Here is a 130,700-nt window from a genome sequence, read left to right as displayed (position 1 = left end):
ATTTGTCATGTGTGTGGTGTTTATTAAAATACCCTGTTTAATATTGTATTCATAGGAACATCATGCTTTTCTTCAACGAGGTACATGCTGAGTCTGGATCAGAACCTTATCAACACAAACATCTCCTCCTTCATTTCTGCATTGTGCCTGATGTTTGGGAGCTACTATTGTTTTAACATCCATTATCCATCTGAGCTGGCTTCAACTCTTGAGTTTCTTTCAAAGGTGAGTAAATATGGCTTACACATTTCTTAATACTGAGATTGATACCTGGACTCAGACCCAGACTTTACTCTGGGTCTGACTTCAGTCCTGGGCTGGGACTGCTACTCTGGGACCTAAAATGACAGATTTGTGTTATAAAACATTCATTTTATTCGAAAATATATTTTGTAGTTTATTTATTTTATTCTGATGAATAAAAATGTTTAATATGCAATATTTTATTTTATAGGTGTTTTTTCTTGATAAACCCGGAAAAAGGAACCAAAGTGGAGAGTAAAAACTCAAAGCGTCGTCTCAATGTAAACCCTCGAGTCCTCACCCTGATACAAGAACTCTCTGATCACGAGTGGCGGGAAGGATAAACATGGACTGTCTGATGGAGTCTTTGGAATCTCTTTGGACTCTGTGTTCTTTTGAGAAGAGGTACCGGAAGTTTTTGCTTTGTTAAATCTACAGTGTGATTTATGTTAATTAAGGCATAATATGTCATTGATTTAACCATCATGCTCTCCTCGGGGTCACATTGACCTGAAGAAAAAAAAAAAACGGTTTTTCCTTTCCTCTCTCTTGGTGCGGGTCAGTCAAACCCCAAAATGTATTTTCTCGCCTGGCGAGAATTTATTTGAAAATAAATTTTTGGGTCTGATAGACCCGCTCCAAGAGAGCAGGAAGGGAAAAAAAACAATTCTTCGGGACATTGTGACCCCCAGGAGAGCATGAGGGTTGTAAATGTTAATTTTAAAGTCATTTTAAGAGTTATGTTTTAGCAAGTAAACACAATTTTAATTTGGTTGTGTGCCTGGCACTTGAAACTTGTTTTAAGGGAAAGCCCAATACTGTAAAATGACTCATTCAATAGACCTGTAGATCAATGAGTGTTAATTTAGTTCAGCTGAAAATCAGTCACATGCTTGATATTGTTAAAACAACACCATGAGAATGCATTGTTTGAGTAACTGAAAAAAATTCTGCAATAATGAGGCTATCTTCGAACTTCGATTCAGTGGTTTCTTTGAATGCAATTTTTGTTCTATATGCTGAAAAAAATCTAATTGTTTACAACTTGTTACTATATTGAGACTGTTAAATAAATGTTTTAAGTGATATTTTTCTTGTCATGTATTATTGCATGTTTTGGTAATGATTACAGTAGTAGCAGTAGAATTTATGATCTTGCAGGTTTAACAGGTAATTTTTACAGTTCAACTGTATTATTTAAACATAAAAATACTGCGTTTATGAGTAGATTTTATGTAAAATTTACAGAAAAGCTTAATTTAAAATATAAACTTTTACTGTCGTTTTGCCAGCTTAAACTGTTTTTTTGTGAAATATTTCCCTGTTAATTTGACAAGAAATCAGTGCACAAAAAACATTTATGTAGAAAATACAGGAAAGGATGTATAATAAGCATTTTTTTCATGTTAAAAATACAGGAAGGTGTCTATTTATTTACGACACGGTTATGCAAAATTAACTTTTGTGTAGATTTCAGATTTTAAATGTGATTCAACCGTGATTTCAAAAACCGTAAACTGATTTACATTGTTCTCAGTAAAGTTAACTGTATTACTGTATTTTTTACAGGAAAGCTCTGGTAACCCCAGCTGCCAGCGTTTTCCTGTAAAAACGACGGATTTTTTTTTACAGTGTACTAAAATAGAGACATAGACACTGAAAGCCACAATGGGCAGTACCAAGCAGTAATGAATTCTTTGTTCATATTAGCACCCATCAAGAGCTTTCAAAAATAAAGTGTATACAAAAAATGTTCTTTCGAAATGAATAGACTCTACTTTCTGCACTCATAACACTAAAAAGGATTCTCACTGCACATTTAGAGTGTGTTAAGTAGTGAACACAAGTGCTGATGAAGGGTCTTCTAACTGAGACTTGGGTGTTATGGCGCAACAATGGAGGGACCCAAAAATGGACTTCAGACCGGTTAAAAAAATGGAAAAGGAGAATTTATTTTACAAAGGGCAAAATGAGGGCAGAAGCAGGGCTTGGAGCAGGGCAGGAGCAGGGCTTGGAGCAGGGCTTGGAGCAGGGCTTGGAGCAGGGCTTGGAGCAGGGCTTGGAGCAGGGCTTGGAGCAGGGCTTGGAGCAGGGCTTGGAGCAGGGCTTGGAGCAGGGCTTGGAGCAGGGCTTGAGAAGGCAGGGCTGGACTGAAGGGCAGAGAACGCAAGTAAGAAAAATGTTTGGCAAAAGGCAAGCAGCAAAAACGTAGAATCTAGGAGCCAAGAGGTTCACCGTGTGCAGGTAGGAACAATCTGGCAGAGTCTCACAGGTGAGCAGGTGTCAAGTAGTGGCTCTTGATTGCTTGCAGGTGCGATGAATCAGGACCAGGAGACTCCGCCCAAACACACACACACAGGGAGGGGAGCACCAGCCATGACAGTACCCCCCCCCCTAACGGACGTCTCCAGACGTCTTACCAGGCTTGTCTGGGAAAGCCCTGTAGAAGTCCCGGAGGAGGGACTTATCCAGGATATTGCTGCGGGGAATCCAGGAGCGCTCCTCTGGGCCGTATCCCTCCCAGTCGACCAGATACTGAAAACCCCTTCCACGGCGCCGAACATCAAGAATCCGACTCACAGTAAAGGCCGGGTAACCATCGACGACTCGGGTGGGAGGAGGGGGATCGGCTGGAGGGCTGAGAGGACAGGATGACACTGGCTTGAGGAGAGACACGTGAAATGAAGGATGAATATTCAGGGAGGAGGGCAACTTAAGACGCACAACAGCAGGATTTATCACACTCTCAATGACATATGGGCCAATGAACTTAGGTGCTAGTTTCTTAGACTCCACTTGCAGAGGGAAGGTCACGGGTTGACAGCCAAACCTTTTGTCCAGGCTGGTAGGGAGGAGATTGCTTCCGATGTCTATCGGCGAATCGCTGATTGCGAGTTGCCGTACGCTGCAGAGCAGCTCGAGCAGCCCTCCAAACATGGCGACAGCGTCTTACATGAGCCTGGACTGATGGAACCGCCACATCCTCCTCTTGATCTGGGAAGAGAGGAGGTTGGAAACCCAAGGACACCATGAATGGAGTCATACCTGTGGCAGAGGATACAAGGGAGTTGTGGGCATATTCGATCCAGGGCAAATATGTGCTCCATGTGGCTGGGTTACGGGCGGTGACGCAGCGCAGGGCTGTCTCAAGGTCCTGATTGGTCCGTTCTGTCTGACCATTAGATTGAGGGTGGTACCCTGATGAAAGACTGATTGAGGTTCCCAAGGCCTGGCAAAATGCCCTCCATACCTGTGACGTAAATTGTGGCCCTCTGTCTGAGACAATATCGGTAGGTATGCCGTGGAGCCTGTATACATGAAGAACCAAAAGGTTAGCAGTTTCAGTGGAAGTTGGCAGTTTGGGGAGGGAAATAAAATGCACTGCCTTAGAGAAGCGGTCCACGATTGTGAGAATAACTGTATTACCATCAGAGTCTGGGAGTCCAGTGACAAAATCTATGGCTATATGGGACCATGGTCGGCTGGGAATAGGCAAGGGGTTGAGGAGACCAGAGGGAACCTGATGATTAGACTTGCTTCGGGCACAGGTAGTACAGGCAGCAATAAAAGATTGAGTGTCCTTGCTCATAGACGGCCACCAGAATCTCTGTTTAAGAAAAGCTAAGGTCCGGTGGAAACCAGGGTGACACGTAAGTTTAGAACTATGCCCCCACTGGAGAACCTGAGCTCGCACCGACTCCGGCACAAAAAGTGAGTTAGGCGGACAGTGTTCTGGGGCAGGTTGGTTTTGCTGAGCCTCACGAACCACTCTTTCAATCTCCCAATGAATAGATGCAACCAGGGAAGTGGATGGAGCAACCTCGGATGAATTAGCTGGACTGTCAATCACACATGTGGCAGGCAGGATGGGTTCAGGCAGAGACTCAGAGACATCAGGAGAGAACTGACGAGATAAGGAGTCTGGCTTTATATTCCGAGAACCAGGACGGTAGGTTAGGAACAAAGTTGAACCTTCCCAGGAACAGAGCCCATCTAGCCTGTCGGGAGTTGAGCCTCTTGGCAGAACGGAGATATGACAGATTTTTGTGGTCTGTCCAAACAATGAAAGGATGTTCTGCACCCTCCAGCCAGTGCCTCTACTCCTGCAAGGCCAAAAACTACAGCCAAAAGTTTCTGTTACCAATGTCATAATTAACCTCAGCAGGTGACAGACGGTGAGAGAAGGAAGGCACAAGGATGAATCCTTTGATCTCCAGTGGAACGCTGGGAAAGGACTGCTCCCACCCCGGAGTCTGAGGCATCAACCTCAACGATAAATTGCCTGGAGGGATCGGGATGAGTTAGGACAGGAGCAGAGGTGAACAAAGATTTAAGAGTAGCAAAAGCATCTTCGGCCTCACTGGACCAATTAAAGGGGGTGAGGGTAGAGGTGAGACGAGTCAGTGGGGCTGCCTTTCTGCTGTAGTCCTTGATAAATCTCCTATAGAAGTTTGCAAACCCTAGAAAAAGTTGTTTTCTGGTTTCGGGTCTGGGCCACTCTGCCACGGCTTTCACCTTTTCAGGATCTGCCTTGATCTGCCCCTGTTGAATGACAAAGCCCAGAAAATTAACAGATGTTGCATGAAACTCACACTTCTCCGCTTTCACAAAGAGCTTGTTCTCTAGGAGGCGCTGCAGGACGAGTCTGACATGCTGGACATGTTCCTTAAGATCCCTGGAAAAAATGAGAATGTCATCCAAATAGACAAAAACAAACTTATTCAGCATATCCCGAAGAACATCGTTGACAAGAGTTTGGAAAACTGCTGGTGCGTTTGTAAGACCAAATGGCATCACCAAGTACTCAAAATGTCCGAGCGGGGTGTTAAATGCGGTCTTCCACTCATCACCTTGTCTAATGCGTACAAGGTGATAAGCATTTCTTAAATCCAGCTTAGTAAAAATGGTAGCTTGATGAAGGGGTTCAAAGGCTGAGTCAATGAGTGGTAGGGGGTACTTATTTTTAACAGTAATGTCATTTAACCCCCTATAGTCAATACAAGGCCTTAACGTTTTGTCCTTCCCCACGAAGAAAAATCCTGCGCCAACAGGTGATGAAGAGGGACGAATTAGGCCAGCAGCTAAAGAATCCTTGATGTAAACCTCCATAGCCTCTCTCTCAGGACCTGAAAGTTTATACAAGCGACTAGATGGTAAAGGAGCACCAGGAAGCAGATCAATAGCACAATCATAGGGACGGTGTGGAGGTAGGGAAAGCGCTTTCAGTTTGTTGAACACTTCACCCAGATCGTGATATTCGGGGGGCACAGCAGACAGATCAGGAGGACTGGGAGGAGGAGAAGAGACTAGTCCGCTGGGGGTGATAGCGGATTGGAGACAGTTATAATGACAAAAAGTGCTCCAGCTGGCAATGTTATTCTTCGCCCAGTCAATATGAGGATTGTGTAATTTCAGCCATGGGAGTCCCAAAACTATAGGGGCATGAGGAGAAGAAATAACTAAAAACTGAAGGTCCTCCCTGTGATTACCAGACAACACCAGTGTAAGATTAACAGTTACATGTGTGATCCTTGCCAGCCTCTCTCCGTTCAGAGCATTTACGTCCCTGGGGGGTTTTAAGGGATCCAAAGGGATATTGGCTTGAGATACAAAGTTTGAATCAATGAAATTGTCATCTGCTCCAGAGTCAACTAGTGCAAGGAGGGGGATAGATTCTCACGACCAGCACAGAGTAGATGGGAGCTGCAGTCTATGTGGAGAGGAAACCGGGATAGAAGTAGTTTGGCTCACCAGAACCTCTCCAATTACTGGTGAGCCATCTCTTTTGGTCGCTGGGGGCAGGAGTTGATGTAGTGTCCAGCTTGTCCGCAGTAAATGCACAGTCCTGACCGCTGGCGGCGCTGGCGTTCTGCAGGAGTTAACCGAGCCCGACCCAGCTGCATAGGCTCCTCTCCAGTAGAGGACTCGGGGGCACTGGAAGGCACAGGGGGATTATTAATTTGAGCATTGGAGAAAGGAGAAGCCAACTGAGGCAGGGTGAGTGTACGATTTGAGGACTGTCGTGCTTTCTCTCTTTGTCTCTCTCTCAGTCTATTGTCAAGACGGGTGGCCAGGGAAATAAGTTCTTCAAGCGAGTTGGTTTCATCACGTGCAGCCAGTTCGTCCTTAACCCTCTCACTCAACCCCCTCATAAAAACACCTTGTAAGGGCGGTGTCATCCCAACCACTCTCAACAGCAAGAATGCGAAAATCTATGGCATATTGAGCAACGGATGATGAGCCTTGACTGAGTGAGAGCAGACGTTTAGCTGCTTCCTTCCCTTTAAGAGGGTGGTCAAAAATCTTCCTCATCTCTGAAGTGAAGTTAACGTAAGATTGACATAGGGTGGAGTCAGATTCCCAAACAGCTGTGGCCCATTGTGCAGCTCTACCAGTGAGTAGACTTATTAAAAATGAGATGCGAGACTTATCTGTATGATAGGTGTTGGGTTGCTGGTCGAACACCAGGGAGCACTGGAGGAGGAATTGGCCACAGGACCCAAGATCACCGGAGTAGCGCTCTGGAGTGGGAATGTGTGGCTCACGAGCGGCAGAGGTGGGAGGTTGGACTGGAGGCTGGTCAGCTGCTTGAGGTTGACCCGCAGGTGGCAAGTGCAACATAGTCGAAAGCTGAGCGAGCTGATTCATTTGAGCAGAAAGCTGAGTTACATTAACAGATAACTCACTGAGTCTTTCAGTCACTTGCTTCAAAATCTGCTCGTGATGGCCCACTCTGACCCCCTGAGTGGCCAGAGCCTGTAGCACTGGGTCGCGATCCTGATCCGATGGGTCCATTTGGCCAGATTGTTCTGTTATGGCGCAACAATGGAGGGACCCAAAAATGGACTTCAGACCGGTTAAAAAATGGAAAAGGAGAATTTATTTTACAAAGGGCAAAATGAGGGCAGAAGCAGGGCTTGGAGCAGGGCAGAAGCAGGGCTTGGAGCAGGGCAGAAGCAGGGCTTGGAGCAGGGCAGAAGCAGGGCTTGGAGCAGGGCAGAAGCAGGGCTTGGAGCAGGGCAGAAGCAGGGCTTGGAGCAGGGCAGAAGCAGGGCTTGGAGCAGGGCAGAAGCAGGGCTTGGAGCAGGGCAGAAGCAGGGCTTGGAGCAGGGCAGAAGCAGGGCTTGGAGCAGGGCAGAAGCAGGGCTTGGAGCAGGGCAGAAGCAGGGCTTGGAGCAGGGCAGAAGCAGGGCTTGGAGCAGGGCAGAAGCAGGGCTTGGAGCAGGACAGGAGCGGAGCTGGAGCAGGGCTGGAGCAGGGCTGGAGCTGGAGCAGGGCTGGAGCAGGGCTGGAGCAGGGCTGGAGCAGGGCTGGAGCAGGGCTGGAGCAGGGCTGGAGAAGGCAGGGATCACTGAAGGGCAGAGAACGCAAGTAAGAAAAATGTTTGGCAAAAGGCAAGCAGCAAAAACGTAGAATCTAGGAGCCAAGAGGTTCACCGTGTGCAGGTAGGAACAATCTGGCAGAGTCTCACAGGTGAGCAGGTGTCAAGTAGTGGCTCTTGATTGCTTGCAGGTGCGATGAATCAGGACCAGGAGACTCCGCCCAAACACACACACACACACACACAGGGAGGGGAGCACCAGCCATGACATTGGGTTCTTTAAGCGAAGCTGGTACAGTCGGTGAAGGTTTAGAAAAGATGTTGGTTAAAAAGTTTGCCTCAGTCTTATTAAAGTTCACAAGATAACTCAAACATGCATGCATGAAATACTCTTCAAGTGTGTATTTGATGAAGAAACGGTCCAAAAAGTCATTTTAACATAATACCCCTTCTCTTTAATGACCCCTTTAAACCAGCAACAAAAATAAAAGAACTTAAAGGTAAACAACTAAAACTAAAACTCCCTACTGTTCACCTCTATACACCCTGCGTCCTCCTCCCCCTTTACTCCTTCAGCCCCCACAACCCCTCCCCCCTCACTCTCCCCTTTAGTCCTCCAGGACCTTTTTCTTACCTGACTCAGGAAGACATTGTTGTGGTCTCTGTAGAGCGGTCGTGCGTAGACGTACACCGGGAGAGAGTGTTTCTGATTGGGCAGAGTTGCCACCCTCAGCGCCTCCTGAACACGGTTTTGGACAAACATAACTACACGCTTTGAGTCTCTCAGTTTTTTTATTCAAGTAAATGGATGGAAACAGGGCTGTGCTGGCCTCCCACAGCCATGACATCTGGTTGTTCTGCACTTGCGTCTTCTTGGAGCATTTCCCTGTATAGTCAGTATCCTTCATCCAATCATAGTTAAAGCAATCAGGAAAAAGATAGAATCCCCATCTACGATTAGGACGCATTTTTCTACCAAGTTTCAAGGTCTCTTCCATGTATCTTCTTGCTGCAGTTTCAAACTCTTTTTTAACGTCATTAATAGTCTTTCTGAATGAACCTGGTTCCTTTTTGCTAGTTTGCTTGATAGATACATCTTGATAAAGTTTTTTCGATGACCAGTTTTGATCCCATAGGGGGCGCCAACTTTCCCAGTCAATCACAGCCAGCCCCGGTGAGGAATCCTGGGGAATGTACTTGTCGATGTCGATCTCAGCTTTAGTCAAATGAGCAGTTAAGTTGCCATTTTGGGGCAAGCCTCCGTAGCGTTCTTGTTGTATTTGGGTGTGATCATATTTTGGGTATTGTCCGAGCTTGCCTTCATAGAAGAGTGTGAGGAATTGGCCTGGATGACTAGGGGAGCTGACGTTCTGAAATGGTGCCATGTCCAGTGGTGGGGAGCACTTGTCAGTCAGGGCGTTCCATATGGAAATAAAAGGGAGATTCCAAAGAAGTGGGGGCTCGGTTTGGGGTAGGGAAAGGGCCAAATGGAAGGAGAGCAAAAATAGTAGAGATCGTACCATCATGATGCCTCTGAAAGTATAGCATAAGTATTTCAATTAAGAACTGAAATTAACTTTTGATTGATGTATTGATGTATTTATTTATTTCAAAAGCTTTAGTTTTTCTATTGATATATATTGTTTTTATTGTGATATTTGAGACTATACAACAATTGGTAAGCTACTATTGTAGCCATAGCTGCCTTGGGGCAGACTGACGGAAGCGAGGCTGCCAGTCTACAACATTGTCTCCTCTGACCACTACCATCAAGCTTTAGTAACAGTAATAAATTGTCCAAAGTGGGTGTCACAGGATAACACACCCTGCCAGGTGTCACATCAAGACATGGAAGCAAAGTTGGTGTTGCAGCCTTTTAAAACACCACTATGCCCCCTTCTGCAGACTTTAGTTCAGTGCTGTAGTGCACACCTGAGGCACATGTTGAAGGACAGGGACTCGCACTTTTAAAAACAGCGGTAACTTGTCCAATGTAAAGTGTGTAGTTTTCACCAGTTACAGTTTTTCTCCTTTGGTTTGGCTGATTTCTTGAAACAGAAATGACATTCTTAAAACAGTGATGCACACAAAATGTGCAGTCACATTTTTATGTTATTTTATAATTTGGCTATTTGTTTTTGTGCTGATAAGTAGGTCCCTTAGTGATAAAATGCACTAAATTATCAATGTAATGTTTTGCTCACGTTTCTGTTTAATTTTAAGATACTCTTGCATTACTGGGGTGCGCCAGAAGGTGGCAGTGAAGTGAGTCAGTTGCGGGTCTCCAGCCACGGCCCTTCTTGAAACGTTTTGTGCCGCTCCCCTTCATACAATGAAGCGAGGCTGCACTGAACCAAAATTCACTGCCCGTTTTCTTTATTTTTCCTGTTATTCAGGTAATCTAATGTGAAACACTTACAAAAAGTACATACAAGAGAACTGTATATTATTTTGATTTTTTAGAGCCGATATACGAGTGGTTTTATTAAAGTAGATCACATTAGTTTGTTGTTATAGTCCGGTTCCTTATATACTTTTGTGGGAATTTTGGGGGGATTTGCTAAACTATATATTTTTGGAAAGGTTATAGTATACAGAGTCAGAAAATCAATGTTTGCATTTGCCCAGATGTCTATATGGCGGCGATATTAAATAAATTTAAAAAAAAGGCGGCCAAAAAACTCTTTGAAATATTTCAGACTCTGAATAAGTTGAAATGAGGCTCTTCCGGCGCCTTCTGACTCTGGCTTCAGTGGACTTACATTAGGATCTTGTGGTTCCTCTCTCTGTAACTGCTGCAATGAGCCTTGACATTTTGGTCTTAAAATATTCGTATTAACTCGCTTTACATGATCCTGAATTTCTTTTCCACTATTTTGTCCGTCAAAAAAATCCTGTTGATAATATAGTCTGGCTCCAGATTCACTCCTGTAACCGTGAGCATCACAAGTCTCATTTGAGCGGCGCTGAACTCTGTGGGTCACACTCACTTAGTCCACTTCTTTTATACAGTCTATGCATACAACACGCCTTGGGAATCATCATCATTCTGGCACTGGCTGCTGCATTGACACATGTAGGTACAGGCTAAATCTTGAGTTTCTGGTGTGCAGTCCTGCAGTCGCCTTTGTACTTCGCAGTGGTGAACCATGAACCTGCACCCTGAGCCTTCCCTAGGACCAATTTCTGGCCATCATGACATGAATTATTTAAAGAAAATTAAAATGAAGCAAATCGCACATGCACTTATTTCATATATTTGTTTAATAAACATTAGCTACTGTTCAAGAAGATGGATAGATCCATGGCTGGGCTACGAGCTCTGGCCTGGCCGCTGGCTCTCAGCTCCGGTTCTTGGGTCGTCCAAATAGGGGTGTCCTGCTCATTTTTTGATGCTGCGGTCTCGCTTATATTTGCCATCACAGGTTATTCGCAAAGGCCCTGAAGATGTTGTGATATGATCATACCCATATATATACACCTATAGTGCTCAGCGCTGCTCAAATGAGGTTCATGATGTTCACGGTTACAGGAGTGAATATGGAGCCAGGATTTATATTATTCCATTCCATTCCATTTTCTTTCTTTTATCCGGGGCCGGGTTGTGGGGTCAGCAGTCTGAGCAGGGCCTCCCAGACTTCCCTCTCCACACACACTTCCTCCAACTCCTCCTGGGGGATCCCAAGGTGTTCCCAGGCCAGTTGATAGTCCCTTCAGCGTGTCCTAGGTCTTCCCCGGGGCCTCCTCCTGGTGGGACGTGCCCAGAAGACCTCTCCAGGCAGGCGTCTAGGAAGCATCCGGAACAGATGCCCGAGCCACTACAGGTGGCTCCTCTAGACGTGGAGGAGCAGCGGCTCTACTCCGAGTTCCTCCCGTTCGACTGAGCTCCTCATCCTATCTCTAAGGGAGCACCCAGCCACCCTGCAAAGGAAACTCATTTCGAGCGCTTGTATCCACGATCTTGTCCTTTCGGTCATTACCCAGAGCTGACGACCATAGGTGAATGTAGACTGACCAGTAAATCGAGAGCTTTGCCTTTCAGCTCAGCTCAGTATTAACCACAATGGTCCGATACAGCGACCGCATCACTGCCGACGCTGCACCGATCCGCCTGTCAGTCTCACACTCCATCATCCCCTCACTCGTGAACAAGACCCCAAGATACTTGAACTCTTCCACTTGAGGCAGGGACTCTCCAACCACCCAGAGAGGTAAGGATGCCTTTTTCCAGTCGAGAACCATGGCCTCAAATTTGGAGAAGCTGATCCTCATCCCAGCCGCTTCACACTCGGCTGCAAACCACCCCAGTGCAGGTCCTTGGTTTGATGTATTTCAACAGGATAATAAAAAAAAACAAAAAAAAACATGTTTTTGGAGGAACATGGAGTATTACATGCGAATATTACAATGAAACTGCAAGAAAACAACCAAACCGGGTCATTTTTGACCCACTTATCCATCTAAGGGTTAATGTGAGTAAGTCTTATCGTTTTGTAACTAGCACCATTTGATTCCCTGACCCTGAAAATGTGGATTTAGCAGTTAAAATTAACATTTCAACTGATTCAGAGTGTGTGTGTTTGTGTGTGTGTGTGTGTGTGTGTGTGTATATATATATATATATATATATATATATATATATATATATATATATATATATATATATAAACTGAATGTAGCACAATATTTGATATTCTGCTTCTAAAATTGGGTTGAAATTATTTCAGGCTGTATTTATTTATTAAAAAGTTTGAAAATATGTCTACTAGCCTACAAAAGTGTTATATTACCCACAGATAAATACACATACATTCATAAAACAATATATAATAGTAACTAAAGTGTCTTAAAATATTTTTTTAACGAAGAGAAAGCATCTCTCACCTGCAGCTGCTGTATCTCGGGTTGAGTGACGACAGGCCTGTTCTGTGGTTTATATTGTGTTTAACTTAATCATTTTTTACAGGAAACTAGTCACATCTCCTTATAAAGAAGTCTTCTGCTTTCGACTTTAAAGCATGTCATTTAAATTAAATACAAATAGTTATAAGTAATATTATGTATTTAATTTATATTATTAGTAATTTATAAAAACTATCACATGTTCACAAATAAAACAATACTTTAGAATGATTATCAGATACTAATACTGTCATTTTTTTTTTTCAAAGCAACAGGAAGGGGACAGGGGAACAAGGTGGAAAAGGGGAACTTCTAAAAATGTACTTTCATGGAAGACTAAATTAAAATGACTCATCATGTGTGTGTGTGTGTGTATATATATATATATATATATATATATATATATATATATATATGTATGTGTGTGTGTGTGTGTGTGTGTGTGTGTTATATAAAAAAACACGGACTAGCAATGATAGAAAACTCAACAAGCATCACTGAAATTACTTGAAACTAAGAAAAGCAATAATATATAAAAATTTACTGAAAATTGTCCAACAAATATTTTGTTGCACAACCTTTTGAGGCAAACTCTGCAAACAAATGATATCTGTAACTGTCAATGAGACTTCTGCACTGGTCAACAGGTATTTTGAGCCATTTTTCATGAGCAAACTGCGTTAGATGTCTTCGGTTTGAAGGGTGCCTTCTCCAGACAGCATGTTTCAGCTCCTTTCACAGATGTTCAGTAGAACTGAGATCTGGGCTCACAGAAGAACACTCCAGAACAGTCCAGTGTTTTGTTCCGAGCCATTCTTGTGTGCTTTTTGCTGTGTGTTTTGGGTCATTATCCTGTTGGAAGACCCATGACCTATTATTAGTACAGTACAACAAGAATGAGATTGTAAAGATGGAAGTGGTATGTCTTGGATTCTTCATGATGAAGTAGGACAGGAATCTAAAGCGGATTTTTATTTATGTTTTGTATTTACAGCAATAAAAACTATTTTTGTATGACACAATTTTTCATGTTTCTCACAAATGATAAATTGGTGGATCTAAATCCATAGTGACTTTAGGAGCCACTTATATCTGTACTGGGGTTAGACTCATTTTGTTCAAATACATCAGGTACAGGGCCTTTATTGACAGGAAGATTTAAAGCAAGTTTTTAAATCAATATAAAAAAAAAAAAAAACTAAAAAAAAACAGAAAAAATATATATCTGTTATTATATTAGATTGAATTCTATAATGAAAATATATGATCAGTATTGGATAACTTTTCCATTATGCCAGCAGGGGGTGCTGTTTACATATCCATCCCATGGATTTATTAAATAAATTTCCCCAACATCATTCCCCTCTTCACACACACTATAGATCTGACTCTTTTACCACAATTCTCAAAAATTCTAGAAAAATAGTTTGATGCAAGACTGGAATCATTTATTCAAAAATACAATATAACAACAGATAATCAATATGGTTTTAGGAAAAGTCAATCCACATCACTGACAATTATTGACACAGTTGAAGAAATAACAAATTCTACTGACAATAATAATCATACTGCTGGAATATTTATAATTTGAAAAAATCTTTTGATACCATACACCACAGGATTTTAGCCATTAAACTTGAAAGATATGGTATTAAGAGGAGTAGCTAGTAATAATTTCGAGATCACTATGACTTGGACTAATATTTCTTGGAAAACAAAGGGTTAATATAATGGAATAGACACGGACCAATTCACAATTTTTTTTCCAATGGTATCTGGGTAAATGAGTGACTCCCCGTGGAGGCACTGAACTAAAGAAACACCTGCAGGGCCTTTGCCTTCCTGTAGCGAAGGCCAGTGCCTTCGCAAATACCCTGTGATAGCAAATATAAGCAAGTGATAAATGCTGTCTGTTCACTCTGTCCCGCCCTAACTCTCCACTGGCAGCATGTTACTGCTACAGGCTAATGAATGGATGACAACAGAGCTGTGTGCTATAGGAGTTCTGACAAGTTCAACTTCAAGTCAAAGTAATATGGGAGTAATATGTCTTCTCGTCAGCGGGACCCTTCTGCCAAGTAAGAAAAGAAGCATTAAGCTGAAATGACTGCATCTGGCTTCGGTGAAATCCTACAGCTCTTATTTTGATTCACACACTGGCTAATGGTGGCTAGCGACTTTAGCCTAAGGGCCTAGTTCCACTGCACAGGTATTTCGCTCTGTGCAAGCATAAAAACTGCAGTGTTTGTATGCGTAACTTTTAGAATGCATGGAAAGTGAATGAGGGCAGCTCCACTGTGTGCGCTAGACGCGCGTATGGAGATTTCAGAAAATAGGGTCCATCCTATTTTTGATGGTCTACACGAGCGTAGGCGCGTATGCCCATCTAAATACACAGAGAGCATGAATCTTTGGTTGTATTTGTGTGTTTACCATCAGCACAACTTGTTCCCTGGGCAGTTCTGTGTCGTGTGAAAGAGCCGAGGTCCAGAAAGACTGTTAAAATGTCCTTTAAAATTTACTTTTGAAAACCTTGCGTTTGCCCTGCTCACCCAGTGCAGAAGGTAAATACAAGTCTGTTCAGCTTGTTAATTTCACTGTGGACCTGATACAAGTGGCTAAACGCGCCCAGTCAAGTTTGATCGGCTTCACATTGACAAACACAGAGTCAGTGTCGTGCGTGTACGTCCTGCTGCAGCTGCCGGTGGAGTTGCCTTAGCGTTGACGTGCGGCTTTGGTTTCACGAGGTTACGCACGTAAACGCTGACATGTGCAGTAGAACCAGGCCCTAAGGGTTGGGGTGGATCAATCAGACCCAAAAGTTAATTTTCTCGCCTAGCAAGAAAATATATTTTTTGACCCGCCCCAAGAGAGCGGGAGGGAAAAAAAATGTCTTCAGGTCTGTGTGACCCCGAGGGGAGCGTGAGGGTTTTAAAGGCTCTCTCAAAAACCTTCCTATATACAGGGACTTCTCTTTGAGCTATTCGATTTGCCCAAACCTGCGCGCTACAAGTTGACCTACACATCACATCACACGTGTATATTTATTAGGGGTGTAACGATATCCAAGTCTCACGATACGATATCATCACAGTATGAACCTCACGGGACGATATTTATTGCGATATTATGGGAAAGCTCATGATATGGTGTGGAGGCTCATTATTACAGATGTAACAATATCGAAATCTCTCAGTAGAATATTTTCATGCTGTACATCTCACAGTACGGTATTTATTGAGATATTTTGTGGAGCCAACAAAACTGTGAATATACTACTTTTTTCCTCTTAAAATGCCTTGACAAAACTTAATCCAAAAAATTAAGACTTAAAAGTGCTTAGAACTGTTATTTCTTCTTGTAGTCTGCACTGAAATGGAGCAAAGGCTCATGGTCTATATAGTTCCCTCTGTCTTTTTTCCCTCTGTCCTATTTCTGCACCATAACTCTTAATTTAAGCAAAGAGACTTGTGATTCGATATATTGTGATGGTCCACGATATTATTGGGAGAACTTTGATGATACGATATCACGATATTTTAGTTATTGTTGCATCCCTAGTATTTACTTATATTAAAGATGTGATGTGAATGTTTTTGTCCTGTCATAAAGGTGCTCTCTCAAAAATACAAGAGCCTTCCTCCAGGAGTCCTCCTGAGCTCGAGCGTGGCCCACAGTCTGCCCGCCCCACAACCATGCCTGGAAGACAGGAAGAAAAAGAAAAGGAAAATCATATCTCGTCATGAGTTTAATCCCCCAGCCCTGATCTACACTTTGTGCACTTTTTACAGCTTCTCTTACACAGTTTTTTGGTTTTATGTGTTCTGAAGTTGCTGGCCCGTGTGAGTGGAGAGTACGGAGGCTCGATCAGATGACCAGCGTCGGGATATACGAGCAGAGTGAGCAGGTGAATGTTCCCAGCCTTCTCCATCATTCGCCTTTATCTAACACAAAACATCAACAACTTTAACTACCATAGGAATGAAATGTAAGCAACATGCAATCAAATGTCTACTAAAGTAAAGACTTCACAATTCCCAGCATTCAGACATTAAGTGAGACACACAAGGACAATATAGGGAGAATAGCTTGATAACTTTATTTTGATAAATATACTGAATATGAATTTAATTTTTATTAATTTAAAAATGAACACATCTAAATTTATGTTTCAATATTTTCCACCTTACAAACTGCAGTAGCTGCTATGATATCCCCAAATACAGTGAACTCACATCCATAGCACCTATAAAAGACGACCAACACTGATCATCCTGACCCACCACTAACAACAGGGGGCACTGCACACGTCCCATCTGCACATGAAGAAAAACATTTTTGTAGTAAAACAATACAAGACAAAACAATATAAATGTGGTTGCTGGTGAGATTGCCTTGAGTAAAACATACAAAGATCCCACATAAAAAGGGTTAGTAATGTTACTTCAGCATTTCTCCAGTGCTTTTCTGTTTAAATATCTATAAATCCCTTGTACTCACATCTACTTTGAATGCAGGGTCTTCAGGGATTGGCAGGAGCAGGTCATGCCATGTTAGTTCCTGTTTCTCACTGATGCGGGTTTTATCGATATTTCTGAATAAAATTTGATTTTGTTACATGATGAAACATTTTAGCCAAGCACAGTGCTATTCACCTTATTCCAGAAGTTTGTATGTGTCGCCATTATTATTCAGGTTGTATTATTTTGCGTGGGGCTGCCGATCTTAACAGAAAATAAGTTCAATAACGACTAAAAACCTGTTTTAAAGCCCCTAGACAATCGGTGAGAATCTTGTTGGTGCACATGAAAAGTGAACATTATACACAAATTAACTTTATGTCGTAATTAAGATGTAAAACGTTTCCCAAATTCTCCATTGAAATGAATGAAATTCCCATTTAACTGGAAGTGCCACCACATGAAAGCACAGTTTAGCAGCATTTAGAGACAAAATTGGGCGGGCCAGAATAAGGTGAATAGAATTAGGTACAAAGAGAAGTATATCACACACCTCGCAGAAAGAGCTGATGAAAAAATACAATGTCAGGGAAATGATATTACACTTAAATTAGATTTGACAGTGGATTTGTCATCCCAATGACTTAAGCAATGGCTAAAAGTAAAATGATGATAAAGCTGTTAGCAGCAACATAACTTACATACTAAAGTAGTTCAATAGTTCTTCAACGCTGCCGTTCACTGGCTGAACGTGACTTCCGTTGATACACACTGCACATCTAAGCTGAGAAACACAAAGAAACCACAATGACATTACAGTTTTAAAATTTTGCATTATTTCAAGTGAAATAAACATATTTTTAATTAAAATTATTTAAATATATGGAAAATCTATGTAGCACAAGTTCACTGTTACCTTCATGACCTTGGAGTAAGCGGCCATTTTTAAGGTCATAACTGTACCAAAAGACAGGCCCCACATGGCGATCCTGCTGCCCACAATCTGAGGATGTTGCTCCAGGAATTTATAGGCAGTCTAGAAAAGCAATAACAAGCTACATGTACTATCAAACATAATGGTCTCATGAACACCATGTAAATCATGATTAATTCATTGTTGGTTGGACTTTAGCCAACTTATGGGAAAATCTGTTCATCCATCTGTTTCAGAGTGATGAAAAAGGAATACTGTTCTTTCCTGTTCTTCCCTAATCTTACCTCTGTGCAGGCTCATCAGTCTCAAATGCAAAGCCTTCTCAATGCCTTGTGCAATTTGGGCATGGTAAGGCATCCAGGTATTACTCGCTGCCCAAGTCGTGTTCCAAATTTGGCTAATTTTACCAAGGATACAAAAGATTGTATCCTTCACTGCCATGCACCAAATTCCTCCATCCATCCATTTTCTTCCACCTCTGGGTTGCAGGGGCAGCAGTCTAAGCAGGTATTCCCAGACACATCCTCCAGCTCCTCCGGGGGGACCCCAAAGCGTTCCCAGGCCAGCCGAGAGACATAGTCCCTCCAGCATGTCTAAATTACTCTTTCATCTACAATTATGATTCTAAGTAGGAGCATGGACCCACAGTGCTTATGTTATATTTAAATAATTACAATAAGGCATATACATTCAGGTGGTAGTGGTGAAAGAAACAGAATATAGGTGAAAAGTGTAAAATATGCACAAGTGTCCTTTCCACTGGCAAACAACTAGAGCACAGTGTCTGTGTTTTGAATGGTAAAAAGTTCTCAAAATGTTGCAGATAACAGGAAGATCAAACCCTCAATAGTTTTATGTTGTACTATTTCAGTGTGTACTCACTGTAACACTATTGAAGTTTGATTAAACTTTGATTAGATGTGGCTTACATAATAACAACCTGTGCCTTAGAACAACCTGTTCTGTGATTTATTTGCGGACAAAAGGTCACTGAAACTTAAGTTTACTGCAGCCTTTTTTAATCTTAAACCAAAGTGATGTATTACCTAAAGATAAAAAGAGTGAGCTGCTCATCCACTATTGTGATGATGACACAGCAGCCTTTCAAGTTTCAAAGTTGACAAAATAAGACAAAATAAAAAAGATCTTCATTACCTCAAAGTAGTCATTCTTCATACTTTTTCCAGTTGTCATTGTGACTTTATTGGTCAGATAATCCAGGGCCAGAGCAGCAAACCCATGTGACGCCAGTAAAGACGCTCTATACTCCACTAGATTGCCACCTCCTCCCCAGAGGTCCAGGACAGCAGGAAACGGGCCAGGTCCTGCATAAAATCTTCTGTAAGCAACAAAGTCAACCCCTGGCACACACTGTGCAGAAGGAGAGCCCACCTGGAGGGAGGAAGAGTGTAGCAGTGAGGTCGTGCTCTGTAACTGGTATCCTCTGGACTCCAGGAGCCATGTACCAGCGCTCCACCAGCACAGCAGCCAGACAGCTCTGCTCCTTGAAGCCCTCTGACAGGTGGCCCTGGTACACTGACACTGTCACCTCCAGAGGGGTCTCCACATTGGTCTTCCTCAACCTGAGCCATTATTATATTGCATTAGTCACACTCATTAGATACACTTTGCATTACATCTCATACCCACTCTTACATCACATGTGCTGCTACACAAAAATACTGTAGAAAGAACAGTCACACATTATAATGTCTGACCTGAGTCCAGGTTTACTCCCTGGCACTGGTCTGAGGCTCCACAGTAATCCCATTGGTTCCACTCCTTCATATGTCCCACCCAGGCTGGGGTCCTCACACACTGTCAATGCAAAGGTGCACTATGTAACTTTTCAGATTTGAGGTCAGCCACCTGCTTGTCTCCATGGAGGTGTAACTGGTTTTACTGGAGAACTAAAATATCAGGTAAGTCTTGCATTTAGTCAATGACAGGTATACTGTTACTAATGGCAGAGTCACCTTTCTACAAATTTGACCTCTAACATGGTGTGCTTGCATAACTTGTCTTCATGAAAATATATGATATATATAATACATTTAATGGAACATTCCAGGCATTCTCCTTTGGAACTAGCAGGTGATGGGCCCTCCACCGGAAAAGACTGAAGTGAACAGGGGAGTATTAATACTTAGTGAGAGACTTACAGTTGAGTGTCCCGGTGCTGTCACACATGTAGTGTCCAAACGCCTCCCAGTTGTGTTTGTCTTCACTGAGGAGATGGGAGCGCACCGTCAGCTCAGTCCCAGGAGGAGCATTTTGGACCAGCACTTTAAACTTCTCATCCACAAGAGCTCGGGATGGGTGAACGGACAGCCGCACACCACTCGGTTTATTTGCCATTAATGCCAAAATGATCTGCAAAAAATACATATTATTCTCATAACAAGGATGTATATACCTGTGTATCTTACAATTATTGTGATGTGAAGGTAAACATTTTGTATTTATTTATTGACTTTTATTTAAAGATATCATACACAAATGTTTTGGGGTTTTTTTTTCTAACAGGCAAGATCCAATATATATGTCCCATTTATCAATTTGTGGTGATATGGCATTGAGCCAGAAATGGTCCCCATATAGATTCATAGTGTCCAATCAAACATGCACTGTTTGAATAACAGATCCCATTTTACAAAGCCAATCTTCAAAATTTGGGGGTGTGATGGACTTCCATGTCAACAAAATAGTTTTTTTAGCCACCACCATCCCAAGCTGCAGTGTCTGTAGAACATCCAAATAGAGCCAAGCTGTAATCAGGCTCAATGTCTCTAGAATAACTTAGAAATAGCACCAAAAAGCAATTAATTGTGGACACAACCAAGAAAGATAAGCAAGTGTTCCCTCAGCACAGGAACATTTGTCACACATGGGAAACATTTTATGCAATGTTTTAGAATAGTCCACGTTTTGTACCACCTTGAACTGGACAACCAATAACTACTATTAATGGAGCAAAAATGAATTTGCACCAAAGCTTTCTCCCATAGTTCAACTAATATATCCAAATTTAAATCTTTAACCCATGCTTCCCACAAATGAGACAGAGGTAGTGAAACAGTTCAGATTGAGATCAGATGTTTAGAATCAGGGGAGCGCTGCAGTTTGTCATTACATTTGTGAGAAGGTTGAATAAATACATGTTTGTATGTCTGTTTGATGAAATGCTGAATTTGAAGGTAGCAAAATTGCAATATTTTATTTATCATGGAGTTGGGCAAATGAGGCAGACTGACCATCAATATATAAATTAGTTTGAGCTTCAGTAAAATTTCTCTTCCAAGTCACAAAAGTTGCATCTAATTGCCCAGGTCTAAACAGAGGATTTTGGCAGATTGGAGTAGATATAGAATCTTTAGGTTACCATGTGCAAGTTGATTTTTTTTTTTTTATCAGTAAATGTGAAACCTGTTTCCCTAGCGCCTCACCACATCTTAGTACAGACTCACCTGTTCTCTCTGGTCTTCTTCTGTCAGATCTGGCACACTGTCTGACAATGGCAATAACGTATCACAACATCATCTCATGGAGAAACAAAGGCTTAAAATATCACTGACTATGCAATCACAGGATTCAAATGTTGCAGCCTTCATACTACAGTGAAAATGCAGATTTACAGCCCACTCTCTGCTAATCCAGTGGTGTGGGTGGGAAGGGCCGTTACCTTGATAAGCGAGTCCACTTCTTCAGTCAGTGGTTAACTGGGTAGAGCATAACATTTTTTAAATTGATTGATTACATTTATTTAGAACTGAAAATCTAATTTTATGTGATTTATTCATGTAAATTTGGAGTGTTAACCTAAGATATGTTAGTTTGTCATTTTATTAATACTTTTTTTCTTTTCAGCTTGTGAATGTGGAGAGACTCTGCTCTGCTCAGAGACTGTATCTACCAGTTTCCAAATTATCAGACACTGTAAAGCTACTGAAATAAAGACATAAAGACACTGAAAGCCACAATGGGCAGTACCAAGCAGTAATGAATTCTTTGTTCATATTAGCACCCATCAAGAGTTTTCAAAAATAAAGTGTGTATACAAAAAATGTTCTTTCGAAATGAATACACTCTACTTTCTGCACTCATAACACTAAAAAGGATTCTCACTGCACGTTTAGAGACTTCAAAGATGAAGTAGTGAACACAACTGCTGATGAAGGGTCTTCTAACTGTGACTTGGGTTCTTTAAGCGAAGCTGGTATAGTTGGTGAAGGTTTAGAAGAGATGGTGGTTAAAAAGCTTGCCTCAGTCTTATTAAAGTTGGAGGTCTTTTCACATGTAACATCAACAATAGACAGTTTACTGGGGGACCTACATTTCCTGTTTACTTCCACTGCCTTACCTCTGTCTGTTAGGAATTACTGGTCAGACCCAAATATGCAGAAACAAAAGGGTATTTATTAACAAAATAGTCTCAGAAGGGGGATAGGTTCCAGGGGAGGGTCCAGGTTGGGTGCAAATGCGAGGTATGTGGTGATGGAGACTGACCAGAGGCTTGCGGAACAGGTGGCAATGGGACGAGGCTGGCTCCAAACGGAAGAACTGGGGATCGGACAAAAGAAACTGGTAAGAATCAAAAAATCTTCAGAACGCTTGAAGAACACACTGGAATGACAGAACAATCTAGCACTGGAGAGCAAGTCAGCAGGTCTTTTATGGCAGGCGATGATTGCTTGATGAGGAACAGGGGCCTCATTTATAAAGCTTGCTTACGCAAAAATCCGTGCGTGCGCGCTTCCTACGCCAACCGCGGTATTTATAAAACTCGCCTAAGGCGTGGCTCTTTGCTTAACTCTACGCCAACTCGGGACCTCCTGTAAGTTCTACGCAAAGTCTGGAGAGACGGGGAAAAAGCGACACTCGTGGAGAGAGGCAGAAGTGAACAGAGTTTGAGGAAATGTTTGATCAGAAAATCCACGTATATAGATGAATTACCTTGTGATTTGCGCATTTAAGTGTTTGGTTCGCCAAAATACGGAGAAGGGCTGTTTATTCCACTCATTATTCTCCACAATATTATACATTTGACACTCGTGCACGAGCGCGGCCACGTTCCCGGACTCGGTGTAGCGCAGAGTCTCCCACAGTCCACACCGCGACCATAGACTTCTATAGAACACAGACTGACCAACACAGAGGACGAAATAATGACCCAACCTGAGAGTAAAACTCTTCCCTTGGACGCAGCAGGAGCCAGACTTTGATTTAATAAACGCAACTTTAACACTTTTACTTTAGTCTTTACGCACCGAGCGGCAGAGTGACCCGAGTCAGCGGACAACGAAGCCCACTGCCCGAACCTGACCCCAACCAAAATCTTCCCTACATTTTTGTGTAATGGGGAACTCTTGTACATGGGAGCTGCTCTCTGACTGTATGAAGAACAGAATAATGCCCGTGCCCGTCCCGACCCAGACCCACACTCACAGACCCAGACCCACACTCACAGGTTCAGCAGTTTGGATGTTCGTGTGGACTTTAATTGGCAGAATAACATCTGTATCTGTGTCCTCGTATCCTCGTGTCCCTTCCTCGCTCCTTTCCCTCTCCAGGGGAGGGCATCTGAGTCTCTCGCACGCGCTCATAATTTGACCATTCAGATCAGCGCGTGCACGTATCTACGTGTATATGCATAAATACAGGGCCAGTCCTCACACACTTCATAGACAGACTTAAAAATATAGCGATAAAACTCTTGAAACAGCGAAAAAACACACGGGCTTTACTGCAAAGATGTGCTGCCTAAATATTATGAAATATGATTAAATAAACAGATGAGTCATTGTTGTCACTTTTAGTTTTGTATTTATTTATTAAACAAGGTTTAATAAAGTCTTTAATAAAGTCTTTGTCGAGGTCACGTGCTGCTGCGTGGAGCGTCCTCCTCCCTCTGTCCCGCGTGTCTCGGTCAAACCCACTGATTATCGGCTCATGTTTAGGGAAATCTCATTCACGAGTCACTTTACATGCTCCTTTTATGGTGAGGTGGAGGTGTGGACAGGGCGTGACGTGACGTAGGTTTACGTGCGCAAATTCTAGTTGCAGGTGGGATTTATAAAGCAAAGATTGCGTGGTTTGGTGCGTGCGGTGGGTTTTCTAAATATGGAGTTTGCGTGGCGCACGCCTTGTCGTAGCTACTAGGCGTACGCACTAACTTACGACAACTCCTGCGCAGTTTTTATAAATGAGGCCCCAGGAGTGGAGCTCAGCAGGTGTGTAACTGGAGACCCGCTCAGGAAATGCCAAATAAGGTGAGGAGAGAAGGGAAGAGGGAGCATAGTTGAATTTTGGATGTTTTGAACAAACATGGCATTCAGACAAATGTATCCCTTTTCAATGTTATGTTTAGCTTTATACTCTGAAAATCCTCTAGTTAAATCTATTGGAAAAGAAGGGGCACTTGCCCCTATATAGATCATTTCAATGTTGTGAAACCGGAGGATTTCAGGACATTTTAGACTTAAAAAACAATAAAACATTTCAGTACATTCCACTTCTTAACTCTCCAGCAACTACTTGCATGAAAAGACATAGTAAACTTGTGGATAACCATAAAAAGCCAAATTCACAATTACATGCATTACATGTTCATTTACATGAACATCACAAAAACAATCTTTTTTTTTTTTTTTTTTTTTTTTTTTTTTTTAATTGGACATCTAAAAATGTCTTTATATTAACGATTAAAACACATTATGGGGTTTATTGGCGGGGCCCGGCCGAGCTCAGCCCGAAAGGATGACGTGGGTCCACCCTCCTGTGGGCTCACCACTCACAAAGGGGTTCATAGGGATCGGGTGCATAGAGGACTCGGTGGCGGTCTGGGACAGGTGTCTCAATGGCCTGGTCCACACACACAGCATCTGACTGTGGCGATGTGGAACATCACCTCACTGCGGGGGAAGGAGCCTGAGCTTGTGCGGGAGGTTGAGAGGTACCGGCTAGATATATTCGGGCTCACTTCTACTGGTACCCAGCTCCTCGAGGGGGGTTGGACCCTCCATTTCTCTGGCGTTGCCCACAGGGAGCTGGTGTGGACTTGCTTATAGACCCACAGCTCAGCCGCCATGTGTTGGAGTTCACCCCAGTGAAACGAGAGGGTCACGTCCCTGCGCCTTCGGGTCAGGGACAGGTCTGTCACTGTGGTGTCGGCTTAAGGGCCGAACAGCAGTGCAGAGTACCTGGCCTTCTTGGAGTCCCTGGGAGGGGTACTGGACAGTGCACCGACTGGGGACTTCGTTGTTCTACTGGGGGATTTCAGCGCCCACGTGGGCAGCAACAATGACAACTAGAGAGGGGTGATCGGGAGGAGGGCTGTCATAGAGCTCCAATTCACACTTCTGGGAGGGCTACTCACATATTCCGTGGGAGGCTGGTGACATGGAATCCAAATGGGCTATGTTCTCAGCCTCTATTGTTGATGCGGCCGCTCATAGCTGTGGGCGTGAGGTCTCTGGTGCCTGTCATCGCGGCAATCCCCAAACCCAGTGAAGGGCACCGGAAGTAAGGGATGCTGTCAGGCTGAAGAAGGAGTCCTGTCGGGCCTTGTTGATTTGTGGGACTCCTGAGGCAGCTGACAGGTACCGGTGGGACAAGCGCGCTGCAGCTCGTGTGGTTGCTGAGACAAAAACTCAGAGCTGGGAGGAGTTCGGGGAGGCCACGGACGAGGACTATTGGTTAGCCTCAAAGAAATTCTGGCAAACTGTCCGACGCCTCAGGAGGGGGAAGCAGTGCTTCACCAACACAGGGGGAGAGCTGCTGACCTCAACTGAAGATATTGATGGACGGTGGAAGGAATACTTTGAGGATCTCCTCAATCTCACTGTCACTTCTTCCGAGGAGGAAGCAGGGTTGGGGACTCGGAGGTGGACTCGTCCATCACCTTGGCTGAAGTCACTGATCTGGTTGGCAAGCTCCTTGGTGGCAAGGCTCCGGGGGTGGATGAGATCCATCCTGAGTATCTTAAGTCTCTGGATGTTGTGGGGCTGTCTTGGTTGACACGTCTCTGCAACACTGCATGGAGGTCGGGGACAGTACCTCTGGACTGGCAGACTGAGGTGGTGGTCCCTGTCTATAAGAAGGGGGACTGGAGGGTGTGTTCCTACAGGAGTTCCTACTCCTCCTCAGCCTCCCCGGTAAGGTCTATGCCAGGCTACTGGAGAGGAGAATCCTGCCGATAGTTGAACCTTGGATCCAGGAGGAGCGGTGTTGTTTTTGTCCTGGTTGTGGAACACTGGACCAGCTCTACACTCCCCATCAGGTGCTCGAAGGTTCATGGGAGTTTGCCCAACCAGTCCACATGTGCTTTGTGGATTTGGAGAAGGAATTTGACCGTGTCCCTCTTGGTGTCCTGTGGGGGGTGCTCTGGGAGTATGGGGTCCGGGGCCGTTAGCTAAGGGCTGTCCGATCCCTGTATGACCGGAGCAGGAGCTGTGTTCGCATTGCCAGCAATAAGTCAGACCTGTTCCCGGTGCATGTTGGACTCCGCCAGGGCTGCCCTTTGTCACCAGTTCTGTTCATTGTGTTTATGGACAGAATTTCTAGGTGCAGTCAGGGGCCAGAGGGGGTCTGGTTTGGGGACCACAGGATCTCATCTCTGCTGTTTGCAGGTGATGGTGTGCTGTTGGCTTCATCGAACCAGGACCTGCAATGTGCACTGGGGTGGTTTGCAGCCGAGTGTGAAGCAGCTGGGATGAAGATCAGCACTTCCAAATTTGAGGCCATGGTCCTCAACCAGAAAAAGGTGGCTCAGTCACATGGGAGGAGCTCAGAGTAGAGCTGCTACTCCGCCACATCGAGAGGAGCCAGTTAATGTGACTCAGGCATCTGTTCTCAGGCATCTGTTCCAGATGCCTCCTGGATGCCTCCCTCAGGAGGTGTTCCGGGCACGTCCCACTGGGAGGAGCCCCCGGGGAAGACCCTGGACACACTGTAGGGACTATGTCTCTCAGCTTGCCTGGGAACGCCTCGGGATTCCTCCAGAAGAGCTGGAGGAAGTGTGTGTGCAGAGGGAAGTCTGGGAGGCCCTGTTCGAAGTGCTGCCCCTGCAACCCAACACCGGATATGTGGAAGAAAATGGATGGATGGATGGGTTTATTGGAGTTTTGGAAACTTGCCTCCTGGTTGCAGTTCAGCCCTGTCCTCAATCTACTTGGCACTGCTATGTAAAAGTGACTTTATCTGATCTTTTGGTTACAAGAAAATATTTGAACCTTTGATGCAGGATTCAGTTTGTCTAGAGAAGAAAGGTGGGTTTCTTCTCCTTCTTGGATCATTTATCAAAGGTACAGTTCAGGGTGTAATTGCTGACAATCTCAGGGCTCATGGACTTGATAGTTTTGTGGAAAGATTCTCAGCCAAACACTTCTGTCATTTTTGTACAGTTCAACTCGCTGACATTAACCATCATGAAGTAAAGGCTGGGACATTTTACAGATGAACAAAGCAGGCTCATCAAGACTGCTCAAAAAAATGTGTGACCTATTTTGGTGTGAAGAAGTCTTGCATTTTGACAGATAGCCTTGCCAATTTTGAGGTAGTTCTACACTTTGTGCAGTATGTAGTATGCTGACAGCTTACTTTTTTTAAAAAGCTTTTTACAACTTCTCTTACAGTTTTCTGGTTTGAAATGATCTGAAGTTGCTGGTCCGTGTGTGTGGAGAGTACGGAGGCTCAATCAGGTGACCAGCATTGGGATACACGAGCAGAGTGAGCAGGTGAATGTTCCCAGCCTTCTCCATCATCGCCTTTATCTGACACACAAAAACGCAACAACTTTAACTACCATGAGGAATTAAAGGTAAGCAACATGCAATCAGCATACAGACATTAAGTGAGACACAAGGAGAATATAGGGAGAATAGCTACTGTTAAAATTTACATAATAAATCACATTCTTGATGTTCCATAGCATAAATAACCTGTATACTGTCTATTAATGATATACAGTTTTGAAGTTAACACACCTAAATTTATGTTTTAATATTTTCCACCTGAAAAACTGCAGTAGCTGCTATGTTATCCCCAAATACATGAACTCACATTCATAGCACCTATAAAAGATGACCAGTTCTGATCATCCTGACCCACCACTAACAACAGGGGGCACTGCACACGTTCCATCTGCACATGAAGAAAAAATGTTTGAAGTAAAATAATGCAAGACAAAACAATATAAATGTGGTTGTTGGTGACATTGCCTTGAGTAGAACATACAAAGATCCCACATTAAAAGGGGTAGTAATGTTACTTCAGCATTTCTCCAGTGCTTTTACTGTTTAAATATGGGATTCAACTAAACTAAATTACACAAAAAACAAAATTTGTAATGCAACAACCAAAGATGAATCAAACCAAAACAACCAGCTGAATTGCAGTTTTCAGTACCCAAACTGCTAGTGCTGTGCAAATATAAAAAAGGTGCTCTAGTAGTTTTTTTAGTTTAGTTAGTTAGTATTTTAGATGTAAACTGCTAGTCGTGTGGTCTTAAAGTGCTCTGAAATATTAGATGTTTAAAGTGCATGGTGCTACTGCATTGCTTTGTTATCAGACTTTGCGAGAATTTGAGAGCAGAAAAAAACAGCACCCAAATATACACCACCAAGAGCCTCTACCTGGAGCGTATTAGGAGCAGCCACAGTCACCACCGCCGGCTCCACATAACACCTTTAAACGTAGTAACCAGAAACATCACATTAAGATAAGTTTTAAAAACACTGAGAAAAACTCCTGCTACTTACACGCACCACCTTCAATTATATTTGACAGTGCATTTGTCCTCCTCCATGAGCTCTGGAATGACTAAAAGTAAAATGATGATAACACTGTTAGCAACATAACTTACCTTCTCAAGTATTTCAGTAGTTCTTCAATGCTGCCGTTCACTGGCTGAACGTGACTTCCACTGAAACACACCGCACATCTAAGCTAAAGCAACCACAGTGACATTACAAGTGAAATAAATGTAATTGTTAAACAATTATTTAAATATAAGGAAATCTGTGTAGCACAAGTTCACAGTCACCTTCATGACCTTGGAGTAAGCGGCCATTTTTAAAGTCATAGCTGTACCAAAAGACAGGCTCCACATGGCGATCCTGCTGCCCACAATCTGAGGATGCTGCTCCAGGAATTTATAGGCAGTCTAGAAAAGCAATAACAAGCTACATGTACTATCAAACATAATGGTCTCATGAACACCATGTAAATCATGATTAATTCATTGTTGACTGGACTTCAACCAATTTATGAGAAAATCTGTTCATCCATCTGTTTCAGAGGGATGAAAAAGGAATACTGTTCTTTCTTGTTCTTCCCTAATCTGGCCTATGTGCATCAAAGTTTTTTCTTAAATGTAATTCATCTTGTCTTGTCTGATCTGGGTATGATAACGCATCCAGGTATCAAATGCTGACCAAGTTGTGTTCCAAATGTTCATCTCCTCCAATTGCATGTGTTCTCCATTTGGTTAGTATGGGGCTAATTTACCACAGATATACAAGTGTATGTTTCACATAGCTGCAGAGACTATGAGGAGAAACCCGCGCCTCACCAACGCCACCATTTCCTGGTTTGGCTGGGGTGATCTGAAGTGGAGGAGGTTGATCTCCTTTTTTTGGCAGTGCCAAAGAAGAAGTGCAGCCCCAGATGTCCTCCTCATCCACTGTGGCAGGAATGACTTGGGAGAGAAGAAGGCAGTTAACCTCGTCGCAGTTATGAAGGAGAACCTGCACTGCCTCCACCAGCAGAATCCTACTTTGACGTTAATCTTCTCTGGACTCACTCAGAGGTGCTGGTGGAGGGCTGGTGCAAATCCAGGGAAGGTGGACAAGGCCAGAAAATTTGTAAAGTGTTATGTATGCATTAAGGGCCGAGGCATTCCCAGGCTAGTCCCAGGCTAGTCCCAGGTGTGTCCTGGGTCTTCCCCGGGGCGTCCTCCCGGTGGAACATGCCCCGAACACCTCCCGAGAAAGACGCCCAGGAGGCATCCGGAACAGATGCCCGAGCCACATCAACTGGCTCCTCTCGACATGGAGGAGCAGCGGCTCTACTCTGAACACCTCCCATGTGACTGAGCTCCTCACCCTATCTCTAAGGGAGCGGCAAGCCACCCTGCGAAGGAAACTCATTTTGAGCGCTTGTATCCGCGATCCTGTCCTTTCGGTCATTACCCAGAGCTCATGACCATCGGTGAGAGAAGGAATGAAGACTGACCAGTAAATTGAGAGCTTCACCTTTCAACTCAGCTCCCTCTTCACCACAACAGTCTGATACAGCGATCGCATTACTGCAGACGCTGCACCGATCCACCTGTCAATCTCACGCCCCGTCCTTCCCTCACTCGTGAACAAGACTCTGAGATACTTGAACTCCTCCACTTGAGGCAAGGACTCTCTACCCACCCGTAGAGGGCAAGCCACCTTTTTCCAGTCGAGAACCATGGCCTCGGACTTGGAAGAGCTGATCCTCATCCCAGCCGCTTCACACTCGGCTGCAAACTGCACATTGCAGGTCCTGGTTCGATGGAGCCAACAAGAACACATCATCTGCAAACAGCAGAGATGAGATCCCGTGGTCCCCATACCGGACCCGCTCCAGCCCCTGACTGCGCCTAGAAATTCTGTCCATAAACACAATGAAGAGAACCAGTGACAAAGGGCAGCCCTGGTGGAGTCCAACATGCACCAGCAACAGGTCTGACTTACTGCCGGCAATGCGAACACAGCTCCTGCTCCGGTCATATAGGGACCAGCCTTTGCAAAGGGCCCCGGACTCCATACTCCCAGAGTACCCCCCACAGGACACCATCAGGGACACAGTCGAATGCCTGCTCCAGATCTACAAAGCACATGTGGACTGGTTGGGCAAACTCCCATGAACCCTCGAGCACCTGATGGAGAGTGTAGAGCTGGTCCAGTGTTCCACGACCAGGATGAAAACCACACTGCTCCTCCTGGATCTGAAATTCAACTATCGACTAAATTCTCCTCTCCAGTAGCCTGGCATAGACCTTACCGGGGAGGCTGAGGAGTGTGATTCCCCTGTAGTTGGAACACACCCTCCGGTCCTGCTTCTTATACAGAGGGACCACCACCCCGGTTTGCCAGTCTAGAGGCACTGTCCCCGACCGCCACGTGATGTTGAAGAGGCGTGTCAGCCAAGACAGCCCCACAGCATCCAGAGACTTAAGATACTCAGGATGAATCTCATCCACTCCTGGAGCCTTTCCACGAAGGAGCTTGCCAACCACATCAGTAACTTCAGCCAGGGTGATGGACGAGTCCGCCTCTGAGTCCCCAGCCTCGGCTTCCTCCTCAGAAGACGTGACCTTGGGATTGAGGAGATCCTCAAAGTATTCCTTCCACTGCCGGACAACGTCGAGGTCAGCAGCTCTCCTCTTGCACTGTAAACAGTGTTGGTGAAGGACTGCCTCCCCCTTCTGAAGCACCGGACGGTTTGCCAGAATTTCTTTGAGGCCGTCCGATCGTCCTCCTTCGTGGCCTTCCTGAACTCCTCCCAGCTGCGAGTTTTTGTTTTTTTTTAAACTCTTTATTTATTCAGTTTTTCAAGTTTTAAGAAACAAACAAATACAAAAACAAAAAACAAAAACCTGGGGCACTGTTCCATTGTTATAAGGATACAATCTCAAGTTTCTTTTTGTTTATACTTCAACCATTTAGTCCAGTGTTTCATGAAGAAATGTCCTTTGAGACATAGAAAAAAAGTCAGTCGTTCCATGGAGCATATTTCTTCTATAATATCGAGCCACTGGTTCACTGTCGGTGGGTCCTTTTTAAGCAAGCTTCTCGTTATTGCTTTTTTTGATGCTAAAATCAGAATTTTAAAAAGGTATCTGTCCGCTTTTTCGATCACCTCTCCAGGCAGAAGGCCAAACAGAAATATCTTTGGGTCCTTGGGAACAGCATAAGTCAAGATCGTATCTGTTTTTGCAAACACATTATCCCAGAATGATTTTAATTTTGTACATGTCCAAAAAATATGAGAGTGACTGGCGTTTGACCGGCCGCACTGTCTCCAAAATTGAGAATCTAACCCTTGTACTCTGGCAGTAATTTGAGGTGTAATAAAGAATCGTATAAGACACTTCCACCCAAATTCCCTCCACCTTTTGGAGCTAGTTGTTGTTTGTTGTGTGCTGCACATCAAAAGCCAATCATCCTCTGATAATACAATATGCTGTTCATCCTCCCATTTAGATTTAACAGAATATGTGTTATTACCCTTTTGTATTTGCAGTCCTTTATAAAGTTTAGAGACAGATTTGTTGACATTTATAAGCATCTGTAAATACTTTTAGAAAGGCAATATTACTGTTATAATCTTGTCTTATTTCTGTGTTGTAAAAATGACGTACTTGTAGATATCTAAACAAATCTGTGTTTTCCAAGTTGAATTCTGTTTTCAGATTTTCAAATGATTTAAAGGATTTTCCCTCCATGAACGTACACAAGGCTGTTAAGCCTTTTTCTTTCCAAGATGAAAAGGTTGAGTCTGTATTACCCGGTTGAAACCTTGAGGAGGAAGAGGGCCAGATCAAGATTCCAACTGCTTTCAACAGATTATATTTTCTAATAACTTCTTGCCATGTTAGCAGAGTATTCTCTGCGATACAATTTCTCCTGCTACATGCTTTCATTTTTTCTCCTAGTTGTGCCGTCAGTGGGGGGTTTCCCATCTTCAACTCAATTTGTTTCCAACCAGCTTCAAAGTCAGGAGAACACCAGCACACTATGTTTTTTAGTTGGGCTGCATAATAATATTCTTTCAGGTTAGGGACAGCCAAACCACCACATTCTTTACTAATTTGGAGAGTTTTGAATTTGATCCTTGGTCTGGTACCGGCCCAAATAAATCTCGATATTATCTTATCCCAAGCATTGAACTGAGAGTCTGAAATTCTAATTGGTAGTGACGTAAAAAGATAAAGAAATCTTGGCAAGAGGTTGAACTTCACCGCCTCTATTCTTGCCGTAAAATCCAGCGTCAAAGATGACCAGCGGGTTATATCTTTCTGGATTGAGTCGATTATTTTATTAAAATTTAAGGTAAACAGATTGTCAAATTCCTGTGAGATGAAGACTCCCAGATATTTGATTTGTTTTGCATCCCATTTAAGTTTGTACAACTGTCTTATTGAGTTGCTTGGAGAATAGTTGATTGTTAAAACTTGTGTTTTAGTTATATTTAAATGATAACCAGACAAATGACCAAACTCTTTTAAGGTTGACATGAGTTTTGGGAAAGTCTCATCAGGATTCTGGAGGTATGTGATGATGTCATCGGCAAACAATGCTATTACATGCTCTGTATTTGCTATAGAAACTCCTAAAAGCTCCTCATTTTGTCTTATTGCCTGTGCAAGAGGCTCTATAAACAGGGCAAACAAAGAGGGGCTGAGTCCACAGCCTTGGCGATTTCCTCTATATAGTTGAAAACTTGAGGTCAGGTGTCCGTTAAGATTGATTCTGGCCATTGGCTTACTATACAGAGCCTGAATATATGTGATGAATTTTGTATTAAACCCCAGACGCTCCAGGACCTTATATAGGAACTGCCAACTGACCCCATCGAAGGCCTTCTCTGCATCAAGACTTACTAAAGCCACTCTTAATTTCTGCCTCTTTGCTTCTTCTATAATGTGTAATGTTCGTCTGATATTATCGTGAGTTTGCCGGCCTTTTATGAATCCTGTTTGGTCCTCGTGTATAAGTTCCAACAAATAGTCTTCTAGTCTTCGAGACATTATAAAAGTAAAAAGCTTGTAGTCTACATTCAAAATTGAGATTGGGCGGTAAGATTCACAATATTCTTTATTTTTGCCTTCCTTGGGGATAACAGATATCACTCCTTCTCTCGCTGCCTGGTGACTTGTTGTTTTTCAGATGGCTAATTGCAGTGTCCAACTCTCTTTTGGTGATAGGGGCAGTTAGTACCTCGTTCTGTGTTATCCCCAGTGAGGGCAGGTCCAATTTTGATAAATAATGGGTAATGTCGCTTTCCGACACAGGAGATGGGCTTGAATACAACTTTTTGTAATAGTTTCTGAAAACTCTGTGGATATGTCTAGCATCGTGTGTTAGTTTACCAGTAGAGGGGTCCCTGATTCCGAGAACGGCATGTTTTTGTTCCTGTTTACGAAGGCGTCTTGCTAAAATTTTTGTTGCTTTTGGACCAGACTCATAAAAGGTTTGTTTACAAAATCTTAATCTCTTTTCCACTTCCTCCTGGACAATATCGTTTATTTTATCTTTGGTGGCTTTTATTTTTCCAAACAAGTTTTTATCTTTACAATTGCGTTGTAAATCAAGCTCAAGAAGTCTTAAATCTTATTCCAAATTGTCATATGTTGCTTTTTTCACCTTCTTTAAGTATGCCGTCCTCGAAATGAGTTTTCCCCTCATCACTGCCTTGATGGTATCCCAGACCATTGTTGGGCTCACTTGCCCATTGTTGTTGTCCTCAATACACTCTGCAATTTCGCTTTTTAACTCTTTTATGATATTCTCTTTATTAAGTATACTTATATTTAATCTCCACCGAGTAGATTTGGGAGTATCAGACAATTGTAGTGTCAGATAAATTATATTGTGGTCTGAAATATCAGATGTGCCGATTAAACATGACTTCACTCTGTGTCTATCGATGATATTCAGCAGAAAGAGGTCAAGTCTGGAGTGAACCCTGTGAGAGAGAGAATAATGAGTAAAATCCTTATCTCTAGGATGGAGAGCTCTCCAGACATCACACAGACCCGACTCCCCTATCAAAACATTCAAGTCTTTGGATCTGTGAGTTTTTTGTCTTTTGCAGGTTGTAGTGTCCAATGTATAATTTAGTATTGTATTCCAATCTCCTCCACAAATCAATATCCCTCCACTATTTGTGACTATAGTGTCAAAACGTGATCTGAGAAATTTTCTATCGCTTTCTGGTGGGACATATATGTTGGCAAATGTTACCGTGACATTGTCTATCCGCCCCTTTATAATTATAAACCTGCCCTCCGTATCACCCAATTTAGAAAGTAGTTCGAAATTTATGGAGCTGGAAATTAGTGTAACCACCCCCCTCTGTCTAGTATTTTTTTTTACATGAATTGTAAAATGCATTGGGATAGCAAAAACCTTTAAATTTTTCATGTTCGGTTGTTGACATGTGTGTTTCTTGTAAGAAAGCAACCTGTATTCCATCTTTTGTAAGTTTAGTCAGAACCCTTTTCCGTTTGACTGGACTACTTAGACCGTTTACATTAAGAGAAGCTATTTTTAAGTCATTAACCATTCAAATATTGAGATAGCGTTGTGTATACACGTTTGAAACAGTGACCCCAAGAGAACTTCTGAACCTGAACATGTAAAAGAAAAACACGAACTAAAACCAGACTTCCAGAAAATAGAAGAGACTCTAGCTCCTCTACAACGACCCTGTTGGAGGATCCAGGGAAAAACCTCTTGGAATAAGAGGGCCCGAAAAAAAAGGCTGGTGTGCCTATCTGTATAAACACTTCCATCCTAAAAGTCCAACAAAAAACAAACAGGCGGAGTACCTTCTCTCCCACGATTGTAGTAAATAAAAGAGGCCAATGATCCATATCTTTATAAGATGCTCAGCTCAAACCGACTCATCTGGTTCCCTCTGGAATCCCTGCAGTTTCGCTTTCGCTCTCCGTGCTGCCGCGTGTCCGCTGTTTTCCACTTGCTGCCATCCTAAAAGCTCCCGGAGTTGCGCCGCTGCGCTGGTCACGCTGTCAACCGGAGTCGGCATCTCCACCTGGAACCCACGCCGCCGCAGATCGCTGTAAACATCCTGCGCGCTGGTGTATGAGCGCGCGCCCGACTCCCAGTGGATCCTCATGTTTGTGAAAGGAGTTTGAAAACGAATTCCTTTTTCTTTTAGTATTTTCTTAATAGTAGTGTATTCTTTGCGTCTTGCTATGATCTCGGGGGGGTAATCATGGTCAAAGTAGATGAGTCTAGAGCCCACCTGGATTTTCTTTTTCCACGCTTCTCGCAAGACCATGTCTTTTATTGAGTATTCCAAGAAGTTGACAATGATGGCTCTCGGGGGAGCCTCCGGTGGCGGTTTACTCATCAGGGAGCGGTGTGCACGTTGGATTTTCAGGTTACAATCATCAGGTAAGAGCAGTTGATCTCTCAAAAAACTCTCGATGTACTGCGGTATCAGTCTGCTCCCCTCCGCTCCCTCCGGTAGACCAAAAATGCACACGTTATTTCTGCGCGACCGTGATTCCAAGTCAGTCGCCTTGGCCTGGAGCTTTCTGTGCTGTTCCAAACATGTACACAGCGCTTTAGTGGCTTCCTCTGCCCAGTTCTCCATCTGTGTTGTGCTGGACTCGGTCTCGTCCATTCGCTGCATCAGGCTTTTGATTTCACTCACTGCGTGGTCCAGTTTGCCGTTAATGTCCTGACTTAGTTTGTCCAGTTTTTCGTTTATCTCCTTGCTCAGTTTGTTCATGTTTTGTGTAGTCCCCCCCCGAAGTTCATCTCTTAGCTCTTTTATTGCTTGGAGTACCTTAGAGTCCGTGCGAGCCGTGGCCTGGCTAGCATTAGCTTGGTCCGGTTGGGAGCTAGTTTTAGCTGACGAGGTGTTCTTGTCTTGTTGAGCTTTGGGCATTTTTCTTTTTGTGGCCTAAACTGAGTCAAATCCCTTACGGAAAACAAATACTTGTTGAAAATGCGGTTTATGCGAGTTTTAGGGATATTCAAGGTTAAGGTGGAAGAGAGGTTTTCCGAAGTGACCAACTACGCCATTAGCTCCACCGGAAGTCCCCAGCTGCGAGTTTTTGCCTCCGCAACTGCACGGGCTGTAGCACGCTTGGCCCACCAGTATCCATCAGCTGCCTCAGGAGTCCCACGAGCTAACAATGCCCAACAGGACTCCTTCTTCAGCCTGAAGGCATCCCTTACTTCCAGTGTCCACCACCGGGTTCGGGGATTGCCGCCGCGACAGACACCACAGACCTTACGCCCACAGCTACGAGCGGCCATATCAACAATAGAGGCCAAGAATGAAGCCCCCTCGGATTCCATTTCCCCAGCCTCCCTTGGAATCTGTAAGAAGCCCTCCCGGAGGTGCGAGTTGAGAGTCCCTCTGACAGAGGGCTCCGCCAGACGTTCCCAACAGACCCTCACTACACACTTGGGTCTGCCAGGCCTTTCCAGCTTCTTCTTCCACCAGTGAACTCAACTCACAACCAGGTGGTGATCAGTTGACAGCTCAGCCCCTCTCTTCACCCGAGTGTCCAAGACACGTGGCCGGAGATCAGATGACACGACTACAAAGTCGATCATCGACCTCCGTCTTAGGGCATCCTGGTGCCATGTGCACTGATGTACACCCTTGTGCTCGAACATGGTGTTTGTTATGGACAAACTGTGACTGGCACAGAAGTCCAATAACAGAACACCGCTCGGGTTCAGATCAGGGAGGCCGTTCCTCCCAATCACCCCTCTCCAGGTGTCACTGTCATTGCCCACGTGGGTGTTGAATTCCCACAGTAGAACAATGGAGTCCCCGGTCGGTGCACTGTCTACTACCCCTCGCAGGGACTCCAAAGAGAGGCCAGGTACCCTACACTGCTGTTCGGCCCATAGGCCGACACCACAGTGAGAGACCTGTCCCCGACCCGAAGGCGCAGGGACGCGACCCTCTCGTTCACCGGGGTGAACTCCAACACACGGCAGCTGAGCTGTAGGGCAATAAACAGGCCCACACCAGCCCGCCACCATTCTCTGTGGCCAACGCCAGAGAAATGGAGAGTCCAGCCCCTCTCTAGGAGTTGGGTTCCAGAGCCCAAACTGTGTGTGGAGGTGAGGCCGACTATATCTAGTTGGTAACGCTCAACCTCAGGCTTCTTCCCCCCCAGTGAGGTGACCTTCCATGTTCCCAGAGCTCATCTCCATGACCGGAGATTTGGTCGTCGAGGTCCCCGCCTTCGACTGACGCCCAGCTCTCTCTGCACCAGCCCCATATGGATCCTCTCGCAGGTAGTAGGCCCACGGAAGCGGGGCCCCATGCCGCTCCTTCAGGCTGTGCCCGGCCAGGCCCTGTGCGGAAGGCCCGACCACCAGACACTCCCCGTCGAGCACCCACCCCAGGCCTGGCTCCAGGGTGGGGCCCCAATAACGCCATTCTGGGCGACGTAACTGGCCTCCATATGTCACTCATCATAAGGGGCTTCTCAACCAACTTTGTCTGACCTGTCCCCCAGGACCTGTTTGCTTTGGGTGACCCTACCAGGGGCATGAAGCCCCCGACAACATAGCTCCCGGGATCATTCGGGCACTCAAACCCCTCCATCACGATAAGGTGATGGTTCAAGCAGGGGTAAAACACATCATTTAAACTAAATACAACAACAATAGCAATTATTTGTATTTAGTTTTTACATGTCATTTAAACTAAATACAAATAAATGTTTCATAAGTAATTTATCAAAATTATCACATGTTCACAAATAAAACAATGCTTTTGAGTGATTGTCAGATGCTCATACTGTAATTTCAGGCTATTCTGTATTTTGTTTACAGAGCAACAGGCAGGCAACGATGGCAATATTCAGAAGAAATTATGCCAATTGTTAGGTATCTTCAAAATCCGTTAAGCGTGTTCTCTTAAAAATAACCACTGGAATCGATCGATTAAAATCAAAAAGAATTTATTCCCTAAACAATACAATTCTAATACAGAGCTCTGGGTCAGATTGTTGTCCCTAACTGCCTATGGTTACAGAGGTCTTAATATTAGACAATCTGACTGCCTCTGGTTTCCCTTAACCCAGGTTTTATCAGACATCCATATGAATATGCAAATAATATGTTGAACAGGTAACGCCTTGAATCTTCCCTGGAGTATCTCTGCATTCCTTTAGGATTAGGGAGTTGACAGCAGCCAAATGTAAATCACCAGTTTGTTGAGTTTCGCACCAGGCCGAACCATCTCCACTGCTGCTGCTCTGCGATGAAATTCCTTAAAAGGACACAGCCTATATCTGCAAAGGATTACTTTAAAAGCATACATGTTTCACACAGTGGTACCTTTAAACATACATAAGATTTCAGTGGTTAAACAACTCAATGTGTAATGTCAAACAAATATATAAATTCAATGTTTAATATGCACATGTGATGCACTCAAGAAACTTCACCACTTGGTACAGCCTTCACAATCAACCAGAAATTTCATAAATGCTGTGGTTGAATTTTAAGAATCGCACAAAAAGAATAGTTTAAAGTCAGACATTAAAATATCACTTCTTTGGAGGAGTTCTAATGTTAGCAGTGAAGCTGAGCATTTTAACCACAAGTTACTCCAAAAACCAACAAATGAGTGTAGAAACAAATAACACAAAGAAAATATGCACTGGCCTGAGCAGAAATAAAATCACCAACCTTCTGGTATGCTCAGCCAAATCCACATCTGGAAATATATCCTACCTACTCGGTTTTCAATGGCCGTGATTGACAGGCAGAATAACCAATCAGAGAAAAGTCTGGAAGAACTCATGAGAAAAACATGGAGACTTACATGTAGGAGAACAAAGAGAACACAGAGAAATAAGAAATTTCTAGCTCTTGTTTATCTCAGATATAAAAAGTTATATATTTTGTTCTGAATGATATGATGAAGATTAGGACAGACCAGTTACAAGTGGAGGGGGAGAGATGAGGTCCTGAAACTCAGCAAGTTGTGTACAACTAACAACTTGGCACTGAACATCACCAAGACTATTGAACTCCTCCTGGACTTTCAGCAGAACAGAGCTACCCCTGCCCCCTGTACATCAACGGTGAAAAAGTGGAGAGAGTGGAGTCCTTCAAATATAATTATACTTATATAAATTAGATTTATATTATATGTATTATATATAAAATTATTATGATTATAGTATAATTATATAATATAATTACAAATTTTATCACTATAGGAAATATAATTAGTGAATTTAAGCAGTTTTTGTAATCAAAAACGAGTGGTATATTTTAAGATAAAAGGTCTGTGCAGCCAAAAAAAATAAAAAAATAAAAATGTTTCCATGGACATGAACACATACTAAGTTAGTTATGAGGGGAAAAACAATATTGGATGATATCTAGTGTTTTTAAGTATTTTCAGGCTGAGTTAAATCACGGGTCAAATTTGACCCGGTAACACTAAAGACGCGTGTAGCTTTCTAACACAATACAAGGGTTAAACAGTTTTCCTTGAGTCGATTCATCACTGCAAAAACACATTTGACTTAAGAGGTTTATCCCAGCGGTGGTGAGACTCAAGTAGAATCTGAAGAGTAGGGGTCCGATTAATGCGAACACATCCTCTTGTGTGTCCTAACGCGGAGAAGAGCGAGCGCATCCGTCGGTGCAGACAAGAGGAGCGCACCGTGCAGTTAGACTCAGTTGAACTTAATGAGCGTCACAATGCAGCCTGTTAGACGAGAACGAAATGGAAAAGGTAAAATAGAGAAATGGCGCCCTCTAGTGAACCTGTTTATAACTTCATATAAAATAAATACACTAACTACCGTAAAAATTGGAAAATAAATCCAGGTCTATCCACGGGTTTCAGAACAGTGACCACTGCGATAGTAACATTATAACAAATTAGCCTATGGTATATGAATATGAAAAAGTCCTCAAAAGGATGCATGACGGGGAGCTGAAATACGTGGACAACCTGCAATAGCATCATGTAACTTTTTGGTTGGAGGTCCACCTTGTTTCTATGAATATGCCATTGCTGTGCTTGGAATGTTCCAATCACATTCAGCAGGTGTGATTTCCAACAGGCTAATTAAGTTACAAATCAGGTCTGTGGAGAAGCGCATGGTAAAGATGTGTGTTTTTCTTTTTCTTTTTTCCTGCTAAATATCAATGAACTAAACATCTTCATGTCAAAGTATAGTTTGGGTAAAGTTGTGGGGCTTAAAGGTGCTGTTAGATTTGTGTTCTCATACACAGTATTATTTTATTGTACCTTTATTATGCACTTTATTTTGTACTGTGAATGTTTTATTTTTATGGGTATGCACTTCCTGTTCAGTTCACGTCCGCTGTCTTGCCGCTGTGATGTTTTGCCGCACGTTAAAATAAAAGACACAAAGAAGCTAAAACATGTCTTCACCTAATTCAAGCATGTCCGAAGAACAAGATAATCCAACAAACGCAGTAGGTGCATGTCCGTCAAATGCTTTTGTCCCTGGAGATGTTATTGCTCATCTGGAATGTATTAAACCTTTTTATCTTAAAGGAGCCCAAACCGGACCAAATTACAGGTCAGACATGTGAAGAGAAAACCCCACTTACAGTCAAAATGGCAGTTTTTCTAGGTATTTTAGATGCACAAAACCAACTGTAATTGAATAAATTTAAGGCAGAACTGTTTAACCCTCAAACATTCATGTGGACATTTTTATCTGTTTAACCTTTTTTTTTTTTTCTATCAGCCCACTATTTCACTTCACTCAGAACAAAAAAAAGTGTCACACTTAAGACCCCAAGGACATAAATGTCCACTCACAAAAACAGTTAGATTTATAATTTTTCATAGATTTTTCAACTAAATCCAAAGACCTATCTCTGCTCTAATCAAAAATAGCAAATTTATAAACATCCATTTATATTTAACCCTTTAAATGCCAGTCTGAAAACTTGGATTTTACTTGAAGTGAAAAAATTACCTGTACAATTTTAATATATTTTCCAGAAAATTGAAGCCAGGCTATAATGGTGAAAATGGTGGGGAAAAAAAGTCACACTTAGGACCCTAAGGACATAAATGTCCACTCACAAAGCAGCTGTAAAATAATCAGATAAATATTTTTTCACACTTTTTTTTTTTTTTTTGACTAAAATAAAGATCTACCCTATAGAATATTTTTTTAATACATCTTTAAAATAAACACATTTCCACAGTATATATATATATATATATATATATATATATATATATATATATATATATATATATATACACATACACATATATATACATACATACACATATATATACATATATACATACACACATATATATATACATACACACACACATATATACACACACACATATACACACACACACACATATATATATATATATATATATATATATATATATATATATATATATATATATATATATATATATATATATATATATATATAAACTGTTGTGGAAATGTGTTTACTTTAAATTATATACAGTCATGGATAAAATTGTTGAGATCTGGGCCCAGAGAAGAACACTCCAGAACAGTCCAATGTTTTGTTCTTAGCCATTCTTGGGTGTTTTAGCTGTGTGTACTGTTGGAAGTATGGAAGACTCATGACTTACAACTGAGATCAAACTTTCTGACACTAGGCAACACATTTTGGTCCAAAATAGCTTGATAGTTTAGAGATTTCATTGTACCTTGCACAGATTCAAAACACCCTGTGCCAGATGCAGCTAAACAGCCCCAGAACATGACCAAGCCTCCTCCATGCTTCACAGAAGGGATAGTGCTATTCTCTTGGTGTGCTTCATTTTTGTCTCATCTGTCCAATGGACATTCTCCCAGAAACTTTGAGACTTGTCAGTATGCACTGTGTCAAATTCCAGTCTCACTTTTTTATGATTTGCTCTCAACAGTGGTGTTCATATGAAGTCCACTTTGGCTCAAAAAGTGCAATATGACACTGATGTCCTTTGCCCTTCGAGTTCATATTTAATTTCTTTGTAGGTTGTTCTGGGCTCTTTAGTTCCAGCCACGTCCAGGGAGGTTGGCTACAGTCCTGTGGACCTTAAACTTGTGAATAACATGTGAGATGATCTTATTGTCTTTATCTTTATCCTGCTTGCTATCATTTTCTTTCTAGTCTCTGGACACTGATTTTGATTGGTTATCTGTCAGGAATTTTTTATTTATTATTGCTTTTCTTAGTTTAAAATTATTTCAGTAAAAAATTGTTGATTTTTCTTTCATTACCAGAGGGGTACCAACAATTTTATCCACGACTATATCTATATATATATACTAGGGATGGGCATGATTAATCGCTTAATCGATATTTGATCATTAAGAATTTCATCGATTACGTTAATTTTAATCGACAAATCGAATGTAGGTTGTTGTGCGTAGCGTGACCAAACAGGGGTCCGTACATGTAGCTCTTTGCACTCAGAAGGAGCGAGCAGACAGAAACAGTCGGTCAGTCTGCAGCGTACAGAAGCACAAATGTGTATTTAACGATGACTTATACAAGAAATACCACGCTTTCCGTTGCGTTCGGGACAAGTGTGAGGCAGTGTATAAAGCAGGAACATATGTTTCTCTGTCCAGTGGGAAAAAGCTTTACCAGGTGAGAGTCGCGCAATGTCGATGACGAGTCCCCACTTCCCTCCCCCCGTACAGTGTCCTGGTTTTGACAAACGCAAATATGGTCACACTAACCTGTATTCCACTGAATCATGTCTTTTAATCCAACAGAAGTTGAACCGCATCAGCGACACAAGAGCTGTAGTTTTATCTTCGCTGAGTTTATGCAAATTAGCGATGCGGTTTTAAGTTTCGTTTCTGTGAGAGTTGCGCAAAACTGAATTAAACAGAATATAATCTAAAACGGATTGATGTGGCTCTAGAGTCGTTACGGTTTATATGTCGTAAAGTTGAATTTATTTATGCAGATTAGTAGTGCAGATAGTAATAATAATGATGATCATTTTAATATAAAAACGTTAATGATTAATCGATAATCGATCGTTAATTCTTCCGACGATCGATTAAGAAAATTTCATCGAATGCCCATCCCTAATATATACCTATCTATATACCTATCTATATATCTATCTAAATATCTATCTATCCATCTATCTCTCTCTCTCTCTCTCTCTCTCTATATATAATATATATATATATATATATATATTATATTTTTTTTTTTTTTTTTTTTTTTTAACAAATGAAATTTTAATTTGATTTGAGTTTATGACCAAAATGTGTCTTTTACCCATCTTATCTGCAAGTCTCAAAAACATTTGTTTTGATGTCAGTCCCAGTGCTCTGGATCTTGTGCCAGTCCCAGGTTTTAGTGGTCCAGACAAGGCAGACAATGTGGTCCTCATTCTAAAGGCTCTCTCAAAAACCTTCCTTTCACAGTCCATATGCAGGGACTTCTCTTTGAGCTATTCGAATTGCCCAAACCTGCGTGCTACAAGTTGACCTACACATCACATCACACGTGTATTTATTGATCTTATAGATTTGATGTGAATGTTTTTGTCCTGTCATAAAGGTGCTCTCTCAAAAATACAAGAGCCTTTCTCCAGGAGTCCTCCTGAGCTCGAGCGTGGCCCACAGTCTGCCCGCCCCACAATGTCGTGACTGTAAAACAGTAAGAAAAAGAAAAGGAAAATCACATCTCATCATGTGTTTAATCCCCCAGTCCTGATCTACACTTTGTGCACTTTTTACATCTTCTCTTACACAGTTTTTTGGTTATAGGTGATCTGAAGTTGCTGGTCCGTGTGAGTGGAGAGTACGGAGGCTCGATCAGGTGACCAGCATCGGAATACGCGAGCAGAGTGAGCAGGTGAATGTTCCCAGCCTTCTCCATCATTGCCTTTATCTAACACAAAACATCAACAACTTTAACTACCATAGGAATGAAATGTAAGCAACATGCAATCAAATGTCTACTAAAGTAAAGACTTCACAATTCCCAGCATTCAGACATTAAGTGAGACACAAGGACAATATAGGGAGAATAGCTAGCTATTGTTAAAATTCAGATAATAAATAAAATCAAATTCTTGATGTTCTTTGCTTGATAACTTTATTTTGATAAATATACTGAATATGAATTTAATTTTTATTAATAAAAAAATTAACACATCTAAATTTATGTTTTAATATTTTCCACCTTACAAACTGCAGTAGCTGCTATGATATCCCCAAATACAGTGAACTCACATCCATAGCACCTATAAAAGACGACCAGTTCTGATCATCCTGACCCACCACTAACAACAGGGGGCACTGCACACGTCCCATCTGCACATGAAGAAAAACATTTTTGTAGTAAAACAATACAAGACAAAACAATATAAATGTGGTTGCTGGTGAGATTGCCTTGAGTAAAACATACAAAGATCCCACATAAAAAGGGTTAGTAATGTTACTTCAGCATTTCTCCATTGCTTTTCTGTTTAAATATCTATAAATCCCTCGTACTCACATCTACTTTGAATGCAGGGTCTTCAGGGATTGGCAGGAGCAGGTCATGCCATATTACTTCCTGCTTCTCACTGATGCGGGTTTTGTCGTTATTTCTGAATAAAATTTGATTTTGTTACATGATGAAACATTTTAGCCAAGCACAGTGCTATTCACCTTATTCCAGAAGTTTGTGTGTGTCGCCATTATTATTCAGGTTGTATTATTTTGTGTGGGACTGCTGTTCATAACAAAACATAAGTTCAATAATGACTAAAAAGCTGTTTTAAAACCCCTAGACAATCAGTGAGAATCTTGTTGATGCACATGAAAACAGAACATGTTACACAAATGAACTTTATGTCATATTTAAGATGCAAAATGTTCCCAAATTCTCCATTGAAATGAATGATATTCCCGTTTAACAGAAGTGCCACCACAAGAAAGCATGGTTTAGGAGAATTTAGAGACAAAATTGGGCGGGTCAGAATAAGGTGAATAGAATTAGGTACAAAGAGAGGTATATCACACACCTCGCAGAAAGAGCTGATGAAAAAATAACAGAAACTTGCAATGCAATCTTCAAACTACAATGTCAGGGATATTATATTACACTTAAATTAGATTTGACAGTGCATTTGTCATCTCCAATGACTTATGTAATGGCTAAAAGTAAAATGATAATAAAGCTGTTAGCAGCAACATAACTTACATTAGAAAGGAGTTCAATATATCTTCAACGCTGCCGTTCACTGGCTGAACGTGACTTCCGTTGATACACACTGCACATCTAAGCTGAGAAACACAAAGAAACCACAATGACATTACAGTTTTATGTGGATGGTATTTTATGGTTATATGGAAATCTTTGTAGCACAAGTTCACAGTCACCTTCATGACCTTGGAGTAAGCGGCCATTTTTAAGGTCATAGATGTACCAAGAGACAGGCCCCACATGGCGATCCTGCTGCCCACAATCTGAGGATGCTGCTCCAGGAATTTATAGGCAGTCTAGAAAAGCAATAAAAAGCTACATGTACTATCAAACATAATGGTCAATCTGTTCATTCATCTGTTTCAGAGTGATGAAAAAGGAATACAGTTCTTTCCTGTTCTTCCCTAATCTGGCCTGTGTGGAGGCTCATCAAAGATTTTTTCTCAAATACAAGGCATCTTGCCTTGTCTAATCTGGGCATGGTAAGGCATTCAGGTATCACTCGCTGCCCAAGTCCTGTTCTAAATGTTCATCTCCTCCACAGGCATGTGTTCTCCATCTGGTTAACATGTGGCTAATTTAGCAAGGACAGAAAAGTGTATCCTTCACTGCCTTGCACCAAATTACTCTTTCATTCTAAAATTATGCTTCTAAGTAGGAGCATGGACCCACAGTGCTTATGTTATATTTAAATAATTACAATAAGGCATATACATTCAGGTGGTAGTGGTGAAAGAAACAGAATATAAGTGAAAAGTGTAAAATATGCACAAGTGTCCTTTCCACTGGCAAACAACTAGAGCACAGTGTCTGTGTTTTGAATGGTAAAAAGTTCTCAAAATGTTGCAGATAACAGGAAGATCAAACCCTCAATAAATATTTTTATGTTGTGCTATTTCAGTGTGTACCCATTGTACCAATACTGAAGTTTGATTAAACTTTGATTAGATGTGGCTTACATATTAACCTGTGCCTTAGAACAACTTGTTCTGTGCTTTAATTGGGGGACATAAGGTCACTGAACCTTAAATTTACTGCAGCCTTTTTTAATCTTAAACCAAAGTTATTTATTACCTAAAGATAAAAAGAGTGAGCTGCTCATCCACTATTGTGATGTTGACACAGCAGCCTTTCAAGTTTCAAAGTTGACAAAATAAGACAAAATAAAAAAGATCTTCATTACCTCAAAGTAGTCATTCTTCATCCTTTTTCCAGTTGTCATTGTGACTTTATTGTTCAGATAATCCAGGGCCAGAGCAGCAAACCCATGTGACGCCAGTAAAGACGCTCTATACTCCATTAGATTGCCACCTCCTCCCCAGAGGTCCAGGACAGCAGGAAACGGGCCAGGTCCTGCATAAAATCTTCTGTGAACAACAAAGTCAACCCCTGGCACACACTGTGCAGAAGGAGAGCCCACCTGGAGGGAGGAAGAGTGTAGCAGTGAGGTCGTGCTCTGTAACTGGTATCCTCTGGACTCCAGGAGCCATGTACCAGCGCTCCACCAGCACAGCAGCCAGACAGCTCTGCTCCTTGAAGCCCTCTGACAGGTGGCCCTGGTACACTGACACTGTCACCTCCAGAGGGGTCTCCACATTGGTCTTCCTCATCCTGAGCCATTATTATATTGCATTAGTCACACTCATTAGATACACTTTGCATTACATCTCGTACCCACTCTTACATCACATGTGCTGCTACACAAAAATACTGTAGAAAGAACAGTCACACATTATAATGTCTGACCTGAGTCCAGGTTTACTCCCTGGCACTGGTCTGAGGCTCCACAGTAATCCCATTGGTTCCACTCCTTCATATGTCCCACCCAGGCTGGGGTCCTCACACACTGTCAATGCAAAGGTGCACTATGTAACTTTTCAGATTTGAGGTCAGCCACCTGCTTGTCTCCATGGAGGTGTAACTGTTTTTACTGGAGAACTAAAATATCAGGTAAGTCTTGCATTTAGTCAATGACAGGTATACTGTTACTAATGGCAGAGTCACCTTTCTACAAATTTGACCTCTAACATGGTGTGCTTGCATAACTTGTCTTCAGGAAAATATATGATATATAATACATTTAATGGAACATTCCAGGCATTCTCCTTTGGAACTAGCAGGTGATGGGCCCTCCACCGGCAAAAGACTGAAGTGAACAGGGGAGTATTAATACTTAGTGAGAGACTTACAGTTGAGTGTCCCGGTGCTGTCACACATGTAGTGTCCAAACGCCTCCCAGTTGTGTTTGTCTTCACTGAGGAGATGGGAGCGCACCGTCAGCTCAGTCCCAGGAGGAGCATTTTGGACCAGCACTTTAAACTTCTCATCCACAAGAGCTCGGGATGGGTGAACGGACAGCCGCACACCACTCGGTTTATTTGCCATTAATGCCAAAATGATCTGCAAAAAATACATATTATTCTCATAACAAGGATGTATATACCTGTGTATCTTACATTTGTTGTGATGTGAAGGTAAACATTTAGTATTTATTTATTTAATGACTTTTATTTAAAGATATCATACACAAATGTATTTTTCTTCTAACAGTCAAGATCCAGTATGTATGTCCCATTTATCAATTTGTGGTGATATGGCATTGAGCCAGGAATGCTCCCCATATAGCTTCATGTCTCTTAATTGTTCATAAGTGTCCAATCGAACACGCTCCATTTGAATTACAGATAGTATTTCATGAAGCCAATCTTCAAAATTTGGGGGTGTGGTGGACTTCCATGTCAACAAAATACGTTTTTTAGCCACCACCAGTGTTGGGAGTAACGCGTTATAAAAGTAACGAATTACAGTAATGCATTACTTTTTGCTGTAACGCAGTAATGTAAGGCATTACAGGGGAAAAAATAGTAATATTTTACTCGGTACAAATGTGAGTCACGCGCGTTACAATGTTTTTTTTAACATGGATTGAAGTGGTGGGTTTTTCTTCATACAAATTCGCTAAAATCACCTCGATATCAGCAGCGGTGAAACGCCGGAGATGCGCCCTCATAGACCTTCAGGTAACCGCGGGCGAAAGGACTGACAAAGAACTCCACGCTGTTTAGACCTGGTTTAGACCTGGGTCAGTTCTGGTTTAGACCTGGTTTACACTCGTCCCTCCCTCTATCGCAGTTCACTTTTCGCGGTCTCGCTGTTTCGCAGATTTGTTTTTTGTTTGTTTTTTTGTGCAATTTTGCATGCCTCCCCCTTTTTTTTTTTACATTGTATGAATGCATATTGCGTCCCTCCCGCTGCGTCCTGACTGGCCAAGGGACTCCTGTCTCCTGTACAGTACAGTACAGAATGTGTTCAGCTGCCAAATTTAAATACATGTTCGGTCTCTAGCAGTGTGATTCTGAAGTGCTGTACGGTTGCAAGTTTTCTCCCCGACGAAACCCACAACGTCGACGAAACGTTCTGCACCGACAAAGGCTCCTGCGCTCGCACCCAAAAGGCAGAGGAAGATGCAAACCATCACACAAAAAGTTGGACTTCTGGACACGCTGAAGGAAGGTAGAAGTTACGCGCTGTAACAGACTCTTGCACCGGGTCTTGTACCCGCAAATAGTTGCTGAAATCAGGGCCGCGAGCCCGAGCAGCAGGGTCCATAAAGAGCGATCGGGCGACAGCAGCTCTTACCTCCGTGAGGTGCGGAGCAGAGCCGCTCCTTTCTCCTGCGGTCACCTTCGAGCCCGTCCCTACAGTGAGTCCTGTTTTAGTCCTAGTTCAGTTCTGGTTTAGTTCTAGTTCAGTTCTGGTTTAGTCCTGGTTTAGACCTGGTTTAGTCCTGCTTTAGACCTGGTTTAGTCCTGGTTCAGTCCATATACAGCGCAAAAGTTATTTTGGTGAGAGTAACTTAAAGTAATGCAATAGTAATGTAATGCCTTACATTTTAAATGCAGTAATATTGTAATGTAACAAATTACTTTGAAATGACAGTAATAGGTAATAAATAACGCATTACAGTTTCAAAGTAACTTGCCCAACAGTGGCCACCACCATCCCAAGCTGCAGCGTCTATAGAACATCCAAATAGAGCTATGCTGTAATCAGTCTAATTGTCTCTAGAATAACTTAGAAAACCACTTAAAAATTTTACACTAAAAAGCAAATAATTGTGGACACAACCAAATAAGTTGAGCAAGTGTTCCCTCGGCACAGGAACATTTTTCACACTGGGAAACCACTGTGGGAAACATTTTAAGCAATGTTGTTTTAGAACAGTGCGCGTTTTGTACCACCTTGAACTGGACAAGTCGATAACTACTATTAATGGAGCAAAAATGAATTTGCGCCAAAGCTTTCTCCCATAGTAATCCAAACTAATCCAAATTTATCCAATAAAATCCAAATTAAATCCAAATTTAAATCTTTAACCCATGCTTCCGGCAAGTGTTCTCTGGAGACAGAGGTAGTGAAAGAGTTCACAGATTGAGATCAGATGTTTAGAATCAGGGGAGAGCCACAGTTTGTCATTAAATTTGTGAGAAGCTGGAATAAGTACATAATGGTTTGTGTGTCTGTTTTATGAAATGCTGAATTTGAAGGTAGCGAAAGAAGTGTGAATTTTGAATATTTTATTTATCATGGAGTTGGGCAAATGAGGCAGACTGACCATCAATATACAAATTAGTTTGAGCTTCAGTAAAATTTCTCTTCCAAGTCACAAAAGTTGCATCTAATTGCCCAGGTCTAAATAGAGGATTTTGGCAGATTGGAGTAGATATAGAATCTTTAGGTTACCATGTGCAAGTTGATTATTTTTTTTATCAGTAAATGTGAAACCTGTTTCCCTAGCGCCTCACCACATCTTAGTACAGACTCACCTGTTCTCTCTGGTCTTCTTCTGTCAGATCTGGCACACTGTCTGACAATGGCAATAACGTATCACAACATCATCTCATGGAGAAACAAAGGCTTAAAATATCACTGACTATGCAATCACAGGATTCAAATGTTGCAGCCTTCATACTATAGTGAAAATGCAGATTACAGCCTGCACTCTGCTAATCCAGTGGTGTGGGTGGGAAGGGGCGTTACCTTGATGAGCGAGTCAACTTCTTCAGTCAGTGGTTAACTGGGTAGAGCATAACATTTTTTAAATGGATTGTTTACAATTCTTTGGAACTGAAAATCAAATTTTATGTGATCTATTTGTGAAAATTTACAGTGTTAACCTAAGATGTGTTTGTCATTTTATTAATACTTTGTGTCTTTTTCTTTTCAGCTTGTGAATATGGAGAGACTCTGCTCTGCTCAGAGACTGTATCTACCAGTTTCCAAATTATCAGACACTGTAAAGCTACTGAAATAAAGACATAAAGACACTGAAAGCCACAATGGGCAGTACCAAGCAGTAATGAATTCTTTGTTCATATTATCACCCATCTCAAAAGTTTTCAAAAAAAGTGTGTATACAAAAATTGTTCTTTCAAAATGAATAGACTCTACTTTCTGCACTCATAACACTAAAAATGATTCTCACTGCACGTTTAGAGACTTCAAAGATGAAGTAGTGAACACAAGTGCTGATGAAGGATCTTCTAACTGTGACTTGGGTTCTTTAAGCGAAGCTGGTATAGTTGGTGAAGGTTTAGAAGAGATGGTGGTTAAAAAGCTTGCCTCAGTCTTATTAAAGTTGGAGGTCTTTTCACATGTACCAACATCAACAATAGACAGTTTACTGGGGGACCTACATTTCCTGTTTACTTCCACTGCCTTACCTCTGTCACATAGTTGAATTTTGGATGTTTTGAACAAACATGGCATTCAGACAAATGTATCCCTTTTCAATGTTATGTTTAGCTTTATACTCTGAAAATCCTCTTGTTAAATCTATTGGAAAAGGAGATGCACTTGCAACCACATTTAAAATTCTATATAGATCATTTCAATGTTGTGAAACCGGAAGATTTCGGGACATTTTAGACTCAATAAAAACATTCAAACATATCAGTACATTCCACTTCTTAACTCTCCAGCAACTACTTGTATGTAAAGACATAGTCAGTAAACTTCTGGATAACCATAAAAAGCCAAATTCACAATTACATGCATGTTTCCAGGATAGTGAACATCACAAAAATAATCCTTTCTCTCTGTTTTTTTTTTTTTTTTTCAATTGATCATCTAAGAATTTCTTTATATTGATGATTTTGAGGTTTGCAACCGGTTGGGAATTTCACACACACACATGCACACACACATAAAATTTTATGGTCTTTATTGGATTTTTGGAAACTTGCCTCCTGGTTGCAGTTCAACCCTGTCCTCAATCTACTTGGCACTGCTATGTAAAAGTGACTTTATCTGATCTTATGGTTACGAGAAAATATTTGAACCTTTGATGCAGGATTTAGTTTGTCTAGAGAAGAAAGGTGGGTTTCTTCTCCTTCTTGGATCATTTATCAAAGGTACAGTTCAGGGTGTAATTGCTGACAATCTCAGGGCTCATGGACTTGCCAGTTTTGTGGAAAGATTCTCAGCAAAACACTTCTGTCATTTTTGTACAGTTCAACTTGCTGACATTAACCATCATGAAGTAAAGGCTGGGACATTTAAAAGATGAAGAAACAAGCTCCTCAAGACTGCTAAAAAAAAAGATGTAACCTATTTTGGTTTGAAGAAGTCTTGCATTTTGACAGATAGCCTTGTCCATTTTGAGGTCATTCTATGCTTTGTGCAGTATGCTTTATGTTGACAGTATACTTTAAGCATTTTACAGCTTCTCTTACAGTTTTCTGGTTCAAAATGATCTGAAGATGCTGGTCCGTGTGAGTGGAGAGTATGGAGGCTCAATCAGGTGACCAGCGTTAGGATACATGAGCAGAGTGAGCAGGTGACTGTTCCCAGCCTTCTCCATCATCGCCTTTATCTGACACATAAAAAACCAACAACTTTAACTACCACAGGAATTAAAAGTAAGCAACATGCAATCAAATGTCTACTAAAGCAGAACCTTCACAATTCCCAGCTTTCAGAAAAAGGGATAGTTTGGGTTTTTTGACATGAATCTGTATGGCATCCCCGACAGCAGTGTCGAGCATTCACGCTGACTTACCCCCAACAGCGTCCGGTGAGCCAAGATCCTGGTCAGTTTTGGTGTTGACAAAAGTAGTCTGGCAAATTGACTGGGGTCACGAAAATAACGTGTTTTTCTTCTCAAAACTATATGTGTTCAAAAGAGTGATACACTTGCACCACAAAACCTTTATCCACGAAAAAGTCAGACCTCATAATCGCTTGGCGCTATTTTCTCTTTGTTTGTATAACTGTGCGCTGCAGCCAGGTGACAGTCGAGCACGGATCCATGAGTTTCTTCAGTTGTTTGGCAGTGTTTACGTGCTCAGACCGCTGCGATGCGAGAGAGCTAACGTGAGAGCTAGAGCGAAAATTACATAAGCTTGTCTAAGATAGATAAGAATATATCTAAAAAATAGGACGGACTTGTGATTATCCTGGCTGGAACAACAAAAATCTGGCTGAATCTCCGCACACATTTCACCGTTTTCCTGTCACGGACATTTCTCTGAGGCAACACTGGCCTCTTGCCTTAGGCTTCAATGTGGAAACCAAAGATAAAAAAGCTTCGTGTGTGCAGTGCGCAATTTAGCAACAAAGATTATGTTCCTTCATGCCCAGGACAGAGGAAGAAATCTGTTTTGAAAAGCACTGCTGTACCTGCATCCCAGGTAAGAACAAAGAGGTGCCGCTATGTTTACAAGCGGACAGGCTCTCAAGAATTAGCTAGTAATGTTGTATGAAGCAAATCACTTAATGTCATATTACCAGTGAAGTTTCTACAAAACTTAACGTTATAAGTAGACTGTTATAATTATTGTCAACAAACTATGTGGACATGTGCGTGATTCCATGTTTCTTTTAGTCCATGCTTCCAGTCACAGTGTAGGTTCTATGTTAACTGTGTACAAGTTTGTAAATGACGTGATGGGTGATTGTCGCTCACCCATTCTCTCAGGGCTCCAGCTGTGATTTAAGCTTCAACTTGTACCACTTCTCTGTCCCTCCTCTCTCTCTCTCTCCCTGCCCATTCTAACTCCATCTGGCAAATTTCAGCATCAGTATATTCGGGTTCATAAAGATATCCCCATACTTCATGTAGGAACAAAGTGCTTCTGCCACATTTAAGATTACAAAAAATCCCTAATTACATAAATAATAATTTAACTGTAAAATAAAAGAAATAATACATATTTCCTTCTTTTCTTAAATGAATAAAACAACTCAACTCAAGCACATCTTTGCATTAACTCTGTTAAACAACACGATAACCAGAACCATGAGCTCGTTCAGCAGAGGAAGATTGCGAGGTTCCTTATTTTAACAGACCCATGTTCCTATCCAGCAGCAAGGAACTCAGGTCTCCCACAATCGACTGCCGGGGCTGATCTAGTTCTATGTTCTAGTTAAATAAGTTTTCTTGTTTGCTGTAATCTGTGGAAGGTCCACTAGAGGGCGCTCTGACCTCCTATATAGCCTAAGTTTTGACTGGGAAAAACGTGGTTCCTGTAAAATGGAGTTTACTTTAGCTTAGTAGATTGTTGTTTGGATGTGTGCGTTTATGACCGCATTTATTCCTAGAAACCACACCCATATGCATACTACTTATGTTCAACCCCGTCAATGTGTACCTCCTCGCCAAATATAAGAACCTTAACGCCACCATTTGTCTCCTCATTTCCTCCTCCTACTGAGTATTCATCTGGGCCTTAAGAGGTGTTCTGGCCGACATCCCAGAGCAGTGACAGCTTTACACCCGAACCAGTGCCTACAGTCCACTCTAGTTCTAGTTCCTACCCAACAGAATCTGAGAGAATTTGAGAGCAGAAAGAACAGTAGCAACGTAATCTGCCACATAAAAATACACAGATTACGCCACAAAAATGGCATCAAACGCCACCACCCCAAATATACACCACCAAGAGCCTCTACCTGGAGCGTGTTAGGAGCAGCCGCGGTCACCACCACCAGCTCCACATAACACCTTTAAACGTAGTAACCAGAAACATCACATTAAGATAAATTCTAAAAACACTGAGAGAAACTCCTGCTACTTACACGCACCGCCTCTACTAGCCACCAAAAGCCTGACTGCCTCCCCACCCTCTTGTTCCCAGTCGGTAATCAGTGATGCACAGGACTCGGAGACACATTACAGTAGGAAAAAAAATCCCTGTCCCTGTTACACAAGCACAGTGCTATTCACCTTTTTCCAGAAGTTTGCATGCATGTCACATGTCAAATTAGATTTGACAATGCATTTGTCCTCCCCCAGGAGCTATGGAATCACTAAATTGAAATGATGATAACGCTGTTAGCAGCAACATAGCTTGCATTATAATGTAGTTCAGTAGTTCTTCAGTGCTGCCCTTCACTGGCTGAACGTGACTTCTGCTGAAACACACCGCACATCTAAGCTGAGAAACACAAAGAAACCACAGTGACATTACAGCTTTAAAATTATGCCTTATTTCAAGTGAAATAAATGTAATTTGTAAACAATTATTTAAATATAAGGAAATCTATGTAGCACAAGTCACCTTCATGACCTTGGAGTAAGCGGCCATTTTTAGGGTCATAACTGTACCAAAAGACAGGCTCCACATGGCGATCCTGCTGCCCACAATCTGAGGATGCTGCTCCAGGAATTTATAGGCAGTCTAGAAAAGCAATAACAAGCTACATGTACTGTCAAATATAATGGTCTAAGGAACACCATGTAAATCATGATTAATTCATTGTTGACTGGACTTTATCCAACTTATGAGAAAATCTGTTCATCCATCTGTTTCAGAGTGATGAAAAAGGAATACTGTTCTTTGCTTTTCTTCCCTAATCTGGCCTCTGTGCATCAAAGTTTTTTCTTAAATGGAAGTCGTTTTGTCTTCTCTGATCTGGGTATGATAACTAGGGGTGTCAAATTATCGCGTTAATTGCGATTAATTAATTACAGTAATATTTAGCGCGTTATGTTTTTTAATCGCGTTAATCTCATTTTTAATCTCTGACTTTACTGTTTCTGTATGCGAGTTGCTTTATTATAAAACCTGTTTTTATGTGTTGTTGGGACAACAACACACACACAAAAAACACATTTATACATTTTTTTATTTCGGTAATTCCACTCATTGCCGGAAACCCACACAAAACGCGCGCAGTAAGAGCGATGTAAACGTCACGTTAACATTGGCGGCGTCAGTCGCACAATGGACGAGGTTGAAGAGCCAGTAGAACAGAAGCAGCATCGCACAGGTAAAAACGCATTTGTGTCTTGGAAATTCTTCTCCCAACGTGAAATATAAAAGAAAATAACAAATATAAAATCGCCTACAACTTAAATGTCACTGGTGAAAACAACCTGCATAGACTCATGATGTCTGCACTACTGTCCTATAGTGACCTGCCACATGAGGGGACACGCACACAACAAACACAAACACACAAACACACAACAACACACAAACAAACACACACCTTCATCATCGTCATTAACCTGAGAACGCGCGGACTACGTTTCCTTCCGTAGTTACTGCGCGGTGCTCCCGTGCGCCGCGTGTGGATCGTGTTTTCTCGCATACGCTGCGTAAACCGCGCTTCCTCCTGTGCGCCTCTAATCCAGAACTAACACTGTGGGAAATTATGTGCTGATCATGCTAATTCACCTAACATTATGGACTTTAGAATGACATGGGTGGAAAACGTGTGATTATCTGTAGGTCTACATAACATCTATTTCTGAACTGGAGTGTCATAAAGAACATGTTTCTGGACTTTGAGTGCTAAGGAGCAGCAAAACTGACATATGTGGTCCCCGTGGCATGGTCCCACCCATGATAAGGTGTACTGGGTCAGCAGTATTGTTCATTTTCTTGCTGTATATGCTGAATCAACAAGTTAATGTTTTGTCAAGATGTAGTATAAAGCTACCCCTGATTTTGAGTTGGGGAGTAGAGGCGTCGTTCCGGGGTGACAGTTGTACATGGTAATCAACTTGAATCCTCTCAATGGAAAATGACGAAATAAAGTGGCTTGTTCTCTCGGATCTCTCGTGCTTCTTTCTAAGGACACGCATGGAACCTTCAGAAAAAACCCACAACACCAAGACTAAAACCAGGACTAATCCAGTCCAGGACTAAACCAGGACTAAACCAGGCCTAAACCAGAACTAAAACCAGAACTAAAACCAGGTCTAAACCAGGTCTAAACCAGAACTAAACCAGGACTAACACCAGGACTAAAACCAGGATTAATCCATTCCAGGACTAAACTAGGACTAAAGTAGGACTAAAGCAGGTCTAAACCAGGACTAAAACAAGGACTAAAACCAGTGATTTCATATATAAAACATTTCTCTATCAATAATATTTTTAATATGGTTAAGGAAAGACTGGACTTTTTATTGTCTTTAAGTAGACAAAAGTTATTATGTTCAGATTTCCTCATCTTTGCTACTTTACAGCAAACAGTTTCTTATTCATGGAGACTTGGGCTCAACAGCCAATTTGGAGAGATTTGTTAAACAATAAATGACTTTATAAAGTCACTTTTTTAAATCTATATCAGTCTTGATCTGCCACAATAATGTAATAATGAATTTAAATGAAAATACCTCAAATTGAAGGCTTTTCTCAGCAATTTTTAGGTGAGATTAAAATGAGATTAATTAATTACAGATCATAATTCATTAATCTCTCAATTTTTTTTAATCGCATGACAGCACTAATGATAACGCATCCAGGTATCAGTCGCTGACCAAGTTGTGTTCCAAATGTTCATCTCCTCCAATTGCATGTGTTCTCCATTTGGTTAGTATGGGGCTAATTTACCACAGATATACAAGTGTATGTTTCACATAGCTGCAGAGACTATGAGGAGAAACCCGCGCCTCACCAACGCCACCATTTCCTGGTTTGGCTGGGGTGATCTGAAGTGGAGGAGGTTGATCTCCTTTTTTTGGCAGTGCCAAAGAAGAAGTGCAGCCCCAGATGTCCTCCTCATCCACTGTGGCAGGAATGACTTGGAAGCGAAGAAGACAGTCAACCTTGTCACAGTTATGAAGGAGAACCTGCACTGCCTCCCCCAGCAGCATCCTACTTTGACGTTAATCTTCTCTGGAGCAAAAAGGCAAGTACACAAGAGGTATAACCAGATGCCCATATCTGAAGCACCTCTTTAGGCTAGCCGCTAAAGAGGTACACATGAGCTAACAAAGCCAGACAAATAAACCGGCTGTTTGCAACACAACCGGTGAAAGTGTACGCTCAGTGGCAGAGTAATAATACCAGAGCAGACCCACCAAGGTTGAAGACCGAAAGGTACTAGAAAGGCATATGGGAGAGGGAGGCATCACATAACACAGATGCACAGTGGCTGGTGGATCTGAGAGAAGACCACAGCAACCTCCCTGAACAGAATCCAGTCACCATCACAGTGGCAGACATCCAGGGAAGAGTCTCAGGTATGAAAAACTGGACAGCACCAGGCCCTGACACGATCCATGCATCCACGCATACTGTCTAAAGTAGCTCACTGCTCTCCATGAGTGCCTGGCAGCACAAATGAACCAGCTGCAAAGGGGATAGGACTCACCCTGAATGGCTAACCCAACGGCGTACGATCCTGATCCTAAAGGATCCCCAAAGGGTGCAGTCCCATCCAAATATCGGCCAGTAACCTGTCTCTCCACAACATGGAAGCTCATATCAGACATCATCACGAATAAGATGAGCGGGCACATTGATCAGTACATGAGCTCAGCACAGAAGGGCATTGGCAAAAACACCAGGGGAGCCAAACACCCAATCCTGGTTGACCAAACAGTCGCCTGTGAACCTGTTAGACCAACCTGTGCACTGCCTGGATTGATTACAACAAAGCCTACGACTCAATGCCACACACATGGATCACTGAGTGCTTGGAGCTGTACAATATCAACAGGACTCTAAAGGCCTTCATTGCACACTCGATGTGGTTGTAGAAAACCACCCTCGAAGCCAATGGGAAGCCACTTGCACAACTGTCCATCAAATGTAAATGGAACTGTTGGGTGTTTGGGTTGTTACCCACCACATGCTCTGATGGCCAAGAAAAACTGTTCTAGGTGATCCTGACTTAATTTGTCAGGAGGTACCTGTATGAGGCATTTGGTCTCTCCATAATGTCTTCATAGAGGCAGAGCATACTCCTACCACATGCAGTGAATCCAAGAATAGATGTTTTTTTCTGGGTGATGCATGCGGACAAACGTGTTGGCCTTGTTTTTTTATCTTCAGGATAAAAAACAGGAAACATGGACTCAGCTTGTTGCAAACTAGCCTTTGCACGGTCCACTGTTGAGGGCTTGATTGGTGCTTTGAGTCCTTTTCCTAATGGATTGTGGCTGTTGAGGACATCAAAAGCTGAATCAGTGATTCTCAAGAACTTAACAGCTGCCGTACATCCCCTTAAAGGTTGTATAGAGGATTTTTTTAAGGAAAGAGAAATCCAGCGACAGTCCTTTTTCAAATGTAGTGCATGCGTGACACCACCTTCCTCCTCCACGGCTCCCTCTAGAAATAATTTAGAGACCGACACCTCAGTTTTTAGACCCTTCGTCCGCTTCAGTCGCGCCATCGCTGGAAGGAATCTCCAAGAATCACCTCAGTTTGTCTTCGCTCCTTCTCTTCTTCTTTCAGCGACCTAAAAAACTGACTTTCTTTTGCGGCGAACTGGTTGTGGATTCTCGTCCGCCATTGCAACAAACTTTATGCGAACTGCGAGAGAGCCACAATTAGAAAATGCCTCTAAGACCCGCTGCATAGTTACCTTAGAAACGTAGGGAGTTTGATTGACAACCTGACAGCCAATAGAAAATGAGGCAGCCTTGTTTTCTATTGGCTGATGTTTATCTGGCCTCAACACGTCCACAGTTGATAGATTTTCTTTCTTTTTTTTGGTCATCATAATTACAAGGCTGCTGCGTCTCTGTAATGGTGTTTTAAACTTTCATTGACAATTTGAAACTAAAAAAAAATCCTCCATACAACCTTTAACTGAGGGTAGTTAAGTTCTGTCTCACAGTACTCCAGAGTATCGGCCACACTACTGCTGAATAATTAAGCAGCTAGATTCACCTTTATTTTCTGCTGCCTCCACTGGATGTGTGCAGTCCTCAGTTTATTGCCAAGCCTCAGACCTTCGTTTTCTTGCAGTTTATGCAGCTTCTTGATATACTGCCAACTGATGGTCTCTCCATCTTCTGTTTTCAGCACTTCAGTGTCAGAAAATGCATTTCACAGAAGTTTCAGCATGTGACATGGATCCAAAAACGTGGACTTTTTCTGACTGGTCCTCAGGATGGAAAAAATAAGTCAGTGGCATGAAGGCGAGTAAGACTTTCTCTTACTATGTTTTCCTCTCACTTCCAGTCATGCTGCTGATGAGAAAATAGGCAATAGGTATTTTCCAAGATTCACTGATGGCAACAACCATAACCATAATATCATAACAACTATGGTGTTGATAATTTCTCCATTGCCAATATCTACCTACGATACTACATAGATCCACAGATTTTTTAATCTGATCAAAATTCTATTTGCCGCAAGCTGGATTGAACAAAACCCTAGGCTTTTGCTGAGTGAAAGTGCAATATAGTTGCAAATCTTTTTAGTTCTTCAGAAAAAGCTGCAGATTTTTGTTATTTTCTATTCTTTCAAGGAGTTCCTTTGAAACGTCATCCAAAGAATCCAAAACAGCAACACACTCATTAGAGATTAGCAACTTTTCTTGAAGAAGTGCAACAATATGTCTTAAAGATGACAGCTTAGATTGCAATCTTCTAGCCTGCTGGGTTTTTAATTTCAGCGTCCTGCGTGTTACACACAGCTGACTGTGCACTGTGTTCACTTTGCATTTTAATGTTTTAGGGTGTGTCTGTAATATTGTAACTGTGATCTAAACTGCCCCTATTTTCATTTGCATTGTCTGAAGTCACAGCTATGTCATATTGACACAAACTGCCAGCCTCATCATTTGCAAAAGCAAATTCAAGTGAATCTCTGACATAACTATGGACATGCTACATTGCTACTACTCAGGCCAAAATCTAAATAAAAATACATAGAAAAATACAGAGGAAACCAAACCACACTAGGTAAGAACATTATTTGACAGAACACCAACATTATATCAGATGAAATAAAATTAATAATAAGAATCCTAAAAAAATGATGTAATTAAAAAAATAAAATAACATTTAAAAGAAAGATCTGATTCGGTTAAAATCAGAATTAAAAATGAGTCAGGTGCTGCAGTCACTGTCTGAGTGTCCGTGTGGATCTGGCGTGCTAGTCCCCCTGGTCCGGCCACCGCCACGCCACGTAGTTGTCTGTAAAATGGGATTAAAACAAAGTCTTTCAGACTACGGCAAGGACCACATTCGACTAGCCACACTGCACATCAGGATTGACCGAGTGACGTCCCTTTACTTAGCTCTTTTATGCATGTAATTAGGGCCGCCACGTCCCCCCGTGTCCGGGCCTCCACTCTGCCACAGGTCCTCCGGCTCCGGAACTGCTGGGAAACAGAGTGCTTCTTAACTCTACGGTCTACCGTCCAGCCTCCCACATGCCCACAAGGTCCCCCGGATACATCCCTTTACTTAGCTCTTTTTAGGCATTGTATCTGTCCTTGTCGGCGCGTTCCTCTCTCTGGTCCAGCCGGTCCAGCTTCGCCCGTTGTTAGAGAATTTTTTTGTTATAAGCATTTCTCATGTAAAGGCAATCATGATGTAGTATAAGTTATCAACATTGGCTTTTTGTTTACTTGTCTTTTTGTGTTCAAGCTGTATCAGGTGATCTTGCTGATGCATTGGCTGACTCATTAAAGATAATGTACCGGGAGAAACAAATAGTAATGGTAAACATCATGAGGTTAACACAGAACTCTGGGGAATTGCTAGAGGCTATCTACCACCTGGAATGTGAAACCTGTGTATAATGGGGGGCTGTGTCAGTGGAAGCTTGTCAGTCATGAGACAACATGTGAACAATAGGTACTGTATTCAAAGTAACCTACTGTATGCTAATTGTGTGCTCTACAATAAAAGGCCGATGGAGAGAAGAGAGCTTGAGTTAGGATGAGACAGGCAGCTCTCTCCTACTCCTTGCGATAGGCAGAGCTCTCTCTTACTCCTTGCGCAAGTAAAACCAACCACTGTGTCCCTGGCGTGTTCTTTAATATTTGAGGTCGGGGTCAATTCCCTGACATAAGTTGGTCCTTCGAGCCGCATCGCAACGCCATTCCATGGAGGGTGATCGACGAAGACTGAAGTCTGTGCACAGCCGGGGTGACCAGTCCAGCCTCGAGTAAGACCACTTTTCTACGTGGCCGTGGCTGGTCCACGGCGATCATCCTCCACTGGAGCAGCCGACGCGATCCGAATGAAGAACTCCAGAGTGACACGAGTGAGTAGAGAAATTCTTCATTCTGTATGAGACCAGGACCGGGTCAAAAGGACCCTGTTAGATAAGGAAATCTAACTAAAACAAAGTAGGAAGTCATCCGTATGAGACCAGAGTAGGTCAAAAGGACGAGTTAGGCAGACTAACTGGATGACAGTCATCCGTATGAGACCACAGTAGGTCAAAAGGACATGTTAGGCAGACTAACTGGATGACTCACCCAATTTGTTTGTATGAGACCCGAGCCAGGTCAAGTGATCTGGTTAAACAGATGGAAAGAATTAATACCTAGAAATACCTAGACAAATAGGAAAAGAGATATAATTTCAAGCCTTCACTAGATAAAGTCCCAATTGATGAATTGATAAATCAGCTATTGATACACGACAAGCAGAAAATCAGAAGTGGGGAGAAAAGGCGCAACAGCCCAGCACCCTCCCCCTACTGCGCCTCGATTGGTACGAAAAGAGAGTAAGATAACAGAGACAGAGGCAATTGTTCTAGTTAAAAAAACAAACAAACAAACAAAAACTGAGCCCTGAATAGGCTGTAGGCTAGTGAAAGATCTAAGAGCAGATCTGAAGTAAAATACTTAGGACATAACTTAAACGCTCAAGGGAGAATTGCTAGCTCTGATAGGAAGTCAGCAATACAAAAAAATAATAATAATAATAAAAAAAAAATCCAAAACCTATCACTAACAAATGATGGCTTTGATGAATCACAAAGTAATCAGTGGACCTCTACCCAACATAGGCCTAAGGAAGAGGGACAAATTTACCCAACTGCTTCAGCTAAAAAATTAATATTGCATGTTCAAAAATATCTGAAAGAGAAGTTTTGACTATGCTTTATGTAATGTTAATTTCGAGGCCAGGCTAAGGGTGTTAAAATAGGAAACATAAAAAGTTCATTACAGGAGTACAGGTTATAATAACAACCAGCAGTCAAAAATGTTGATTATTATAAATGTATTAAAAGTAAAATGAGAGGCAAAGATAAATTATGAGCGAATAAAGTACAAAAGTTAAAGTAACAAATAAATAAATAAATAAAGTAGAGTCTATGAATGAAAGTAGTTAATTTTCGTTGGTTTATTATAAACTACAGATTGAAGACAGTTTGTATAAATCCAAGGTTAAATAATACAAAACAAATAGTCTGTCCCACCGCACAGACTCTTAGCTCATTATCTGGAAGTTTGTTGAGTTGAGGTTGTTTTTCAAATCACAGAATCAGTCCATAGGAAATCTGACCTAGGAAGTCAAAAAGACAAATAAGTATATTGTTCAAAATAATTACCTTTGTTACTTTAATATGACCACTATGAACGAATTAAAACAAGAGTATGTGTAACATACGTAGGAACGATACAGAGTTATGGCACTAAAACCAGGTATAATGTATATAATTAATTATGGATAATTAATTACTCATCCTAATATTGATCCAAAGTTCAGTTGAATTAAGTAAACTATGTGTAAATAAATAATTTGCTATAGCATTCAAAAATGAAGTCCCGTTATTAAAGATAAATGCATTTAGGTTGTATTCATCAAAATGTCAATTCCAAATACTGGTCAAAAATATCCAGGCAGAGATCATAGTTAGCTCAAGTTTATAAATGAAAATGTTGCATAACAAACATACTATAGAGAAGTTAAAAGGTAGTTAAAGGAGTAATTGAAGATTTTGTTAAATAAAACATACTAGCGACACTTTACACCGTCGAAATTTAATATAGGAGTTATTCGTATAATGGAAAAAGACTCACCTTAACAGGAAAGTTGAAATACGCCGTTATTTAGAAATTCCAGAACTTTTGTTTAGAGGTTACTGACAAAACACATCAGCCGCAGCTGAGAGCGAGGGCAAGTAAAGCGCGTGTACCTAAAGGAAGGGGAAAGCATGGCAGCAGAACAGGAAGTAGACCGGCAAAATAAAGTTGCCAAAAAAAAAGTCTGCTAAAATAAAAGTCTGTATTAGATACAAGTCACGTTTAATCGCCGTTATTTCGGTCCCTTGTGATTTTAGATAAAACACTAAACTATTGCTAAAATGTTAAAGGCACCATATTTTTGATTTGTTTGAAAATGTTCTGTTAAATTGTATTCAAGTGATAGAGTAACTTTAACCAAGGTTGTATTGGCTTGTTTTCATAATGATAACCTGGTATTATTAATTTAGTACTGATTAAAATTGATTGTAGCTTTTATATATTATTTATGGTTTAAATAAACGTGATATTGTTGAAGAATTTCAAACAATGTAGTTAATGGGTTGAAGAGAAGCTTTGAGTAGTCTTAAAGCAACATTTAGTTTATTTAATTACTTTGAAATTAATTGACATTATTACTTTGAATTTAGAAATAACCCACTGTACCCAAATAAGGACCTACTAAAATCTGAAAAAATAGCCTTCAAATTTGTCAGCACAGGCAGCAGAGTTAATAGAGCTGATACAAAAGGTATTTTGCAAATAATGTAAGAGCAAGCGAATACATCTGAAAGGGTGACTTGGTGGAGAAACGGTGCAGAAATCAGAGATCAAAGATATATGGGGAACCAAAATCGATGTTTAAATGAGCATGAGCCATGAAGTATATCATGTCTCAACAGGAGGGATAGTGGCACTAGTAGAAATGCAATAGGATTCAATACCTAATGTTTAATCTGCGTACAGGGCCAAATTAGGCCAAAAAGAGGCCGTTTCTCACCAGTTTACCCGCTTCAGACCATACATATGGATTTTATGTTTTTCAAAATGGATTGAAATATTGCCCATAGCTAAGCCTGATGCAATCACGGTGGCAAAAAGCCTATGTAAACACATTATTCCCACCTTTGGTATACCAGAAATTATTAGAAGTGAAAATTGGACGCATTTTGTGAATAATGTCATAGACTGGGAGAGCATCTAAAAATAGTATAAAAATAGTATAAAATAAATAAATCTAAAGAGACATTGCACTTATAGACCCAAATCGGCTGGACTCATGAAAACGCACTAATGGGACAGTAAGAACAAACTAATGAAAGCCATGAAGTAAAGGGAATACACCGGACTCTGTACCTGACCTAGCTCAGTACATGAGGGAGACATTGCAACGGAAATGCTGGGCCAGTGATCGAGGACCACACCGCGTGTTGCTGACCACTCCCACCACTGTTAAGGTCAAAGGGAGGAACGGGTGGATTCATCTGAGTCACTGTAAATCCAGGAACCTCGACGACGCATAAGAGAGACGCAGGACTTCGTGAGCAGAGAAGTGTTCTTACGAGAAGTACGTACTAGTGACCTCTGCTTCTCGGGCACTGCAACATGGTCAGACACCTGGTCACGTGAGTGACTGTATTCAACAATCAGCCTGGGTATCGGGCGCAGCCTTGAATCTCAGCCTGCGGAGCCACAGCCTCAGAAAGAGGACAACAAAGAAGTATGGTTACAATGTAAAAGTGATGCTCTCCTGAGGGGTTTTTGAAAACTTAGGAAATTTGGGTTTAGATGCAGGTCTAGGCGGATATATAGACACACTAATTTATTGCAACGACACGCTCACTTCCATAAGGAAAGGCAAATATAGCATGCAACAACACCAGGAGGGGCTTTTAACTTGTAACAAAAACTTTGATACCATATCATGGGGAAAAATGATACTAGAGGAGAACACACTCTCACCTTACGGTAAATTTAGATTTTAGGGGTCATGTAAAAACATCGTCTTGTCCATTTTTACATCACTGTTTATTGGTATAAGTGTTTTTGTGTTATGTTGTATTTCATGTATACGCTTGCTCCTGATAAGGGTGTTGCTAACTATACTGAAGCGTGACAACAATATCGAAGTCCATTCTGTTTAGAAAATCTGTTTAGCGTTCTGACAAAAAGCAATATTGATAAACAGGAGGGAGATGTTAGAGAATTTTTATGTTATAAGCATTTCTCATGTAAAGGCAATCATGATGTAGTATAAGTTATCAACATTGGCTTTTTGTTTTACTTGTCTTGTTGTGTTCAAGCTGTATCAGGTGATCTTGCTGATGCATTGGCTGACTCATTAAAGATAATGTACCGGGAGAAACAAATAGTAATGGTAAACATCATGAGGTTAACACAGAACTCTGGGGAATTGCTAGAGGCTATCTACCACCTGGAATGTGAAACCTGTGTATAATGGGGGGCTGTGTCAGTGGAAGCTTGTCAGTCATGAGACAACATGTGAACAATAGGTACTGTATTCAAAGTAACCTACTGTATGCTAATTGTGTGCTCTACAATAAAAAAGAGAAGAGAGCTTGAGTTAGGATGAGACAGGCAGCTCTCTCCTACTCCTTGCGACAGGCAGAGCTCTCTCTTACTCCTTGCGCAAGTAAAACCAACCACTGTGTCCCTGGCGTGTTCTTTAATATTTGAGGTCGGGGTCAATTCCCTGACACCCGTTCCTCCTGCACCACCTGTCTGCATTCGCATTCGCGTTCCCGCTCCTGCACCTGTCTTGCCCCGTCCCTTCCGGTTCTGGTGTCACGTGTGCACACCTCAGGTCCGCTCCCCACTCATGCCGTCTGTCTGTCTTTTCAAGTCCCTGCTTCTACGACCACAGCCAATGATATTTGGTGGGAGTGAATGTTCAATTACTTCAGTCCACCCAGTCCTTCACTCAAGTATAAAAATAAAAACACAACACTAAAATTACCGCAAAAAAAATCACCTCAAATAAAATATATACAGAGTAAAACAAACAAGGGCTCTTCTCACAAGCACAGGCATAGTAACATTATTGTACATAAGGGACATTACAGAAAAAGTGTAGTGGGCAATCAGAAAACACAATCAACACACCAGTGAAACCGTATACAAAACTCAAGCAATTACTCGTTCACCATAAAGATAAAATAGAACTGGACCATAAATATAATGTCATATACGAAATACCCAGCATGTCCTGCAACAAAACATACATTGAGGAAATAGGGAGGGCATTCATTACATGAAAAAAGGAACATAGGCCTGAATGTGAGAAAAAACTGTGTAAAAAAGAAAACCACAAGGGGGCTTTTTACTCTCACACACCTGGAATACTGTCTGAGGAAGCCGTACTGCAGCTGGCGCTGTCATCCAGCCTCCTCCAACAGGAAGACAGCGGCAAAACCTGTATAAATCAGCTGACCGGACATGTCAGCAACATCACCTGACAACTCTGAGCAACCCCTAGTAATGAATGTACAATACTAGTGATGGCAAGATGAAGCCCCATGAAGCACTGAAGCGTTCCATCCATTTGCTCAACTCTTTGAGCCGTTGCTTCAAGGTGCTTCATTTGCTCCACTGTGCCATCAAGTGGCCAAAAAAAGTATAAAAGGCAGAGTGATAATAGAACAATCAACATGATCATCGTGGTTCTGTTGGAAAGATTTATATTGAACAAATGAATGATTAAACATTTGAATGTTTGTGAAATCAACATAAATTGTGAATTTATTAACATGGAGTCTGTGTTCATGATATAATGGTCAGATTTAAAGAAAAAGTAGGAACAAATTGGAGATAGGAACGTAATGTGTCTGTGCGTGTGTTACTACTTTATGGCTGTGCTTTTGCGACAATAAGGATGGCAAGTTATGGTCATTTTATTCATTTTTATTTAAAAATTAAAAAAAAAGATGCTTGGAACATACCAAACACTTCACCTGATTTTTTTTCTTTTTTTACAAGAAATATATTAGACTGGGGAAACTGTTAGGATTTGTGTTTTTGTTCTCTCCCCCTCCCTTTTCTGTTTCAGAGCTTGAGTGTGGCAGGGGGCGTGGCTGGCTTTTTCCGGAGCAGACGAGACACACCTGCAATCAATCCCTTCATCTACCTCAGTATTTAGTCCTGGTCTTCTCATCACCACTTTGCCAGATAATTCCGTCCTGTTCGGGTAGCGTCACCAGGCTCTTGGATTTATTCCCGTCTTGCTTAGAGAAAGGGACAGAAAGCACACATTTTTTACATTAACCTTTACAGGAAAAATGCATTGTTCCTGGTTGTAGCATCAGTGCTAATTTCGACCTGTAGTCCCTGGGCAGATTCATTGATTGATTGTATTTAAATGACCTTGGCTATCAGCTGTTCTTCCTGGAGACCTTTGTAACATGTTTTGGGTTGATGGGGGAAACCGGAGTGCCTGGAGGAAACCCATCCAGACACAGGGAAAAACATGCAAACTCCACGCAGAAAGGCCCAGGAGACCCAGGGAGTGAACCTACAACCTTCTTGCTATGAGGCATGAGTGCTACTCAGCCACCATGCCGCCGATGAAGGAAGATGAAAACAGCCAAGGTCATTCCCCTCTTCACAAACTATAGATCTGACTCTTACCACAATTCTCAAAAATTCTAGAAAAATAGTTTGATGCAAGACTGGAATCATTTATTCAAAAATACAATATAACAACAGATAATCAGTATGGTTTTAGGAAAAGTCAATCCACATCACTGACAATTATTGACACAGTTGAAGAAATAACAAATTCTACTGACAATAATAATCATACTATTGCTGGAATATTTATAATTTGAAAAAATCTTTTGATACCATAGACCACAGGATTTTAAGCCATTAAACTTGACCAAAGTAACAGTTTGTGAAGATGAACAACTGCACATCATCATGCTTAAACATTTCCTGTAGTGTATAATACAAATATTCTGTTCTGAAGGGAAACTTAGATAAATTGTTAAATGTAATCACTATAGAAATTAGTAAAGTGAAATCACGGTTTGAGTCAAACAATAATAATTAACACTTAATTTAAGTAAAACCAAACTTATGATATACATCAAATGTTCAACTAAAATGGGTGGAACCATAATTGAAAGAAGACAAAAAATGTCATGGTGTAAATACTGACGAGCATTTTAACTGGAAAGAAGATATTTAATATATTCAGACCAAACTGAACATAAATCATGACACACATTACACTGTTTTCTGATACAACCCTTTGTAAGCTGAGATGTGGGGAAATAACTATAAAAGGTCAGTTCTGCAAATCATCTGGCTACAGAAAGTCGTAAGAGTTATTAACAAATGTGGTTATCTTGATCACACTGACATGTTGTTTAAATCAAAAGATTCTCATGTTCTATTTTAAATGATTGTAATTCCTTTTTTGTTGATTCAGTAGGGATGCTGGTTACCCTTGGGTCCATTAAACCCAGATCTCTTGGATGGTTTTTGGAGGCACCAGTTTGGGCCCACAGCTCTGACTGTAGTAGCATTGACAGGTGAAGTGGTCCTCCCATTCTGTTAGCTCATCTCTGGAGGGTAGACCCACTGCCACGTACTTACTGCTGCACCTGAGGACCCTGAAGTGGGCGGGGCTCAGGTGCAGGTCGTGGGTGGATTCCATGGAGATGTTATTGTTCATCTGGAATGTATTAAACCTTTCTATCTTCTCATGGACCCAAACCGGACCAAGTTATAGGTCGGATATGTGAAGAGAAAACCCCGCTAACAGTGAAAATGGCTGTTTTTCTAAGTATTTTAAATCTACAAAACCACCTGTAATTGAATAAATTTAAGGCAGAGCTGTTTTAACCCTTAAAAAACATTAAAGTTTTTAGTTCCCTTTAGTCAACTTTTTTCAACTAATTAGCAAATTTATAAACATCTATTTATATTTGACTCTTATATTTTACATGTAGTGAAAAAATTACCTCTATTTTCCAGAAAACTGAAGCCAGGCTATAATGGTGAATATTTTTTATAAACGTTTGTGGCATTTTTAGTTTTTATGTAGGATCAGATATGAAAAAAAAAGTCACACCCTTTTCGAAAAATCATCAGGATTTTAACCCGTTTATTATCAGTTTGAAAATCTGAATTTGACCTTGAAAAAAATTACCTCTAAAACTGACGTATTTTCGAGAAAACAGAAGTCAGTGTATAATGGTGTAATTTTTATGTGTCCTAGGAAGCTTAAAGTTTGTCTAAAATTTTAAGTTTGTGGCATTTTTTGTTTTTGTGTAGCATCTGTTTAAAATCAGTTCTGAAACACCCTTTCCACTGGTTTTAAAGGAGATTTCTGAAACTGATCTGAATTCTAAATAAAAATCTTTATGAGAGAATGAGAGCCTCGCACATCAACTACTAGAGACGGGTGCATTGGAGGAGAGGGAGCAGCCCCAGAACATACAGAAAAATCCACACACCGTCTTACTTGCAAACTGTGAAATTTATTAGGACAAACCGTGCAACGTTTCGGCACTAGGCCTTCGTCAGGCAAACAGAATGAGAGCTCAGGTGGCCATCTTAAATAGGGTGTGGCAAGCACCCAAGGGTGACAGGTCATAAAGAAACAGTGCACACAAAACCCCATAATTCAAAAAACAAAGACAGTCAACATATAGTGTAATAATAATACAAATAATAATAATAATGAAATCATCATAACGATCATAGAATAATATTAGAAAAGTAAGAAGAATATATGGATACATATAGACATAGTATACATTCACCCAACTATAAAATAATGTTGTCGTGCCATATACACATCTATATATACACAATGAATCTTAAGCTGTAGCCCATATACAGCCCACCCAAAACAAGAGTCCTAATGATGTAAACTGATGTTTACAAAAAGATGCTAAGATTAAAATCGTCATTGAGTCCTTTAGGAGCTAAAGTTTGGAGAGTGTGAATCCAAAATGCTTCCCTTTGTTTAAGTATGCGGTCATGGTCCCCTCCTCTGGGTGGAGGGGGGACATGCTCAATGCCACAGAAACGTAGAGAGCAAATATCATGTCTCTGATCATTAAAATGTACTGCTACAGGGTAGTCCCGGTCGTTTCTTCTGATGGAGCTCTTGTGTTCACTTATTCTTTGTTTAAGTTTTCTTGTGGTCTTGCCACTGTACACTAGGCCGCATGGACATTTCAACATATAGACTACATGTGTAGATGCACATGTGATAACACTTTTTATGGGATATTTTTTACCAGTGTGAGGATGTAAAAAATGATCAGTTTTTACAGTATTATTGCATTGAGCACAGCTGCCGCATCGGTAGTTACCATTGGGTAGAGGGTGCAATAGAGATTGGGAGGATAGTTTAGTTTTGTTTGTGAAATTGGCCCGTACCAGATAGTCTCTAAGATTTTTGCCTCGTTTGTGAACAAAGAGTGGAGGATCTTTAAAGACACTCTCATTCTGTTTGCCTGACGAAGGCCTAGTGCCGAAATGTTGCACGGTTTGTCCTAATAAATTTCACAGTTTGCAAGTAAGACGGTGTGCGGGATTTTTCTGTAAATAAAAATCTTAAAATTTTTTTTTTTTTAAATAAACCAATTTCCATTTTTTTAAACAAGTGAAATTTATCATTTGCAAATCAAGTTCCTATCACAGTTCCTTTGCAGGGACGTCTCTTTGAGCTAGGTTTGAGCCCAAATCTGCATGCCACAAGTCAACCCACACATCACACCACACATGTATTTATTGATCTTATAAATTTGATGTGAGTATTTTTCTCCTGTCAAAAAGGTGCTCTCTCAAAAATACAAGAGTCTTCTTCCAGGAGTCCTCCTGAGCTTGACTGTGGCCTACAGTCTGCCCGCCCCACAGCGCCATGACTGGAAGACAGGGAGAAAAAGAAAAGGAAAATCAAATCTCGTCATGCGTTTAATACCCCAGCCCTGATTTTCCCCAAAGGGAACCGCAACAAATACTTTCTGACGCTGCTTCCCTCACCACCCAAGATGACAAGGTAGGCTGTGTGATATGGCAAGGCCCAAACCCGTTGACACTACCTCCAGGAGAAGACCTGCAAATAACCTGCAAAGTCGACTTCAAGCAAACTGTTGGTCAAGAGATCTTAATGGTTGACTCATCACCTTTAGCTCCACTGCCGGGTGATGTCCTGCTACAGCCCATGGTTGTGCTAGCCAATGCTGTCCAAATCAACAGCTTCACAATCCTTGTGCAAAACCAATCTGCCAGGGAAACAGTCATTCCAGTTGGCACAGTAATGGGGCCTATGTATCACACTGAAGTTTGACAGTTTGAGTTTGACAGTAATCAGATCAACTTTGGTGACTCCCCCGTGCCCCAAAAGAGGAAAGAGCGGCTCAGACAGAAACTGGCTGAGCAGTTCCCATGTCTTCTCTGTCAGTGAATGGGACGTTGGCCTAGCAAAAGATGCTGAACATACCGTCCACCTGTCCGATCCAAGATCCTTTCCGCAGCGATCACGTCACCTGGCACCTGCAGACAGAGGATGTCAGAAAACATCTATAGGAGCTATTGTGTACTGGCATCATCAAAGAGTCCCGTAGCCCTTATGCCTCACTGATTGTAATAGTTCGGAAGAAAAATGGAACAATACAGATGTGCATAGACTATAGACTACTGAACAGCCGTACCGTGCCAGACCAGTGCACAACTCCCTGCATCGATGAAGCATTCGACTTACTGTCAGGAAGCAAATGGTTCACTGTGCTTGATCTGCGTAGCGGGTATTACCAGATTCCCATGGCAGAAGAAGACAGAGAGAAGATGGCGTTCATCTGCTTGTTTGGCTTCTTCCAATTTGAGAGAATGCCGCAGGGAATAACTGGAGCACTGGCGACTTTCCAAAGGTTAATGGAGAAGACAGTCGGAGATATGGACCTCTTCCAGGTCCTGGTCTACTTGGATGATCTCATTGTCTTTGGAAAGTCATTGGTGGAACACGAAGAGCGGCTGCTCAAAGTGCTGGATCGCCTTGGAGAAGCAGGGCTGAAGATCTCTCTGGACAAATGTCAGTTCTGTCAGCCCCAAGTGAAATATTTAGGGCATAGTGTCTCCGCTCAAGGTGTCTCTCCTGATCCCCAGAAGAGCCTCGAGATCTGAAGTTTCTGCAATCATTTTTGGGCTTCTTTGGGTATTATAGAAGATTTATAGCGAATTATGCTGCTATTGTGAGACCCTTGACAGAACTGACCAAAGGCTATGCCCCAACGCAAAAGAGCTGAAAGAAAAGTGCAGGTCCGAACAAGTTCTACCTGAAAGAGTGTGAACCCTTTGGACAGCGGTGGTATGACTCCTGCACCAAAGTCTTTCACCAGATCATTCATTGCCTTACCCATGCACCAGTGCTAGCATTTGCAGATCCATTCAAACCCTACGAGCTTCATGTGGATGCAACCTTTAAAGGTCTTGGAGCCGTCCTTTACCAGCCTCAAGATGGTGATTTGAGGCCAGTTGCATTTGCTGGCAGGAAACTTAAGCCAGTCTGAGAAGCGATGTCCGATACACCAACTGGAGTTCCTCTCACTTAAATGGGCAATGGTGGATCGCTTCCATGATTATCTGTATGGTGCGCGCTTTACAATACCTACAGATAACAATCCTTTGACCTATGTGCTGTCAACTGCAAAGCTCAATGCAGTGGGACACCGGTGGCTGGCAGCATTGTCTACATAAGATTTTGATGTTCACTACCACGACCAGGTAAACGCAATGTTAACGCAGACATTCTTTCAAGAAACTTTGACAATACAGACACATGCAGTGAATGGGCAACAATACCAGAGGCAGCTGTTATGTCAATCTGCAAAAGGGTTCAAGCGTCCGAAACACCAAACAGTATCAAATTGGAGCTTCCAGACATCTATGCCTTTCCGCTGAAAATGGAGTTGGAGTTTAGAACACGTCTCCACTGATGATCTTGCCCATGCTCATAATAAAGGTCCCACAGAAATTACAGTTACTTGACATAACTATAGTTCTATGAGTGTGTGCGAGCCCACCTCGCTTTTGGTTACCTCTCTCTGGCGCCAAGCCAGCCTCTGAAAAAGATCAAAGCAGTCACCACACCAATCATGCCCTCAGCCTGGCATATGCCCACAAACCCAGTGCCCTATAAATACCAGGCCACTAGCCACATAACTCCCTTCTTTGAATTAGCTCATAGAGGGAGACGATCCAGCTGGGCCTGAAGGTAGGTGGGCTCGCACACATTCATAGAACTATAGTTACGTCAAGTAACTGTAATTTCTATTTCGTGTGTGCTCCGCCCATCTACGGGCTTCGCTATTGGTTACCCACCGAGGCGAAGGCCGTAGGGATAAATTTACCCCCAGCCACAGCCGATGCGCTAGAGCGTCTACCCCAAGTGGTGGCTCGTCTGACGACCTGAGTGAGAGCCAGAGTGGGCACTGTGTGTTCTCTGCACTTGCGAAAAGGTCGACCCTGGGGCGACCGGACCTTTGCCAGACCTGAAGCGCTATGCTTGGTGAAAGGCTCCATTCGTCGGACAGAGGCCCCCCTTGGGACATCCTGTCTGCTCCGATGTTGAGTACTCCGGGTAAATGGCGTGCTCTCAGAGACACCAGGCAAGAGTCTGCCCACAACAGGATCTCCGCTGCTTTCCAATGCAGAGGAGGAGACCTGGGCCGCCCCGTCTGTTCAAGTAGGCCACAACCGTCATGTTGTCTGACCTGACCATGGCGTGTTCCCTTCGTAACCTGTCAAAGTGCAAGAGCACCCTCTACACTGCTATCATCTCCATCAAGTTGATGTGGGCCAGTGGTGACTCCCATGTGCTACCCTTCACCAACCGGCCGAGAGTCCCTCCCCACTCGGCGAGTGAGGCGTATGTGAACACCTCCACGTAGTGGGGGACTCCGCCCATGCGCACTCCCTGTTGGAGGTGACCTGGGGCCAGCCAGAACCTGAGGTCCTCCAGCGCTGCTCGGGACAGAGTCACTGCTCTCTGCCTGTCCCTCGTAGGGTGCAGATAGAGCCAAGTGAACCAACGCTGGAGTCTGCGCATGTGCAATAGCCTCAGACTTACCACTAGGTGGGCTGAGGCCATCATCTCCAAGACAGACCGTACTTGGTGGGATGGGGCTGATAGAGCGGCCATAAGACTCATGGCCAGGGTGAGTAGCGCTCCATGCCTCTCCCTGGTGAGCCGTGCATGAATAGTTTGTGAGTCCAGCTCCAGGTCCCAAGTAAGTGGCCCGTTGAGCCGGATGGAGCACGCTCTTTTCTCTGTTCACCACAAAACCCAACTGTACCGGACGGTACAGCGGGACAGAGCGTCGCTACTTGTGCCCTAGCCCGGGCCTGCGACGCTAGTTCGAGGATGAAATCCCTCTGCGCCGGTTCCGGAGGCTGGGGAGGAAGCGGGATCTGGGTCCTGACAGCAGCGGCAGTGAACAACCCCGGCGGCAGGTCTACTGGCTCGCGGCAAGATGCTCAAGAATCAGAAGTGGTTGAAGCTGAGTCCTCCCAGGGGCTCGTCCTCTCCGCAGAGTCCAGACAGACGAAACAGCGATCGTGCTGGTCTTCGCAGTGGAACGGGGTGCTACACGAACAGCATCTGAAGTGCCTGACACCGGCAGGTGACAAATCTCGGGCAGAATCCATCTTCTTGCGATGAATCTTGAAGAAGTTCCCAGAGAAGCTGAGCTCTGAGAGAAGAAGGGAGTTATGTGGCTAGTGGCCCGGTATTTATAGGGCACTGGGTTCGCGGGCATGTGCCAAGCTGAGGGCATGATTGGCGCGGTGACTGCTTTGATCTTTCTCAGAGGCTGGCTTGGCGCCAGAGAGAGGTAATCAATAGTGAAGCCCGTAGGTGGGCGGAGAACACACGAAATAGAACCAGTGGACAGACACAAGTCCTGAGTTGTCTCACCTGAAACGTGAAAAAGAGAAAGGAGAGAAGAGAGAAGAGAAACATCAGTGGAGCCAACACGTCCCATAACTGGTCCGCACCTACAACAGTACAAAGTGTGATGCTACTGGCTACTTGCCTTATTTTCTCTTGTTTGGTCAGGAAGCCAGGCTGCCAGTAGATCTATGTTTTGGGACGTCATCTGATAAAACTGTGGAGAGTCACTCACGTTATATGTCAAAGTTGAAAGAAGACCTACATCAAGCATACAAGTTGGCATCTCAAAACGCAGACAAAGTCCATCAAAAGAACAAGAAGGCTTAAGACAAAAGAGTTGGATTCCAGTCCTTGGATATCCGAGACAGAGTGTTACTAAAAAACTGGGGTTTCAAAAGAAAACACAAATTGGAATCTAGATGGAGCCCAATACCTATCGTGTCATTGGAAAGATGCCTAATCTCCCTGTATACCAGTTGAAAAAAGAAAATGGGAGTGGTAGTATCAAAACAATCCACAGAGACCACATTCTCCCTATTGGACAGGATGTAAAATTGACAATACCTGATAAAGACAAAGACCTGTCAGACAAAAGACCAAGACAAAGACTCCAAAGTCACCGACAGTCATGGCTGAGCCTCAAGTACCTCAAGATTCTGACTCATCTGAGGACGAGTACTATGAGCCACCGCAACATTATTGCACTCGAGAAAGAGTCAGAGAAGGTCTACGATAAGTTCTTGGTTCTCAAGAGACTCACAAAGATCAAACAAATGTTCAAGAATGTGAAAGTGATGAGGAAAGTTCACACAATGAGTCACAACTAGAAGGAGTGGAGTCTGATCAAGAAATTGAAAGTGAAACTGAGACAACTCCAGTAGTAATCATACAAGACGAGCCAGACCAAGATGAAGATAATATCTATTCTACCCCAGAACAAGTGGTGGAGCCCAGAGCAACACGGACTGCCATGACTCCAAAAATTAGATTGCCCCATGACCAATTGGCTGATAGTCCAAAATTAAAGTCAAAGAGACAGGTAAAACCAGTAGTTCGGTTAACCTATGATGAGCTGGGAAAGGCTAAAGACACGCCAATCACAATAATCCATGGAGGAGTTGTTATTACTATTGGAAAAGACTAATAGTTATACAATTATGGGTCATTCTTCCCAGGTAGAGTTTTGGTAGTCTGTTGGGGACACCAGACATTTAGTGGGGGGAGGGTGTAACCCAGATAAAAATCCATGTGTTACAAGTACATTTGCAAAAGTATATTTCATAGTTATTAATGGTAAAAAAAAATAATAATAATAATAATACTTATTTTATTTTATTATTCATTCATTAAAATATATAGTTCATGTTATGGTTAAAAACATATTTGCTAAAACTAAAAAGAGATAAGAAATATTAATATTTTATTTACGATACTGTACAAGTGGTAAAGTGTTTTTCCTATTCTAATATAGTCTTTGAAGGTGACGCGAGTTCTCGTGAGAAGACGCACGGAGAGAGAGTAAACAGAGAGATCTGGTGGAGATACCGGGGAAACAGCCACAGCTAAAGTTGTCTCGTGTTTTTGCTATTTTTTGTAAAGATTTGTGGTTTGTCACTAAGAGAATCCACCGTGAGTTATCAGTGTGTGATTTGGAGTCATGAACAGTGTAGTTTCAACGCACCTGGATCGCTGTTGGAGGCACACTGTAGCCGGGGGCGCCAAGCTGTATTATCAGAGGAGACGAAGAACCACGGAACTGGACCGGCCGATTCGGGTGGGATTAACATGTTTATCGAGGTACCTTGCTTTTATTTTGTTTGTGCTCTTTAAGTGAAGTGACCCAGAATTTTTGGTCACACTGTAGCATCGATACAGGCCTGCAACGTATGGTATATTTAGATGCCGGCATTAGTACTTCACATGAACAAGAGTTGCACATTTTTGTGAAGCTTGAAAACATTTAAACATGCATTTTTATTTTATTTTTCTTTATTAAAGGGAGGGTTATTTTCCATCTACTTTGTGTCTGGTGTTAATTTGGTACCCCATAGACCAGGCATGTCCAAACTACTGCCTGTGGCTTCCAGGTGATTTGGCCCAGATTACCTTACATCAATTAAAAATTAACTTTTTACTGCAAGTTTTTTGAAAATCTACTTTGATAAAGCTAATATTGAAGATTTAATGTATGGTTTTGAGGATTTTAGCTTGAATAAAGACTGATGTCTCATTCTAACGTGTTAAACATGCACATATTTCAATTATTCCCTGTACTGAGCACCAGTCTACGGCCCTTGATCGGCCCTCTGCTTCGTCTGTGTTTAGAAATGTGGCCCTTGATGAAAAAAGTTTGGACACCCTTGCCATAGACTATCTTCTTTTGGTCATTTCCTAGTGTCTTGTATTAAAGGTGCTCTACCGTTATCCCAAAATATTAGAAGTAGCTTAGGTTTAGTACGAGAGTACGCTGTGAAAGAACCCAGAGCCCTCTCAAGTAATTCATCAGTATATAAGGGCTACATACGCTTTGTGGAGGATGCTGCATATTTTCTTAAAATTTTTACAACTTCTCTTACACAGGTCTGGGGAGTAAAATGATCTGAAGTAGCTGGTCCGTGTATGTGGAGAGTACGGAGGCTCGATCAGGTGACCAGCGTCAGGATACACGAGCAGAGTGAGCAGGTGAATGTTCCCAGCCTTCTCCATCATCGCCTTATCTAACACAAAACATCAACAACTTTAACTACCATAGGAATGAAATGTAAGCAACATGCAATCAAATGTCTACTAAAGTAAAGACTTCACAATTCCCAGCATTCAGACACAAGGAGAATATGGAAAGAATAGCTACTGTCAAAATTCAGTTTATAAATAAAAATCACATTCTTGACGTTCCATAACTTTGCTTGATAACTTTATTTTGATAAGTTTAATTTGTACTCCCACCTGTATACTGAATATGCAATTTTAAAATTAACAGAGCTAAATTTAACTGCAGTAGCTGCTATGTTATCCCCAAATACAGTGAACTACGGGTGGCACGGTTCACAAAATTCATGGTAAGGTTCATATTGCGGTTTAAGGTTGCAGTTTTCGGTATGGTTCTTGTTGTTATTTTTTCCTTTTAATCTTTAATCTCCAGAAATATACTTCAGCATATACTATCTTATCTTAATTATCCACAATTTAGGATACAGCATTAAAAAAGTAAAATTATAGTTAGTAATGTAATCATGTGCAAACTGAATTTGACTTGACTTTAAGCACATTATTATTGGACATAGGCAACTGTTGTGCTTCGGTGAAAAAATGTTACCACCTTCCTAACTCTCTTCAGGACTCAGGATACTTGGTTTAGTGAGATTGCGCTCTTGGCTGCAAGGTTAAGGGCCTGGCTCCACTGCACGCGTCAGCATTTACGCGTGTAACCTCATGAAACCACAGCCACATGTCAGCGCGAAGGTGGCTCCACCAGAAGCTGCAGCAGGATATACACGCACAGCACTGGCTCTGTGTTTGTCAGTGGGAAAGATGATCAAACTTGACTGAGCGCTTTGTCTTGTATCATATCCACAGTGAAACTAACAGCTGAACAGGCTTGTATTTACCTTCTGTACAGGCTCACCATGGCAAACGCGAGGATTTCAAAAGTCTTTCTGAACCTGGGCTCTTTCACACGATACAGAACTGCCCCAGGAGCATGTTGTGCTGATGGGTAACGCAAAAAATACAATCAAAGATTCATGCTCTCTGTATATTTTGATGGGGATACATGCCTACGCTCGCGTAGAGCGTCAAGAAATAGGATGGATCCTATTTTCTGAAAATCTGTGCACGCAGGATGTGGTGCTCCATACACGCGTCTACCCTGTGTAGTGGAGCCGCCCTCATTCCCTTTTCATGCATTCTAAAAGCTATGCATCCAAAAGTTGCAGTTTTTACGCTCGCACCAGGCGAAATACACATGCCAGGCCCTTAGGACCTGGCTCCACTGTATGGCTGTGAGCTTCTTCCCTGTGTTTTTAAAGTTTCATTCATATGTTAATTCGCCCTGTAATGAATCCCTGTATATAATAACATGTTGTGTATGTTTCTGGACTTTGGAGTGTCAATGGGGTTGGGATATGATGTCATATGGACTGTGAATGTATATGGGACAGATAAGGGGTGTGTCTCCAACCTTAAGCATATGCCAGTGTGTTATGGGACACGTGTTGGGTCAAAGCTGCTGTGTATGTTTCCATGAAGATGTTAACTCAACAGTTATGCTGGTGTAAAAGGCACCCAGTTTTTCTGTGCATTATTGGGGAACGTCGACTGCGTTGTCGAGGGACGACCAACGCACAGAGATGCCGCGTAGGCGAATCATGCTGAATCAGCTTGAATCTTGAGACCTGTACCTGCCTGAACCAATAAAGAGACATGTCTGAGAACTGTTCTAACTCTCCAAGCCTCTTTCTTAAGATCCTCTGTTCAGGCTGCCTCCAGGAGAAGATGACAATTTGGTGACCCTCGACATGATCCTGATGTGGTTCCGAAGAGACTCCTGGAGGCCAAAGGTCAAGACGTTCCTCTTCACGGAAATCCTAATACGCACGTGACAGAGAGCGCTCGTTTCAAGGAAAAGGTCAGAATTTTTGTCTCTTGAATTGATGTGATGTGCTTATTGGGACTTTTGTGGTAATATTAATTTGAGTAAAATAATCCAAAATAATTAAAGCATGTTAGGCTTCATGGAAACAAAAAAAGCAAAGCTCGAATTCGTGTTAAAGGCTTCACGTAGAAAATAAGCCAGAAGTATGTTAATTGAGATTGAAAACAAAATTAATAGTATGTTTAGGCTTTAATCAGATAAAGCGTAATTAACAAAGTTATTAATTAAAAAAGGTTCCGTGTTTAAGAAGGCCTTCACGAGAGACAGAAAAGGCTGTTTTATAAGAAAATATAAAGTCTGTGGTTAAACTTTTTCGCAGAAAGAAAAACTAAACTTTTAATGAAGTTTATATAAAAACAAAGAATTTAAAAAACTTAAGTTGTGCACAAAAAGTAGAACACGAAGAAAGGAGTCAGATTTAATATAGAGACAAAAGAATAGGACCAATTACAAAACAGTAGGCCTACTGTAAAATAAAATCAAAATTGTGGCGGAAAAAGTATTAGTGGTTTTTATTTACATTATGAGCTCTAAAAGAAACGAGCCTGTTCAAATGAACATTAAGTTATTATAATTGACCGAAGGTCTAAAAGAAACCAAGCCTGTTCAATGAAGTTATAGTCAAATGAACATGAAATTATTACAATTGACGGAAGGTCAATAGAACAAGTGAACCCTGCGAAGCAGAGAGTGTGTCGCCCTCCCCATGGCAACACATGAGTAACTAAGAAATAAGTAACGTTTAAAATTGTAACTGTCTTAACTTCAAAATTTGTAGCACTAAATGCCACGTTTGCAAGAAACAAGTCAAATAAGTTTAATAAGTTTAATAGATGTTATTAGTGAATCTGATATAACCATGAAATAGTTAAAGAAGTAACCAGTTTGGGAGTAACAGATTACAAGTACCAGCATTATGTAATCAAAGTACAAATTATGAGTAACTGTGCTCAGTTACAGTTACTGTCTCAATGAGTGGTAACTGGATTACAGTTACTTTTGTTAAAATAAATGACTTGCAATATTTTCCTGTTTTTACATTTGGGACTGAAACGGGTCTAGGCCAGGACTGAACCGGGTCTAGGTCAGGACTAAACCAGGTCTAAACAAAGATAAGATACCTAACAGTAGTGATAACAGTAAAGTGGCAGTGTATAAAAGACATTTAGTCTTGTTATATTATTAGTTGTTGTTCGTTGTTATACTCTTTTTCACCACAAGAGGGGCGCGCTTGCACACCGAGTGAGTCACAAACTCTTGAGTCAGTATAGCGGCGTGACGCTCGGCGCATCGGCTCTGTCTCGGACACTTTAATGTCTGAATGATAGTGTGCGTCCTTTAGATAGAACCACACACGTCTTTAAGTGCTCAGAAACGTTCTACATTACCTGGATGTGGACTCCCTCATTTTAACTCACCTGAACGTCTATAATTGCTGTCCTGACCCGACACCCTGTGGTGATTGCTAGCCAGCACTCAAGTTTTCTCATATTACAATCCTCATTACAGGCAGTAAACTCACATAGGAAGCATTTTTCTATCAATAATTTCAATAGGCTTAAGGAAAAATTTTGGTTTTTATTGTCAAGTAGATAAAACTTCCCACGCCAAGATATTCTGGTCTCTTGTTATTTTATAACAAATGGTGGTTTATAGAGACTTAGGCTCAACAATTTAAAAGAGAACAAACGAAATTTGCAGGACGTGGTTGCTCCATTCATGTAGTTTTAAAACCAAGATAATATCAAGTAATTCAAAGTATTCAGATAAAGTTACTTTAAGTAATTTAAAGGTTCACGTTACAAACTAAAATTCTGAAAAGACGAGTCTCTGTCTATGCTTGTAGTATGAAGTGTACGTCATGTCCTTAATTAGCCCATTTGACCTCGTTTTTATGTTCTGAAGGTTAAGGTTGTGTGGGTTATTGATAGCCTAAGGTTTACGAGGCACATATTATATGCAGTTTATTTTATTATTTCTAATTTATTTCAGCTGTTTGCCAACACATAAGTGGCTATAGGGCCATATTTATTTAGTTATGCATATTTTTTCTTGCCTATTTCAATTGGAATATAAAGAGGGCATTGCCTGATTTCAATAAAGGTTCATCTGGATGAGATGATCTGTCTATTTTGTTTCGATATCAGTTATATTTTAAAACACGCAGACATTATAGCGTAGACTGCCACTCGGGGTATTTAAAACTTAAAGAAAGACCGATGGAGTGAGGCTATGACTTTGAAACATCGGGCAATGGCAGAATGTTCAGAATGTAACAACATCCAACACGAAGGCAAGAAGGTTCAAAAATAGCCTAGTCGGAAAACGTTGTCAATTAATTAGCTGCGCAAGAAAACCAGGTAAGTCTGGGGTTGTTACGGACAATTAAGAATGTGAACATACACGCTGAGCGAATTTTGCAATGAATGAGCTATAGAGTTTGCATTTTTATTGAGGCTCCTTAGTTTGTTTGCTGTATGATTGTTCTAAAATCTAAATTCAATCGGCGGGCGGGAGCGGTTTTTAAAACCTTCAGTGCAAAATGGACAGCGGGCGGATGATGAGTTTTGTGTCGCGGTTGCGGATGAAAAAATAGCCCATCCGCGCATCTCTAATATATATATATTTTGTGGATGTGATAGATTGAAGGGTGCATCCTGGGATAGAATGTTACCAAAAATGTTGTCATTATTTTGAGTCCAAATTAGAAAAAACATTCTTGAAATTAATAATCCGTACATAGTTTAACAGTTTCCAATAGGGGTGTCAAATTATCGCGTTAATTGCGATTAATTAATTACAGTCATATTTAGCGCGTTATGTTTTTTAATCGCATTAATCTCATTTTTAATCTCTAACTTTACTGTTTCTGTATGCGATTTGCTTTATTATAAAATCTGTTTTTATGTGTTGTTGGGACAACAACACACACACACAAAAAAAACACATTTATAATTTTTTTTATTTCGGTAATTCCACTCATTGCCGGAAACCCACACAAAACTCGCGCAGTAAGAGCGATGTCATGTCATGTTAACGTTGGCGGCGTTAGTCGCACAATGGACGAGGTCGAAGAGCCAGTAGAACAGGTAAAAACGCATTCGTGTCTTGGAAATTATTCTCCCGATGTGAAATATAAAAGAAAATAACAAATATAAAATCGCCTACAACTTAAATGTCACTGGTGAAAACAACCTGCATAGACTCATGATGTCTGCACTACTGTCCTATAGTGACCTGCCACATGAGGGGACACACACACAAACACACAAACACTAACACACACAAACAAACACAAACACACACAAACACAAACACACACCTTCATCATCGTCATTAACCTGAGAACGCGCGGACCACGTTTCCTTCCGTAGTTACTGCGCGGACACCGACGTGCTCCCGTGCGCCGTGTACGTTTTCTCACTACGCTGCGTAAACCGCGCTTCCTCCTGTGCGCCTCTAAACCAGAACTAACACCAAGACTAAAACCGAGACTAACCCAGTCCAGGACTAAACCAGGACTAAACCAGGTCTAAACCAGGACTAAACCAGGACTAAACCAGGACTAAACCAGGACTAAACCAGAACTAAAACCAGGTCTAAACCAGGTCTAAACCAGGTCTAAACCAGGTCTAAACCAGGACTAAACCAGAACTAACACCAGGACTAAAACCAGGACTAACCCATTCCAGGACTAAACTAGGACTAAAGTAGGACTAAAGCAGGTCTAAACCAGGACTAAAACCAGTGATCTCATATATAAAGCATTTCTCTATCAATAATATTTTTAATATGGTTAAGGAAAGACTGGACTTTTTATTGTCTTTAAGTAGACAAAAGTTATTATGTTCAGATTTCCTCGTCTTTGCTACTTTACAGCAAACAGTTTCTTATTCATGGAGACTTGGGCTCAACAGCCAATTTGAAGAGAACAAACAACAACAACATTTGCAGGATGCGGTTGCTACATTCATGTAGTTTTAAAAAGCATGAGAATATCAAGTTATCCAAAGTATTCAAATTACGTTACTCACTTTAAGTAATTAAATGGATTAAGTTACAAACTACATTTTGGGGTATGTAATCTGTAATCTGTAGGGGAATACATTTTAAAAGTAACCTTCCCAACACTGCAGATTAGTAATAGTAATAATAATAATGATACTTTGGAATGTAAGTGACTGCATCTGTTAAAGTTTGTTAAACAATAAATGACTTTATAAAGTCACTTTTTTTTGTTGATCTGCCACAATAATGTAATAATGAATTTAAATGAAAATACTTCAAATTGAAGGCTTTTCTCAGCAATTTTTAGGTGAGATTAATTAGATTAATTAATTACAGATCATAATGAATTAATCTCTCAATTTTTTTAATCGCATGACAGCACTAGTTTTCAATATTAGTTGAAGTCTCTCGTGCAGTAATCTCTTATTACATTTATACAGTTTTAGAGTTAGTTTACTTTTAGTGTCATACACTGTGTAGTTGGAGCCCAGCTGGTTTTAGTCCTGGTTTAGTCCTGATTTTAGTCCTGGTTTAGTCCTGATTGTAAGACCTGGTTTAAGTCCTGGTTTAAGTCCTGGTTTAAGTCCTGGTTCAGTCCTGGTTTAGTCCTGGTTTAGTCTTGGTTTAGTCCTGGTTTAGTCCTGGACTGGGTTAGTCCTGGTTTTAGTCCTGGTGTTAGTTCTGGTTTAGAGGCGCACAGGAGGAAGCGCGGTCTACACAGTGTACGCGAGAAAACACGGTCCACAAGCGGCACGCGGGAGAATGACGTTCTCAGGTCGATGACGATGATGAAGGTTTGTGTTTGTGTGTGTTGTGTGTGTGTGTTTGTGTTCATGTCCCCTCATGTCGCAGGTCACTATAGAACAGTAGTGCAGATATCATGAGTCTATGTAGTTTCTTTTCACCAGTGCCAGTAGCTCCGGTTTGACATTTAAGTTGTAGGCAATTTTATATATATATATATATTTTTTTAATATCTCACGTCGGGAGAAGAATTTCCAAGACACGAATGCGTTTTTACCTGTACACTGCTGGTTCTTTTCTACTGGCTCTTCGACCTTGTCCATTGTGTGACTGACGCCGCTAACGTTAACATGACGTTTACATCGCTCTTACTGCCGCGTTCTGTGTGGGTTTCCGGCAATGAGTGGAATTACTGAAATAAAAAATAAATAAATGGGATGTAGCATAAAATGTGAAAACAGGAAAATACCGCCTTGTAATCCACTTATTTCAGCAAAGTAACTGTAATCCAATTACCACTCATTGAAACAGTAACTGTAACTGAATACAGTTACTCATAATTTGTACTCTGATTACGTAACGGCGGTACATGTAATCCGTTACTACCCAACACTGCTCATCAGACATAGTAAACAGGCAGTAAGACACATTAGACACAACTGACAGATCAGGTCGTGATACAAGGGACAGCAAAACAGAAAATGCATTTCATTTTCAGTGCTTTTTAAGTCGCACAGAGCACGTGGTTCCTGCAGAGAGGGTGAGCCAGGGGCAAAGCCCACGCTGAGCATGTACTGACCTCTGACATACAACTCAGGTCTAAAACTGTTTAATTAAGATATATGTTCTTAATTTTGTTTTTTATAAAGTTTCATTGTGTTACTTTTGTTTATGCTTATCAATATAAATTTTATAGATAGCCTAGATTGAATCATAAATCTGACATCAATATCAATATGTAGCAGCTGAAAATAAAACAGGTCCCGATTTACATAGTCAAAGGCTGAAAGTCAATAAAACAAATAAAAGTAGGGTTTCCCTCTTGTTTTCTAATATATGTGATTTATACAGGCTCTTTTCTTCCTAAATGCGTTATGCTCCTCTGCCTATATATATATATATATATATATATATATATATATATATATATATATATATATATATATATATAAAGATGACTCTGTTACCAGCTGACACATTGCATGTTCAACTTCTGTCAACAGTTCTGCCTTCGAAGCATCATTCTACACAACTGCACTGAGCGCCTATCTGAGCGCCTCGACTGGAGATACCTGTGCTAGTTCTATGTCCACGCTTGGCACCTTGGTTCGCAGTGGAGCCTTCCCAGGCCAGTACAAAGTGAACTTCATGTCTTCTCTACAGACAGTGTGCTTCAACGTGCTACCATCTTACACCATGATGTCATGGGAGAACCAAGTGAAGCAGTAACTGGCATGTCAGTCACGTTCCATTCTACTCTGGATGAAGATGGAGAAAAGTCGACAGACCAGTCCAGACATTGCTGGAACCGGAGACCCTGAGAGACAACTCTGACTACCTTCCGCCACTGGGACTTCAGAAGAGAAGGAAGAGAAGAGAGGGAGAAAACATAGAAGGAGAGTATATGCCATATGCTTTTGAGAACTTCTTAATGTTAGTTTTCAGTATTTATTTTTGATTATGCTAATTTTTGTCTATTTTGTCTGTTCTGTTATAGTTTCTATCCATACTACAGTCCCTGACAAAAGTCTTGTCGCTTATCCATTTTGTAGAAACAAAAGCTTATAACCTGACTTTAAATTAATCGATTGGTTTTAGAAATGTCTCATATGAAAGCTAAAACCCTCCCAAATTATGCTCAATATACTAAAATAAATTTGCTTCACTGAAGAAAGATTGATCATTTAATGAACACAGAAAGGTCAGATTTTGGCAAGACAAAATTTTTGTCGCCTACAGAAAATTGAACAAATAATTGACTTCAAATACAAAAATATGTTGCATAACGTCAGTGAATTAAGTAGTGGTGCTGTGAGATCCATATTTAATATCTTGTATGACTTCCATGAGCTTGAAGGACGCATCCATGCGGTTCAACAATGATTCATACAATTTGTTGATGAAGTCATCAGGAATAGCAAAGAAAGCGTCTTACATGCCTCCCAGAGTTCATCAAGATTCTTTGGTTTTGTCTTCCATGCTTCCTCTTTCATTCTACCCCAGACATGCTCAATGATGTTCATGTCTGGTGACTGGGCTGGCCAGTCCTGGAGCACCTTGATCTTCTTCACCTTGAGAAACTTTGATGTAGAGATAGAAGTATGCGATGGAGCACCATCCTGCTGCAAAATTTGACCCCTTTTATGGTTGGGAATGTAAGCGGTAGCTAATACTTCTTGATATTTTAGGCTATTGATATTGCCTTCCACCCTGCAAATGTCTCACACACCCCCATACTGGATGTAATCCCAGACCATGATTTTTCTGCCACCAAACTTAACTGTTTTCTGGGTGAATCTTGGATCCATGCGGGCTCCAGTAGGTCTCCTGCAATATTTGCGGCGGCTGTGATGTAATTCAACCGAGGATTCATCTGAGAAATCCACTTTCTGCCACTTTTCCAGTGTCCATCCTTTTAGCAGAGTGTGGGCCTTGGCAAATGCCACAGGGTTTTTTAATTGCCTTTTGTTTAGTGCTGGTTTCTGTGCACTGATTCGACCATGGAGGCCATTTCGAGACAGAATTCTACAAACTGTTCAGGTTGACACAGGGACTTGAGGTGACCAGGCCTGGTGGAGCTCTGCTGCAGTGGAAAAGGGGCTGGCCTTGGATTTTCGAATCAACAAACGGTCCTCCCGAGCAGTTGTCTTGTGGGGTCTGCCGGACCTGGGCTTGTCAAAAACATCTCCAGTCATTTCAGATCTTTTTCTTATTCTTTGTACTTGACGCTGAGACACATTGAAGGTGTCAGCACCTCAGCAGTGGATCTGGTCTTCAGCCTCTTGATAATTAACGCTTTGGTCTCAGGGTGGATCTAGGCATGTTGTCAGAGGTCAAGTTGCAGTTGATGTGAAGGTCTGGTGTGCTGGGGTTCTTTTTATACACACCCACTAATTGATTGATCAGTAAATGATCACAAGTGAGGCTGTAATCTAGGATTGGGTGCATCATATGACAAGGCGACAAGACTTTTGTCTTGCCAAAATCTGACCTTTCTGTGTTCATTAAATGATCAATCTTTCTTCAGTGAAGCAAATTTATTTTTAATTTGGGAGGGTTTTAGCTTTCATATGAGACATTTCCAAAACCAATCGATTAATTTAAAGTCAGGTTATAAGCTTTTGTTTCTACAAAATGGATAAGCGACAAGATTTTTGTCAGGGACTGTACTACTGGCCTCGGACAGCCAACAAGCAAATTGACAAGCTGTGATACAACAAATTGGCAACCAACAATATGGTAAGAGACAATGAGCACAGAAATGAACAAAAGGAACAAAAGAGAAACACCAAAATTTGTAAATTTTGCTATAAGGAACAAACTTGTAATATATTATTCAAGTTGTCTGTAAGAGACACTTGTCTGATAAAAGTAATGGTTATGCAATTGGGATTGCCAAAGTTATACTACTTCTATACCATGCAATAGTAAATAAAGTTAAATTTTGAAGGCTACATACAAATGACAATTTTTAAACTGATAAGCCCACTTCAGGGAGTGATTTAATTTTTCCAACTAAAGCAGCTGAAATTGAAACAAGACAAAATTTGAATGAAAATACTTTGTTAAATTGGATGTTGCATCATCCCATGTCTCAGAACATTGGTAATATGGATTTGCTTACTTCTGCTCTGACACATGCTCCTATTTTCTTCGATTTTATTACTCCTTGCTGATTTTCAATTCTCACGCCCAAATTTGATGACTGTGTTTGATTAAAACCCTACGTATTTAACCTTTGACTTAAATAGAGATAAAACCTTCCTGAGTATGTGCTCCTTGCCTCTTATTCTGCTGTATGACCGTCATGTTTTGATCATGCATTGTTCAGTGTATTATGTTAACAAAAACTTGAGATCTGTTGTAATAAAAGAGAGCTAAGGCTAAAGTTGATGTTTACTCATATGACATGTCTCTTTTAATTTGATCACATGTGTTATGTGATCAAGAGAGGGAAATTGTGAGCTTCTTCCCTGTGTTTTTAAAGTTTCAAGATGACAGGCTAAACGCACTCAGTCAAGTTTGATCGGCTTTCCCATTGACAAACACAGAGCCAATACTGCACGTGTACGTCCTGCTGCAGCTGTCGGTGGAGCCGCCTTTGCGTTGACGTGCGGCTGTGGTTTTGCAAAGTAACGGCACGGGCGCATCCTCCATCTCTGGTCGACCCTCTTCTCTCCTACTTGCCATTTTTACACGGGACGCGCAGCACCCACCCTCCACACCTCTTCTTTTGCACCAAAACGAAACAGGTCACATACGGGCACGAGGCTACGGCTGAAAACCGTGGAAACCGTATGATACACACACGTCCCGAACCAGGATAACGGTTCGTTTTTTTTTTTTTTTTTTTTTGTGAACCATGCCACCCCTGGTGAACTCACATCCATAGCAGCTATAACAGATGGCCAGCTCTGATCATCCTGACCCACCACTAACAACAGGGGGCACTGCACACGTCCCATCTGCACATGAAGAAAAACATTTTTGTAGTAAAATAATGCAAGACAAAACAATATAAATGTGGTTGCCTTTCCTGGTGACATTGCCTTGAGTTGAGTTGACAAAGATCCCACATAAAAAGGGGTAGTAATGTTACTTCAGCATTTCTCCAGTGCTTTTCTGTTTAAATATCCTATTTTTTTATGTAATAAATATATGTATAAATCCCTCATACTCACATCTACTTTAAATGCAGGGTCTTCAGGGATTGGCAAGATCACATCATGATATATTACTTCCTGCTTCTCGCTGATGCGGACTTTGTCTTGATTTCTGGATACAATTTTGTTACATGATGAAACATTTTAGCCAAGCACAGTGCTATTCACCTTATTCCAGAAGTTTGTATGCACGTCGCCATCATCATTCGGATTGTATTATTTTGCATGGGGCTGCCGATCTTAACAAAAAATAAGTTCAATAAGGACTATAAAGCTGTTTTAAAACCCCTAGAGAATCAGTGAGAATCGCACATGAAAACAGAACATGTTACACAAATTAATTTTATGTAATATTTAAGATGCAAAACGTTTCCCAAATTCTCCACTGAAATGAATGATATTCCCATTTAACTGGAAGTGCCACCACAAGAAAGCATGGTTTAGGAGAATTTAGAGACAAAAGTGGGCAGGCCCGAATAAGGTGAATAGAATTAGGTACAAAGAGAGGTATATCACACACCTCGCAGAAAGAGCTGATGAAAAAATAACAGAAACTTGCAATGCAATCTTCAAACTACAATGTCAGGGATATTATATTACACTTAAATTAGATTTGACAGTGCATTTGTCATCTCCAATGACTTATGTAATGGCTAAAAGTAAAATGATAATAAACTGCAGTACCATAACTTACATTCTCATGTAGTTTAATATTTCTTCAACACTGCCGTTCACTGGCTGAACGTGACTTCCGCTGAAACACACCGCACATCTAAGCTGAGAAACACAAAGAAACCACAGTGACATTACAGTTTTAAAATTATGCCTTATTTCAAGTGAAATAAACATATTTTTAATTTAAATTATTTAAATATATGGAAATCTATGTAGCACAAGTTCACTGTCACCTTCATGACCTTGGAGTAAGCGGCCATTTTTAAGGTCATAGATGTACCAAGAGACAGGCCAAACATGGCGATCCTGCTGCCCACAATCTGAGGATGCTGCTCCAGGAATTTATAGGCAGTCTAGAAAAGCAATAAAAAGCTACATGTACTATCAAACATAATGGTCAATCTGTTCATTTCATCTGTTTCAGAGTGATGAAAAAGGAATACAGTTCTTTCCTGTTCTTCCCTAATCTGGCCTGTGTGGAGGCTCATCAAAGATTTTTTCTCAAATACAAGGCATCTTGCCTTGTCTAATCTGGGCATGGTAAGGCATTCAGGTATCACTCGCTGCCCAAGTCCTGTTCTAAATGTTCATCTCCTCCACAGGCATGTGTTCTCCATCTGGTTAACATGTGGCTAATTTAGCAAGGACAGAAAAGTGTATCCTTCACTGCCTTGCACCAAATTACTCTTTCATCTAAAATTATGATTCTAAGTAGGAGCATGGACCCACAGTGCTTATGTTATATTTAAATAATTACAATAAGGCATATACATTCAGGTGGTAGTGGTGAAAGAAACAGAATATAAGTGAAAAGTGTAAAATATGCACAAGTGTCCTTTCCACTGGCAAACAACTAGAGCACAGTGTCTCTGTTTTGAATGGTAAAAAGTTCTCAAAATTTTGCAGACAACAGGAAGCTCAAACCCTCAATAAATATTTTTATGTTGTGCTATTTCAGTGTGTACCCATTGTACCAATACTGAAGTTTGATTAAACTTTGATTAGATGTGGCTTACATAATAACAACCTGTGCCTTAGAACAACCTGTTCTGTGATTTAATTGGGGACATAAGGTCACTGAACCTTAAATTTACTGCAGCCTTTTTTAATCTTAAACCAAAGTGATTTATTACCTAAAGATAAAAAGAGTGAGCTGCTCATCCACTATTGTGATGTTGACACAGCAGCCTTTCAAGTTTCAAAGTTGACAAAATAAAAAAGATCTTCATTACCTCAAAGTAGTCATTCTTCATCCTTTTTCCAGTTGTCATTGTGACTTTATTGGTCAGATAATCCAGGGCCAGAGCAGCAAACCCATGTGACGCCAGTAAAGACGCTCTATACTCCATTAGATTGCCACCTCCTCCCCAGAGGTCCAGGACAGCAGGAAACGGGCCAGGTCCTGCATAAAATCTTCTGTGAAGCAACAAAGTCAACCCCTGGCACACACTGTGCAGAAGGAGAGCCCACCTGGAGGGAGGAAGAGTGTAGCAGTGAGGTCGTGCTCTGTAACTGGTATCCTCTGGACTCCAGGAGCCATGTACCAGCGCTCCACCAGCACAGCAGCCAGACAGCTCTGCTCCTTGAAGCCCTCTGACAGGTGGCCCTGGTACACTGACACTGTCACCTCCAGAGGGGTCTCCACATTGGTCTTCCTCATCCTGAGCCATTATTATATTGCATTAGTCACACTCATTAGATACACTTTGCATTACATCTCGTACCCACTCTTACATCACATGTGCTGCTACACAAAAATACTGTAGAAAGAACAGTCACACATTATAATGTCTGACCTGAGTCCAGGTTTACTCCCTGGCACTGGTCTGAGGCTCCACAGTAATCCCATTGGTTCCACTCCTTCATATGTCCCACCCAGGCTGGGGTCCTCACACACTGTCAATGCAAAGGTGCACTATGTAACTTTTCAGATTTGAGGTCAGCCACCTGCTTGTCTCCATGGAGGTGTAACTGGTTTTACTGGAGAACTAAAATATCAGGTAAGTCTTGCATTTAGTCAATGACAGGTATACTGTTACTAATGGCAGAGTCACCTTTCTACAAATTTGACCTCTAACATGGTGTGCTTGCATAACTTGTCTTCAGGAAAATATATGATATATAATACATTTAATGGAACATTCCAGGCATTCTCCTTTGGAACTAGCAGGTGATGGGCCCTCCACCGGAAAAGACTGAAGAGAACAGGGGAGTATTAATACTTAGTGAGAGACTTACAGTTGAGTGTCCCGGTGCTGTCACACATGTAGTGTCCAAACGCCTCCCAGTTGTGTTTGTCTTCACTGAGGAGATGGGAGCGCACCGTCAGCTCAGTCCCAGGAGGAGCATTTTGGACCAGCACTTTAAACTTCTCATCCACAAGAGCTCGGGATGGGTGAACGGACAGCCGCACACCACTCGGTTTATTTGCCATTAATGCCAAAATGATCTGCGAAAAATACATATTATTCTCATAACAAGGATGTATATACCTGTGTATCTTACAATTATTGTGATGTGAAGGTAAACATTTTGTATTTATTTATTTAATGACTTTTATTTAAAGATATCATACACAAATGTATTTTTTTTCTAACAGGCAAGATCCAATATGTATGTCCCATTTATCAATTTGTGGTGATATGGCATTGAACCAGGAATGGTCCCCATATAGCTTCATGTCTCTTTCTTGTTCATAAGTGTCCAATCAAACACGCTCCACTTGAATAACAGATAGTATTTTACAAAGCCAATCTTCAAAATTTGGGGGTGTGATGGACTTCCATGTCAACAATATAAGTTTTTTTTTAGCCACCACCATCCCAAGCTGCAGTGTCTGTAGAACATCCAAATAGAGCTAAACTGTAATCAGGCTTAATGTCTTCAGAATAACTTAGAAAAAACACTTTGTACACCAAAAAGCTAATAATTGTGGACACAACCAAATAAGATAAGCAAGTGTTCCCTCAGCACATGAACATTTATCACACTGGGAAACCACTGTTGGAAACATTTTATGCATTTAGAATAGTCCACGTTTTGTACCACCTTGAACTGGACAAGTCAATAACTACTAGTAATGGAGCAAAAATAAATCTGCACCAAAGCTTTCTCCCACATTTCAACTAATATATCCAAATTTATCTTTAAATCTTAATGCTTCCCGCAAACGTTCTCTGGAGACAGAGGTAGTGTGTAACAGTCCACAGATTGAGATCATATGTTTAGAATCAGGAGAGAGCCGCAGTTTGTCATTAAATTTTTGAGAAGGTTGAATAAATACATAGGGCCCTATCTTGCCCCCAGTCTTAGCACTAAGCGCAAGTGGGCGTATCCAGGTGGGGCTGTACTTCGCTGCTGGAGGCCTGCTGCTCACTCGCTTTCACTCCCGCCTGTCTCGGCAGTCCGCTCCCACGGACTCACCTGAGGTACGAGTGTCCACCGCTGACCGCTCACATTCTCTTCTCTCAGGTCCACTGCATTTGGTCCCACACAGGTGGATGTCTCGCAGAATATAGAATATGTTTATTGTCATATCCTCCTGAGACCAAGCCCATTCATTTGTGTCCTTTATAGTGGACATTGTGTTACCCAGTCTATCTTTTAGGTTTTTTGAGATAGACTCTTAATTCCTGTTGTACTTTGTAGAGGATGCCCAGGGCTTTCTGGTGATATCTGATTTGTTTGGCTAGGACTTTTGGAACCACCTTTTCCTTTCGATTAAAAAAGGCTGATATTCAAAATGGAACATTTTATGATACAAGGAAAAGAAAATCAAATATCCTTTATTTATACCATTTAAAACTACATTTTCCACATGTTTTTCTATTTCTTAACCCTTTAAGATAAAATTTTGCAATTATTTTAATAATTTTAATGTTTGTGCCTTAAAATACTTACAAGTTTATAAATGTACATTATAATTGACACTGGGACAGTTGTGCTGTATTTGATGGAACTTCTTTTTGTACCTGACAGAACTGAAACTGCAGCATTTCTGCAGTGAATTACTGAGGGAGATCGTGATTTTGACTTTTTGGATGATAAGAAAAATGAGGAACACATCACCCTGAGGTTTAGAGAAGTTATTAGAACCCATTCAGTTTATTGTGATGATGTAGATGCAGAGTAAGCCTGATTATCTTCATTTGTATTACTAAAACTCAGCACTGATAAGCCTCATTTAGAAAATAAAATACTACAACAAAATAATTATTTAAATAATCTACAATTTCCCTATTAGGCTATAAGGCTAGGTAGGTAGGCCTATACATTAAAAGGGTTGGATCTCCAAACAGAGTGAACCATCGGAGACGAATGGTCTTGGACAAAGAGCTGAGCATGAGTCCAGTGTTGAGAGAGGTGAGCTCCTTAAAGCCATGTGCAGATCATAGACCATATGTAGAGTTTATGGTGCAGATGGAGACAGGTTCAGAAGGGCAAACATCACTCACTGCAGCTTACACTGGTGACTTCAGATAACAAAGCTCTAATTATTCTTTGGCCAAAAGAAAGTGACTTGGGGCAACTAAACTAGTCTGGATGTTGAGTTTTGGCTTTGATGTGTACTGCATGAATTATGAATCACTGTTCTGAGAAATACCTGACCAGTGTAATACTGCACATTTGAGTCCTTCTCATCTGTATGGGCATTTAGGAGCTGTATGGGCGTATAAGGAGCTCAGTCACAACTGGACTCCTGCTGTGCTCGCTCTAAAGGCCAGTCTTCTCTGATGGTTCGCTTTGCCTGGAAAACCAGATCTGAGTTGGTTCAGACTTGTTCCTGTGTTTTTTAAGGAGCAACTGTATGTTTTCAAATCAGGACCAATCTGCAGAATTCACAAAAAAACTCGCAAAGGTGTAGAACCATCACAGCAATGATTGTGGGTGTTTGTACTGTATGAACCTTCCGCAGTTCCTTTTTAGTAGCCTAGCAGTTTCAGACTTAAAGTGCTGCTCAGATGTGCAAAGGTTTTGGGATTTTTTTAATATATCCTACTGTTTAGCGACATGGATTCATAGTAAGAAGGCATGTAACATATACAAGGCTAAGGCATTGGAGAAGTAGACAAATAGGAAAATTAAAAGGGATTAAATACATTTTTTCCCATACCCCCAACTTAATTAAATATGAACCCAGCAAGGTGGGGCTGGGGGATAATAGGTACTATTATGTCTGGGATACAAAATTAGTTTGTGGATGCACTATGATAAAAAATGTTAGAAATTAAAAGGAAGTCTAAAAACGTTTTGAGGCGACTGAAGAAGCTTATCAAAAATGTTGGTCATCAAAAAAGTTTTATTGGGTTGTTAACTTCACGTGGATGTAACACCAAAATGTCCCTGGTGTCTATTATAGAGGACATGTAATAAAATTTAAAATAAAAATTTATAAAATCTAAATGCTAAGGTGTTCATTTACCTTCATATAGATAGAAAATAACAAAAAAATGTATAATGAAAAAACACTTTTTTTTCTTCGGGTCCCAGGAGGATATAAAAATGTTTCTGATGTTACCGCTTTGCGCAGATAAGATACGTGCTCCTCTGTCACAGACCCGAGCTCAGTGAATGCGCGCTCGGAGTCCAGCCGTGAGAATGTGAATAAATCAACATTGCGGCATTAGGACACAGACAGAGTGAGAAAACACATTTTAGGACAGCACCGTAAATGGCCACATGTGACTGAGCAGCTTTTGCACAGATCCAGATGAAACCAAACTATAGAGCAGAGTTGAGCCAATACAGGGAGCGGGCGAGGGGCTGTGCTCTGCTGCAGGAGGGCATCCGGAGGGCTCCCACACAGCACACGGACATGTTATGAATGTTAATATATTTCTAAATAAAAGAAACTTGAGCTTGTTACTTGTTGTTTTTCATTGAACTCGTTTGATATTTTTATTATTTTATATTTTTACGATTCTGGCAATTCACTGAACACGTCACACCACGCCCTCAGTCTGCTCCACTCCACCCGATATTCAGGCACGGCACAGCACCCCTCTTGTTTATATATATATTTAATATTTAATAGATCCATGTCCACGCCCCACACTTGTGCTAAGCGCCAAGACTGGGGGCAAGATGATATGATAGATGAAATCATGCATTTGTTTAATTATAACACAGGTAAGTCTGGCTAAAACATAGGACAAAGGTAGTAAATAGTGGGGAAAAAAATACAATTCTTTAGTTTAGTTAACAATATTAAAATAGTTCATTTTACACATTTTTTAAAAAGTGCACATTCAAAAAGGTGCTGTTGTATATTTCTTTTAGATTTAAAGTGCTAGGTGTGTGGTCTTAAGTGCTGCGTTTTAAAGTGCACAGTGCTACTACATTGCACTATTGCACAAACCACCCCAGCCAATAAATATACACTATAGCAACTACACTAACTCTACTGATTAAAGGAACTATGGAATCATACTTTGCGAGAGAATTTGAGATTTATGAGACAATGGTAAAGAGAATTTGAGAGCAGAAACAAACAGCAGCAGAGTAATCTGCCACACAGAAAGACACTGATTACCACACATGCCATCAAATGCCACCACCCCCAAACATACACCACCCAAAGCCTCTACCTGGATTCTAGAATGGGTGTAATCTACATGAGGCCAGGAGCAGCTGCCGTCAAGGCTTGCTCCAGACAATGCCTTTAAATGTAGTCACCAGAAACAACGCATTAAAACAAGTTCCAAGAGAAACATTGAAAGAACAACTCCCGTACTTACACACGCCGCAACTCAACACAAGCTCATCTTTGCATTAACTCTGTTATCCAAACCAGAACCAGAACCATGAGCTCCTTTAGCAGATGAAGCTCAGGATGTTCCTTATTTCAATAGATTCATGTTCCTATCCAACAGTAAGGAGGTTTCCCACAATCCACTGCAGATCAAACCCAACGTTTCCAAACACTTTTGTACAAGTTACACTGCAACAGATTATTAATTAAAATCTTCTGCATAAATAGAATTTACATTACTAAACTTTATAAGATATATAGCATAACGACTCAAGAGTCACATCAGCCCGTTTGAGATTATAGTGTTAATTTTTATTTATTTATTTATTTATTGCAGCTTTGCGCAGACTTGTTTACGTTTTACAGAAACGAAACTTAAAAAGCGCATGGCTAATTTGCATAAACAGCGCACTCCACGTGCCGCTCATGCGGGTCAACTTCTTTTGGACTTAAAGGACAGGACTCAGTGGAATATGAAATGTGCTGCTGATGGCCTTGGCTGTAAATGGTGGAAAAGTTTCGTGGCGCTAGAAGCTTTTCACTGGCAGCAACTTTCGGCGTTCACGGCGATAGTGACGAGTGAATGAGACACGAGCAACAAAATCAGGGAGGCGGCGGCGCGCGGGCGGCGACAGAGAAGACAAACAAGCGAAGCAGCGAAATCAAAATTTAATATAAGCATTATATCGATATATACGATATGTCAGAATTCATATCGAGTTTTTAAAAAATCTCGATATATTAAAAATATCGAGATATCGCCCACCCCTACCATCAATATAAAAATTTGTCTGAGCTGCAATACCCTTTCTGTGACAAGTCACAAAAGTTGCATCTAATTGCCCAGGTCTAAATAGAGGATTTCGGAAGATTGGAGTAGATATAGACTCTGTAGGTTACCATGTGCAAGTTGATTTTTATTTTTTTTTAATCAGTAGATGTGAAACCTGTTTCCCTAGCGCCTCACCACATCTTAGTACAGACTCACCTGTTCTCTCTGGTCTTCTTCTGTCAGATCTGGCACACTGTCTGACAACGGCAATAACGTATCACAACAACATCTAATGGAGAAGCAAAGGCTTAAACTATCACTGACTATGCAATCACAGGATTCAAATGTTGCAGTTTACATATGACAGTGAAAATGCAGATTATTTACAGCCTGCTCTCTGCTAATCCAGTGGTGTGGGCGGAAAGGGGCTTTACCTTGATGAGCGAGTCCACTTCTTCAGTGAATGGTTGCTCCTTAACTGTGTAGCAGAGTCCTGCACATGTCCATTTTTGGAGACCTGCACCCGCCCACACTTACGCAGTGCAGCACCGCACCCGCCCATTATAACTGATATACCATTATAACTGAAGCACTTTTTTTTCAATGCATCTCTCAACAAATAATGATGCTATGAGTTCTAAGTTGCTTTTCTTTACAAACAACAATCACATTAACCAATAAAAACACAGAGTTTTAATAAATGATGTTGTTTACACACAAAACGGAAAAAAAGAACAAAATAAAAATATAAATGACAGGTCAGAACGCCCGCATTCAAGACACTGAAATAGACACATTGAGCCAAACTACCTCACCTGTTTCATCTGACCATCACTTGATTTAAGGTCGCCCCCACCCTGTGCCCCCAAGACGTACTTCAGGGCTGTAATTTAAAGTAATGGGCAGAAGCAACGTACTGACGTCAAATTTTCACAAACCTTCAGGTTTTCCCCCAAGCCCTAGGGTCTTAAAATGGCTGCCCATTCAAGTCAATGGGCAGGGATCAATGGAGCTTGATTCCAGATTAGACTAGCCCAGCCAGATGCTTCCAGTGACTCTGGGCCAATAGACTATTATCACACTGATACATAGTACTTCCGCATTCAGTGACCTTTGTGCATGCCTACTTCCGGTGAATTGTCACTCTGTTGATTGAACTCATGATGGACAAACCGAAGTTGTTTACATAGACTACATCCCTTATAAATTTACTGAAAATATCCTTTTCTGACGTACATCGTCTCATTGATCAACATTGAATCACAGCCCGCTCCAAAGTGGACAACGGACACAGTTTATTTTTTGAAAATTTCACCTACAACTATGAAGGTGAGTGGCTACTAGCTAACATAACTTTACAGTTGCCGATCCGACATACCATCACTCCGATATTGACGTGTTATTGTCAGAGTAGTGGCATTTCCATTTTTTATCAAATGTCCCTGCACTCCGACATTTCTTTATCCTTTGGTCGGAGTGGCGGAATCCTATTGTCGAAGGCGCATCACTGTGCGTAAAGGTCCTGGTACTGCGAGTGCAGCCGAGCAGCGTGGCTACAAGGGACAGACGCGTAAGAATTTGGAACTTTATGAATGAAGAGGTTACGGGGCGTTACCTGACACTGCAGGTGGAAGCGCGCGGTGATGCGCATTTGGCTCAAGGCGCAATGATACGGCCAAGCAGAGAAACTACGAAAAACTGAATTGTGTGACAGTTTGGACATTTTTGTGAATGGACAGGAGCAGGAGACATTCATTACATGTTGGCAAAGACCAGGGCGCACGAGAATGAGCTGTAAAGCTCAGTGTGTTGCAACAGTGAACCAGTGCCGGGCTCTCAGTCAGATAGAGACACTAAAAAGATCAATGATTTAGAAATCTGGATATTTTCATGAATAAGGGCTAAAATATTAGAATTATACCTGGTCATAGAGGACAGAGTGGCTTACACAGGGACCCAGAAATGCGTCGGTCCCTTATAGACTCATAAAAGTTTATAAACTCATAAAAGTTTATAAAGAGGCGGCTGCAGCGCTCATTCTCCTCGTGCGCACATTTAAAGTTGCGGACTTTTACAAACTCATTAACCTGGCACCTCCACGCGCTCTCACCTGCAGGAGGTCAGGTGTATGTGGCCCCCTCTCGTGCCAACAGAGCAGCGTGCGTAAAGCTCTGCGCGCTCTAATGGCACAGAGCTTTACGCCAAATACCCTCCAATACGGGATGGCGGTTCTGTCTCTTTTTCTCTCTCTCATTCAAGATTAGTCCTGGTTTAGTCCTGGTTCATTGGTGTCGGAATGGGGGCATGTCGGGGTGGAGGGTTGTCGAAATGACGGTATGTCGGAGCGGGGGTCTGTTGGAGTGACTGTATGTCGGGACAGGGGTTGCCTATGCTTTAGAACAGGTAGGTTAGCTTATGCTAACGTCAGTTTGGTGTATGGATATAAGGCGTTTACCCAACATACCCAACAAAAGCAAGAGTATTCATTTTGAAATGAGGCTAAGTAAATTCACCCATGTCATTTGTATTCTCAGAGGAAGAACGTTCCCCTCTCAGTTTCAGACAGCTAACGTCTGCATACAAGTGTCTCTTTTGCTAGCACGTAAAGGAGAAAAAAGTCCGCTTTAACCAGGCTTTCTCGGTGCTTTGTTTTCTCAAAGCACCGTGATGTTTCGGACTTCAATGGACTTTACGATGCTATGAGAAAATAAAAAAGACAGAGCGAGAACACCTGTTTGAAGCTGACTTTTTTCCTCCTTTTTGTGTCTGATACATTTGTCCTGCTCCCGCTGTGGAGCTTTAACTGGTCCCAGTAACTTCTTTTGCTAATTATAAAGCTATTACAAAGTATTTATAAAGAATATGCATTGATCCTGCTGATAATTTCATAATTTAAAAAGAGCAGTGACATTTAGACATTGTTTGAGCCATTGTTGTTCTTGCGCCGGAAGTGGAAGTTCACAAAGTAGATAAACCCCGCCCACAAAACCCGGAAGCGTGATAATGGTCTATTGAGCATGGGCATTAGTGCTCTTTTTCTCCCACGGGCACACACAAGCACAGTCTCGTGTATCATATGATCGTTTTGACCAATCAGAGCGAGAGGAACTAGGGCGGCGCAGATCAGAGCCGGAGCTAATGATTATAAAGTGTTTTTTAAGACAACTGAAGGATTTTGAGAAAAAGTTTATGATCTAAAAATAGGTAACAAAGTCCAACATTTTTGAAAGTTGTAGGTGCCCTGTCAGCCGAACACAAGCAGTTTGTGATTACATTGCTCTCTATGAGAAAAAATCCTGTCTCAGCCCGGAGGATTTTTTCTGCTAAAGTACCAGTGAGTTACCACTACGTCAACTGGAGGCTGCTACAAGTTAGCAATGCTCTATCCCGTTATTTTAATAGATCCATGGCTTTCCAGTAGACCTCCATTAAGTCACTTCGACTTAGTGAACTCAAAGACCAAACTTATGACTCAAATAAAATGATATGAGCACATTTAACATGATAAATACATGTATATGCAGATACACCTTCAATTTTAAACAAAATATTAAACATATAGCCTAATACAAAATAATGACTTTATTAAAAAAATTTCCAGGTCAAGTTAGGGAGTGTGGCACACTTGTGCCCTCTATTGACCAGCCGCCAAAGAACTTGTGTAAATCTTGCCTCAAATATGTCTGTCAATGGCATAAACTACAAAAAAGCGATGATTGTTGTGCATGGAACATGTGGTGGTCTTACAGATTTTTCTGAAATAATACATCTCTTCATTACAAAAGATGAGGTGTTTCTCATCATTAAAGAGTATTTGGTAAATTGAATTTACTGTTTAAACTATGGACATTATGTTTTTAATTTCTTGAAAAAATGCATTGAGCGCAGACTGGAAATTATAGTTTAATCTTTAGCTAAATTAAATTGGATCCTTTTTACATGTTTTCATGTTTTTTTAATATGTATGTATATGTTTTAGTTTTAAATCTGATGGTATTTTTAAAAGGCATGCATTTCTCAAGGTGGTGTCTCTGTAATCCCTCAGTTGTCCAAGTAGGTTCCATAGTAAAAGAAAAGTTCCATTCTCTCAACTGGAGGGAAGTTTTTTGAGTGATGACGTTTAGTAGCTCATTCAAGCAAGTACTTCAGTTCTGGTCTGACACTGGTAAACACTGCCTTATGTCTGAAGGGAGGAGCTAAAGCAGTGTCCACCAGTAATTTGACCAAAACTGACGAAGCTGCTTTTTTCCTTAGGTGGTACCATTATTAGGCCTGAGCCCCTACACGGCATAGGGCCTATTACTTTCGCAATGATGAGTGCATGGGTGTTGTCAACTGTCTTGCACTTCGCCCTCAACTTCATCCCTTGGTCGCCCCCTACTTTAACTACAGTATCCTAGGGACCCATGCCAAAGGCATGGGCCATATTGATAACTGCTAAAATGAATAGAAATCAATGGGTGTCAATGACCGACCCAGATGTGATGGCGGATGTTGGATCTGAGAGGCAGTTGAATTCAGCGATAGCAGCTAGGAGACCATGGACATTCTTCAGAGATGTCCGTCATGCACCTACAGGATCTTGGATGTTATTCAAACTTGTTCCAATAGCAGCTGACCTTCAAATTTGCAATTGCAGGTGGAGGACATGGGGTGTTCTTCAGACATGTCCATCATGCAGCTTTGGACTCAAAGGATCTTCATGCTCTATAGTCTATAGGGTCTGGAGGACTTTTGATGTTCCTCAGAGTGATAGTCATCCAGCTGCATGATCTTGGATGTTCTTCAGAGACATGTCCCTTATAGCAACTTAGCCTTAGCTTTTCAATAACTGGGAGTAATGGAGAAGAGGTGGAGCTAGTGGTGAGCCAGTGTCCTCACCTGACTTCATCAGATCATACTGAATTGAACAGGCCAGTTGAACTGTCTGTAAAATGTATTCTTCAGATCTAAAGGTTACATTATTTTCTGATTTCTTTTATAATGTTGTTTCCTCATCAAAAAACACCGAGAGTTGTGTTTTGCTTCATTCACACATTTAACACACAAAGCCTACATATATAGGCTGTGCTCTTCTCGCAAACAGAAAACATAATTTTCCACCTTGTGCTGTGGTAATACAAGAAGTGTACCTCTGTGTTTTTAAAGTCCATACACCTTCATTAAATCACTTGAATGATTGCAGCCTGGAATTTCTTTACTAAATAAAAGGTAAAAGGTAGCTGATAACTAGAAAACTTCTGCTATATACATGACATCACAAGGTGGAACAGAGCATTTTGAGTTTTAGAGATGCAGCCAGACTAATAATAAAGGATTATTCAAATATCTGAGAATGAAATCAAAATAACATACTTTTTGAGTATGAGTAATAATTCATGCTACCAACTGGGTAGTCATATACTCTTGTATTTCTTGTGCTCACATAAAACCCACAAGTTGCATAGTTCAGAAGTGTTTATTTGCAGTGCATTACATTCAGGTATATGCTACATTGTTGTTGCATATTTGGTTTACAATCTTCATGATATAACCAAGTGCATTTTTTCTGAGATGAACTATTGGATTATGTTTTCTTTGCTTGTTTATGTGCCACCATTTACAAACCCTTTGCAGAAAGTTGGGACACTTAAATTCTAAACACAAATCAAATTTGTTATTATTATTAGCACTTAGCTTATTTAATTAGCAGTATTTTAGTTACAGTTTCCTTAATTGGAAATTCTGAAGTTTAAATACAAAGTATTTAAGTGAGAAAATACACATCATTAAACAAAATTCTTTAGTGCCACAGTATATCACGTTTGAATCCATAGTTGTTTTTAATTACATTTTACACAGTGTCCCAGACTTATGTCGAATTGGATTTGCAGGTCATATTCAGTGTTGGTCAAACCTACAGTACATGAGATGATTGGAGCTGCACATTTTTGGTCCTGTAAGTATTTATTGTAAATGAAAACTGTAAAAGAGACAATTTGATAAAGCACCTAAGATCAGAAGGTAGCTGTCATGTTGGAGAAAAGACTAGTACATTATATTTTTGTGTATATAAAACAAAAGTATTCAGGCTTATATTCACCGTAGAAAACACAGTACAAAAATATTACACCTATTCCTAAATCCATTAATATTTAAAGATGCACTGTGTACATTTTCTGGTGAAGGATTCGCCACCTACTTGTCTCCATGGAGATGCCTAGAATGTTACATAGCATGGCATTATACTTATTTCATTCCAACAAGACAAGATACAATCAAGCCAAGGTACAGGTCAGATCTGTGGAGAGGTGAATCCGCTCACAGTGAGAATTTCAAGGTATATTTGAGCAATATAAAAAGGAGTAATGAAATAAATGCAAAATAGATGCGTTTAATGCCATACTGTAGAACATCTGAGGGAGATGGGCAGGTGGTGGACCCTCCATAAAACAGTGACATAGTGCACTTTTAATGATTGCTTTGTTATGAAAACCTGAATTTGTAGTAACACTATAGGCCAGTAGGGGCAGCAACAATGCCATCAAATCCCTATAACTCAATGTTTAATGTTGCATACACACAGTTTCCACATCAAAGTATTCAAAAATGTTTAGCTTTCATTGCAATCTTACTTATTGGCTTTTTGGTCTACAAAATTGATACATTTTTTGGTTCACAGTAGCAGAGTGGTTAGCCTCCTCTCCTCGCAGCAAAGATTTGGTTCTATCTCTGTAGCCTTAACCAGTGGTTCTCAAACTGCATACTTCTTCAAGTAGGACACATATACATCTGCAGTTTAAATGTGTGCTGAGTTTTTAGTCCATATTTTGTTTTATCATTGCCTATTGCCTAGTTATTTAGACCTACTGATACACAATGCTCAAATAATCGTGACAAGGTTTTAGAATGAAAAAATACAAAATGGATTTAAACAACACATTTTCAGGAGCCTGTGATTAATACGAACTTTCATGGTCCTTTAACTTCTTGGGATCTTTTTAAAGACAATACAGTAAAATGTATTTACCTTCCTTGTTGACATGTTTCGGCTGCTGCAAGCCATCTTTAGAACTGTCACCGGTGTTGGTGGTGACATGCCCTATATCAGCTGTTGTTACTTCCTGTAGGCATGGTCAGCCTGATGGACCTGGAAGATCGCTCAGACTGACCATGCCTCCCCTCACCCGGTGTTCTCTGGAGAAGAGTCCCAGGTGTGTGAAAGGAGAAATGCTCCGTCATCATCTTGTCTGTGCCTCATTTCCTGATTTCAATAGCCTCCCTGATCCAGCATTTGAACTTGTTGTTTTCTGTTGTTTCCGAGGCCATTGAAATCAGGAAACTATAAGAAGTAACAACAGCTGATACGTATTCGACATGTCCCCAACAACACCGGTGACAATTCTGAAGATGGCTTGCAGCTAACAGCTGAAACATGACAAAAAAAAAAAAAAAAAAGAACTGTATTGTATTTAAAAAGAAGTTAAAGTACATAAGATGACAAAATTTACATCTTTGGCCTTACATGGTCCTGTTTAGGTGTCAGCTAGCTAAGTCAGATCTTTCTGGTCAGATTGTAGAAAAACAAAGCTCAGATTAAAGTCTAAATTGAGAATCAGAGTGCCTTAAGTTAGCTTCACCCCCAATAGTATCAATTGTAGACCTTGACTAGTTCTGTTTTGGACCTGGTTTGGATCTGGTGGTATTTACAAGGGCAACTATTTTCTGAAATGGTACATGGTATGAAAAGATTTAGAACCACTGGTCTAGATTTGGTTTTTTTTTAAGCAACAAAGTGATACAGCTGATTCAATCTCATTTGTGTATCTTAATACCATAACAGCATATAACTCTACAGAAAGCAGTGTTGCCCCTGTACGTCAATAACGCATTCAAATACACTTTAATCTGGTGTGAAAAAATGTATATAAATCATAAATGTGCCCTCAACACAAAAACATACAACACGAGCATCACCGCCATTAGCCTTGTGCCGCTCATATTGACCCTCGCTGCACTCTCTCTCCCCTCATAGCGCTCGCCTTGCTCGTCCTCCCACTCCGTCCTCTTCCTCTCCTGCTCCTCCTCCTCTTCCTCCCTCCGCCCCGTATCGTCCTCCTCCTTCACTATGTTGATGCTATCACAGCTCTCCCCCTCGTGGCCCTCATAACAGTGGCACTTGAACCTGTCCCGGAGCAGCTGGAGGTCCTGTGTGGAGGGCCAACCCGTGACGGTGAAGTCCCCTTCACCGGACGGGGCGATGCGGTGGGTGTGGGGGCTGAGGTGCAGGTAGTGGCGGGCACGGGGGTTCTTTCGGACACAGCGGCCATTGCTCTGGCACAGGGAGTCGCTGCACAGCTCTGCCGCCCTGGTGACATTGGTGATGTACTGGCCCAGGCGATGGCTCAGGAAGTGCTTGACTTTGGTGCAGTTGTGCTGGAGAGGCAAGATGGAGAGGTTCAGTACACCCCAGAAAAGTATTATTCATTGTTTGTTATTGGCATTTAAACATAATTTTGAGTACCTTTGCTTTTATGTGCCATGTTTTAAAATGTATAATAAAGCATATAACAACTAGAAAAGCACTCAGAGAGCGCAGACCTCCGCCAAGGACTACCCCCATTTTTATATAAATTGCGATAAAATCAGTCTTCTGGATCAGATCCGGATCAGCCTTTGGAATATGAAAGAGGATCCCATTGTCCATCCCTGAGCCAAATTTCATGGGGTTTGGTCAATAATTAACCGAGATATTGAGAAACAAAATTTTTGGCCCCATTTACCACAATGTTAACTAAAATTTCAAAGTGATCCAGAATCCAGGATTTCTTCCGGATCACCCCCAAAATGAAATCATTTCTTCCTTTTCACATTTCCAACAAATCCTGAAAATTTCATCAAAATCAGTCCATAACTTTTTGAGTTATGTTGCTAACAGACAAACAAACAAACAAACAGACAAACGCAGGCAAAAACATAACCTCCTTGGCAGAGGTAATGAAACATGAAAAAGAAAAAAAAAACACTACCCATTAAAAGATGCACTACGTCACTTCTTGGCTGGGGGTCCGTTACCTGCTTGTTTCTATGGATATGTCATTGCTCTGTCTGGAATGTTCCACAGTCTGACATTAAATTATTTTTCCTCATTTTTATGTGGTTTTACTGCTCAAAATTGACTAGAAAAACAAGCATTCTGACTTGGTCTCCATGAAGATAGAAAGGTTTAATGCCATACTATGAAACATTCCAAACAAAGCAAAAATATCTCATTTTCATCTAATCAGCATTTGACGGACCCTCCACCAGAAAAATTACACAGTGTACCTTTAATAAGAAACGTGACCAATAACCAATATAGGCACATAATTTGATGGCAGAAATGTATGTACTTAATAACTGAAGTATACTTCTGGATTTATCTGTGATGTAACAATCTAGGTGTCAGAAAATAACAGAGATATTAACACAAAGAAAAGGCAGAATTCAGGTTTTTACTCACAGCGAGGGACAGTGGCGCTGCTACAGCTCTTAACTGTCGAAGAGTCATTTTCCCATGCCACGTATTTATTGAATCACACAGGTTACAATAATAAATGGGCGGTTACATTTTTCTAACAAAGTAAAAAAGCACAGAAAATAAAAGTGTGTATGTGTGTCTGTGTGTGTGTGTGCCAGCTGCTAAGGTGTAGGGAGGACTGTACGTGCGGAAGATAACAGATAATGAGGAACTGGTTTTCCCATGAGAAATACCCTTTGATAATAATAATACAGAAGAAGCATATATACAGCACTTGAAAAAACTCTTTTAACACTAGGTAAAATTGCATAAAGACAGCTTTATATACTAGATATGTTGTTGATGTGGGGACAGCAAGGTTCAAAACAACATTTTGCATTTTTCCTTATTTGTTCTTCTTGAGGAAATCCCATAGAAAATCAAGAGGTCAGAGGTTTTGTGAAAAGTATGTGTTTCAGCCACTTTATCAACGCAGTTGCCATAGATTGTGCTGGTTATAAAATATGTAAATATGCACTTTAGGAAATCGTGGTTTAACTGTTTGCCAACAGGCAGTCACATGATCCAAAAACAATGTCCTCATTGTGATACATTTGTATAGAATTCCTCTGTTGAACTGTGCATTGTATTGCAAAACCACAAGTGCATTCTTGTTGGGTCTGACATCCACACTGTCTGCAGAAATGAATTATGTTTTTAGCATGCAGACATTGTGGTCTGTATAAACAATATCAACTAAAATGGTGAACTCTGTATGTTCCATAAAAAGCAGATGATGACAGTACTATTTGTAGACTCACCCTGGACGAGGTCAGGTTCAAGTCTCCCCAGATGACGAAGCCAGCTGCCCCCAGAGCTGCACTCTCCCCAATGGTGTGGATCAGGTCTTTCTGCATAAGACACAGAAACATGTTACAAGAGAAACTGCAGAGAATCCAGGTAGGGAGACTCACTGATGCCACCACAGGATATAACTACACATTGTATAAAACAGAACCCTGTGGAGGTTGTCTCCCTCTCGTGGTGGACCAAAGAAAATATTGATAAATATTAGATGCATGCAAGTAGCCCGATTCATAAGCCGGGTTTCACTTTGTGGAAATCGTCTAACCTTGCAGCATTAGAATTTGTTCGCATGAAGGTAGGCGGGTACTTTTTTATTCAATCAATTGCTGCTATTTGGTCATGACATATGTAATGCGCCACTGACAGAGCTAACTGGTATATTAACCCTGGAGAACCCATGGGGTCAAATTTGACCGCTGTTAATTGCTGCTACCCAAAATGAACAAACAAAAAAAAAGTCAAATTTAACCTCAAAAGCTCAGAGTGCTACTTCTGGCCCCTGCATAGAGACACCTAGTGGATAAATATTGAACTGACATGAGCCAGAGTGGGAGTGACAAGATAGCAAATACACCAAATGGTGTTTTGTTGAGCTGGAAACCTACCCAAACAAAATTCTCTTCTCAGCAAACCAGCGGTAGGTAAAATTGTTAATTTATTTAGTATTAGCCTGCAGAATGCCTAGAAGTACTTTTTATGTTCTTTATAGATAAAATAGCAACTCTGAGCTAGTCCAAAAAGCGATGGGTCAAAAAGGACCCCCTGGGTGTACGGGTGAAAAAAATGACGGGTCAAAAATGACCCTTTGGTCTAAGACTACAAAAAGTCTTGGACTTTGCAAATAGTGACAGTGTTGGGAGTGTTACTTTTAAAATGTAATCCCCTACAGATTACAGATTACACACCCCAAAATGTAGTTTGTAACGTAATCCATTAAATCACTTAAAATGAGTAACGTAATCTGATTACTTTGGATTACTTGATATTGTCATGTTTTTTTTTAAACAACATGAATGTAGCAACCACATCCTGAAAATTCTTGTTTGTTGTCTTCAAATTGTCTGAGCCCAAGTCTCCATGAATAAGCAACTGTTTGCTGTAGAGAAACAAAGACCACGATATCTTAATATAAGAGGTTTTGTCTGTTAAAAGACAGTAACAAGATCAGCCTTTCCTTCACCATATTAAAAAAATATTATTGATAGAGAAATAATTTTTTATATGAGATCACCTTAAATTATGTCAACCTAATGTTAGGTGTCATGTTGTTTACACCTGATTTTAGACCTGGTTTACTCCTGATTTTAGACCTGGTTTCGACCAGGTCTTTAGTTCTGGTTTAGTTCTGGTTTAGTCCTAGTTTAGTCCTGGGTTAGTCCTGGTTTTAGTCCTGTATTAGTCCTGGTGTTAGTCCTGGTGTTAGTTCTGGTTTAGAGGCGCACAGGAGGAAGCGCGGTTTACGCGAGAAACACAGTCCACACGCAGCGCACGAGACGACGGTGTCCGCGCTGTAACTACGGAAGGAGACGTGGTCCGCGGGTTCTCAGGTTGATGACGGTGATGAAGGTGTGTGTTTGTTTGTGTGTGTGTGTTTGTGTGTACGTCCCCTCATGTCGCAGGTCACTATAGGACAGTAGTGCAGATATTATGAGTCTATGCAGGTTGTTTTCACCAGTGCCAGTAGCTCCGGTTTCACATTTAAGTTGTAGGTTAAGTTGTTTTATATATATATATATATATATATATCACATCGGGAGAAGAATTTCCAAGACACAAATGCGTTGTTACCAATGCACTGCTGCTTCCATTGTGTGACTGACACCGCCAACTTTAACATGACGTTTACATCGGTCTTATTGTCGCTTTCTGTTTGGGTTTCCGGCAATGAGTGGAATTACCGAAATAAAAAAATAAATAAATGGGAGGTAGCACAAAATGTGAAAACAGGAAAATACCGCCTTGTAATCCACTTATTTCAGCAAAGTAACTGTAATCCAATTACCACTCATTGAAACAGTAACTGTAACGGAATACAGTTACTCATAATTTGTACTCTGATTACGTAACGGCGGTACATGTAATCCGTTACTCCCCAACACTGAGCCTTGAATTAAATTCATTTGTAGAATATAATGTAACAATTTGAAAAATGTATGATAAAATATATAAATAGAGTATATAAATAGTATAAATAGTGTATCAGCTACTGTATATATAGAGGCCTGTAGCCATGCATGTAAATACATTATTTTGTAAAGGGGTCTGTATTCTATTGATTAATTTCATTCAATACCAAGTGTCTTTGGGCATATTTTACTAAGTTCAGTAGGTAGTACACGGCCAGAGACTAATAAAGTAAATACCTATTATCTTTTCAGGGAATATGGCCGCTCCCTTTTCAGCACAGGGAAAGGAACAGAGAAAGTTCACTGTAAGACAAGTATTAGAGCAACTTGAAGCTGATGATAGAGACTTTGGCCCTGAATTTGACAGCGATAGCGATTCTGATTAATTGTTTCAACCAGATGTTGAAAGTGATGATGGTGAATCTCCTGCCCAAGACAATGACTAGTCCAATGATGAGGATGTGCCATTTGCCGAGACTGCTAGGCCACAGATGGAGCCAAATCATGCCGCAAAAACTTACAGGTGGTGAAAGAAAGACATTGAGTTGCCTGACATGATCTTTCAAGGTGAACAGGTTGAGTCATACCAGGATGCCATGACAAACCAGACCAGATGAGCTGAACATCCAGGAGTACAATGATTCCATGGGAGGAGTTGACATGCTGGATGTGCATCTTGAACACTGTAAATTTCCCATTTGGACCCGTCGTTGGTATATGATACTTTTCTGGCATTTCTTGTCTATTGCGGTGATCAACATTGACAGTGTTTCCCATTGTCATTCTTTGAAATAATATGCCTAAAACCCAATGGGTCAGATTTTTTAATCCTAAATTAGGGAATAAAGGGTTAAAATTGAAAAAGTTGATATTTTGGTGTTCAGTGGACTCATAGCAGTCATTTAATGCATGTTCATCATTTTCCAAAGAAGAAAAGGGTTCTTGGGTTCTCCAGGGTTAAGTATTTCATCAAATCCCATAGGAAGAAGAGCAATAACTAGTCTTTCCCCTTGATAAAATTCACTGAACATTCTCTTTGTTCCGGCTTTAAATCCTTGATCTCGGGAAGCGTTGCTAACACAGAATGTATTTCTCTTCACTGATTGGCTGGTGCCTGGACTCACACTTCCGGAGTTCTTTCAAACCATCTAATGTATTCCGATTCCTGACCTAGTCGCTGGAGAGAAATGAAATTGAGCGGAAGCACTAGGTGGGGCCAGCCTGGATAGCATGCAAGGCCCTTTAAATTGAACTTCATACAAATGATCATGCTCTCGCAATCCTGAGCAGAGCCAAATAAACAACAAACAACACTGACATTCCCTAACCATATCAACCATTAAAGTGGTGGAAAGAATACAGAAAAAAGTATGCATGAGAAATAGTACTTAAAGTAGTTTTAGGCAAGGCTGTTTAATTTAACTGTCTAATGATGAAATAAGTTGTTTTAAATCACAATCCACTTATTCTCAATCAGAGCTGGCAATGCAGTCCATCTGTGTGTTTGAAGATGTAGAAAGGAGTGGAGCTATCAAGCATGTATTGGGACAAAAGAGAGTTGAACTGTACAAATACATGTTAGAATTATACTGAATTGCAAGTACAACAACAGGTATTAAAAGCAACTCAAAAAACTATAATTACAAAAAAAAAGGTGAGTAATTGCAGTTAGTTACTTTACACTTTCGATTGCTATTTCACCATTGCTCATGTATTTTCCCATGCACTGACTTACATTAGTGAGGAAAGCTAGTGCCTCATCCCTGTAGCCCATCCTTAGATACACATAGGTGGGCAGGTCGTACTCCTTTGAGGTCAGCGATGCCACCCTGGTTGCCTCCCGGATCCTGTGCTGTGAAAAGTGCAAGTTACTAATACTATTGGTGTGGCTTTTCCTTATGGCCACTGACGGAAACAGGGCCGTACTACTGTTCCAAAGCCATAGCAACTCATCATTCCTCATCCTCTCCAGCAGAGGGCAGAAGCCTGTGTAGTTTTGCTCATGGAGGTTGTAATTATGACAGTCAGGGTAGAGGTAGAATCCCCATAGTCCATTGGGGCGTAGGCGAGTGCCCAACTGAATAGTCCGTTGCATGAAAGCTTTTGCGCTTTTTTCAAATCGTCGTCTCGCTAACTCCTCAATTTGAGCCGCTGTTACGTTAAAATACGCCTTGCTAGTCAATTCTTTAGACTTTTTGCGGTATATCTTTCTTGTGCCAGTTCCGACTCCATTGCGGTCGCCAAAATTCCCAGTCTATTACAGCAAGACCTCGGAAATCTTCTGCTGGGATAAAATGGTTGATGTCTTGAAATGCTTTAAACAAATGTAGTTCAAGACTGCAGTTTTGAGGAAGTCCACCATGTACTGGATCCCCTTGTGGTGTATAGTATGGGTAGTATCCCAGTCTATTGGCATAAAATATCGTAACATTTTGGCCTGTCCAGTCGGCACGTGGGCTACCGTGAATGTGAAAAAGTTTCTCGAAGTTGGCGCTGATGTTGTATTTGATGGTGCACATGTCCAGAGGTGCGTTCCAAGCGGCGATGAAGGGTTTTCGACCAATCAGAGGAAGCTTGGCCGGTTTCTGTGCGAATGCGGCGTGGAAGAGCAGCAAAAGCCATGAGCAAGTGAGAGACACAGGGACGATGTGGGAGGAGGAAGTCCCGCCCACTGGCACCACAGGCATCCTGGGATCAGCGGCTGTCAATCATCCTGGAGGAGAAACAGAGAATAGGATTAGCATTAAGGATGTAACGACCAAAATATCGTGACGTCAAAAGTCTCAATAATATCATGGACCATCACAGTATATCAAATTGCAAGTCTTTTCACTTAAATTAACAGTTATGGTGCAGCATGGACTAAATAAACATGACATAGGCCACGGTCCTGTGTTCTGTTTCAGCGCCGATTACAAGAAATAAGTTTTAAAGTTTTAAATCTTAATGCTTTGGATTATGACAAAAAGTCTTGTCAAGGCATTTTAAAAGGAAAAAGTAAAATATTCACAGTGTTGTTAGCCTCCACATAATATTGCAATGAATATCGTACCGTGAGCTGCATATTGTGAAAATATTATACAGAGAGATTTGGATATAGTTACATTCCTAATTAGCATAAATATAGGCATTTTGTAGAGGGATGAGCCACGTACCAACAAAATTCGTTTCAGTATTTTCTTCAGATAATGATTTTGGTTTTATCAGTATTCACAACTTGGAATTTGTCTTCAAGAGGCAATTAAAGGAGCTGTACCTGATTTTTACTGTCTTGAAAACATGAAAAAACACAGCTAGAAGACCTACATTTTATAGGCCTACTGCATTCTAATTATTCTGTTTATGAGCTTGTTTTATACATTTCAGAGCTGTGAGCTGAGTTTTGCTTGCACAGTCATGCATGATATGAACAAATACATGATAGCTGTTTGCGTTACTTCCTGATTCACAGCTGATTTAAAAAAAAACTAAAAAAAACACTTGCACAGAATAGGGGTGAGACAAATCGTACGTGAATAGAAATTATGTATAGCCCCTCCAAAGCCATCTGCTGCTTCTGAAAATGAACACTTCACTGTGATTGGTTACACTCACATGTCACTCACTCTGAGCATAATGGAGGCTGACCAATAGGAGGAATGGGTGGGGAAAGTGATTTGAAATTATGATTCTTATCAAGGCCATATGTAGTGATTTTCTTTAAATATTTCCTCAAATGTTCACCCTTAGGAATTGGGTAAAGAAAACAAATATTATAAATAAAATCCCTTGCAAAATGTGGGTCAGTTGTTTCAAATCTGCTATACCTCAGGAAGTTCCCAGACCAAACCACATAGCTTTACTCAGTGGAAAAGTGCCTAAATATATAACAGCATGGTCACTGACAGACTCATTTGGCTGCATCATTCCTGGAGAACACAGTGTGGTGAATGTATGGAGCTCTGGATTAGAAATGGTTTACTTAATAATACGTAATTTCTGTTGGGAGAAACCTAATTATATGTTAGTCACACTTAGATAAACGGCCGTGATCCACCCTGCTGTTATGCTGTTTACTTAAAATTATCACAGACTTTTACAGCCACTTACAATCTCACTTATCAGCATTTTGTAACATGTAAAATCCAAGACATACTGTAGATGACACAGCATTCACCATGTCTTAAAACAGAAACAACCATTAGAATGATCTATCAGTCTGCCAATATGCAATTAGACAGTAGTGAGATGATAGTAGTAGCCTTCTTAGATTTGTATATTTAACCCACTTTTCCCAACAGGACACAAACCAGCCTTTACAAATGCAGTCATCTCTTCAATTTTATAACTATCTATAGTGTTATTTCCCACCATGTGGTCAATTTTTTCCTGTGTTAACCATTTTTTAGTTATACATTTCTTACTAGCAACCAGCAAGGCACTAAAATCTGATCTATCTATCTAATGTTGTTTCCTCATGAAAAGAAATGCTCTTGTGATGTCATGTGGCTATACAGGAAGTGCTGGACTGTGTGGACTCCATACACCTTCACTAGAATCATTTGGATCATTTCAGGCCTGGAATTTCTAATCTTTACTGAACAAAACTAAACTCCAGGCATGTATAACATGGTTTAAAGTTCACAAGAGTCAATTTGGCAGATAATATAGGATCTCTAGACATTATATAATATAGGACCTCTAAACATTAAAATGTGGCCAAACCTCCTTGTCAGAGCCTGAGCTTGTCAGATCTCAGAAGCTAAGCAGGTCTGGGCCTGGTTAGAACTTGGATGGGAGAATGCTGGGAAAATCAGGTGCTATAGTGGGGCACCAGTGGCAAAAACTGTCAGTGTATACATTGCATACATCAGTCTGCCCCAGGTCAGTTGTGGCTATGTGGGGAAGCTGGCCAAAGTGGTCGAAGAAGGAGGCAGATGACACAAAAAAAAAGGTGTCTTACGCAGACAAAATTTATTTTAAAAAACAGACTTCTGGGTTTAACCAACAAAAATACAAATAGACAAAAAATAAGTAACTCAAAGCAAAACACCAAATACCTGCACAGAAGTCTTCCCCTAATTAGTGACACCTGCTTGCCTTTTATACTCCGCCCAGGAGGAAGTACCTCCCCCAGGTGAGTAACAATTCCAGGTAAAGCAAAGCAAAAGGTGTCTTTCCAAAATCAAAATGGTTAACATAAATTAAGGTGAGTTTAAAATAAGACAAAGGCCCACTTTGTCACAGGCGTAGTAGTAGTTTACCACCTCTCGATATGAAATGATTGAATAACGCATCAAACTGTGAAGTGACTTTGAGCATCTGGAAAAGTGCTCTATAAGACTAATGCATTATTATTATTATTATTATTATTATTATTAGATTGATAATAAAATCTATAATTTAAAAGGGCAATAAAAAAGGTGTGGGAAAAATATGATATGGTGCAATATGATAAAAAGGTCTACAAAGACTAATTACAGCTAAATTATTATTTTCATAAACTTAAAATTTCAAGTTAGACCATGATTCTACCAACATTTATTGAAATTTCTTTTTAACTTATTGTTTCAGGTTTGTGTTTAAAATAGGTTTGTACATTTTAGTTTTAGACCCAACGAGAGGTCAGAGGTCATGAGGAAGCATTTGAGCACCAATCTTTGGTTGAGACGTGACTTCTTGTCCACACTGTAGACCTCATAATGACAGGCTCCACTGTCGAACTGTCTGGGACCTGCCACTATATTCAGAGAGGCATAGGGACATTAGCCTGGTCAGTCAACACCGCATGCTTTTCCTACACTACGAAGATAGTCTGGGTCCCTGTTTATCACAAAATAGACACTTCTGAGCTTTAAATCATATTATAAATATTGTTACCTCATCAAAACCATACCTGGGGTAGTGTTTAATTTATACATGTTTGAGAAATCCTTTATTATTAGTCTGTCTACATCTCCAAAGCTCAAAATGCTCTGTTCCACCTTGTGATGTAATATAGTGGTACTTCTCACGTTAACAGTCCAGGGCTGAAATCATCCAAACAGAGTTCAGATAATACCATAATATGGACCCTTTATTTAGAGAACAAATGTTTTTGTATTCCTTTGGGTTAAAAATTGTTTAGAAATGAACTTATCCATCGTTTTAGTCTCATTTTCAACCTGTTTTAGTTATTGTAGATATGACCAAGCTCTAGTTCTAGCCCTAATTTAAGCCTGATATAGTCCAGGTTTGGATCTATGGTACTCAAAAGGTGGTACTTGACGAGAAAAATTTGAGAACTGTTCCCAAAAGTGGAGATGGGTCCCAAGGCAGAGCTGTGGGTCATGAGATGATTTCAAGATGTCATTTTAAATTCATGACTCAGTATTTAATCAACTCTCTGATTTCAAACAGGACATTTTAGGGAAAGTGGGTCAAATAATAAACTATTGATATAAATAAGAGTACACTAGATTTAGCCCGTTGCTAGAAATGATTACTGCTGTCAATTTCATTTTATCAGTTCATTGCATGGTTATTTGAGGGGTCCCAGCCTGAGAAGTTTGATGGGTCTGAATCACAGATTAACCATGAAATAAAAATAATAATTATAACACAGCGAATTAAAAAAAAAAATCTCATTAAAAAAAAATAAATCTGAGGTGAAAGAAGTTTGATTTTGTTCTGGTTGACCAATGACCTCCTCCGTTTCAAAGTGTCAATCACTCAGATAAACAAGCTTGGTTCAGATTTAGGTTGCAATGTCTTAAAATTTAATAGGATAGAAAAAGCGCTATATTAGTATATTATATTATATTGTATTATTTAATCAGTACTCTACAGGTCAGTATTTAAATCACTAAGGTCTTAGACAATAGATGCTTGTCAAAAGTCTACCAAATGTTCATTCCCAGTGTCAGCATTAAGCTTTATTAAGTTAATGAGCCATAAGTGGTGTTTACTGCTGTTAGTCCATCTATCTGCAAAACCAGCAAGTCTTTCCCAACCGTGTCCTTAAACACCGCATTATATATTGGGAGGGAATGAATTCTATGGTTATTCACAAGCACACCCGTTATTGCAGGCATGTGAATACATACACAAATTTTAAAGAACACATATTATGCATTCTTGTGGCTTTAACATGGCCTTTTCTCACTTCAAATCATGTCTATAGACTTTATGAACTACACAATGAGAAAATAAACAAATTAAGCTTAGGCAACATAAAAGCTATGCTAATGAAACAAGTCCGAGGATGGTTTATGGGCTTAAAAAAAAGCATGGGAAGTCTGGCTACTGAGTACTTAGAGATGACTCTGAATGAATGGATTAATTAAACAATGAAACAAAATACAACTATGTTTTTGATGAGGGGACAACAGAGGGGTTAAAAGCTCAAAAAAGTACATTTTGAACAATATTTGTGATTTAAGGCATATAAACTTCAATAGCTTTCAATCCGCTTATAAATAAAAAATAAAAAAAACATGTGATTCCCCTTCACCTTTCAGACCTCCATTACATTGCAACTTCCCTCTCCTTTTATTCACCAATGTAAACTCTATCCAAACACATGGCGTTTCCACATGGTTGCTTGGTAACTGTGCTATAACTTCTTGAACCATTTACCTTGAAATTACATTTACGAGACTCCGGCATGTTCAAATACCCCATTATGTGTTCGGTATGTTGGTTTGGGAATGGGATCAGTTTTTGCAATGCTGCCAGTTTTCTCATGGTTTTTGGAAACGATTTAAGTGCAGCCCATAGATCTGTTTTCAACGACATTCAAGCAGCAGAATTACTCTAAATGGATAGGCCTATGTGATGTGAGGTAATGGCGCCGGACTGAAGTAGAGCCACTTCAGTATAGAGCCAAACTCAGAGATAAGCATGTCTAATGTAGGCACTGGGAATCAGCTCATTTTAGCTTTATTTCAAATGTTGATTGTTTTCCAAGATGGATTTAAAGCTGCACTGTGTACCTTTTCTGGTGAAGGGTTCATCATGGATATGTCATTGCTCTGCCTGGAATGTTCCACAGTATGACATTAAACAGCTCTAACTAACTTGTGTTCTCACATAATTCAGCGACCCTGTACTGCTAATTTATATATTTTTCTATTTATTTAATCTGTATAAATTTCTGTTCCAGTGGCGTCCATTATTAGCCTGATTCATTAGCCGGTTTCACTTTGTAGAAACAATTTGACCTGGCAGCATTAGAATTTGTTTGCTCGACGGTAGGCGGATACTTTTTTTTTATTTAACCAGTCACTGCTATTTGGTCGTGACGTATGTAATGCGCCGCTAACAGAGCTAACTGGTATATTGACCTTTTTCCCAAATACTGTAGGAAGAAGGGCAATAACATCTTTCCCCTTGATAAAATTCACCAAACATTATTTTTATTCCGGCTTTAAATCCTCGATCTCGGAAATCGTTGCCAACACAGAACGTATGGCTCTTCGCTGATTGGCTGGTGGCCGAACTCGCATTTCTGGGGTTCTTGCAAACCATCTAGTATATTCCGATTCCTGACCTAGTTGCTGGAGAGAAATGAAATTGAGCAGAGGCACGAGGTGGTGCCAGCCTGGCTAATCCATTATTCAGAGTTACTTTAAAAAAAAGGATTCAAAGTTCGATTAGTTGGGCTGCACCCATGGAAAAAAAAAAAAAAAAAAAAAACAGCTCTAAGGGTGTCTGCATTTAAATCTAAAATGTTATATTCTCCATGAAATGAAACAGGATGTACACTGTTAACATGCTAGTTGTTGTTGCTAGCAATGTGTAAAATCTTGTGTTTTGTTTTGGAGCAAAGAACAAGTTGGAATCCGCTCAAGAATCAGCTCAGGTTAAACTATACTTTCTCCCACACACTGGCACAAATGTTTAGCTAACTGAAGACCAAATTGTGTTCTGATCTGGATACTTCACAATACTTATCATAAACTCACTCAATAATTAAGTCAGATAACAAAAAAGTAACCCTGAATTGTGGTTTTGAAATAAATTGAGTTTTTTCTGAGAGTGGAGCCTCGGTCGGTCTGGCAGCGTTTAAGATCTGATTTGTTGATGTCTGGTTCACTCCACACTCAAGCTTAGCGGATCCATAGCAAAGAAAGAAGTGTCTCCAGTGGGAAAACAGGCTCAATTAGACCAAACCACTGAAGATGATTGAAGATGATTGAAGATGAGAGGAGAGGGGTCCTGGAGTAGAGGGGAGGACAACCAAATCAGCTTAATTATGTTTTAGAAAAGACTTTACAGATTCCTTCTCTAGGTCTTAAAGGGCCTATATTACACTGTTTTCTGAGCAATGTGAAAATGTTATTTCCTCATCACAAACATACACACAAATAGGCTGAGTTCTCAGTTCAGCCTTGTCATGTGGTAATACAGGAAGTGCTCCATTGTGTTTTTAAACTCCATACACCTTCACTAGAATCATTTCAGCCAAAGAATTGCGAGAGCTGTTTACTTGAAAATTACTGCTTCATGACACCACAAGGTGGAACAGAGCACTTTGAGCTTTGGAGATGTAGACGGGTTGATAACAGAGGATTACTTAAACATGTGTGAATAAAATAAAACCTAACTCTGTGTATGTTTTTGTTGAGGTGACAGCATTCTAACATGGCTTAAAGATCACAAGACAATTTTACATAATATAAGTTGTTTAAAGAATATGTGGAAATTAAAAGGCCTGTAACTGGTTTTGAACCATGAGAGAAGAACATGTTTCACAATTAACTATAAACCCTGCCTACTTAGTCACTTCACTCTGATATTGAACCTTGACAGACAAATACTTCTCATCCAGTTGTTTGTACCTTTCTTCTGTTTTTTGTCCAAAAAAATACCTAAGGCAATCTCATTAAGTCTCTTTTTTCCATAATTAGCTGCTTTTACAATATACGCAGTCGTGGAAGAAGTACTCAGTTTTGTTAAGTAAAAGTACAGACAGTGGAGTAAAGAAATACTCAAGTAAAAGTATCACATGAAAAAAAAATCTACTTAAATAAAAGTACTACAATATCAGATTAAAAGTGAACTTAAAGAGTAAAAAGTAAAAGTATTTTGCACATATTTTGAGATCTAATAAGCTTTCAGATGTAATGGTTTTGATAAAGATTTGTACTGAATTTTGTTCTTTTTTTTTCCTATTTGTATATGTTTTGTTTGCTCAAATGATGAAGGTCTCAGACAGTAATTAAGAGTGCTTTTCAGTCCTGCTCAAAAATGTAGTGGAGTAGAAAGTACGGATACCTTCTCTCAAATGTAGTGAAGTAAAAGTATCCACGTTAAAATCAAGCACAGATACCTAAAATGTATACCTAAGTATAGTACTGTACTACTCTTACTTCATTACCATTGAATATACAGCATGGGGTTTAAATTTGAAGTTTTAGATCTTTTAAACCATGGTAATTTCAACAAAATAGTCACACATTTTTACATTACTAGAACTGTATCATATCTCTCTGATGGACTGACCAATCATAGTTTGCTCATGGCTAAAAGAAAACTAATAACACAGAGAGCTGAGAAATAGTGTGGATTTCTACAAACATTAAACTCATGTATCTTAGGTAAAAGTGTGTATACATTTTGTTCTGAATGATACAAGAATTTGTGAGAAGAGATGTCTTCTGTTAGGACAGCTGATGAAATTCTCTTTATGGTCCAATTCCAGGCCCTTCTGTAATTCAGTTGAAACTAGGAGAGACTGGCTTGTCAAGCAAACGGAAACCAGTACTTCTTTCAGACAGGATAAGTAGCAATAGAGGAATGCTGTTATTCTGATAAGACACCTTTTATCTGTATCCGCTGGAGAACTCAGAGGAAATCATCTTGTAGTTAGCTCCAACCACAACAATCTCCAACAGCCTCGCCTTAAAATCACAACTATTTAAGAATTTGGGGGAGTAAATACTATAAACCCGCGAAAACATGAGCAGAGGAAGACGGAGGTGAACGTTAGGGAGTGGATGGAGTCCCTGATGGCGGAGCTGAGGTGCCTGCCAAAATGCTCACTGCTTTTAAATACACCATCTGTTCTATATGATGTGCACAGACCAGTACCAACACTCCCAGAGTTGCATAATATATTCAGGGTCCAATGTAAGTGAAACTGGATATACTTCATGTCCCGGCATGTAGGACTGGAACAAAGCAATTCCTGAAAAGAACACAAACATCAAAGTCACATGGGGTGAGCGAACTAGGGGGACCTGTTTTAATAAAAAGGGAAAAACTGCTCTTATAACGGCCACTGGTGTTGCTAGCTATAGGCCAGACAGGTAAATGCTTGAACTATCAGGACTACTAGGGGAACAGTGAGCAGAGAGTCAATGGGTTTCAGAATGATAAACATTAGAAATGTTCCCATAGCGTTTAACAATTAAAAACAAATGATTCTATCTTTTGAATGGGAATAAATACTCAAAATGTCACATTTAACAGAAAGCTGTAACCCATGGATATACTGGATTATCTACTGACTATATAAAATGATTTATTAATTTATTTTATACACATCCTTATTGATTATAAAGTCTGAAACAGTTTTTGCATGTGTAAGAAGCAAGTTGTTCTCTTCAAAGTAAATTCAAATGGACAAGTTATTTTGATGGTCCTTCTGGTTATTTCTAACATAATGAATAGAATTATCCTTGTTTGTAGTCTAGACACACAGCCCAGTCTCACACAACAGCGGTCATGTGATGCACCCACATTAACTGGAACACTATAAATGTCTCCTACGACTAATGAAAATAACAAAACAGTCTGGTAGGAAAAACTTGAGTCAAAAATGTGCAGCAGAAGTAGAACTAGTACAAGATCTTTGTCTGGGCCAGCATTCCAGAACGGGACATCTCACCACTGCCCCCACTTCTTTCAAAAACCCTACACACACTGCTGCCAACTCCACTGGTCCAGAAAGATAATGCCAAGCCAAGAAGGATTTCACAACATTAAATACTTAACTTAATGTCCTTCCATGTTTGACTTTGTACATATAGAGAACATTGCATTCTAAACCTGCATATCTGCCTGAATGCTAAACGGAAATGTATTTTTTATTTTCTTCCCTCTGCTAAAACGACTTCGACAAGAGCTGTGCATATATTATTTACAATTATCATTTAAATAAATCAGTTTATGTATTCCTACATTGTCTTGTTGAGTTGCAGAAAATGCAAACAATTTTGGGTTTACATTCTGAACCAGGAACTGTTACATAACAATTACATGTTTTTCTAGGTGATTTTGAGCTATAAAACCAACTGTAACTGAACAAATGTAAGGTAGCGCTGTTTGATTTCATACTTAGGAACAATCCTGGCAGAGCAATGACATATCCATAGTTAGCAGATGACAGAACCCCAACCAAAAAGTTATATAGCGCACCTTTAAAGACCAATTTGTATACCAATATGTCCTCCTTAATTTTACTTTGGGCAGGAAGACTCATCCTTTCTTGCGTTCATAAATTTGGATGGTGGAAGGAAGCTAAATATCTAATGTTATTGTTGTTGGTATTTTAAGTAATGGTTTCAAATTTTACATTGAAACTGAACAGTACTTTCTTCTGACCCAATGAAGAAATTTGTCCACTGCATTTGACCTATACTTCAATGCCACTGTGACAACATGTCAGAAGCAGTAGACTCATCTCCATAGCTTGAGTTAGGCTTGGTCAGGACTACAAAGAAATTTCCTTTTTGTAAATGTTCTAGGTTGATGTGGTTCTGTTAGACATTTGGACTTTGTGTTTGTTGAGGAGAAACTGCTGTGTACAATGAAGTGAAACATAATGGAAAAACACAAAATTACAGAGATTGGACACAAAATTCCTCAATGTTTTGACTGCCAATGGATAATGAACCCACAAAACATTTCTAATTCCTTGTTTTTCCCATCTCATCCAATCATGACATTGCATTTGAGCTCTGCATGAACCACTCCAGATGATGTGTGTTTTTCACAGTGTAACTCGGTGTGGTCACAGCCCTCTCTAACACATGTAGTACGTACCACAGCACCAAAACCCCAAAGATAGCTGGAGAGAACCACAGATTTCCATAAGCGCCAGCCAAAGCTAACCTCCGGGCCAGGGTGAGGGGGACTGGTGCTGGGGTATGGCTGGAAGGAGAGCTGTCAGATGGGGAAAACATATGGGGGACCTACCCGCAAGGGCAAAAGCTAGTAAGAGGTCATGGAAATATTATTTGCAAGGATCAGTAGTAGTTGGGTATTATGACAATTACGATTTTTGCAGTGCAGTATATTTTTTGTTCATATTTGTTGTTAAATTGAGCACAAATAGCAACTTTTTGAGTCAAAAAGGGGTGTTCACATTTGACCTATTTTAGTCCTGATGTAGTCCTGGTTTAGTCCTGGTCTTCCCCACATTAGTTCCTGGTTTAGTCCTAATTTTGATGTGTGTGCAGATTGTGATTGCACTGAAAAATGTATAAAAACGTGTTCTTCCAGTGAGCAGGCTTGCATCTCCATAAACCTGACTCTTATTTTTCCTGGAGGAGGGCTTCTCCGGCTTGTTTCCCATGTTGGAAATGTTGCTCTTTTGGCTAGAATCTTCCACAGTATGGAATAAAACATATGTATCTCCTTGGAGAAAGTTCTGAAGTGTGGTTTTAACTTTCTATTTCCATGGAATCATACAGGACCTTCCATAAAGTTATGTACTATATCTTTAATTAATGGCAAATTATAGTGATTTCTGTCACCTCAAGATATCACTAAAAATGCATTAGAAATAACTCTGGACCACTGCAAACCATTTAGTATAAACTAGTGTTTTTTACCTTTTGAAGACAGTAAAAATCACACACGGTGCCTTTAAGTGTTTTGGGTGGTCTCTGGGTGGAAAATCTATTCTTTGCCATGATACAGGGTAAGACGACTAAACCAAAGATCAAAAGTTATTGTTTAGACTCTCATAGCAATGTATAGCAATTAAACTTCTTTGAAACCAAATAAGTACTACAAAAAACATGGTGATTGTGTAGAACCACACTGGCCAAAACCAATCCCAAAACAGAGGCATGATTCATGGGAAGATCTACAGGAACAAAGTGCTCAGATATTCAATCAAACTTTATTTATAGGGCACTTTACACCAACAAAGAAGCACATTGCATCAATAGCACAAGAAAAACATGAAGCTAGCATTGGACACAACTGTGAAGCTAAACTAAGATAATACTACAGGGAGGAGTGTTCTCTGCATTTGACCCATTTTTTCAATAGACTGGGTTAAGGTGATATCTTAACATGATAAAGTGCATATGGCTTAAAAGTTGAGTGGAGGGCAGGTTAGAGTTCTATACTGGAATTTGCTTTTTAACAGTCAAAATGCACATGGCACGAAGTTCAACATCTTCTCTGTATGTGCAAATGATCAGATATTTTTTTACCACTATGGCTCCTGCAACACATAATAATATTGATAATATGATAATTCCATCCAGTCCTTGTATTTGCAGAGGTCGCTGGTGCTAGGCTAGTGCATGTCAATGGCCATAGTTATCCTGCCACTAAAAACAGTCTTACCCACTCCACAAAACACCCGAAGCAAAGCAAATCTTTTATTACCCCAGAGTATCAATGTCAATGTCTATGTTGATAGAATAATTTTAGAAGTAAGACCAACCTTGCATTTGCAGGATTTATGTCTGAGCAGCAGCAGGGAGTTGTACTTTCTGATAGAATGCTTGGTAGTGGCGGACTGATATATGAGAAAATAGTTCCTCAGCATGCAACGTTTCATGCAATACAAGATTAGTTTTATATCCAACATTATTCTATCAACATAGACATTTACATTGATACTCTGGCGTAATAATAGATTTGCTTTGGGTGCTTTGTGGAGTGTGTAAAACCCTAACCCGGCAGGCTAATTATGGCCATTGACATGCACTAGCCTAGCACCAGCAACCTCTGCAAATACAAGGACTGGATGGAATATTTTAAAAAGTGTCTCCACACGTCTCCAACACTCTGGCTCACTAGGAAATGAGGCCCTATCTCCAAAATTCCGAACTCTCTCTTTAAAATTGTCAATCTCACACATGCATTAACAAACGCAATGCAGTTTAATACCATAATGTAAAGCAATAATATCTCCATGGAGACAAGCACGTGGCACAGTTCTTCACCAAGACAAGTTATATAGTGCAGCTTTAGGAACCATGACAACACAAAAAGCCAGATGCACTAAAAAGTACAGTTCAAACAATTGAGTTTTATTCACCTTCTCTACTTTCACTACACACAGACTAAAATCTTAAAATCTTTCAGCTAATTGTCCTCATGTTATGCCCTGATCCCCTGGCCCAGACTGTCTGTGTGTGTGTCTGAGTGGGCGGAGCAGCATCACAGCACCATCCTACCCAATAAACAGTAGACGTAAGGGTTTTATAGGCAGCTGTGATGAACACCAATCTCATTCTACATTCCTCCACAGCACATGACCTCCCTGTGTTTGCTGCCACATCTGCAAAATTAACACAATAATGTAACTGTTAAAAGTACTTAGTTTTGATAAGGTTTTAGGTCTGGTTGTATGATAGTGATAGGTTGATATTGAAAGGGCTGCCTTAAAAATAAAAATAATAAAGGGGTAGGACCAGATCTTCCCATGTTAATGTATTACTATATGTTACAAACTTGCTTGGTCAAGAAAAAGTTAAGTGCTGGTAAGTTATGCTTTGAGATGCTGCAGTTTCTAAAAAATTGCAAGGTCAAAATTGTGTACGTGGCCACACTATTTAATTATATATATTATGTAAAAATATAATCTTGTTTCATTCTATTGGACACTATCTCGTGGCTTAGCCCAACTCAATAAGATAACTTGGAATTCATCTCTGCCCTTTATTTTCATTTAATTTAAAATTTCACATTTATTACACACAGCAACATTATAGTTAGATAGTTAGTCTAGGCAGTCAAGGCTTTGCTTCTGCCTTAGCGCTTTGAGTGCCTTGAAGGTGGAAAGGCGCTATAGAAAAATGTGACCATTTACCATTTACCATTAGCCTTTTCAGTCACTGTTATATTGACATTGTATTGTTTTAAAAATGTCAATGTCAAACATTGTGTGTGATTAAAATAAACTTCCTTTCATATAACAAACAGCTCAGCAGTTTTGACACTCAAAATTCCATGGGAAAAGAGATAAGTTAGAAGATGTTGAAATTCCAGTATTGCAACATAATTTCAAGAACAGCAGAAAGAAAATCAATCAGGAATCAAGATAGCTATTAAAATAGACAAAAATGTAACCAATCTAATTAGAATATTAGAAGAAACATTTTGAGTTAAGATTGAAAAAATACAGATTAAAATACAAATATTTCTTATTTCCAATTTAGGGTAGACTTGAGAATATTTTTTGATATATATACCTGTAGAGTTTTAACTTTTCACATTGCAGCACAGATCTCAATACAATTATGCATGCAAATATTGTCAATGTCCTATTTACATTTTTATTGCGATTAGGCTTGGTGATGCTCATATTTATCTCCAATATTTCTGGGCAATAATTAAATAAAGGTTTTTATTTTAGTTTATTTATAAGCTTAAAAGTTACACAGAGGAGCTTTAAAATGCATCTCATAATATTTTAAGAAATTCAATTTAAAAAAGCATGTTGACTATGTTCAACCAAGTAATCCAAGTAACACAGCTTTCTTTCAGGTCAACTATTTGGCATTTCTTATCACAATGAAGGAAACCAGCCCCTTTTTCTACAATACCGTGCTTCCTACTTACTCCATTGAGGATATTTTAAGGGTTAGCCACATTCCTGACATGTCAAAACTCTGCCACCCCCTCATCCACTCAAAACAAACACTATTGTGCAGAATTCCAAGTCTACAATTTACTACAAGATTGTTCAAAACGTACCTGTAGATGCATAGGGGCCAATGGGAGGGCATCCGGGCGAAAGAGGGGAGGCGTACGAGGTCAACGCGGGGGTCATGGTGGAGTTTCTAGTAGTGTTCAACTAGCACATGCTTTGGTCCTGTCAGGGAGAAACACAGGCTTAGAGTGGCTTATATAGTACAGTAGGGAGGGAGGGAGAGAGGGAAGAGGGAGGAGAGAGAGTCTGAGCCACAACAAAGATTAGTGGAGAGAGAGAGAGAGAAAAAGAGAGAGAGTGAATGAGATAGAGAGATAGAGAATGAGAGAGAGAGGGTAAGAGAACCACAACAAAGATTAGAGAGAATAAGTCATCTACAACTACAGCAAGGATAAGTGCAAAGAGGAGGAGAAAGAGAGAGAGAGAGAGATTGGACGGGGGGTAGAAAGAGAAGCAGAGTGAGGAGGGAGAAGCGAGAGAGTTGAGATGAGGGTTAAATCTGCCCTGATCCGATCTGCTGTCATTGTGAAGAAGTACACATGCTTGTCAAATATGGGCAGGAAGAAGTGGACTTCTTCTAATCTAGGTAATACTTGTGTTTAAAACAAACAAACTTAAAAGAGACAGTTGAGTCTTAGTCTTATGTGCTTTGACCTATCTTGTAATGGTGTTCCTTCATCGTTACTTCACTCATAGTATAATGATTCATTCACATTTGAGTCATTCTGCATTGAAGGCTTGAAAGCTTAGAAACTTTCTGTGTGCACATACCCCTGTCTTTCTTCACCCACTGCTCTGTATGTCCTTGCAACTGTTTAAATGAAATGCCACTGTGAGGAGGTAGAGCCTGTCAGTTCCTCACAGCAAGAAGTCCATGTTCATGTTTTGAGTTGTATGTATGGATTTCTGTGTATTTGAGATTTCTTGGATTGTGTTATGGTTCAATCTTGACAGTCTGGTTCACTAGCCTGATTCATCAGCCGGTTTCATTTCGTAGAAACCATCTGACCTCGCAGCATTAGGATTCGTTCACTCAACGGTATGCAGGTACCTTTTTTATTTAACCAATGCTGCTGTTCAGTCGTGACATATGTAATTCATTAAATCCTGTAGGAAGAAGGGTTATATCATCTTTCCCCTTGATAAAACATAACCAAACATTCTTTTTGTTCCGGCTTTAAATCCTTGATCTCAGGAATCGTTGTCAACACAGGATGTATGGCTTCGACTACATCCATCTCGACCACTTTGTTTGCTGTTGTGCTGTACCGCAAAAGGGACCCAGACAGGCACTTGAGTTTGACATCATGGCTTCACAGCTCTCTGCTGATTGGCCAGTGCGCGGTCTACAACTTCCAGGGTTCTTGTAAACCATTTAGTGTATTCTGATTCTGCTGGAAAGAAGTGCGATTGAGTGGAGGCACTAGCTTCTGGTTTATCCCATCAACTAAAACAACATGCAGAATTGGTCTCTACTCCTGACAAAGCCTAGTCCAAGATCTGGATCCCTGAGCTTTTCTATGCAGGCACTTCATCTGCATGGAAGGACAGGTCAAGTGAAAAGGGCATATTTCTCTACTATGTGGATCAATAGTATATGCTTATGATTTTCACACGTTTCTGGATAGTCTTGGACCATCACCATTTTAAATGCATTATAAGTTGTGTGGTCAGTGTTCAATTATGTTTGTGTATTTTAAATGCAAAATTGAAATATGTTCAACTTAAACTAAGGAAGCAGCATTTTGACATTAAGACATGAAGATGCTCATTTGACATCCACTGAATGATATTTTCACAAGACTACAAACCAACCATGTAGCCTAAATATAACTGTTTGGATATTTGTTTGAAGATTTGGTGTCTTGCCATATTTAATTGTAATTTAAACACACAAATAAGTACACAGACATTTATATTTCCTCTATAATTGACTCAACATTAAATCTCAGACATAATTTCAAGCTTTCTACACCATTTTAATAATGTCTATTCAAAACCATGGGAATCTCAAAAAATGGCATCTTGGAGTTTGGCAATTTAATTTTTTGTTGCATTGTGTCAGCATGTTAAACGACTTCACATATGAGACTAGGCGCTTAAAGCCAGAGCCAGTCCAGATTCTTGTGGTTGACCACAGCATATTTACAACTCCAGGACAAAAGTCACCCCGAACCCTGAGCTGAAATGTTCAAATGGAGTTTCCCTGTTTTAAATCCGACCTCTTACCTAACCAAATTTTGGGTTGGTTAAAGGTCCTGTATTGTGCAAAATGAACTTTTGAGAGCTTTAAACTATGCTATAATATTGTTACCTCCTTAAAAACATACCTGGAATTGTGTTTTGTTTCATTCACATGTTTGAGTAAAACTTTATTATTAGTCTGTTTATATCTCCAAAGCTCAAAATGCTCTGTTCCACCTTCTGATGTCATAAACGGTAGTTTTCAAGTGAACACCTCCTACCTTTAGTTCAATGGATACTGGTCAATTCCAGGGCTGAAATCATCCAAATGATTCTAGTGAAGATGAATGGAGTTTAAAAACACAGTGGAGCACTTCACCACAAGACATTACAAGGTGGAACAAGGTGGAGTGTTTTCTGTTTGAGAGAAGAACTCAGCCTAAATATGCATGGTTTTGTGGTAAACATGTGTGAATGAAACAAAACACAACTCTAGATATGTTTGTTATGAGGAAAAAACATTCTAACAGAGATCAGAAAATAGTGTAATATGGGTTCTTTAAAGACGGCGTATGTTAAATGTATAGGTTATTAACTTCTAACACAACATATTTAGTTGAGTTCACCATATTATCTTTAATTGTTCTGAAAATTCTACAGTATAATCTGTAATCAGTATAATGTATAAACATGTATTGTAAGTTTCACTTTTGTTTTTAGGCTTTGAAACACTCTTTCTTCAGAGCACTATCACAACACA

At 40.8% G+C, this 130,700-nt stretch overlaps 4 protein-coding genes, 1 long non-coding RNA gene and 1 pseudogene across 5 annotated transcripts; all 6 read right to left on the bottom strand.

Annotated features, from left to right (window-relative positions):
* Positions 1–8,078: 8,078 nt before the first annotated feature.
* On the bottom strand, positions 8,079–12,589 carry LOC110154426 (hyaluronidase-2-like; annotated as a pseudogene).
* A 4,066-nt stretch (positions 12,590–16,655) lies between these two features.
* On the bottom strand, positions 16,656–21,461 carry LOC129409477 (acyl-coenzyme A thioesterase 2, mitochondrial-like). Its single transcript, XM_055155726.1, has 9 exons — positions 21,331–21,461; positions 20,026–20,236; positions 19,582–19,681; positions 19,256–19,446; positions 19,019–19,188; positions 17,846–17,965; positions 17,631–17,713; positions 16,970–17,063; positions 16,656–16,785 (listed from the first exon to the last, which is right to left on the bottom strand). Exons 2-9 carry the CDS (start codon positions 20,219–20,221, stop codon positions 16,675–16,677), a joined length of 1,065 nt encoding a protein of 354 aa, XP_055011701.1. The 5' UTR covers positions 20,222–20,236; positions 21,331–21,461; the 3' UTR covers positions 16,656–16,674.
* A 22,464-nt stretch (positions 21,462–43,925) lies between these two features.
* LOC110166863 (peroxisomal succinyl-coenzyme A thioesterase-like) lies at positions 43,926–50,811 on the bottom strand. Its single transcript, XM_055155725.1, has 11 exons — positions 50,655–50,811; positions 48,018–48,228; positions 47,575–47,674; positions 47,249–47,439; positions 47,012–47,181; positions 46,005–46,124; positions 45,826–45,908; positions 45,136–45,229; positions 44,871–44,951; positions 44,385–44,526; positions 43,926–44,282 (listed from the first exon to the last, which is right to left on the bottom strand). Exons 2-11 carry the CDS (start codon positions 48,211–48,213, stop codon positions 44,155–44,157), a joined length of 1,305 nt encoding a protein of 434 aa, XP_055011700.1. The 5' UTR covers positions 48,214–48,228; positions 50,655–50,811; the 3' UTR covers positions 43,926–44,154.
* A 12,550-nt stretch (positions 50,812–63,361) lies between these two features.
* LOC129409462 (uncharacterized) lies at positions 63,362–64,126 on the bottom strand. The gene is made up of 2 exons (XR_008632417.1): positions 64,066–64,126; positions 63,362–63,547 (listed from the first exon to the last, which is right to left on the bottom strand). It is a non-coding gene; the product is annotated as an uncharacterized LOC129409462 (long non-coding RNA).
* Positions 64,127–71,781: 7,655 nt separating this feature from the next.
* LOC110166877 (acyl-coenzyme A thioesterase 1-like) lies at positions 71,782–98,677 on the bottom strand. The gene is made up of 11 exons (XM_055155619.1): positions 98,638–98,677; positions 93,137–93,347; positions 92,695–92,794; positions 92,369–92,559; positions 92,131–92,300; positions 91,132–91,251; positions 90,918–91,000; positions 90,242–90,335; positions 89,941–90,025; positions 78,511–78,651; positions 71,782–71,909 (listed from the first exon to the last, which is right to left on the bottom strand). The coding sequence occupies exons 2-11, from the start codon at positions 93,330–93,332 to the stop codon at positions 71,782–71,784; spliced, it is 1,308 nt and encodes a 435-aa protein (XP_055011594.1). The 5' UTR covers positions 93,333–93,347; positions 98,638–98,677.
* Positions 98,678–105,844: 7,167 nt separating this feature from the next.
* On the bottom strand, positions 105,845–127,911 carry LOC110166862 (hyaluronidase-4). The gene is given in 5 exon segments (XM_020932186.2): positions 105,845–106,836; positions 108,721–108,810; positions 112,628–113,096; positions 113,098–113,605; positions 127,801–127,911. Coding segments are annotated over 4 exon segments (1,545 nt in total). The 5' UTR covers positions 113,580–113,605; positions 127,801–127,911; the 3' UTR covers positions 105,845–106,332.
* Between the last annotated feature and the right edge of the window lie 2,789 nt (positions 127,912–130,700).

This window comes from Boleophthalmus pectinirostris, unplaced genomic scaffold (genome assembly GCF_026225935.1).
Source record: "Boleophthalmus pectinirostris isolate CB_2022bp ecotype Guang Dong unplaced genomic scaffold, ASM2622593v1 HiC_scaffold_2, whole genome shotgun sequence".
Taxonomy (NCBI): domain Eukaryota; kingdom Metazoa; phylum Chordata; class Actinopteri; order Gobiiformes; family Gobiidae; genus Boleophthalmus; species Boleophthalmus pectinirostris.
The sequence above is the reverse complement of the archived record's forward strand: the minus strand, read 5'-3'. Positions and strand labels throughout refer to the sequence as shown.

Excerpts from the sequence above, each read along its gene's own strand:
- LOC110166863 (XM_055155725.1), bottom strand. The coding sequence starts at position 48,213 with ATGGCAAATAAACCGAGTGGTGTGCGGCTGTCCGTTCACCCATCCCGA. Across the intron at positions 47,440-47,574 it reads GGGAGTAAACCTGGACTCAG|GATGAGGAAGACCAATGTGG; the intron begins GTCAGACATTAT and ends ATAATGGCTCAG. Across the intron at positions 44,527-44,870 it reads CTTTTATAGGTGCTATGGAT|ATAAAGGCAATGATGGAGAA; the intron begins GTGAGTTCACTG and ends GTTTTGTGTTAG.
- LOC129409477 (XM_055155726.1), bottom strand. The coding sequence starts at position 20,221 with ATGGCAAATAAACCGAGTGGTGTGCGGCTGTCCGTTCACCCATCCCGA. Across the intron at positions 19,447-19,581 it reads GGGAGTAAACCTGGACTCAG|GTTGAGGAAGACCAATGTGG; the intron begins GTCAGACATTAT and ends ATAATGGCTCAG. Across the intron at positions 17,966-19,018 it reads TGAAGAATGACTACTTTGAG|ACTGCCTATAAATTCCTGGA; the intron begins GTAATGAAGATC and ends TTGCTTTTCTAG.
- LOC110166877 (XM_055155619.1), bottom strand. The coding sequence starts at position 93,332 with ATGGCAAATAAACCGAGTGGTGTGCGGCTGTCCGTTCACCCATCCCGA. Across the intron at positions 91,001-91,131 it reads CTTACTCCAAGGTCATGAAG|CTTAGATGTGCGGTGTGTTT; the intron begins GTGACAGTGAAC and ends TGTGTTTCTCAG. Across the intron at positions 90,026-90,241 it reads ACCCTGCATTTAAAGTAGAT|ATGGGACGTGTGCAGTGCCC; the intron begins GTGAGTATGAGG and ends CTTCATGTGCAG.